The sequence below is a fragment of the Oncorhynchus tshawytscha genome, linkage group LG27 (assembly GCF_018296145.1).
Source record: "Oncorhynchus tshawytscha isolate Ot180627B linkage group LG27, Otsh_v2.0, whole genome shotgun sequence".
Classification (NCBI taxonomy): domain Eukaryota; kingdom Metazoa; phylum Chordata; class Actinopteri; order Salmoniformes; family Salmonidae; genus Oncorhynchus; species Oncorhynchus tshawytscha.
Window position 1 is genome coordinate 7,103,859 of NC_056455.1, and position 131,520 is coordinate 7,235,378.

General features: G+C 44.4%; 5 protein-coding genes and 3 non-coding genes across 18 annotated transcripts; 4 read left to right on the forward strand and 4 right to left on the reverse strand.

Annotated features, from left to right (window-relative positions):
* Positions 1-7,764: 7,764 nt before the first annotated feature.
* Positions 7,765-47,392, reverse strand: LOC112225957 (LIM and SH3 domain protein 1). Its single transcript, XM_024390110.2, has 7 exons — positions 47,090-47,392; positions 38,455-38,549; positions 27,881-27,965; positions 17,484-17,591; positions 12,726-12,804; positions 11,789-11,907; positions 7,765-11,439 (listed from the first exon to the last, which is right to left on the reverse strand). Exons 1-7 carry the CDS (start codon positions 47,156-47,158, stop codon positions 11,266-11,268), a joined length of 729 nt encoding a protein of 242 aa, XP_024245878.1. The 5' UTR covers positions 47,159-47,392; the 3' UTR covers positions 7,765-11,265.
* Positions 47,393-49,377: 1,985 nt separating this feature from the next.
* LOC112225958 (plexin domain-containing protein 1) lies at positions 49,378-64,541 on the reverse strand. 2 transcript variants are annotated; one of them, XM_024390112.2, is made up of 13 exons: positions 64,353-64,541; positions 53,227-53,378; positions 52,549-52,692; positions 52,377-52,446; positions 52,068-52,190; positions 51,858-51,976; positions 51,621-51,720; positions 51,420-51,512; positions 51,180-51,261; positions 51,038-51,098; positions 50,793-50,919; positions 50,232-50,389; positions 49,378-50,114 (listed from the first exon to the last, which is right to left on the reverse strand). In XM_024390112.2, the coding sequence occupies exons 1-13, from the start codon at positions 64,426-64,428 to the stop codon at positions 49,995-49,997; spliced, it is 1,425 nt and encodes a 474-aa protein (XP_024245880.1). In that variant the 5' UTR covers positions 64,429-64,541; the 3' UTR covers positions 49,378-49,994. The 2 variants fall into 2 exon arrangements, with proteins under 2 accessions (XP_024245880.1, XP_024245881.1); XM_024390113.2 differs by lacking the exon at positions 64,353-64,541 and adding an exon at positions 56,043-56,094.
* A 2,267-nt stretch (positions 64,542-66,808) lies between these two features.
* Positions 66,809-66,880, forward strand: trnac-gca. Its single transcript has one exon. It is a non-coding gene; the product is annotated as a tRNA-Cys (tRNA).
* Positions 66,881-74,946: 8,066 nt separating this feature from the next.
* trnac-gca lies at positions 74,947-75,018 on the forward strand. Its single transcript has one exon. It is a non-coding gene; the product is annotated as a tRNA-Cys (tRNA).
* A 2,105-nt stretch (positions 75,019-77,123) lies between these two features.
* Positions 77,124-82,145, reverse strand: LOC112225959 (ADP-ribosylation factor-like protein 5B). Its single transcript, XM_024390114.2, has 6 exons — positions 81,695-82,145; positions 80,845-80,905; positions 80,588-80,735; positions 79,967-80,050; positions 78,155-78,306; positions 77,124-78,012 (listed from the first exon to the last, which is right to left on the reverse strand). Exons 1-6 carry the CDS (start codon positions 81,738-81,740, stop codon positions 77,964-77,966), a joined length of 540 nt encoding a protein of 179 aa, XP_024245882.1. The 5' UTR covers positions 81,741-82,145; the 3' UTR covers positions 77,124-77,963.
* Positions 82,146-85,711: 3,566 nt separating this feature from the next.
* Positions 85,712-121,465, reverse strand: LOC112225960 (voltage-dependent L-type calcium channel subunit beta-1-like). 10 transcript variants are annotated; one of them, XM_042307134.1, is made up of 15 exons: positions 121,212-121,465; positions 117,718-117,804; positions 100,997-101,116; positions 100,508-100,630; positions 100,060-100,196; positions 99,483-99,550; positions 97,349-97,377; positions 93,609-93,689; positions 93,446-93,504; positions 93,188-93,297; positions 92,392-92,400; positions 90,795-90,946; positions 90,556-90,651; positions 90,162-90,347; positions 85,712-87,957 (listed from the first exon to the last, which is right to left on the reverse strand). In XM_042307134.1, exons 1-15 carry the CDS (start codon positions 121,389-121,391, stop codon positions 87,412-87,414), a joined length of 1,983 nt encoding a protein of 660 aa, XP_042163068.1. In that variant the 5' UTR covers positions 121,392-121,465; the 3' UTR covers positions 85,712-87,411. The 10 variants fall into 10 exon arrangements, with proteins under 10 accessions (XP_042163068.1, XP_042163065.1, XP_042163067.1 ...); XM_042307131.1 differs by lacking the exon at positions 97,349-97,377 and adding an exon at positions 97,968-98,128 and having other exon boundaries at positions 121,212-121,464; XM_042307133.1 differs by lacking the exon at positions 97,349-97,377 and adding an exon at positions 97,968-98,128 and having other exon boundaries at positions 121,036-121,320.
* Positions 121,466-127,471: 6,006 nt separating this feature from the next.
* LOC112225961 (60S ribosomal protein L19) lies at positions 127,472-130,023 on the forward strand. Its single transcript, XM_024390116.2, has 6 exons — positions 127,472-127,612; positions 128,515-128,621; positions 128,778-128,900; positions 129,000-129,120; positions 129,520-129,630; positions 129,819-130,023. The coding sequence occupies exons 1-6, from the start codon at positions 127,608-127,610 to the stop codon at positions 129,943-129,945; spliced, it is 594 nt and encodes a 197-aa protein (XP_024245884.1). The 5' UTR covers positions 127,472-127,607; the 3' UTR covers positions 129,946-130,023.
* Positions 128,337-128,416, forward strand: LOC112226350. Its single transcript, XR_002949719.1, has one exon. It is a non-coding gene; the product is annotated as a small nucleolar RNA SNORD53/SNORD92 (small nucleolar RNA).
* Positions 130,024-131,520: the final 1,497 nt, after the last annotated feature.

Here is a 131,520-nt window from a genome sequence, read left to right on the forward strand (position 1 = left end):
CAAGCCAAATAGCACAATCCCAACCGTGAAGCACGGGGGTGGCAGCATTATGTTGTGGGGGTGCTTTGCTGCAGGAGGGACTGGTGCACTTCACAAATTAGATGGCATCCTGAGGAGAGCAAATGATGTGGATATATTGAAGCAACATCTCAAGACATCAGTCAGGAAGTTAAAGCTTGGTCGCAAATGGGTCTTCCAAATGGACAATGACCCCAAGCATACTTCCAAAGTTGTGGCAAAATGGCTTAAGGACAACAAAGTCAAGGTATTGGAAATGGCCATCACAAAACCCTGACCTCAATCCTATAGAAAATGTATTGGCAGAACTGAAAAATCATGTGCGATTAAGGAGGCCTACAAACCTGATTCAGTTACACCAGCTCTGTCAGGGGGAATGGGCCAAAATTCACCCAACTTATTGTGAGAAGCTTATGGAAGGCTAAGCGAAACATTTGACCCAAGTTAAACAATTTAAAGGCAATGCTACCAAATACTAATTGAGTGTATAAACTTCTGGCCCACTGGGAATGTGATGAAAGAAATAAAAACTAAAATAAATCACTCTTATTTTGACATTTCACATTCTTAAAGTAAAGTGGTGATCTTAACTGACCTAAGACAGGGAATGATTACTAGGTTTAAATGTCAGGAATTGTGAAAAACTGTATTTGGCTAAATTGTATGTAAACTTCCAACTTCAACTCTACCTAGGTATTTCTCGGATGTCACTTTTTCAATAGATAAGCCACCAGATGTGGCAATGCTAACCTTCTCTGGCTGAGTGTGAGCTCTGGTAAAGGTCATTCATTTTGTTTTATGTACATTCAAGACCAGGTTGAGACCGTAAAGGGAGGCCCGCAGTGGCTGAAAAGCAGTCTGGAACTCTTCAACAGCCTGAAACAGAGAAGGCCACATGATTATGACTTTGCTGGTTGCATCCCATTTTCCAAATGATGAATATAAATTGAGAACAACATAGGAGCTAAAATGGAACCATGGGGCACACCTATATTAATCTCAAGAAAGCTAGACTTGTGATTGTCAGTATATACACATTGTGTTCTGTCAGAAAGATTGTTCCTAATCCAGTTTACTGCCCCTTCAACAATTTATGATCAACTGAATCAAATGCCTTTGATAAATCAACAAACAGAGCAGCACAATGTTGTTTTTTATTCATTTCCATTTTACCTCCAGAACTGGATACGGAGTACGGCTCACTCTTCGACCTACCATCTCCCTTTTTTCCGACATCTTCAACAGATTCACCCTCTACCCCCCTCGCTCTCTTCAACTTCCTCCTTTGTAATAATATTGTATTTCTCCAAACATACATTGCGTTCTTGCCCTCTGAAGGGACACAATTTCCCCCTCCTTCCCTTGATCAATCGGAACTCGGTCGCTAATGATAGCTAGCCAGGCCAGCTAGCTTTATTTTCAGTGTTGGATACAGTGATGGACTGGGAGAAAAATTCAACCCTGGCATTTTGGCCACACCAGCCCACACCACTGTGCACGCAGACGGCAACATTCAAACCTGTCCAGTATTGCCATAATTTCATTTGTTTTATGAACTGGTCTATCTGGAGTGCTCAAAGAGTAGATTAAAGAAGTGAAGTAGACAAACTGCCAGTGTTTTGAAGTTCTCTGAAATGAGTCGGTGTAGTTGCTAACCCTTGTGTTGTGTCCTTTTCTTTAACCGCCGCCCACAGTGTAGTTTTATTCCCCCGTTGTATTGCACAGTACGTGTATAAGTCATATGTACACAGTGTACACAAAATTAGGAACACCTTCCTAATATGGAGTTGCACACCTTTTTGCCCTCAGAAGAGCATCAATTCCTCGGGGCATGGACTTTACAAGGTGTTGAAAAAGTTCAACAGGGCTGCTGGCCCATGTTGACTTCAATACTTCTCAGTGTCAAGTTGGCTGGATGTCCTTCGGGTGGTGGACCATTCTTGATACACACAGGAAACTGTTGAGCGTGAAAAACACAGCAACGTTGGGTTTGACACACTCAAACCTACTACCATACCCCGTTCAAAGGCATTTCAATATTTTGTCTTGCCCATTCACCCTCTGAATGACACAATACAAAATTTGTCTCAAGGCTTAAAAAGAATGATTTAACCGGTCTCCTCCACTAAATCTACACTGATCGAGGTGGATTTAACAGGTGACATCAATAAGGGATCATAGCTTTCACCTGGATTCACCTGGTCAGTCTGTCATGGAAAGAGCAGGTGTTCCTAATGTTTTGTACACTGTGTATATCACACCAACTGACTCTGTTCTTTGGATGCTGTTCACACAGGAGGCCGTGTTGAGACACACTATTGTAATCCTATTGTTCATTTCTCACTGAGAGAGAACTGTGCAGAAGAAAGGGAGCATTATAGATTGTTAGCCTCTTTACTCTACTGATCAGTGTGTTTCGTTAGCTTATATTGCAAAGATGTTTACATTTCCTTGGATTGGCCCTTAGGGTTGAATACCCTCTGAGGCTTCACACATTAGAAATAAGTAGACCAGAGCTAGCTGTTATTGGGCAGTTTCCCATTGAAGAAAATTGTCATGGTTCCTGTCTGCGTAAGTGGGCATGCTTTCCCACGTCAGAGCACAGCTCACTCAAAAGAGGGAACGCATACTTACACAGACAGGAACCATGACCATTTCTTTCATTGGGGAAAAAAAAACATTTATGCGACATCTTCATTTATTCACCATCTTTGATATACAGGGCATTCGGAAAGTATTCAAACCCCTTGACTTTTTACACATTTTGTTACATTGCAGCCTAGTTCTAAAATGGATCAAATATTTTTTTCCCCTCATCAACCGACACACAATACCCCATAATGTTGAAGCAAAGACAGGTTTAGACATGTGCAAATTTATAAAAAAATAAAACATTGATAACACATTTACGCAAGTATTCAGACCTTTTACTCAGTACTTTGTTGAAGCATCTTTGGCAGCGATTACAGCGTCGAGTCTTGAGTATGACGCTACAAGCTTGGCACACCTGTATTTGGGGAGTTTCTCCCATTCTTCTCTGCAGATCCTCTCAAGCTCTGTCAGGTTGAATGGGGAGCTTCGCTGCACAGCTATTTTCAAATCAAATACAATTTTATTGGTCACATATATGTGATTTGCAGATGTTATTGCGGGTGTAGCGAAATGCTTGTGCTTCTAGCTCCGACAGTGCAGAAATATCGAACAAATAACACAAACACCCAACACACACAATTCTAAGTAGGAATTAATTAAGACTATATACATATGGACGAGCGATGTCAGAGCGGAACTGACTAAGATACAGTAGAATAGTATAGAAAACAGTAGATACATATGAGATGAGTAATGCAAGATCACTTAGTGAGCTGATAAAATATGGTACTAGTGAATTAGATCAAATTGAGAAAGAAAACACTTCAAACATGGGTTGATTAGGATTCCAACCTTCTCAGACATCTAGTTAGTTCCAAGCCACAGCAGGTACAAGCTGCAGCTAGCACTGACTTGTACGTCATTCTGCCCTTGAGCTCGTCTGTGGCTGCGTCCCAAGTGGCACCCTATTAAAAGGTAGTGCACGACAATGAAGGGAATACGGTGCCATTTGAGGTACACCCCTGTACCTCTGTTTTAGCTGCCATGTCGTCACAGAGAGACCATCAACACCAGACATCAGGGATATCTAGATGGGTATCAGACCAGGGTTCAAATACATGTGCATGTAAGGATGTTATTAAAATACATATGTGCTGTGTATTTGAGAATGTTCTGTTAATTTATTTAACCTTTATTTAACCAGGTAGGCAAGTTGAGAACAAGTTCTCATTTACAATTGCGACCTGGCCAAGATAAAGCAAAGCAGTTTGACACATACAACGACACAGAGTTACACATGGAGTAAAACAAACATACAGTCAATAATACAGTATAAACAAGTCTATATACGATGTGAGCAAATGAGGGGAGAAGGGAGGTAAAGGCAAAAAAAAGGCCATGGTGGCAAAGTAAATACAATATAGCAAGTAAAACACTGGAATGGTAGTTTTGCAATGGAAGAATGTGCAAAGTAGAAATAAAAATGGGGTGCAAAGGAGCAAAATAAATAAATTAAATAAATACAGTAGGGAAAGAGATAGTTGTTTGGGCTAAATTATAGGTGGACTATGTACAGGTGCAGTAATCTGAGCTGCTCTGACAGCTGGTGCTTAAAGCTAGTGAGGGAGATAAGTGTTTCCAGTTTCAGAGATTTTTGTAGTTCGTTCCAGTCATTGGCAGCAGAGAACTGGAAGGAGACTGTGATAGACGGCCAAAGAAAGAATTGGTTTTGGGGGTGACCAGAGAGATATACCTGCTGGAGCGCGTGCTACAGCTGGGTGATGCTATGGTGACCAGCAGCTGAGATAAGGAGGGACAGAAGTATACAGGATGGTGTCGTCTGCATAGAGGTGGAACAGAGACTCACCAGCAGCAAGAGCGACCTCATTGATGTATACAGAGAAGAGAGTCGGTCCAAGATTTGAACCCTGTGGCACCCCCATAAAGACTGCCAGAGGTCTGGACAGCAGACCCTCCGATTTGACACACTGAACTCTATCAGAGAAGTAGTTGGTGAACCAGGCGAGGCAATCATTTGAGAAACCAAGGCTGTCGAGTCTGCTGGTGAGGATGTGGTGATTGACAGAGTCGAAAGCCTTGGCCAGATCAATGAATACGGCTGCACGGTAATGTTTCTTATCGATGGCGGTTAAGATATCGTTTAGGACCTTGAGCGTGGCTGAGGTGCACCCATGACCAGCTCTGAAACCAGATTGCACAGCAGAGAAGGTATGGTGAGATTCGAAATGGTCGGTAATCTGTTTGTTGACTTGGCTTTTGAAGACCTTAGAAAGGCAGGGTAGGATAGATATAGGTCTGTAGCAGTTTGGGTCAAGAGTGTCCCCCCCTTTGAAGAGGGGGATGACCGCAGCTGCTTTCCAATCTTTGGGAATCTCAGACGACACGAAAGAGAGGTTGAACAGGCTAGTAATAGGGGTGGCAACAATTTCGGCAGATAATTTAATGCAAGGCTGCGGAATCAACTACTTCTATGGAAGTGTTTGAAAATATTTTTTTACATTTCCTTTAAATAGCCTATGATTTGAAAATATTTTGAAATACTTTTTCTAAAAACATCACTTCAAATAACCTTAGAACTGAACAGACCCGGGTCAAATGCACAGGATTGAAGTGCCTTTGAATGGGGTACAGTAGGTGACAGGCGCAACGGTTTGTGTGTCAAGAACTGCAACGCTGCTGGGCTTTTCACTCTCAACAGCTTCCCATGTGTGTCACGAATGTTCCACAACCCAAAGGACATCCAGCCAACTCGACACAACTGAGGGAAGATTGAGTCAACATGGGCCAGCATCCCTGTGGAACGCATTCGACACCTTGTAGAGTCCATGTCCTGACGAATCGAAGCAGTTTTGAGGGCAAACATTGGGTTTTGTGCACTGTATGAGTGCATACATCCCCTCTCATGTCAACATGAAGCAATTGACGAGGTCCAGCTGGCTTGCGATCTTGTTTCTTCAGTACTCAAACCTTCAAAATGTAGGCAAAAAAATAATAAAAAAATGCTACAAATGATTCACTCCCTCTACCTACCTACTCCCTCTACCTACCTACTCCCTCTACCTACCTACTCCCTCTCGAACACCTATGCACATTCACACATTCTGAAGTGAAATAAAGCTAGCCAGGTTTTCGTGTACAAATCTTTAATGGCTTAACACAAAACCACCGCCATTTGCCTTGGCTCTGATAAATATAACACTTATGTTTGTGAGAGAAAAACAAACTGCAGTGATGAATCTGAGGGATAAAAACATGCTTTGTGTGTGGACGACTCGACTGTTCAGATAAATCAGTCATTCAATGATTACAGTGACAACAGTGATGATATGCAAGTTACTTCCGGATCCTATCAATTTAATGCAATAATTAGATGGAATACCTCTTCCAGGACAACAGAGCTCCTGACAAACAGTTTAGCTCAGACCCAAGACAATCTCTCTCCCCTAACACGATTCTTATTAATACTTTTAATGTATACATGTCTTGTTAGTACTGACATGTCAATATAAATCTGTCTGTGTGACTGTTGTGAACAGCTATTGTATTAACACAACCCCCTGGCCATTAGGTTCACTGATTGTAAAAAAAAAAAAAAAAAAAAAAAAAAAAGGCAGAGAGGATATATTCCTGTTTCAAGACATCAAGTAGAGGTCAATCAAGAGCATCTCAGCCTGTTCATAGAAAACCACTATGACTAAGAGCATAATAGCCATCCAAGTTCATTTGGACATATTTATACAGCCTAACACGCAAAACCATGCACTTAACATGGAGAAATTGTACATGGCACAGTTTGGGGGTTAGTGTTAACCCTCACAGTGTAGTCAAATAGGTACAAACAATACTACTACAATACAACCTTCCTCCTTATAGCGTTACATCCTTACTAATTTGACACCTTTACTAACTCATATGCATTTTACACACAGATAATCATTTTAGAAGAGTCAGAAGGGATGGAGCGTAGGGTACAGGGGTTGCCAGTTGGAGCCTACTAGGGTACAGGAGACCCGATCTCGAGCAGGTCATCATAGTAGGTTGGCTGAATCTACAGAGACCAACAGAGAGGGGGAAGTGTCCACCAGCTGCCAGTCTCTGTCCTACAAGGTCTTCCGCTCTGATGGGCGTCTTCATTTCCCCCAGAGTGGCAGTAAAGCCCCCCCTTCTCCTCCCTGGAACAGAAATGCAGCAGGATGCACAGATGTCACATTTATTATGCTCCCCGTCTGTGTTAAGCTTTCCTTTTATTTATATCCTAAGGGACACGTGGTAAAAGGAGTTCACAGCACCTTAATACCCATTAATATTGCTCCATAAGTGAAAGACATACCGGTGGAAAGAATTATAACAGTATGAACTAATATTTCCGTATAACGCTGACTAGAAACACTGGTTTTATTCTCAAATGTTATTATTTGCCCATCAATGTTATATATATATATATATATATATATATATATATTATATATACACACACACAAACGAAAGATTCAATTATCTTCTCAATGTTAAATCTATAATTCAATAACTACAGAGCATTAGAGGCTGACTTCTTGCAATACAGAATTCTTAGTATAAAAAGGTTTTAATCTGTGTGCGCTGTTTACCAGTGTCAGCGATGGGTACCGCGGATGCAGGAGAGGCTCGCCATATCCCCGGCCGTCCACCGGCTGGGACCAAAATCCGGACACACATCATAACATGTAAATGATGTAGGATAGGAAAACGAGTCCCATGATGGCGAAAAACATCAACACTAAAATGTCCAACATGATGAGAAGGCCAGAAAAACGGAGGATGCTGATGTATCGCTAGAATACACGACGAAAAAATAGGCAGCCTCAACACCGGCGCAGATCGGCGGGTTCCGAAAATAGCCGGACCAGAATAATCGCTTCCCTACATGAAACCCCTCCCGTCAGATACGTTGTATAATATTTCACGCGTGGAAGCATACCCGTAGACATTAAAACCAGGGTGGGAAGTAGCGTAAAACAAGGGACATATTTATTTTTGCCAAGGGCACAGTCCTATATGCGTTTAATACATACAATCTGCGTTCAGCAAACTCGTAGTCATATAGCCAAGTAATCACACCGAATGAGGAAGCAAATAATACTGGACGCTACTGAGTAAAAATGACATTTTATTGAATCTGTAGAATGTTTAAGTACAATTCGAAGTGCTGTAACAGGGCAACATTATGCTTTTCTCAGGTCTTTAAATTAAAACTGGAGTCTGTTTTTTTTAATTTAAAGTATGTCAATATATGCATGTTAAAAAATAGGAATAACAAAAATGCTATCAAAACAAAATCATTTTTTTTGATGGAATGCACAACATCGGTCTGAATGCTAGGTCAGTGTTTGGTTGATGCGATTTATATACCAGTATCATACAAAAACAGGGAAGGATTGATTCATTAGAAGCATAGGACATAGGAGTCTATAAATGGGGAAGAAGGTTTGAGGACTCTTGGCCATAGGACTGATAGGACCATATACATTGGGGGAGGAGAACAAGGTGATGATATGAGATGTGATACAGCAGAGTTTAGGAGTGATACCAAAGCAGAGGAGCATATTGGTCTCCTGGCAGATTCAAAGTCTTACCTTGCACCCCCTCTCTCAGGTTGGGGGGGGGGTTGTAGTAGTATGTGTTAACAGCATCTCTCCTAGCCCCATCCAACCCAATACAGACTATAACATGGTCCAGTACATGTCTATGCCTTGTGGTCTATCATCACTCCAGTCACACAAACACCATTGTCTTGTCTTTGGCCACTTTGGATTTGTTTCCCGCCAATCAACGATCACAGTCATTCACCTCCCTCCTAAATCTACCTAAAGCAACTAAAACAAATCCACATCACCTCGAAGGAAAGCTGCGGCAGCCAACGTGGGCTTGGTTCATCCCCCATCTGTAAAACACACCAAAGCCTCCAAGTAGCCAAGGCAATTTTCTTTAGAGAGGCATTGACTGCAGATACTGTACAAGGCAATCCAAATTCATACAAACTCCAAGAACACTCCATTCACTTCAAGCCAAACCGCCTCCTCACTCTTTATTCAGTTACTGAAGCAAAGCAACGAGACTTCCAACAGCTCGGCCCCAAAACTGCCCTTCATACAGTGTGCGAGTTTAAACATTTCCAGTTGTCAAGTAGAGAGGTCTTGGATGCTAAATGCAGGCCTAGACTTACCTTTTCATCTGCATGGCAATCTGATTATCTAGTCAGGTTGAGGTGTGTGTTGTGTTCATTCTAGTTCAATTTAAAACATAGCATTACAAAAGTTGAAGCCAGAATTATTGTCCAACACGTTCCACCACACTGGTATTAAAGTGGGTACCGTTTACCCTTCATACAGCCCCTCACCTCATTAAATCAAATCATTCCACACTACATCTTTAGTCTGCAGGCAAAGCCCCTTCCCCAGCCCCATGACCTATAACCTATAACCCAAAAGAACTGTACAATATCAAACTACGTGGTGAGCGTATTGTTTTGTTTTCATAAAGCTGAACATTATTTTTAATCCCATGTTGTTGTTGTCCCCCCCCCCCCTCATCTGTGACCCGTCACAGTGAAGAGAAATAAACAGTAGGGTGGCAAAGAGAGAAGTAACAGAGGTCCAGGAGGAGAAAGAGTTCACCCTCGACTGAAACCACGTCCCTCTCCAAGCCTCACGCGGTCCCGTAGGACATGGAATGTACAACGATCGTCGTCACTGGAATTATCTGCCCACGATGGGTTCAGCCAGACGGATCTCGTAGCTACCCCACTACGAAAGTTAAGTCATTGTTGCATAACATTTCTCAGATTTTTTCCGTGCCGACAAAGGAACACAGGTTTGCCACTATATTTGGTAGGGAATGTCCGACCAATAGACTGTCAGAAATATCTATAACGCAGGCGAGGCCTAATGTTACTATGCGCCATGACAACTGCTCATTAATGAGCATGTGAATATTCATGAGCCAGTGGCACTCCAGAACATTGCTGTCCACTTCACAGTTGGCACAATAGAACAGGAAAATTGGCTTGACGATTATCAGGCAATTACATAACCCAGGTGGTTGATGCTTGACTTACCCCCATGGATCTAAATCTGTGGGATTGCTAACTCAGCATATGCACACGTCTAGACAAACTAGCGTGCCTTATTGGTTCATAAATCGAGTTGCCGTTTTATTTCTGAAATGTATTTGATACATTGACATTTTTAGAATAAGCCTCTTACAATACCAAACAAAAGCAAAATAAAAACAGCATGATATGAAGTAGAAACAATAACAGTTACCACAGCCTGGATTTCTGACCTCAGTTCAACACTTCTCATAAGGATTGGAACGTTAAACAACCAAAACAAATGAGAGGAAAAAAATAATTGACAATACAGAATTGTTTTGAGAATTGTGTTTGACCTTCACGCTTACGATCGATCAACTCTGATGTTGGTCATCTTGGAATAGGGGGCAGGGCCTGATCCCCACCCCCTCTCTCCTCCCCAAACCCCCCCCACTCCAACCATAACCACCATCACCTCACTCATCTTTCTGTAAGACTGTCGGAAGGCATTTGAGGCTGCGGGCGGGAGACAGCAAGAATGAGGAATATCTTCACACCCACTGACTGAGGTGATGACATGATTGTAAGATGATTGTAACCACGTCCCCTAACTAACTCGTCCCTGATCCCTCCTGTACTTCAAATGCCTGAACTTGAGGTACAAGGCATGGGCAGGAGGTGCTCTTCAGTTAAGATAGGATTCCAGTTTAGTTTCAGAACAATACCCACAATGCAGTGCAGGACAGGGTAAGACAGGTGAGGGAACAGATAAGTAATATTGATAAATGCGCACGTGTGGTAATAGAAATATATAAGACCTCTCTGGTAAGACTGATACTGCTCACTGACTGGCTGATGCGACAACAATGGGGTATTGATAGGTTAATGGAATGTACACAAGTCAAATATTCAAGCTTAGTTCTAACTGCCCAGATACAGTAATATTCTTCACTGAGCTTCCAGTCAGGCCAATTTCAGACAGTTTCAAAAATGGAAGAAAAAAAAAAAGAGAAAAGAACAAAACCTTCTGAAGATGCCACACCCACATTCTCGTGACCACATTGGCCTCAGTTCTCTGCTGTCATGGCAACTTGATTGACGAGGTGGGGGGAAGGGTTCATATCGTTTTTGCATCATAGTTTGCTGGAATATGAAGTGCTGTAGCTAGGATAGTGGTCATACACTGTATGACCCCTGACGTGTGTGTGTGTGTGTATAGCCTGTAAGATGGAGGTATGATACTTCCGTAAGACTTAAATTCCACTTGGGACAGCGCTTTTAGTGGACCGAAGAATTGGGACAGAGACCAGCAGACAGACGACAGCACAGACAGACAAGGCAGACAGACAGACAGACATTCAGACGGAGGGAGTCTGTCGTTGGAGGAAAGCAGACCAGGGGTATACCAGGGGAGGTTGAAAGGGGAGATGGGGGAGGAAGAGGGGGTCTTACAGGACAGATCAGAGAATGAGTGAAAGAAATAGAAAGCGGCATTAAGATGAGATGGCACTGGGCTTTTCACTTGCTTCTCTCACCCCCTACCCCCCACCTCCCTCTTTCTCAGATCAGATGGCCTCTACATAGTTAGCAGGCAGCATGCCCTGCTGGCCAGTGCGCTCCACACGGCCGTACATCCAGCCCTCGTCGATCACCTGCGCATCTACGATCACGTCTCCCTCCAGGAAGCCCACCTCGTCCTCGTCGGCTGCAGCATAGTCATACACCGCCTGGTACCGCTTCTACACACAGAAAGAGGGAGGTGGGGGGGGGGTAAAGGGAATAGGAGGGAAGGGAGAAGGTACGGAGAAAGGGAGAGAAAGAGAACACCACATTCAGAGACAGTAAGAGTCTCTGCTAACGAGACAACGCTACAAGGGCGGGTCATGTGGATACTGCCAGGCACAGTGGAGAGAACAGACCATGCAGAGAGAACAGTGCATCCCAAATGGCACCCTATTCCCTATATAGTGCACTACATTTGACCGGACCCCAATGGGCCCTGGTCAAAAGTAGTGCTTTAAAGTAGGGAATCGGGTGCCGTTTGGGACGGACCCTAACACAGTAGTGAGGAGGGTCTCTCTGCCTCACCCCGGAGCTGGGAGGGGGGGCGGCGGCCGCCTGGCGGACTGGTCCAGGAGCCGCGGCCGGCTCATAGTTGTAGTTCTTAGACGCAGCAGGGGGCTGGTGGGGCAGCTGCTGCTGGAACACTGGTGAGAGAGGGAAGGAGGGGGGAGGAGAGAGAGAGGGAGCGAGAGAGAAGGAGAGAGTAATGTGAGAGAGGGAAGGAGGGGGAGGAGAGCGAGAGAGAGAGAGTAATGTGAGAGAGGGAAGGAGGGGGAGGAGGAGAGAGAGAGGAGAGAGAGTAATGTGAGAGAGGGAAGGAGGGGGAGGAGAGAGAGAAGGAGAGAGTAATGTGAGAGAGGGAAGGAGGGTGGAGGAGAGAGTAATGTGAGAGAGGGAAGGAGGGGGGAGGAGAGAGAGAGTGAGAGAGAAGGAGTGAGTAATGTGAGAGAGAGGGAGAGATTGAATCAGAGTGAAAGATAGACATTTCTGGCTATTCAGTCTGACAAACGGATCCCCCAGTCCCTGGCACTCTGAAAACAACCCCACCTGTCTCATCTCCTACTGCTATATTCCCCTCTATCTAACTGGCATCCTATTGGTCAGCCCCAGGGCTCTGACTTCCACAGCAGAGCAGAATTCATAACAACATGCGAGTTATAGATTTGTCATTCTCATTAAAAGCAAGTCTAAGTGGAAGATCTGTTCTATGTGCGCTATTTCTATGTTTTCCGTTATTCTGTCGAGTTTTTGCGTCTTTTACTCTAGGTTTTGTACACAAACAGCTAAAAACACAATATTCTTTGTTGTGAAAAATATATTTTAGATGGTACAATGATTCAACACTACTTGCTTGTGGAATGAGGCAAACTATTCGAATTTTAGCGACCAAGAAAATAGCATAGTGAATTTTTAATAAACGCATAGTCATAGTGTGTGTGTGTGTGTCTCTCAGCATGTGTACCTGGATTGGGGCTGTTGGGCTGGGGAGATGGGATTTCTCCTCCCATCCTGTTCTTCTCAAACTCCTCATGGTACTTAATCTGTACAGACAAAACACACATGCGAAAATCAGACACATTATACTCCCATTGTGACACTTCGCTCATAGAGTGACTAGATATATCATTTGATAAGAAAACCCCGATTGCATCCTGTCGACTCTCAGTCCAGCAGATAGCCAGTTAGAGAAGCAAAATAAAATAGTTCCTGTTGTGTCCAGCAGGTGTCTCCAGATCCCTCCCCAGGCAGGCAGGCTGTGTGTAATAGGTGGGGGCGCTACAGTGCTAGGCTACACGCTGCTGTGTTTCTCCAATAGGCCTGCTGACAGAGGAAATGACATCGCAGCCAGGAAGTCGGGTGACCTCAGCGCTGCCTAACAACCCTCGCTGACACATGAGGAACGAACACGAGAGAGACAGAGAGACCTAAAGCAAGTGGGTGAGAATGGCTCCTTGTTTATTCAGGTAAATCAAAGAGGCATCAACACCAACCCCAACATAATAACCCAGCCAACATCACAGAGAGAGACAAGGACAGCATTCATCTCCAAATGACCACCAGCCCATAAAACCGGAGACAGATCCGTTACTGCAGCATAAGAGCCCTACTCACGTTCCCAGCCTGACTGACTGATAAAACTGACTGACACACAGCCTAGATTCTGCCCTCTTTCTCCCTCCCTCCCTCCGGCTGGGTGAAAGAGGCCTGTGTGTTCAGGGTGTTGGAGAAGAGTGTATTCACAGACTGACTGGAGGAGATGCCAGTGTTAAGTGTGAGCGAGGACATTGCGTTCGGCGAGACAGAGCGAGCAATGTGTTTCAATATGTTATGTGAGAGAGGCGCGTCTGACATGACTTCTGTTTGTCTGGAAGGCGAAGGTCGCTCACAGATGGCGTGTGAGTGTGTGAGGCTGAACAGGAAGAGCCCAGCCCTTGCCAGACCCAGTCCAGGACACAAGAGGCCCCCACCCCCACCCCTCTTAACCTTCACTACATGAATCAGGAGAAAGTAAAAGGAGGTAGGAAGGAAGGGAGAGAGAGGGATGGAGGAAAACAAATAAAAGTTCAAAATAAAATGTCAATTAGAGTCATATGACAGAGAGATAAGAAGAAGAAAGAGAGAGAGAAAAAGACAGAGAGAAAGAGGGACCAGATAGACAAGTCCAGACAGACGGCTGTGAACGAGAGGGGGCTGGAGTTGGACATCTCACATTTCAAAGGTAGCTGGACAGGCTGAGGACATGTCTGTCTCTCACCGGACTACTGAGCGTGTGTGCAGCCGAGGTGGGACAGAAAGTGGGGGAAAGGAGGAGGGAGAGAAAGTTGGGGAAAGGAGGAGGGAGAGAAAGACGGAGATAATCAACCGCGCCCCTTGGCTTGGTCTGTCCACACATACTCTTAACAGCTGGGACGGTTGCTACGGACTTCTCAAAACACGTCATGGTGTTTCTCTTCTCGCTGCATTTGCCTGGGGTTGCAGAAGTGTTGATGTGTGTGTGACACACAGAATCTGTTCCATGTAGGAAAGCAGTAATTAACCATCACCCTCCACACACTCATTAAGTCATTAGAGAAGACCGAGCAGGGCAACTGCGTGCTGCGATGTCAGGGTGTGTGTCCTTGATCTGCGCGCGCAAGCAAGGCCCTGGGCAGCGGCCTTCTGCAACAGAGGCTCACAGAGGGAGGTAGTAACGTAACCCTGTGCCCGGGCTTCACTCAGCCTAGATAGATACACTGTACTTCTGGACTAAAAGAGACAATCTGCACATCAATAGAGTAGTAAGGCGTTGCATGGATATATATATATATATATATATATACACATACACACACACACACACACACACACACACACACACACTATTTCAGCCACACCCATTGCTGACACCATGCGCAATAGTGCCATTACTCTAGAGCAGTGGAAACACATTCTCTGGAGTGATGAATCTCGCCTACCTGTCCGAACGTATAGTGTCAAGTTTGGTGGAGAAGGACTAATGGTCTGGGGCTGGTTTTCATGGTTCTGGCCCCTTAGTTCCAGTGAAGGGAAATCGTAACGCTACTGCATACAATAACATTCTAGACGATTCTGTGCTTCCAACTTTGTGGCAACAGTTTGGGGAAGGCCCTTTCCTGTTTCAGCATGACAATGCCCCCTTAAAGGCCTCCCGGGTGGCGCAGTGGTCTAGGGCACTGCATCGCAGCGTTCGAGCCCTCAGGGTTCGAGTCCAGGCTCTGCCGTAACTGGCTGCGACCGGGAGGTCCATGGGGCGACGCACAATTGGCCTAGCGGCGTCCGGGTTAGGCCAGTAGGGATATCCTTGTCTCATCGCGCATTAGCGACTCCTGTGGCGGGCCGGGCGCAGTGCACGCTAACCAGGTCGCCAGGTGCACGGTGTTTCCTCCGACACATTGGTGTGGCTGGCTTCCGGGTTGGATGGGCGCTGTGTTAAGAAGCAGTGTGGCTTGGTTGGGTTGTGTTTCAGAGGACGCATGGCTTTCGACCTTTGTCTCTCCCAAGCCTGTACGGGAGTTGTAGCGATAAGACAAGATAGTAGCTACTAACAATTGGATACCATGAAATTGGTGAGAAAAGGGGTTCAAATTTAAAAAGAAAAAAACAAAGACAATGCCCCTGTGCGCAACGCGAGGTCCATAACCGAAATGGTTTGTTGAGATTGGTGTGGAATAACTTGACTGGCCTGCACAAGGCCCTGACCTAAACCCCATCGAACACCTTTGGCATGAATTAGAATGCCGACTGCGAGCCAGACCTAATCGCTCAACATCAGTGCCCGACCTCACTAATGCTCTTGGTGGTGAATGGAAGCAAGTCCCCACAGCAATGTTCCAACATCTAGTGGAAAGATTTCCCAGAAGAGTGGTGGCTGTTATAGCAGCAAAAGGAGGACCAACTCCATATTAATGCCCATGATTTTGGAATGAGATGTTCGATGAGCAGGTCCACTTATATTCTTATTAAATACTTTTTTCTTTACATAGTTGAATGTGCTGACAACAAAATCCCACAAAAATGATCAATGGAAATCAAATTTATCAACCCATGGAGGTCTGGATTTGGAGTCACACTCAAATTTAAAGTGTAAAACCGCACTACAGGCTGATCCAAGTTTGATGTAATGTCCTTAAAACAAGTCAAAATGAGGCTCAGTAGTGTGTGTGGCCTCCACGTGCCTGTATGACCTCCCTACAACGCCTGGGCATGCTCCTGATGAGTTGGCGGATGGTCTCCTGAGGGATCTCCTCCCAGACCTGGACTAAAGCATCTGCCAACTCCTGGACAGTCTGTGGTGCAACGTGGCGTTGGTGGATGGAGCGAGACATGATGTCCCAGATGTGCTCAATTGGATTCAGGTCTGGGGAACGGACGGGCCAGTCCATAGCATCAATGCCTTCCTCTTGCAGGAACTGCTGACACACTCCAGCCACATGAGGTCTAGCATTGTCTGACATTAGGAGGAACCCAGGGCCAACCACACCAGCATTTGGTCTCACAAGGGGTCTGAGGATCTCATCTCGGTACCTAATGGCAGTCAGGCTACCGCTGGCGAGCACATGGTGGGCTGTGCGGCCCCCCAAAGAAATGCCTCCCTACACCATGACTGACCCACCCCCAAACCGGTCATGCTGGAGGATGTTGCATGCAGCAGAACGTTCTACACGGCGTCTCCAGACTCTGTCACATGTGCTCAGTGTGAACCTGCTTTCATCTGTGAAGAGCACAGGGCGCCAGTGGCGAATTTGCCAATCTGGTGTTCTCTGGCAAATGAAAAACGTCCTGCACGGTGTTGGGCTGTAAGCACAACCCCATCTGTGGACGTCGGGCCCTCATACCACCCTCATGGAGTCTGTTTCTGACCGTTTGAGCAGACATGCACATTTGTGGCCTGCTGGAGGTCATTTTGCTCTGGCAGTGCTCCTCCTGCTCCTGGGTTGTTGCCCTCCTACGGCCTCCTCCACGTCTCCCGATGTACTGGCCTGTCTCCTGGTAGCGCCTCCACGCTCTGGACACTACGCTGACAGACACAGCAAACCTTCTTGCCACAGCTCGAATTGATGTGCCATCCTGGATGAGCTGCACTACCTGAGCCACTTGTGTGGGTTGTAGACTCCGTCTCATGCTACCACTAGAGTGAAAGCACCGCCAGCATTCAAAAGTGACCAAAACATCAGCCAGGAAGCATAGGAACTGAGAAGTCTGTGGTCTGTGGTCCTCACCTGCAGAACCACTCCTTTATTGGGGGTGTCTTGCTAATTTCCTATAATTTCCACCTGTTGTCTATTCCATTTGCACAACAGCATGTGAAATTTATTGTCAATCAGTGTTGCTTCCTAAGTGGACAGTGGGATAATATATATATATATATATTTATAGTGTGTGTGTGTGTGTGTGTGTGTGTGTGTGTGTGTGTGTGTGTGTGTGTGTGTGTGTGTGTGTGTGTGTGATCTGCAGTGCTGGCTCCTTTCAGGCATTCTCCAGTACACAAAGGCTGGGCACTTGTGATGATTGGCACCCACTCAGAATATGAAGTGGGTGGGCAGTGTCGGGCTGAGTCCCAAATGGTTAGGGTTCCCCGATAGTGGACTACTTTGACCAGGGTCCCATTTGAGACAACCCGAGGGGGAGGGGGAGAGAGATGGATGGGTTGTTGATCCCGTTCTGTGATAGGTACTGTGTGTGTGTTGACAGATAGACGTACGTTGCTGATATGGTCCTGTGTTTTCTTGATTCTCTGCATCTCTGGCGTGTCGGCCACAGCACTGAAACCTTTCCCTTTGTTCTTCTCAAACTCCTCCTTGTACTGCACCTGGAACACACACAATCACACCCGGTAAGACCACACTGTATAGTCATAGTAAATCGTAACACACACAGAGTAAAAAATAACAGTGAAATGCTTCCTTATGGTAACAACAGCGTGGCTATACGGGGTAATTGAGAGAGCCATGTACATATAACTAGACACGAATGAAATGTAAAAATATATATAGAGAGAGAGAGCGAGAGACTTCCTGTTGCCAGGGCAGTGAGACCATACACAGGATGTGCTGACATAGCCTTATAAGGTCACACCAAGAGGTGTGTGCACAACAGAGAGGGTGTGTATTAATGCACATGGATATATGGTATATGCATAGCAGGGATTCCATTAGGAAAACGTGGCACTGGACATTTGACCAGCAGCCTTTTAATTCTACTGGACAATGGACTGGACCCATATGCATTGGTAGCGTAACCTGATCAGAATGCCAGAAATCCCATTTTAGATGGTAATTCATACAAACAGAACATGCAAGTTGAGGATGCAACGACGTGCACAGTCCCCTTCTTGACGAATTGTGATCTGCAGTCGTGGCCAAAAGTTTTGAGAACGACACAAATATTAATTTCCACAAAGTTTGCTGCTTCAGTGTATTTAGATATTTTTGTCAGATGTTACTATGGAATACTGGAGTATAATTACAAGCATTTCATAAGTGTCAAAGGCTTTTATTGACAATTACATGAAGTTGATGCAAAGCCAGCTCACCAGCTCACTCTCTTTGCAGTGTTGACCCTTCTTTTTCAAGACCTCTGCAATCTGCCCTGGCATGCTGTCAATTAACTTCTGGGCCACATCCTGACTGATGGCAGCCCATTCTTGCATAATCAATGCTTGGAGTTTGTCAGAATTGTTTGTTTTTTGTTGTTGTTGTTTGTCCACCAGCCTCGAGGATTGACCACACATTCTCAATGGTATTAAGGTCAGGTTTGCTACCCTTCTTGACACCCTGCCATCCTCCAAAAGTCTTTGTCTCACTGTGCATGCAGATGCACTCACACCTGCCTGCTGCCATTCCTGAGGAAGCTCTGTACTGGTGGTGCCCCGATCCCGCAGCTGAATCAACTTTAGGAGACGGCCCTGGCGCTTGCTGGACTTTCTTGGGCACCCTGAAGCCTTCTTCACAACAATTGAACCGCTCTCCTTGAAGTTCTTGATGATCCGATAAATGGTTGATTTAGGTGCAATCTTACTGGCAGCAATATCCTTGCCTGTGATGCCCTTTTTGTGCAAAGCAATGATGATGGCACGTGTTTCCTTGCAGGTAACCATGATTGACAGAGGAAGAACAATGATTCCAAGCACCACCCTCCTTTTGAAGCTTCCAGTCTGTTATTCGAACTCAATCAGCATGACAGAGTGATATCTAGCCTTGTCCTCATCAACACTCACACCTGTGTTAACGAGAGAATCACTGACATGACGTCAGCTGGTCCTTTTGTGGCAGGGATGAAATGCAGTGGTAATTTTTTTAAAGTTCATTTGCATGGCAAAGAGGGTCTTTGCAATGAATTGCAATACCTCTGATCACTCTTCATAACATTCTGTAGTATATGCAAATTGCCATCATACAAACTGAGGCAGCAGACTTTGTGAAAATTAATATTTGTGTCATTCTCAAAACTTTGCCACTACTGTACTATCCCCCATAGTAAAAACAAAGTTGACCTATTCTATTGGTCAGTTTGTTGAGAAAGAAATAGACTATTCCAAACAGTTTCTGGGACAGTTGCGGGATGATTGATCCCAAATTCATACAACCAGTAGGTCAATTTGTTAAAAAGCAAATGAGTCTGATGAAACAGATCAGAACATTTAGCTTAACATGTTGATACGATTCCTTCTTCACATTATAAAATGGCAGCAATGCACACAAGGCAGAAGGATACGCACGAATGTTCGTTCCATAATGCAATTTGCGGGAAACCACGCACCGCACATGCGATCGGTTTCATGTGAAAGATGAAAACAGCCGTTAAGACAACTAGCATGGGTTGTTAATGACTAAAATTGTGCCTTTGGATACTGGATAATTTAAGTTAATTTAAAATAATTGCATGATTTTGGCTAGCCTACTTTGAAAACAAGGTAAGACATGCCTCATAATATGTCGTAAAACGTTCAGCTTTCAAACAATGAAGTATATTTTTTCCAGCTCATTGCAAAGTGGTGTGTGACACGCTGATGAAGCCTGCCTTCCACTGCTTATTGCCGCGTTCAGAACAACTGGGAAATATCGGACTTCAATGCGTTTCGAGTCAACTGGGAACACTGGGAGGGGGGAATAAAATTATAAACTAGCTCCGGCTGGGAAAACTAGTTTTGAACAGTCATCCAACTCGGGAATTCCAAGTCTGGAACTCGGCCTCTTTCTAGAGGTCTGACTTTCCGACCTGAAGTTCCATGTTTTGAAAGCATCATATCATATCAAAAAGCATTTGAAAGCATCATATCATATCAAAAAGCATTTGAAAGCATCATATCATATCAAAAAGCATTTGAAAGCATCATATCATATCAAAAAGCATTTGAAAGCATCATATCATATCAAAAAGCATTTGAAAGCATCATATCATATCAAAAAGCATCATATCATATCAAAAAGCATTTGAAAGCATCATATATCAAAAAAGCATTAGCCTTTCGAGACGCTTCAGCAGCGGCTCTCGTGCCGTCTGACACGTAAGATACAAATTAACCTACAGACCGATCAGCATGACCTGTCAAATGTATTTACATTGACTGGTATTTCCACCAATGAATAGGCAAAAAATGCATTATTTCACAATTAGATTTTTTTCTTCCCCCAGACAATTGACCGGGTGCCAATTCATTTTATTAAATCGACTTTCCTATTTATATTGAAAAACAAAAAGCTAAATTAAAGCCAAAAGCCGGCTATTACCGGAAACCCTGATGCATAGGTCTGTGTGTCTGTGTGTGCTTACCCATCCCTTCCCAGTGTGACCCTCAGTATGACAGGAAGTGACCAGCCCATGGAATCAGATGGGTATCACTCTAATGACAACACAGCAGTCACACACAGCTGGCCTACTTTACCGACGACGCAACACTTGTGGATTCATACACACATTCATACACACAAAGTACCAACCCATACACACACAGAAGTACATACATACTTAGGTTCCCTATGAAACACAATACAGGCCCAGTGACATGTCAAAAATGACAATCACTTCCCTCTCTCTCTGGTGCTTGACTGCACCAATAAACAAATATCCGTCTGCCTGCCCACCCCTGGAAGAGCCTGCTGCAATAATCCATTACCAAGCAGCACCCCATCCAGTCTCACACTCAGAAATACAATATCTAGATTAGGATAGATAATGTATTTCTATGACTACACTCCTCTCCTCTGACAGCCAGCCAGCCTGACTGTTGTTTTAAGGATTGGGCAGTCCCACACCCTACGTGTTTGATTGGTTTATTGGTAGACAGGAAAGTGGAGAGAAGACCGGAAAGTAGGGAGAGGTGCAATCTGGGCCAGATTGGAACCCATGCTGACTCATGTTGGTCAGGGTCTGTGGCTCTAAACGCTCCTTGACCACAGGTCACCTGACTGCTGTTTGACTGACACAGCTCTACAGAGTGCTGACCTGTCCTCTACCCCACACACCTTGTGAGGATAGGCAGGAAATGACTGGGCCATAATTCACAATGTGTGTGTGACATGTGTGTCCCATTTGTGTGTGTCTTAAATTTAGCACTAACTCTTTTCAACATTTGATCTTTCTGGTTCCTCCCATGTTTAAGTGAAAGACAGAAAAAGTACATCATTTTTTGCATGTAAACAGCCAATTTGAATTTCTGGCCAGGTATTTCTGGAAGGTATTCAAACAATCACTTTTTCAAAATTTTGTTAAATTACAGCCTTATTCTAAAATGGATGAAATCATTTCAGTCAATCTACACACAATACCCGATAATGACAAAGCGAAGGCAGGTTGGGGAAATCGTTGCACATTTATTAAGAATAAAAAAACAGAAAGAAATGACTTACCGAAGTATTCAGACTAGAGGTCGACCGGTTATGATTTTAACGCCGATACCGATTATTGGAGGACTAAAAAAGCCGATACCGATTTTAAAAAATGTTTTTGTAATACTGACAATTACAACAATACTGAATGAACACTTATTTTATCTTAATATAATACATCAGTAAAATCAATTTAGCCTCAAATAAAATGAAACATGTTCAATTTGATTTAAATAATGCAAAAACAAAGTGTTGGAGAAGAAAGTAAAAGTGCAATATGTGCCATGTAAATAAGCTAACTTTAAGTTCCTTGCTCAGAACATGAGAACATATGAAAGCTGGTGGTTCCTTTTAACAGGAGTCTTCAACATTCCCAGGTAAGAAGTTAAGTTGTAGTTATTATAGGACAATTTCTCTCTACGGTTTGTATTTCATATACCTTTGACTATTGGATGTTCTTATAGGCACTTTAGTATTGCCAGTGTAACAGTATAGCTTCCGTCCCCCTCCTCGCTCCTACCTGGGCTCAAACCAGGAACACATCGTCAACAGCCACCCTCGAAGCATCGTTACCCATCGCTCCACAAAAGCCGCGGCCCTTGCAGAGCAAGGGGAACAACTACTCCAAGTCTCAGAGCGAGTGACGTTTGAAACGCTATTAGCGTGTACCCCGCTAACTAGCTAGCCATTTCACATCGGTTACACCAGCCTAATCTCGGGAGTTGATAGGCTTGAAGTCATAAACATCTCACTACTTGAAGCACTGCTGGCAAAACGCACAAAAGTGCTGTTTGAATGAATGCTTACAAGCCTGCTGGTGCCTACCATCGCTCAGTCAGACTGCTCTATCAAATCAGACTTAAATTATAACATAATAATACACAGAAATACAAGCCGTTGGTCATTAATATGGTCGAATCTGGAAACTATCATCTCGAAAACAAGATGTTTATTCTATCAGTGAAATACGGAACCATTCTGTATTTTATCTAACGGGTGGCATCCATAAGTCTAAATATTCCTGTTACATTGCACAACCTTCAATGTTGTGTCATAATTACGTAAAATTCTGGCAAATTAGGCGGCCCAAACTCTTGCGTTCATTGACTCTGCGTGCAATGAACGCAAGAGAAGTGACAATTTCACCTGGTTAATATTGCCTGCTAACCTGGATTTCTTTTAGCAAAATATGCAGGTTTAAAAATATATACTTCTGTGTACTGATTTTAAGAAAGGCATTGATGTTTATGGTTAGGTACAGTCGTGCAACAATTGTGCTTTTTTCGCAAATGCTCTTTTGTTAAATCATCCGTTTGGCGAAGTTGGCTGTCTTTGTTAGGAAGAAATAGTCTTCACAGAGTTCGCAACGAGCCAGGTTAGCAGGCAATATTAACTAAATATGCAGGTTTAAAAATATATACTTGTGTATTGATTTTAAGAAAGGCATTGATGTTTATGGTTAGGTACACATTGGAGCAAGACAGTCCTTTTTTGCGAATACGCACCGATTATATGCAACGCAGGACACACTAGATAAACTAGTAATATCATCAACCATGTGTAGTTAACTAGTGATTATGATTGATTGTTTTTTTATAAGATACGTTTAATGCTAGCTAGCAACTTACCGTGGCTTCTTACTGCATTCGCGTAACAGGCAGTCTCCTCGTGGAGTGCAATGTAATCAGGTGGTTAGAGCGTTGGACTAGTTAACTGTAAGGTTGGAAGATCGAATCCCCGAACTGACAAGGTAAAAATCTGTCATTCTGCCCCTGAACAAGGCAGTTAACCCACCGTTCCTAGGCCGTCATTGAAAATAAGAACGTGTTCTTAACTGACTTGCCTAATTAAAAATCGGCCATTCCGATTAAATCGGTCGACCTCTTAATTCAGACCCTTTGCTACACAACAAGAAATTGAGCTCAGGTGCACATCCTGTTTCCATTGATCATCCTTGAGATGTTTCTACAACTTGGGAGTCCACCTGCGGTAAATTCAATTGATTGGACATGATTTGGAAAGGCACACACCTGTCTATATAAAAAGGTTGCACAGCTGACAGTGGATGTCAGAGACAAAAACCAAGCCATGAGGTTGAAGGAATTGTCCGTAGAGCTCCGAGACAGGATTGTGTCCACGCACAGATCTGAGGAAGGGTACAACAACGTCTGCCACAGTGAAGGTCCCAAAGAACACAGTGGCCTCAATCATTCTTAAATGGAAGACGTTTGGAACCACCAAGACTGACAGAACTCCAGAGTTCCTCTGTTGAGATGAGAGAACCTTCCAGAAGGACAACCATCTCTGCAGCACTCCACCAATCAGGCCTTTATGGTAGAGTGGCCAGACAGAAGCTAATCCTCAGTAAAAGGCATGACAAGCCCGCTTGTAGTTTGCCAAAGGTCACCTAAGGGAAAGGACTCAGACCATGAGAAAACAAGATTCTCTAGTCTCGTGAAATCAAGATTGAACTCTTTGGCCTGAATGCCAACAGGAGGAAACCTGGCACCATCCCTACGGTGAAGCAGGGTGATGGGCAGCATCCTGCTGTGGGGATGTTTTCCAGAGGCAGGGACTGGGAGACTAGTCAGGATCAAGGCAAAGATGAACAGAGCAAAGCAGAGATCATTGATGAAAACCTGCTCCAGAGAGTTCAGGACCTCAGACTGGGGCGAAGGTTCACCTTCCAACAGGACAATGACCCTAAGTACACAGCCAAGACAATGCAGGAGCGGCTTTGGGACAAGTCTCTGAATGTCCTTGAGTGGCCCAGCCAGAGCCCGAACATCTCTGGAGAGACGTGAAGATAGCTGTGCAGCGACGCTCCCCATCCAACCTGACAGAGCTTGAGAGGATCTGCAGAGAAGAATGGGAGAATCTCCCCAAATACAGGTGTGCCAAGCTTGTAGCGTCATACTCAAGAAGACTCAACGCTGTAATTGCTGCCAAAGGTGCTTCAACAAAGTACTGAGTAAAGAGTCTGAATACTTATGGAAATGTGATATTTAAATAAATACACTACCGTTCAAATGTTTGAGGGCCACTTAGAAATGTCCTTGTTTTTGAAAGAAAAGCAAAATTTTTGTCCATTAAAATATCAAATTGATCAGAAATACAGTGTAGACATTGTTAATGTTATAAATGTCTTGTAGCTGGAAACGGCTGATACTTTATGGAATATCTACATAGGTGTACAGAGGCCCATTATCAGCAACCATCACTCCTGTGTTCCAATGGCACGTTGTGTTAGCTAATCCAAGTTTAGCATTTTAAAAGGCTACTTGATCAGTAGAAGACCCATTGCAATTATGTTAGCACAGCTGAAAACTGTTGTTCTGATTAAAGCAGCAATAAAACTGTCCTTCTTTAGACTAGTTGAGTATCTGGAGCGTCAGCATTTGTAGGTTCGATTACAGGCTCAAAATGGCCAGAAACAAAGAACTTTCTTCAGAAACTTGTCAGTCTATTCTTGTTCTGAGAAAGGAAGTCTATTCTATGCGAGAAATTGCCAAGAAACTGAAGATCTCGTATAATGCTGTGTACTACTCCCTTCACAGAGCAGCACAAATTGGCTCTAATTAGAATAGAAGGAGTGGGAGGCCCAGGTGCAGGTATTCTCTAGTTTGAGAAACAGACGCCTCACAAGTCCACAACTGGCAGCTTCCTTAAATAGTACCCGCAAAACACCAGACTCAACGTCAATAGTGAAGAGGCAACTACGGGATGCTGTCCTTTTAGGTAGCTGGGAATAAAAATCTGCCGTTTCCAGCTACAATAGTCATTTACCACATTAACAATGTCTATACTGTATGTCTTATCAATTTGATGTGATTTTAAAAATGGACAAAAACAAGGACATTTCTAAGTGACCCCAAACTTTTGAACGGTAGTGGACATACATTTGCAAACATTTCTCAAAACATGTTTCTGCTTTGTCATATTAGGATATTGTGTGTAGATTGACGAGAGGGGAAAAAAACAATTTAATTCATTTCAGAATAAGGCTCTAATGTAACCAAATGTGGAATAAGTCAAGGGGTCTGAATACTTCCCGAATGCACCTTATGTGATCATTAGTCGGGAAACCAAATAGTTTTACTGACGGCTGCCTTTCAGATCTTCTACTGCGTACACCCCCACTCTCCTGTTCTAGCAGTATGACAAACCAATGTATTTTCCAGACAGTTTTATTAGGGCCAACTGTCTCTCATAACCTTTCACCCCCAGTCTTCTCAACACTCCCAGCCCCCTACATCCATGTCCAGATCTCCCAGCAGCCCCCAGGCCTCAGACCCTGGCCAATAGAAATCAGCCTTCTATCACAGGATGTACCAGAATAACAGTATTTGGAGAGGGGAGAAAGAAAAACAGACCAAAACTGGGTCACCTGTTATTGCTATAATAAAGATGAGATTGGAGATATGCTCTCTGCACACTAAAGAGTTGGTGGTGTGTGTGTGTCCGTTTTAGAACTACTGCACGTTGTCATATGATGTAGGCTGTGTGTGTTGTTTACACGTAGCAGAGATGTGGAGCTAGTTGATCTTCTCTGTAGGTTGCTGCTGGAGATACTAGGCTCCAGCATCTGTCAGTGGTCTCATTAGCCTCCTCTGAGAATGTGTGTGTGCGTGTGGCTGGACTCTTATCGCCGTGTGGCCATGTTGCCTCGGTCTGTTTGTTTACTGGTCTTCCAGGATCCTCCCAGTCCTCTTGGAGGCCCCTGGGAGCTGGTGGACAGACTACATACACTGAGACTGTCAGTCAGTATGGCTGCTAATCCACAGCTAACCCCAACACACACACCCCCCTCCCCTCCCCTCGTAATCCGGATTGGCGGTGGTGCTATTAACGAGCATGGGTCCGGACTGTGACTGTGATGGCCCTTTCTCCAACTCTAGTCTTCTAGTCATCCTCTCACTTTATACAGAGAAAGAGATGGAACGAGAGAGACCAGTGAGGGGGCATCGGGGCTCAGTCGGACTATAGTTTCCAGTCCACCTGACTCTTGTGGCAACAAAAAAAGAAAGAAGAGCTGTTGGGAAAGATCAGAGAGAAAGAGACGGGCACAGATGGTGTTTTTTCTGCATGGGGTGTGTTAAGTCTGCTCAACCCACAGCAACTAATAACCAGTCCTCCTAAATACGTATCATAGTCACACATATGAGAACATGCTTATTAATATATACTAAAGGATTTACGTATTTTTTTTAAATGTAGCCGTGTACGAGTTGTGTAAGTGTGTGTGTGTGGGGAATACTCCATGTAATTGTGGCTGACTAAGGGCCCTTTGTGAGCATCCCATAGATGTTTCCTGAATATACTGTGTGTGTGGCCGGAGCACAGAGGCCCTGTCATAGATTATTAGAGGAGAAGACAGGAAATAGGCTCGGACTCAAACTCTCCGTGTGTCTCGGAAACCGTCAACATCCAAGTGTGTGTGTGTGTAACTAGCTACTGTACATCCGTGTGTGTGTGCCCGTGTCCATGCTAGCTCATCATTCGAGTGTGTGTGAGCGGCGAATGGAAGTTGAGGGTGCGTGTGGGGAACTGGGGCCGCTTCTCCTGTCCCCCTCACCACCGCCTACAGTGTTGCCACGGGAACCCTATTGCTATGGTAGCAGGGTAGGGAGGTCCGTCACACCTCATTACAATAGTTTACGAGAGGGAGAGAAAGGAAGGCACTGACACAGGAAGAGGGAGGAGGGTGGTCGAAGGAGGAAGAGATAAGTGAAATCTGAAGAGGAAGGAAATGAGAGGAATGCAGAAAAAGAGAGAAGCGGAGACAGAGGATCTTCGTCATAAAGAGGGGGGCGCTCTATTGGCCTGAGGGGTACTTTCTGTCTGGAGGAGGTCAAATATGAATGAACAAAAGAGAACAGTGGGAGGGGAAAACACCAAGGAGGAAGAAAAGGAGAACTGAGTGGAGGAGAATCAGCGATGACACAGGCAGAGAACAGAGCAGGAAGATAAATGGAGGATGACTATACGCAAACATGTGGGAGAGAGAGAGAATGCACATAAATCCTAGCAGTTTAAAAGGAGTGTCTCCACAAATAGGCCTGAGCGTCATAGGTCATTAGAGCGTCATAGGTCATTAGAGCGTCATAGGTCATTAGAGCGTCATAGGTCATTAGAGCCAGAGCATCATAGATACATTTCAATATGAGGATCAGTGATGAGGCCTCGTAAGCATCTTTAATTACTTCCACACTAACGGCGTTATGAGACCTGTGGACCGGGATTATCTGTGTTCTGGTGAGTAGGTAGGTACCTGGCTCTGCATCTTGCTCTGCTGTTTGAGGCGGAGGTTCTCAGGAGTGTCGGCCACGCAGGTAAAGTTTGTCTTGGGGTAGTGTCTGTAAAAAAACACACAGGAGAGGAAAACATTAGCCCAGGGCATTCACACAGGCACACCATCTAGAACTGTGGTTCACACACACACACACACACACACACACCTTTTAACCCGCTGTAATTACAGCCATAAAATGGTGATGCATTTCCAGTGTAGACTTTTTGTTTGGTAGATTGTACTTTAGGCACAGAAACAGAGTTCTAAGCCTGCGTTTTGAACTGAAAGTCATTCACGTTAGCAGCCAATATGAACGAGAGGTATCAGGTGACTTCCCTGGAGTCCAGGCCAAGCAGGATCATACAGCCTACACAGGGGGGGTTACAGGATCAGATGGAAATCATGGTCAGTCTGTCGCCTCGCTCTTCCTCACAAATATCGTCATTCATTTGCCAGAATGTTACACCTTCATCGCATAAGGATGGAAGGTTGTGTGATGTTACAGCTAGATTTACACATACAGCCAATACCACCTAGTAAGGTACAGTGGGGCAAAAAAGTATTTAGTCAGTCACCAACTGTGCAAGTTCTCCCACTTAAAAAGATGAGAGGCCTGTCATTTTCATCATAGGTACACTTCAACTATGACAGACAAAATGAGAAAAAGAAATCCAGAAAAATCACATTGTAGGATTTTTAATGAATTTATTTGCAAATTATGGTGGAAAATAAGTATTTGGACACCTACAAACAAGCAAGATTTCTAGCTCTCACAGACCTGTAACTTCTTCTTTAAGAGGCTCCGCTGTCCTCCACTCGTTACCTGTATTAATGGCACCTGTTTGAACTTGTTATCAGTATAAAAGACACCTGTCCACAACCTCAAACAGTCACACTCCAAACTCCACTATGGCCAAGACCAAAGAGCTGTCAAAGGACACCAGAAACAAAATTGTAGACCTGCACCAGGCTGGGAAGACTGAATCTACAATAGGTAAGCAGCTTGGTTTGAAGAAATCAACTGTGGGAGCAATTATTAGGAAATGGAAGACATACTTGCTTAAGCCAGTACATGTCCAGGCCCGTCTGAAGTTTGCTAGAGAGCATTTGGATGATCCAGAAGATTGGGAGAATATCATATGGTCCGATGAAACCAAAATAGAACTTTTTGGTAAAAACTCAACTCGTCGTGTTTGGAGGACAAAGAATGCTGAGTTGCATCCAAAGAACACCATACCTACTGCGAAGCATGGGGGTGGAAACATCATGCTTTGGGGCTGTTTTTCTGCAAAGGGACCAGGACGACTGATCCGTGTAAAGGAAATAATGAATGGGGCAATGTATCGTGAGATTTTGAGTGAAAACCTCCTTCCATCAGCAAGGGCATTGAAGATGAAATGTGGCTGGGTCTTTCAGCATGACAATGATCCCAAACACACCGCCCGGGCAATGAAGGAGTGGCTTCGTAAGAAGCATTTCAAGGTCCTGGAGTGGCCTAGCCAGTCTCCAGATCTCAACCCCATAGAAAATCTTTGGAGGGAGTTGAAAGTCTGTTTTGCCCAGCAACAGCCCAAAACATCACTGCTCTAGAGGATATCTGCATGGAGGAATGGGCCAAAATACCAACTTGCACAATTGGTGGCTGACTAAATACTTTTTTTGCCCCACTGTATATAATGACAACCCACCCAAACTAGGCCTATCTGAAATAGGAAAATGATCAATGACATCGCCAAGGAGCCTTATTGCCGTAGCAGATTGCTAAACTGTATTTTAAAATGTGGATAATACACACTACCGATCAAAGGTTTTAGAACACCGACTCAATCCAGGGTTTTTCTTTATTTTTTACATTGTAGAATAATAGTGAAGACATCACAGCTATGAAATAACATATGGAATCATGTAGTTACCAATAAAAAGTGTTAAACCAATCAAAATATATTTGCCTTGATGACAGCTTTGCACACTTGGCATTCTTCAACCAGCTTCATGAGGTAGTCACCTGGAATGCATTTCAATTAACAGGTGCGCCTTGTTAAATTAATTTGTGTAATTTCTTTCCTTCTTAATGCATTTGAGCCAATCAGTTGTGGTAAGGGTGGTATATAGAAGATAGCCCTATTTGGTAAAACACCAAGTCCATATTATGGCAAGAACAGCTCAAATAAGCAAAGAAACAACAGTCCAACATTACTTTAAGACATGAAGGTCAGTCAATACAGAACATTTCAAGAACTTTGAAAGTTTCTTCAAGGGCAGTCACAAAACCCAACAAGCACTATGATTAAACTGGCTCATGAGGAACGCTATAGGAAAGGAAGACACAGAGTTACCTCTGCTGCAGAGGATAAGTTCATTAGAGTTACCAGTCTCAGAAACTGCAGCCCAAATAAATGTTTCACAGAGTTCAAGTAACAGACACATCTAAACATCAACTGTTCAGAGGAGACAGCATGAAATCAGGCATTCACGGCCCGAATTGCCGCAAAGAAACCACTACTAAAGGACACAAATAAGAAGAGACTTGATTGGGCCAAGTACCACAAGCAATGGACATTAGACCGGTGGAAATGTGTCCTTTGGTCTGGAGTCCAAATTAGAGATTTTTGGTTCCAACCACAGTGTCCTTGTGAGACACAGTGTGGGTGAACGGATGATCTCCGCATGTGTATTTCCCACCATGAAGCATGGAGGTGGTGGTGTTATGGTGTGGGCGCTGCTTTGCTGGTGACACTGTCAGTGATTTATTTAGAATTCAAGGCAAACTTAACCAGCATGGCTACCACAGCATTCTGCAGCAATACAACATCCCATCTGGTTTGGGCTTAGTGGGACTATCATTTGTTTTTCAACAGGACAAAGACCCAACACACCTCCAGGCTGTGTAAGGGCTATTTTACCAAGAAGGAAAGTGATGGCGTATCCCCCGACCTCAATCAAATTGAAATGGTTTGGGATGGGTCAGCACCGCAGAGTGAAAGAAAAGCAGCCAACAAGTGCTCAGTATATGTGGGAACTCCTTCCAAGACTGTTGGAAAAGCATTACAGGTGAATCTGGTTGAGGGAAGGCCAAGAGTGTGCAAAGCTGTCATCAAGGCAAATGGTGGCTATTTGAATAATCTCAAGTATAACATTTATTTTGATTTGTTTAACACTTTTTGTTTCCTACATGATTCCATCTGTGTTATTTCATAGGTTTGATGCCTTCACTATTATTCTACATGTAGAACATAGTAAGAACAGTCCCTGGTGAGAGGGGAATTCTTTTTAAAAACCAATGGAGCTGGCTTCGAGGTCCAGATTTGACTTTAAGGGGGCTAGGATTTTAAGGAAAGCAAGGCAGTTCAAATAACCCTCAGTCATTGTTAAGAGTTTGTCTCCAGTGTGAATTAGGAACCCCTGCAGACAGATGACATCTCTAACAGAACACAAAAAGTCTGTTTCTATGGGGCCCCTGTCAAGAGAGGTGATTGGCGGGGGGGGTATGGATTGTGGGGAGCTGTTTCTTTCAAGGTTACTAAATGCCTGGTTGAGAGTCAAAGCAGGTGTGGAAACACACCACCCACAGAGGACAACAGGAAGAGTAACAGAATGCAACACAGGGAGAGAGAGAGGGCCAGGGAGAAACATAGTCACTGGGAAAATTGTCATGGTTTTCTCCTCCACCAGAGCATGAACATAAAGCTCTTCTTGAATGGGTTTTTGGGGGATTTCTGGTCTGGTCAACCACACACACGGAACCGAGCCAGCCAGTCCCACCTCCCACTGCCCTTGAAAAACACTCTGCCTCAAAAGCATGCTTCACAGACCCAAACACATTCTACATACACACCGGGCACAATTCCAAAAGCCCCGGACTGCAGACTTGCTTGCTTGATTCCTGATCTGTGTAAGCGATGCGTACAAGTATGTTTTTATACACCAGAGCTTTTCCTGCTAAACTCAGCTGCACTCCTCCTTATGCTGCCTGCCAGTTCACTCCTCCTTATGCTGCCTGCCAGTTCACTCCTCCTTATGCTGCCTGCCAGTTCACTCCTCCTTATGCTGCCTGCCAGTTCACTCCTCCTTATGCTGCCTGCCAGTTCACTCCTCCTTATGCTGCCTGCCAGTTCACTCCTCCTTATGCTGCCTGCCAGTTCACTCAGTTGTCCTGAAGGCAACGAGAAGCACAACGAGGTTCAGGTCAACACAGAAAGGAAAAAAAAAAAAAACTCAACTGAATCTAGCTGCTCATATGGACTCCACTACCCAGCATGCCCCAGGGGGTGGGACGACCACAATCTCCCCCCCCTCTCCATGCCTCGGGGTATCCCAGTTAGGTAATATGTTTTGTGTTTCCTTGACGACCTGGTAAACACATTGAATTTCCATTTAAACTTATGTAGAGAGATGGACGAGCTTTAAGCCTCAAACGACGAGGCCTTCTGAAGAACGCGGTGCAATTATCTCCAACCGGGAATGAGAAAGTAATTAACAAGCACTTTTAAACCCAACACACAGCTCAAACAGCAGAGGGGGAGTGTGAGTCCATAGTACTGTGAAAGTGCTGAACAGAGCACTTTGCAGGCTCTGTGTGATATTAAGATTACTTTCCTGGTCAATTACACACGAGGACCAACCAAAATGTGACTTCTGCTTTTAACCCAACCCCTCCGAAAGACACACAAACAGGTTTTTGGAGAGGTGTGGGGGGCTGCCACACTGAGCAACCAGGGAGCTGTTGTTGTGTGAGGGTCGAGGGCCTTGCTCAAGGACACAACGGCAGGCAAAGGCATCTAGGATTTGACACCAGCAACCTTCTGGTTGCCAGCTCACGTCCTGGGCGATTTTTCCTGTCGGACCCGGGATTTCGAACTGGAAACCCTCTAACGGCTAGGCTACGTGCAACCCTCCTTGCACTCGAGCACGCAAGCGCACACACAGCACGGTATGCTCAAACACACACGTTCCTGAAGAGGCAGAGAGGGTGCTGCTCTCAGATCCCATTCAAATGTGGCGGTTGGCCGTGCTACTGGCAGCATCGATCAGGCTGAGAGAGCTGAAGCCTCCGTTTGCCATTATCATGTGTTACGTTTGGTAGCAGCATCTTGTGGTAGCCTGCGGCGCTGTTCCTTAGCGCACGAGGAGTGTGACTGGGCGGCTCGGGTAAACCGATTGTTTGTAGGTTTTGTTTGGGGACACGGGTGTGTCTGGTTGGTTTGTGGCTGTGGCCAGCGTGTGCTCTACAGAGCACCTTTGTGTTTTAGGCTGCTGCAGCGTGGAACAGAGAGACGAGTGTGCAGCTGGCACACAGATACCCGATACCCATTGTGTGTTTGAGCTTGTATTGGTGTGCAGTTTGTGTGTGGACGAGTTTAACTATACTCGTTTGTCCCAGAAGTCCCCACAAGAAAAGTAAACAAAACAAAAGAAATTGGGAACATTTTGTTTGTCCCCACAAGGTGAAATGCTATTTCTAGGGGGTTTAGGGTGAAAGGTTAGAACTAGTGTTAGAATTAGGGTTAAGAGCTAGGTTTGGGGTTAAGGTTAGGAAAGACAGGATTTTGAACGGGACTGAATTGTGTCCCCACAAAGTTAGACATACAAGAACGTGTGTGCCGCGCGCACGAAGGCTATGTAATGCTTGTACATGCATGAGTCTGGAGTCAGAAACCGACAACACTCCTCTGTCAGGCTGCAGTGTAACGAGGTTAGGAGTCACACACGGCCTCCCCCTGCTCATCAATGACAGCCACAAACACACACTACTGCTCTGTAACAGTCAACATGATGGAACAGGAACTAACCCACTGCCCAGGAGAGAGTGAAGGCTATTAGCATAGTGGAACTAGAAGCGGGCGGAAAAATTACTTTCTGGAAGGCCACACCCACTCCTGTCCATAGGGGGCACTCAAGGACAAAGCAGCTGATCTAGGATCAGTTTACCCCCAATGCTAAATTAATTAGCCTAACCCTTAAAATGGGATGAGAAAACCTGATGTGACCCTGGATCACGGTTAGGCAAAAGGTCAAATGGCAGCTACTCTGAGGTAGGTTGGGGCAGAGTACTATAGAGTAGATATATGGTAGTAAACCTCTGGTTTTATCGTGGGACTGAGCTGGTGTAGACAGCTCTGTGTTCTGCTAAGGCCCGAGCCGTTGTGAATTCTCGTCTGACTGACGTCCACACAGGGAGACCGACAGAAGCCGTTAGACCAAGTCTAAAAATGCTAAAACATGACTGGCTGAGATGTTTCACTGACTGGGTTCTTATCCAACTCAGTTTCTATCAAGACCTGCCACTGAGCACTTGGGCAAACTGTGGAAAGTACCCTGTGCTGCGACAACACTGGGATTATGTTATTCTCTCTGAACGAATGGCTGGTGTTGACTTCTGTTAAATCATTAACTATACAGTTGCACACAATTTGAAAGTAAAACTTGCCTACTGTGTGACTAGAGAACAGGGCTCTTCGAATCTGAGCCTGGAGGTCTGGGGTACTGCTGGGTTTCTGTTCTGCCCGTCCTGATAATTCATTGCACCCAAATGGTGTCGCAGTCAAAGAGGGGGAGATTGATAATCAGCAGTAGTACTTTGACTCAAAGTAGCGATTTGTAAATATAAAATCACAAAAAAGGTGGGGTTAGCTGGTGCTACTCGGCTGTACCTGCACCAAAACGCCGGTCACTCTCATCCAATACCTTGTTCTCCATCTTTTTAAACAGTGAGCAAAGATGTTTTCAGCACTTATTTCCATGACGGATCAAAACTCATTTCCCACCACACTCTCTCTCTCTGCAGCAGACATACACAGAGCAATATTTTTGGAACATCAAAAATCGGTATTGAATCGCAATGCATATAGAATGGTGCGTCGCAATGCATATCGTACGGGCACCTAAGTACAGTCATAACATCGTATGGTGAGATCCCTGGCAGTTCCCGGGCCTAAAACAACAGTGGAACGGACTTGGGAGGTCCAGATTTGAATTTGCCTGCTATAGAACATGGTGAGACTGGTCAAGGTGAAACTGCCTCTATAAACACTATTGATTCCATTAAAAGTTTGGTTTGCAGCGTTCATGAATCCAGGGGTCATGAGAACAACAGCGGTATGACAGTAGCTTGCCCAAGGCGCGCTCTCTCTCTCTCTCTCTCTCTCTCTCTCTCTCTCTCAAACCCCATGGAAACAAATCGTCAAGAAAAACGTCCAATCTGTCCGTCCTCCTAAATCTCCCGCAATCCCCTCGTGAGCTGGCCGACTAATCAGGGCACAGGGATTCTCAGCCCAGCTGTGGGTGGGCAGCGTTCAGTGAAAACAAACAGGCGTCTATCAGCTGCTGACAGACATGAAACTGTGATGATAGCATAGTTTACCACAGTAAAACCACAACACAGCGCGAGTGGAGTTAGAGCCAGCATTCCTTCCCTGGAGAGGGAGTCTCCTCCACGGGTAGGGGTTTACACGCTGACGGATAGGGGTTTACACGCTGACGGATAGGGGTTTACACGCTGACGGATAGGGGTTTACACGCTGACGGATAGGGGTTTACACGCTGACGGATAGGGGTTTACACGCTGACGGATAGGGGTTTACACGCTGACGGATAGGGGTTTACACGCTGACGGATAGGGGTTTACACGCTGACGGATAGGGGTTTACACGCTGACGGATAGGGGTTTACAGAAATGGAAAGAAGAGCATTACACAGTCTGGAGGGGCCTGCTTCCTGAAGGAGGGATAGCGAGAACGGAGGTCTGAGGAGAGAATAGGGATGATCCTGCCAAAGGCAAAGCCGCCTGATCTCTCTGAAAGATCGGGATCTAAGAGCGACTGGAGAAGTAGGAAATTCATGGGAAAATCCCTACTCTCCAGTATTCAAAATGAACATGTGTGTGTGTGTGTGTGTTCCTGGTTGGATTCTGGGCAGAGGGACAAGCGTATTGAGAAGCGGAGGAGAAGGTTGCAAGGGTGTAACATTAGTAAAATATAGTTTGTGTTTTCCTGGCATGTATATATTAAGTGCATGCATGTAACTAACTGGAGTCTGAGGGAAGGGGGGATCCTGTGAGTACGTGAGGCAAAGCCGCCTGACTAACTGAAAGATCGTGAGGGAAGGGACTGTGAGTACGTGAGGGAAGGGGGGGGAAAACTGTAGTACGTATTCAAAATGAACATGGGGTGTGTGTAACTGTGATTCTGGGCAGGGGGACAACTGTGACGTGGAGGGAAGGGCAGGGTGTAACTGTTAGTAAAGGGAGGGAATAACTTGTGTTTTCCGTGGGGAAGGGAGGGAACTAACTGTACGTGAGGCAAGGGGGGAACTAACTGTGAGTACGTGAGGGAAGGGGGGAACTAACTGTGTGCACGTGAGGGAAGGGGGGAACTAACTGTGTGCACGTGAGGGAAGGGGGGAACTAACTGTGTGCACGTGAGGGAAGGGGGGAACTAACTGTGTGCACGTGAGGGAAGGGGGGAACTAACTGTGTGTACGTGAGGGAAGGGGGAACTAACTGTGTGCACGAGAGGGAAGGGAGGGAACTAACTGTGTGCACGTGAGGGAAGGGGGGGACCTAACTGTGTGTACGTGGGGGAAGGGAGGGACACTAACTGTGTGTACGTGAGGGGAGGACAACCTAACTGTGTGTACGTGAGGGAGACCAACCTAACTGTGGTGAGGGAGACCAACCTAACTGTGTGTACGTGAGGGAGACCAACCTAACTGTGTGCACGTGAGGGAGACCAACTAACTGTGTGTACGTGAGGGAAGGGGGACCAACTGTGTGCACGTGAGGGAAGGGGGGAACCAACTGTGTGCACGTGAGGGAAGGGGGGACCAACTGTGTGTACGTGAGGGAAGGGGGACCAACTGTGTGTACGTGAGGGAAGGGGGGAACCAACTGTGTGTACGTGAGGGAAGGGGGGGACCAACTGTGTGTACGTGAGGGAAGGGGGGACCAACTGTGTGTACGTGGGGGGGGGACCAACTGTGTGTACGTGAGGGAGGGGGGACCAACTGTGTGTACGTGAGGGAGACCAACCAACTGTGTGTACGTGAGGGAGACCAACCTAACTGTGTGTACGTGAGGGAGACCAACCAACTGTGTGTACGTGAGGGAGACCAACCAACTGTGTGTACGTGAGGGAGACCAACTGTGTGTACGTGAGGGAAGGGGGGGACCAACTGTGTGTACGTGAGGGAAGGGGGGACCAACTGTGTGTACGTGAGGGAAGGGGGGACCAACTGTGTGTACGTGAGGGAAGGGGGGACCAACTGTGTGTACGTGAGGGAAGGGGGGACCAACTGTGTGTACGTGAGGGAAGGGGGGGGACCAACTGTGTGTACGTGAGGGAAGGGGGGACCAACTGTGTGTACGTGAGGGAAGGGGGGACCAACTGTGTGTACGTGAGGGAAGGGGGGACCAACTGTGTGTACGTGAGGGAAGGGGGGACCAACTGTGTGTACGTGAGGGAAGGGGGGACCAACTGTGTGTACGTGAGGGAAGGGGGGACCAACTGTGTGTACGTGAGGGAAGGGGGACCAACTGTGTGTACGTGAGGGAAGGGGGGACCAACTGTGTGTACGTGAGGGGGGGGACCAACTGGAGGGGGGGACCAACTGTGTGTACGTGAGGGAAGGGGGGGGACCAACTGTGTGTACGTGAGGGAAGGGGGGACCAACTGTGTGTACGTGAGGGAAGGGGGGGACCAACTGTGTGTACGTGAGGGAAGGGGAGGGACCAACTGTGTGTACGTGAGGGAAGGGGAGGGACCAACTGTGTGTACGTGAGGGAAGGGGAGGGACCAACTGTGTGTACGTGAGGGAAGGGGGGACCAACTGTGTGTACGTGAGGGAAGGGGGGACCAACTGTGTGTACGTGAGGGAAGGGGGGGTGTGTACGTGACCAACTGTGTGTACGTGAGGGAAGGGGGGACCAACTGTGTGTACGTGAGGGAAGGGGGGACCAACTGTGTGTACGTGAGGGAAGGGGGGACCAACTGTGTGTACGTGAGGGAAGGGGGGACCAACTGTGTGTAGGGGGGACTAACTGTGTGTAGGGGGGACTAACTGTGTGTATATGAACAGAATATGAAGCCACTTCTTCTTTCCCCAAACACACACAGTGAGAAGAGGCAAAAATGAGAGGGGGATTCCAAGGATTCCTAACCAGCTGTGGGAGCGTGGGCTTGAGTGGGAGTGTGTGTGTGAAGCGTGAGTTGGCTGGTGTGCGTCACTGCTGAGGAATTTCTGGAATTTCTCTTGTTGACCCCCAGAGAAGGAGGGGGGGTGTAAAGCGTGCTCTTTTCCACACCACACACAGCCCTTCTCTTTGGTGAAGCCAAAGACACAAATGGAGGCAAGGAGATAAGGAAGGGAGCCTCCACACTGCTCTAAAGTACACACAGTAGGGTCTGTAACATCACACACACAACCTTGGGTCAGTCTCTGGACCAGTCTTCTGCAATAGGCTAAACCGGCCACTTCTGTTTGGTATGAGGGATGAACACCGGAGCCTTTTGTGAACGTCTATTACCTTTCTCAAACATACACACTTGGGGACAACTTACGCATTGCAGTATGGTCTCTTTTCAAAGCCTTTGTAATTCTTCATGTTTAGAGTCATCTTGCAGATCTCACAGCTGAAGCATCCTTTGTGCCAGTACTGTCAGAGAGAGGGAGAGAGAGAGAAAAATTAGACATTCGTTTCACTGTTCTCAATGCTAGCATGGAGGACCTAAACCACACAGCATATTCACACCAGGAAGTGACATATTTGGATGAATAAGGCCATAACCATCTATTTTAGCTGGAGGAAAGAGGGAGAACGGAGAGAGAGAGAGAGCTCTGTTTGTCGAGGCACAAAGGGGTTAAGGGTCACCAGACCACTTCCTCTGGACCTCTCTACATGGTGGTTATTTATAAGCCATGTCAGGGGGACGTGTGGCAGTGTGCGGAAAGAGAGCGAGAGAGACTGAGGCGAGCATGTTAGCAAAACCCATGCGTGAAGCCCAGCGGCAGACTAGACACCGTGTAGAGCACAGAGCCACGTCCACTTTTAGAGAGAACTGCCAACTCCCACCGTGGCACCCCACCCGCCGGCTCAGCACCCATCTTCTGTAAAAGTTAAACTCCCTCATAGAACAAAGCAGCATTGAGGATCCCTGAACAGTTTCAATGGTGTTTTAGTGATGAAACCTCCTCGTTTGAGCAGCCTGTAAGAAAGCCCCGCTGGGGTGGATGGAGAGGTCGCTGTGTGCAGTTGGAAAGTCATTCCATTAACGCCACTCAGAAAAAACGGCCAGCCAGGTTTCACAATGATGCGAGCGGCTGAGGATAAACACGGTGTTAAATTAAGAGCCAAATGTCCCGGAAAAAGGTTGTTTAACCTAGTTGGCAGCATAATCAGGGCTTCAAAGTCACAACCCCTTGATATTCCTGGCCTTGTGTGGAGATCTAACGTTACTCAGAAATACACACGGGTCACACACACATCTAGTGACTGAACCAGTTTCCCTGCCCTCTATAGCCATACGCAACACTGCCAACAGAGCACATTGAGCTCTCCTGATTGGATGACTAATGGAGAAGACCCGTGTTCAGTTTGATTTGACCCTCTCTTTCTCTTCCTGTCTGTCCATCTGTTCATCTCTGCAAGCCTGGGTCTGCTTCTCTCCCTCTAACCATATTCACAACAGCCCCATCCTTCTTAGTCTCACACCCCCTCTCTCTCTCTCTCTCTCTCTCTCTCTCGACAGCAGGCTGATCTGTGGCCTGAGGGTTCAGAGGGGGACCGAGGGAGGGAGGCTGGAGGGAAAGAGGAAGGAGCATGAAAGGAGGGAGAGGGCGAAGGGAAGGAGAGGGGGTGGATGAGAGCAACGTGAGGGAATGATCTGGCCGTTCCTGCCGTCAAGGGAAGGAAAAAGACAGAGGGAGGAAGAAACCGTCCTTATTAACACGGCTCAGGGGTATTCTCTACTCAGCCACCCCCCGTTTCTCACTATTCCTGTCTTTCACTGAACATTCTGCACACACAAATAAGTCAGCGCACTGAAGCAGACACACAGCAAACATAACCATTCAAACACACACACACACAGTAAATCGTGCAGTGTCCCTGTGGTGGGAAAAGGGCATTACGGCCTGGGGTCTCCATCAGGTCCCTGTGTGCTCTACAGTGACACAGGCTGGGGGTCTCCATCAGGTCCCTGTGTGCTCTACAGTGACACAGGCTGGGGGTCTCCATCAGGTCCCTGTGTGCTCTACAGTGACACAGGCTGGGGGTCTCAGTGACATGGGGGTCAGGTCCCTGTGTGCTCTACAGTGACACAGGCTGGGGGTCTCCATCAGGTCCCTGTGTGCTCTACAGTGACACAGGCTGGGGGTCTCCATCAGGTCCCTGTGTGCTCTACAGTGACACAGGCTGGGGGTCTCCATCAGGTCCCTGTGTGCTCTACAGTGACACAGGCTGGGGGTAAGTAAAATCATGCAGCACACTACTAATTATTATTAGTAATATTATAATATTGATATAGCACACTATAAATAGTCTTCTCTCCTCACTGTCCTGAGAGGGTCAGGATATCCACCATGACAGCCGGGGATACACATTATAAACACTATGGAACAGAGAAGACGACCACAGTGACGAGGGGAGGATTGTAAAACCAGGAGTGTTTCCAGAACATATAGCAGGGTTTCCTGGAAGCAGTTAATCCACTACAGGACAAAGGCATTTGGCTTAAATCCATGACCCCTATTCACTCTGATACCTTTTCAGAATTCTAGTCTGGTCTGGTGTGTTCTCACACTGGCCTTTACGGACGGACCACCCAGGGCTGTGTGTGTGTGAAGCTGCTGACCAGCAGAGCCGGGCTGAGGCAGACAAAGGAGTGGGGGCTCATTCTGGACACCGGCACTGAGCCCTGGTCAATGGAGCTCTGATCCAGAGCCAGCCAGAAACACTGGGCCAACCCTACACCCCAACCATACTGGGCCTACACAGGCCCAGTCAGAGAGATGGGACCCACTGGCAGATGCATCGCCTTCGCCCCTCCCTCTCTGTGGCTATGCCATGTCAAATCCCTGACAGTGCAAACAGAACTACCCGCACAGGGGATTCCATTTCTACTAAATCTAGGCCTCAGCTGTTTCCGGATGTGGCGGCCATTTTTAGTCTGTCTACCTGTCTAAATATTCATCCCGATCTGATGTCTAAACTCCCGTCTCTCTCTGTTACCATACTCTCGACATTCCCTCTGGGCATCACCCCTAATCTGTAATCCCAATGTGTGTTATGGAGAAGCGCTGGATAAACAAATGGAACAGAGGGAGGGCCGACAGAGGGGCGTGTGACTGCGGGTGCTAATGCCTTCAAGCGGAGGGGTAAAGGTGAGCTGAATGGCAGCAGTGGACTTTGATCCTGTGTTTACCGGGGTAAACGCAATATTGACCTTGGGCGAATTCCAGTGCCATAGAGAACAGGCTTGGATTGCAGCCGTGTCAAAAAAATATATACCCGGCCTTCACCCAACCTGCTAACCCACATTCCACCAGGTCAGCCCCCCCCAAGAGCCCATGACCGTCTCTGGGGCTAACACCCTACTGAGCGAGGCGGGGAGAGATTCGTTTAGAACGAGATGACGAGAGTGTCAGTGTTCAGACTCCAGGAAAAACCGTCCGGGGCCTGTGTGGGTGCTGAGGCTGAGAGGCAGGATCTGGCAGTCGGTAAGAGAATCAGGACACTGCAGACACGGAGGCAGAGAAAAATGTAACGCTGTTAAAAGCAGGACTTTCACCCTGAATCAGCGCAGCTCTGGGGTCCAGGGCTACATGTCGTGAACGTGCTCAGGCAGCCGAACGATCCCTCTGTCTGTGACCGAGACCCCGGCCAGTACGGACAGACCCCAGGCTATAGGAGGCACTCCAGACACGTTGTCAGGCTGTGTGCACACCCGATAGGGACACTACTCGACTCACAAGGTTTTCAGTCACACACACACACACAGTGTGTGTTGCCTCAGAGAGCCCCCTCATCTGGATGCCACTAACTCAGGGTTTTCCAAACTGGGTCCCCGTTTTGTTTTTTTGCCCTAGCCCTACACAGCTGATTCAAATAAAATCAACCAATCATCAAGCGTTGATCATTTGAAATCAGCTGTGTTGTGCTAGGGCAAAAAAACAAAACGCGCACCGAGTTTGGGAAACGCTACAATAACTCATTGAAGCCCACGGTTAATTATTGACCAACTCGATGCAGTCGCTTTCACCACACTCAAACTCTTATGTTGGCCAGCGGGAGAACCACAGCACTCACTAAAGTATGCACGTAACACTCATCCACAGACCACTTGGTATGGTGTGTGTGTGTGTGTGTGTGTGTGTGTGTGGATCCCCACTTCGCCTGAACGGTCCCTTTCCCACAGTCTCATCCTAAATCCTCCATCTCACACACAGAGAACAGGAGAAACAAATCGCTCTGTACTCCTATTAATAGAGCCATAGTATTGAGAGCAACGAGTGTCCCAGTTCCATAGACACATACAGAGCACAGAACCTCAGGTGACTGACTTCACCATGGACCCTGCCTCTGATCCGAGTCACAATTAGAGGTGACTGGCTGGAGGGGAAGGGGGGGGGCGCTCACCCTTCGGACAACATGAATCAGCTTTAAATATAATCAACCCACATTTTGCCAGACCGTTTCAAAAGGCCTAATGTCATTTCAGTAGGAAACCATTTCTAGACACTACCAGTGAATTACACAACTCGTTTGTCTGATCAGACAGTATCAGAAAGGCATATTTGAATAAGATCAACTGACAGATCATCAGTGTTAGCCGTTGACACAGTGTATTTGAATGAGCCTGTTATAAACAGTGTCTGTAGAAAGGTCCGGTCAGGGCTGACAAGCAGTAGGCAGACTAGCGTGCAGAGAGTTGGCACTGTTGATCCTGATGAGATCACCAGGAGGGGGCTATTTGGGGGGGGTTGCATATCAGGGCTAGGGCAAAAAACTAAACGTGCAACCCTTGGGGTCCCGGGGACCCAGTTTGGGAAACCCTGAGTTAGTGGCATCCAGATGGGGGGCTCTCTGAGGCAACACACACTGTGTGTGTGACTGAAAACCTTGTGAGTCGAGTAGTGTCCCTATCGGGTGTGCACACAGCCTGACAACGTGTCTGGAGTGCATTCTGACCTTTGAACTAACTAAGACTGTGTACCATGCAGAGATGTTTCTGGATCAAAAGGGGTTTAAGGTGGTCGGTGTGTCAGGGGGTGCAGAAGATTGTTGAGGCCTCCCCCATTACATTTTAGAGGTCCCCCATCTTGGCGGCGTATAAAGTATTTTAGCATTCTAAGCCAATCTCCTGAAATTCTACACGTCCATAATCTTTTCTACATACTTTATACATTTGCTTTTACTCGTTTCAGTTGACACAGAAAGCGTTTTCCCCCATTTTTTTTTTTACAGTTTGGACTTAGGCAACCCGAAGAAAACAAAATGACCCAACACAAGGATTTCAATGAGTGAGAAAAAAAAAAACAGTCATGAATGAATACAATACACTGGGCATTACAGATGAGACACTCCTCTCTGTTCCTGAAAGGTCATATCATAGGTGTTTACTAGATAGAACACAGAGCATCAGACAGCTGTGCTGGAGCCACACAAATCTTAATCGTATCCTCCAGGGCTCTATTTTATAATAATATCTGTGATTAGACCTAACCATAACCAAATATATATATATTTTTCAAATGTATGAAAAGGCACACAATTTGATCATCTAAAAACACACCTTGAAGGAACCTCACTGATGAGGTGAGCCTTCCTTCGCCTGTTTATGCATGCTTTACATGGCTGCATTTTGTCCAGTCTTGTTCATTTCAATCCTCTGCCCTGAATTTACACAGGAGCAAAATAAGCTACGACTTGTATCTAGAAAAATCTGTCAAACTGAAAGTCCTAAACCAAAAATCCAATGCTGTGACTTTTTATGATCTTTAAATTTTAAAAAAACGTTAATCGAGTTAGCTTATCGACGCGTCACGACATGTTACCATGCTAAGAGAAGATATTTGAGCCGGGACAGGAGACAGACTGTTTTGTTCTTCTTTAGGACCTTATGTGCTCGCTTCCCCTCCCTGAACCTGCCCTTCTTCCAGAGTTGAGGAAGATCACATGTTTCTCACTCCCTACTCTACCTGTGTGTGTGTGTGTGTGTGGGGGGGGTCTGCTTTTCAAGGAGGAGAGGAACTTATCTGTGAGCTTCTTCCCTCCCTTCCCCTGGGCTGGTCTCTCACACATTTGAAGCCACAGAGCAGACGTACAGTGGTATGCATGTCACAATAAAATAATGAAATATTGATAAAGCCTAGCAGAACGGGTTGCGGATAGGGAGAGAGAACGTCCATCAAAATAAAATATTTTTTTAAAGTATAGGTACGAGTAACAGACACACACAAAGGCACAGTGTAGAATATTGAGTATGTGATTACCTGTATACAGAATCTCCCACACAGGAAAATCATTCCATCAAGATAAGAGACTCTCAGAACACAGAACCAATCATCATCTGTCTAGTACTTGCATACAGTCAAACAAATTCAGTCTTTCAAATAGGAATACACGCACACAGCCATGTTTCCAGGCTTGGTTAAACCAGTTTTGCATAGGGTGTACAGTCGGCACTCTGGTTATGAATAACCTACTATCTGGCAAAATACCACCTCCTGCAGTTAACATAACCCTTACAGCGAGGCTCCAGGTCCTCAAAAGCACTCATCTGTTTCGATAGCTAGGAGGACTTGTCAAAAACCTCTGAAGCACAGTACTGCATTACTAACAGGCAACATCCACATATTGAAGGCAAGACAGATGAGTATGCCTACTCTCTATCGTCTCACATAACATTCACTTCCTGACTTCACCCCTCATCCTCAGGTGCCCCCTTCCTCCTGCAGATCCCCGTCCCACTATAATGAAATGCAGAGCGGCAGACAAACTAGCGTCTGTGGCCCAGCTTCTCCACAGCACAGCCCCCATATACATTACACCAGAAGACAGTTTGTCAGGTAAGCAAGTATTCAGCGGTCGCCAAGGAAACCGCACGCTGCAGCTTTGACTACCTTCGCCTGAACCAGACTGGGGAAAACTGCCGCCCTTCGCCGGTCGGCCTCGTCTGGTTTAAACAAACGAGAAGGGCAGCCGGTGCCCAGGAGGGGAATAGGGAGGTTGTTTTCGTGTGTCTGAGGAGGAGAGCGCTGATGCGGAATAGCAGCTAAGACAGACAGACGATCCCTGGGCTCAGAGCCTGTGTGTAGCTCAGAGGGGGAGACAGGCAGCACAGCAGGCCTCTGACAGAGCACATTTTTATGGGAGTGTCTGTCTGCAGGAATGTGCGCTGCTTTCGGCATGATTTTCCAGAGAACACGGTTGCGGTGTTGGCTTGGGTTCAGTTCACCTGATTTCTAGCCACAACACCCAGAAATAGTTTACATGAATGTGTAAGGTATTGTTTTATTTTGGGCTCTACATTTTAATCCAAGGCAAGGGTTGTCAATTTCATCTCCATCCTGTTGGACAACAATAACAAGGGTACTTCTACTTGCACAACAGGGAGTATGAGGAGTTCCAACCCATGGGCGTGCAGTGTACACAAGTATTGGCATCTCTGATAATGTGCTCTATCGTCTATCGTACCAGACGCTCCCATCTATCGACCCAAACAGATAACACCCACTTACAGCGATCGGCTCCACAAGGCCTTCCCAATACCCATTAGACAAATTAGACTAGAGTGTGTAGGAAATGCCAATGCATCCTTCTCTCACCACAAGAGGTGACCCCGCCCACATCCTCCACTAGAGTCATGCAATGTGCTCAGTGCGCTCTGGCAGCAAAAGTAACGGACGTTCAAATTACAAAAACAGGGACCACATGAGAATATATGATTATTATTATAGCCTTGGTCTACCTAGTGGGCAAAAAGAAGTGGCGACAGGGATTGTGTGGTTCAGCCTGATTGACGTGCCATAAAGGTAGTGTTGTTTCAGTTGGCAGCAGAACAACATGCTGCAGAACGTGTTACTGCAGTACTGAGTGGCAAGAGACTAAACAGACAAGACCACGATAGCACAGTGACTGTTTTCTAATACACTCGCTAGCCTACGCATTCACACAAAGCCCACACAGATGGATGTTGTGATAGACATTGTGTGGACTTTCATTTTGTTTTTGTTTTAAGAAGTTAATTTCACTGAACGTGTGAAGCATGGCTCTGTTCCCTTGGAGTTTTTCTTCTTCCACACCCTGGTAGATTACACTTCCTTATCCGGGGTAGCTTGTGTGAGCTGCTAGCAAACACTGGATTTTGATAAGGCACTACTGCAATTGAACAACCCCAAATTATTGTTTCAACTTTTAAACAGCATCCTGAAAACCCAAGATGCTTAGCTTGAGTCAAATTGACACGGATTTAAATTGGCGATGGGAACTCATCACACATGTTAATTTCTGGATTTGGGGAGAACTGAAACTAACATTAGCTAAATAACTTTGAAAGCACGAGCATTCTAATTAATCTCTCCATCTTGCTTGGTAACGTTACGTTAACTGAAATCGTCAATTTGGACTAACCTCGTAAGGTAGATTTTACAATGCAATGTAGTAGACGTTCATCTTTAGTGACCAGCAAACTAGTTAATCATAATTGCTCGTTGTATGCCATCAATCACAATCTGATACTGACTACTCTGATGTTCGGCTGATGGAAATGCTAACCACATTCCGGTCTTTGATAACGTTAGCTAGCTAGCCCAGACGTTAACGCAGCGAGCTAAAACTGGCTTGTTTGTGGTGAAAACAGGAAACGCTTCGTTCAAGAATTCAAATCTGTGAAAAATCCAACGTGGCAAATGTAAAATAAAAAATCAGTTCATTTAAAAAGACTAGTTATCTAGCAAACCTAATTAGCTAGCTAAACGTTCAACAAATCAAAAGAGAAAACTAGCTAACGTTACTAGTCTTTCACAATCACATCCACACAGACAGGTAACGTGCTATCTAGCGAATGTTAGCCTACCTGCCCGGGCATCACAAATCATTAACAAACACACGAAAGAAAACTGTATTGATAACGGGATGTATAATACACAAACAGAAGCAGGTGACTGCCAATTCAAATGCCTTTTTTTCCTTACCTTGTCCAGACAATTCACTTTTTCCGTCGGGTACACGATTGTGCCACATCTGCCACACGACGGATTCATGTTTGAGGAATGCTGGATAAATTAGACGATAAAAAAAATAACTGTCAAGTAAACGTGTTCTTCCCAAACAATACGGGTCGAGTTTGACGGCTGGATTGATCAAAACCCGGAGATTGTTGTCGTTCTAATCGCACAGCTGGCTGTCAGTACACGAACCAGAGACGTAAAGCGCGGGCACGGCGCCTCTCTTTCCAATGCCGCGCTCCCGAGGAGAAAGGAAAGGGGGCGGTCTCACAAAGAGACGCTTGATTTCAAAGGCGGCGTTTATAATTGGATAAATCCTGTGATCAGATATCAATCTATGGAGATCGATCAGCGTATACTATATTTGATAGTGAAATCCATCACAAATAGCAATACTCAATGCTTTTAAGTTGGTTGATTCCATGGAATGCGGAACTAGATTTATCACACCACCATCACTGGTCGTCAATAGTTACCACAGCCACAAAGTCTTAAACCCCGCCCATTTCGGCATTTTATCTTCTTAAAATGTGATTTTTAAACCTAACCCCAACCTTAACCCTCAACTTGACCACACTGCAAAACGTATGTCTAACCCTAATATTAAATTAAGACCAAAAATAAAATGTATGTTTTCATTAGTTTTTTTCGATAGAGACTATTTATTGTGTGACTGTGCTATCTAGTGGAAACCACAATTACCGTGGAAGAAGCGCATATCAAAATCGTGTATATGACATATAGAAAATGTATCCAGAATACACGCCAACCCTTTTTATTCCACATGATGATCATGCCATCTGCTACAATCTGTATGTAGGCTACTGTGTAGGCCTACATGGAATAAAGTTGCAAATAAATTTGGTTTGGGTGACATCTGCTGTCGCAAATCAGAATTGGTTTCACTGGTCAGGGTGCAGAAATCATGGGCCCACTATAATTTAATTAAATGTTATGGTTGACATTGCAACTAAAGATTATTCATTCAAATGCCTTTATTCTTTGAAAGTACTGTATTTCGAAACATGATCCTCAATCTGGGTTTAATTTGTAAGGTCAAAGTCTTGTATGAAGAGCACTCTGCTGTTTTGAAGTCATTGAATTGCCTCTGATCAATTTATGAAATACATTCTTGGCATGTATAGTACCAGTCAAAAGTTTGGACACACCAACTCATTCAACAGTTTTTCTTTACTTTTACTATTTTCTACATTGTAGAATAATAGTGAAGACATCAAAACTATGAAATAACACATATGGAATCATGTAGTAACCAAAAAAGTGTTAAACAGATCAAAATATATTTTATATTTGAGATTCTTCAAAGTAGCCACCCTTTGCCTTGATGGCAGTTTTGCACACTCTTGGCATTCTCTCAACCAGCTTCATGGAATGCATTTCACTTAATAGGTGTGTCTTTTTAAAATGTGTAGGAATGTATTTCCTTCTTAATGCGTTTGAGCCAATCAGTTGTGTTGTGAAAAGGTAGGGGTGGTATACAGAAGATAGACCTATTTGGTAAAAGACCAAGTCCACACGAGCAATAGACATTAGACTGTTGGAAATCTGTCCTGGTCTGATGAGTCCAAATTTGAGCTATTTGGTTCTAACCACCGTGTCTTTGTGAGACGCAGAGTAGGTGAACGGAAAATCTCCGCATGTGCGGTTCCCACCGTGAAGCATAGAGGTGGACGTGTGAAAGTGTGGGGATGCTTTGCTGGTGGCACTGTCTGTGATTTATTTAGAATTGAAGGCAAACTTAACCAGCATGGCTATCACAGCATTCTGCAGCGATACGCCATCCCATCTGGTTTGCGCTTAGTGGGACTATCATTTGTTTTTCAACAGGACAATGACCCAACACACCTCCAGGCTGTGCAAGGGCTATTTGACCAATAAGGAGAATGATGGAGTGCAGCATTAGATGACCTGGCCTCCACAATTACCCGACCTCAACACAATTGAAATGGTATGGATGAGTTGAACCGCAGAGTGAAGGAAAAGCAGCCAACAAGTACTCAGCATATGTGGGAACTCCTTCAAGACTGTTGGAAAAGCATTCCAGGTGAAGCTGGTTGAGAGAATGCCAAGAGTGTGCAAAGCTGTCATCAAGGCAAAGGGTAGCTACTTTGAAGAATCCAAAATATATTTTGATTTGTTTAACACTTAATGGGTTACTATATGATTCCATATGTGTTATTTCATAGTTGTGATGTCTTCACTATTATTCTACAATGTAGAACATAGTAAAAATAAAGAAAAACTGTTGAATGAGTTGGTGTGTCCAAACTTTTGACTGGTACTGTACATTTTTTAAAAAGCAATACAGGAACAAAACATTCAAACATTAACTATACAATAAAAAAGAAGTTGCAGAGATGATCATTGAAGAACAGCCACAACTGGTCTTTGTTCTTGTCATGGAAGTGCAGGGATACAGAATCCTTTATAGTGTTTTTTCCATGGATGTTGATAGTCATAATGTATCTCAGTTTATTCCAGTTACACATCCCATGGAGGTGTGTGGTAAATGGTGAGAAACTTGGAACTCATCCACACCCACACTGAACAAAGAAATTCTAGCAAAGCCTAAAAGTGGCCTCTTCCCATTTGTCCCGTTCCCTAAAACCTGAGTAGCGGACGTTTAAAAGAAGAGTAGAAGACTTTGTCCGCCAAAAATGATATAAAATGCCACCCACTTTTTTGCCAATAAAGACAGGGACTATATTGAGGTGATTATTGAAAAATGAATGAACAGAAAAACATTATTTGTGTAATGGAGTAAGGGATGTGTGTGTAGCTCTAAGCTCACTCCATCCTCTCCTACAAACTCATTTTTATCTCCTCATCATCCAGTTGCTCCTCAGTCCGGTCAGCACTGGCCAGCTTCTATGATTCCCTCCTTCTCATGACCTTCGACCTCCACCTCTGCGTAGCTGGAGTGGAATCCCTGCTTCCTGAACTTCATGGATGGCCAGTAGCTGTTGCGTCGCTATTGAAATGAGATCACACAAATCATTGTTTTTAAAAGGTTAAAGAGAATGGGAGGAGAAGTCTACATTTAACAGGACAGGGCTGGTTGAATGTGAGCCCTGATAGTGTTACTAACCTGTAAGAAGTAGAGGGGTGAAGCAGCAGAAGGAGGAGAGTTGACGTAAAGAGCCAGCAGTGTCAGAGCCAGCAGTAGCACCAATGCAGCTACTACACCTGCTATAACTCCTGTGTGAGCTGACCCGTCGTGTTGTCTCGGGGGGCCTGTCTTCACGTCTAACCAGGAAAGAGAGACCATGTACAATCAAAATCCTGTAAACATGGCTCCATACACACAATTCAAAGTGAATCAAGATACCACCCACCGTTACCATTGTATCGAATCACACGTTTGGTGTCATCTGGAGGAAGCTCAAATGTAGGATCAGTTTGAATATTGAGCAGTTAGGACTCAAACTGCTTCCATTGTTATTTTCCTGAACTTCATTTCTGTGCAATTTCTTTGCATGTTCTAAGAACACTCAGATTACTGTAGGCACCGGCTAAAGACCGACACTGAGCACTAGGGCATTACTATGCAGGGCCTTCTAGCTCTGTTTAACACTGCTACATGCACAGTTGAACTCTGATACTCCGATATAAACCCTCCCCGGCACACTCATTTACACACTTGACTTACTCTCCGTGGCAGGGCCTTCTAGTAGGGACCCAAGGGGAGTGGTGACCTCAGAGTCTGAGGGAACTGAAGGGTCAATGGAGCTGTCTGGTCTCCCCATGGAATAATCCTCACATGTAACATCTTTGGCCTGTCCATATAATGGATGGGAATTGTGGTTTTAACAGAAGAAGCTGAGACTGTGATTTACATTTGATGTACAGTACATGTAAAGTATGTGAACGTTCATTGACATTGCCCAATTCTACCTCTTCTGAACAGGCGTAGTCCAGCCACTCCTGCCTGTGTCTGTCCATTCCGTCTGAGCACCTGAAACAGACACAGATGTCAAACACAAAGGAACAAGGACTCCTTTATTCAGATAGCGACCTACACTCCTCTCCTGCTCACCTCTGGAGGATGTTGCACCAGGTACAGCCAGAGGTTAGGTTGGACGAGAGGCAGAGTTCACAGCTGTCATGCTGCAGACAGGCTGGACAGAGGGAGGGAGAGACAGAGAGACCTGGGTTTTGATTCTGCAGTGACATGATTGGCATTGGCATTAACATCATACTAAGCTGTGCCTGTGACTGGTTATTGAGGATGAAATGTCTGAGAGGACTGTATGAGGGATAGAGATTAGCTGCTTACTTGGCAATGCAGTGAACTCAAAGGCAGAGTTGTTGGTGATCTTAGTTGTATCGATGTCCAACCGATGGTACTCGTAGAGCCGACGTTGGGCATCTATGTGGGAGATATAATTTCAGATAATTTTAGCAAAAGTTTTTGACATCAAAGATTTTCCAAACTGGATAACTGTGGGTTAGGGTTAGGGAACCCTTTGGTGCTAACCTGAGGATTGAGGGGATTGCAGGTTTACCATGAATGCATCTGACAACCCTGCCTTCACTTGGTGCTCAGCAGAACTTATCACCTCCACTGGCAAAGGTATCTGAAAGAGCAAGATTGACAGGTAGAGACAAATGGACAGAGAAACCGAAAAGTGTGACTGTGTTAAGATGGAGTACATTAAAATCAAAGACGTGTTGAACAAGGTTCATAAGTGTGCATGTTGTAAGTCCCACTCACATCTCTGTAGCTGAAGGTGATGGTCCCCGTGAGGTGCAGGGCAGCCTGGAAGGTGTATGCCCCCTCTGCTTCCCTCCCGTGGAGTCTCACCCGCTCCCACTGCACCACAAACACCTCACCTGTGGTCAGTACAGGACAGGTCACACAGAGGTCAACCAAGGGTCAAAAGTCAAATAACAAGCGCTGTCTGAATGTTACTCTATGGCTCACCGTTGTCCAGGTACTGCACAATAGACTCCTTGGAGAAGCTGGGGTCAAAGTTGGCCATGAGGGGGGCGATGTACTGTGTTGCTGTCAGCATGCGGTGTGTGACCTCTCCCATGAAAATAAATCCTGGGGAAGGTCAGAGGTCAGGGTTCTATGGAGATGCATGGCAAGTGGCAACTGGTAGTTACAATAGTTCATTCCTTCTAGGCTTAACGTAAGTAACAAGCAGGGAGTAGAAAGGAAGCATTATGATAAGTGGCTCCATCTGAGTTTGAACAACTTGCCATGTGTCGGAAGAATAATGAAATATACCTCCTGTTGCTATGGTAATCTGCCTCAAATAATGTCCGTAGAAGGGGAAGTCAAATGAGAGGGCGACCTTCTGGAATATGAGGAAGAGAGAGAGGGAGGGAAATGAGATGCGCGTGCACGTGCGCGCGCATGTGTGTGTGTGTGTGTGTGTGTAACTGTGTGTATGACTCACCGCAGCCTGTCTGTGTGTGTTGGACAAAATGCCATGCATTCTGACTTGGCCATGCCCTAGGTCATTTAGATCTACCCAGAGTTCATCTGTGCGCTGGTCATCAGGGCCAAAACTACGCCACGAATAATACTTACCAGCGTCCTCCTGTTATAGAAACAGTAGAGGTGAGGGCAAGAGGAGAAGTTGAGGGATGAGATGGGAGAGATGGAATAATGGTGTGAGAAGGGGCGGAGGGGAGATGTTATAATGAACAACAGCAACAAGCAGCATTTGAATGCAGGCCCACATAAACAAACAAACAAACACACACTCTACATTGAGTTCCAGTCTCCAGTTTATTACATAGTAGTATTACAAGAGAGGGATACTAAATATAAAGAATGCAGGTTGCATACTACATAAGCTAAAGGGATACGCTTTTAGAAACCTTAGGATATCCTTGAATGTCTTGGACTGTACATTTCAGCAGCGAGGTTAAAATGATTCACTGCAATTTGATTGGATCTGCGTTGTTCAACTCTTTTCAAAATACTCTGCAGTCTAATGCAGAGGGTATGTTTTGTCTAAGGCCAGCAGGGAGCAGTATTCTACCACCACAACTGGAACAACTAGAAGAAGCGAATCTCGCATCTTGCCCACACTAGTGTGTTGTTGGACCACTGACCCAGCGCCACTCACCACTAAGTGTGTCATGTTGTCTGGTAGGGTGTCAATGGTCAGTCCTCCTCCCAGTACTTCCCTGGCCACCCTGGCGTAACCCAGCCACGGCTCTCTGGGGGTCCTGTGTGATGGCTTCTCATGCTGCTGTCCATTCACATGATACCGCATCTCTGTCCAAAACACAGTGAGTCAGTGACACAGATCAAGTCAGTGTCAGTCAGAAGATTCATGTTTGAACCCACTCAAATTACAAACAAATCAGGCATTTGCTTTAGGCAGAGTTGGGGAAGTTTCTCTGAAAATATTTAACCAAGAAACCAATTACTGCTCACTGGTAGAAGTTAAGCTACACTCAAGCTAGCCTTAAGAAAAATATAGTTTACTTAACTAAAGTTCCTTTGAAAAAGTAGTTCACTACATCAAAACTACTCTGTGAAAAATCGCTCTGGAGTCAGATGTCAACAGAATGTGTAATTTAGCACATTAACACAAATCAGTTTAAAGTGAGAATTAGGCAAGTCTAATGCTGAAAAAAGAAAGGACATTCTTGCCTACATCACCCAGATGTTCTTTTTGCTAAAAAAAAGTTGTGTGTAGTTCAGTAGTTAGCTACACCCATGGCAGAAAAAAGTAATTAACTACTGAAAACACTACCAAGATTAGAATTGAGTTCAACGACCACAAAGCTACTGCACACGCACACACACACATTAAAATGTGTGATGGCTGGACCACAGTCTAATCACAATACAACAAACTAGAAAGGCCTTGGGGATTTCTTGTTTGTCTGCCACTTTACTTTTCTCTCCTCCTCCTCCTCCTCTCCTTGTCTTGCATATCCCATGGACTGCAATGTTCTGTCTCTTGGAGCCAAAGTTGTGAGCAGTTCCCAAAGCAACTTACAATGCAGCATATGTTCCACAACATTCTGCTAAAACATTATCCAAACAAATAACTCAATGTGGATTTGAGATCATCTGGGATTAGGAGGGACAAATCTCTGAGGACCTCCGTTGTTATCAGATAACACACGTCCCCACAGCACTCTGCTTAAGGCCACAATGCATCTGGTTATACTGCTTCTCAGGGCAAAGCCACATAGAGATTATCTGTCCGGAAATTACCGAAATCACCGACTCAACAAGAATGCATATAGGACCCCCCCCCCAGTACTTTGAGCAGGGGGCAGGAAGCAGGGGGTTTGTTCAGTTTGGGACACTTCTTAGTGCAGTGCAGTTGCTGTCATTTTTGTTTGTTTATTCTGGCCCTGCATGGCAATTGCTTGTGAGTTATTGAGATGGTTAGTTGCCAGTTCATCTAGCTAAGTCAGGAGGTGTTTGACATGAGTGGTGCTGGAGAGGTTGTCAATGTGTGGCGCTGGGGATGTTGTTGTCTATGCTAGCTACATTCCATTGCTAATTCTGCTGGCCTTTCACCATCCAGTGTCATAAAGATGCTGGCTAGCAATGTTTGCAACATCCAAGCCTTCTCGTTTATGTCAGCAGTGTTGTGTTTTATGTGCACAGAGCATTGTACGTGCATTCTATCTTTTATAGTGCATTTCTGTATAGAATACAGTTGCGAGATAACGTTGTATATCAAGCTTTATCTTGAAAACTTCACTGCTGACGTTTTTGGGGGATTGTATTCATTGCACTAATGACCAAAATACTAAAATATATACGTTTTGAGTGAACTATACCTTTACAGCTAGAATCCTTAGTTGCTACATAAATTAATGGACAAATGAATGATATATAGCCATTATATCCTGAAGAATATAACTTATAAATACCTCATGAGTATAGTTCAACTGTTGTACACCATCAGAACATACAAGCGTGTTTTACTCCAATCGTTGTACATAATGGAAATGGAAACCACCAACACTGTATAGCCTCAAAACATAGTTACAACTATACTTTTGATATCATGGATGGACAGTCCTTGCATCCATAGCTCTGACTATGAATTTGAGAGTGGTTGCATTTCTCTAGGCCCATTCCTCAGCCTTCAGAAAAAAAACATGTGGCAAAGGTCAACTTTAAATAGGCTCGGTAAAAAAAAGAAGCGTCCTCTCACTGTCAACTGCGTTTATTTTCAGCAAACTTAACATGTGTAAATATTCGTATGAACATAACAAGATTCAACAACTGACACATAAACTGAACAAGTTCCACAGACACGTGACTAACACAAATGGAATAATGTGTCCATGAACAAAGGGGGGTCAAAATCAAAATGGACAGTCAGTATCTGCTGTGGCCACCAGCTATATTAAGTAATGCAGTGCATCTCCTCCTCATGGACTGCACCAGATTTGCCAGTTCTTGCTGTGAGGTGTTACCCCACTCTTCCACCAAAGCACCTACAAGATCCCGAATATTTATGGAGGGAATGGCCCTAGCCCTCACCCTCCGATCCAACAGGTCCCAGACGTGCTCAATGGGATTGAGATCCAGGCTCTTCGCTGGCCATGGCAGAACACTGACATTCCTGTCTTGCAGGAAATCACGCACAGAATGAGCAGTAATGTCACGTTCTGACCTTAGTTCCTTTGTTTTTGTCTTTGTTTTAGTATGGTCAGGGCGTGAGTTGGGGTGGGCAGTCTATGTTTGTTTTTCTACGTTGGTTTTTGAGTTCGGCCTAGTATGGTTCTCAATCAGAGGCAGCTGTCAATTGTTGTCCCTGATTGAGAATCATACTTAGGTAGCCTGGGTTTCACTTTTGGTTTGTGGGTGTTTGGGCCACACGGTACTGTTTCGTTTTGTTCACATCGTTTATTGGTTTGTTCCAGTGTTCAGTTTGTTTATTAAAAAGACATGAACACTTACCATGCTGCACCTTGGTCCTCCTCTCTATCTCCAGACGACATCCGTTACAAGTATGGCTGGTGGCATTGTCATGCTGGGGGGTCATGTCAGGATGAGCCTGCAGGAAGGGTACCACATGAGGGAGGAGGATGTCTTCCCTGTAACGTACAGCATTGAGATTGCCTGCAATGACAACAAGCTCAATCCGATCAAATCGATCCCGCTCCAGAGTACAGGCCTCGTGTAACGCTCATTCCTTCGACGATAAACGCAAATCCGACCATCATCCCTGGTGAGACAAAGCCCCGACTCGTTAGTGAAGAGCACTTTTTGCCAGTCCTGTTTTGTCCAGCGACGGTGGGTTTGTGCCCATAGGCGACGTTGTTGCCTGGTGAGGACCTGCCTACAAGCCCTCAGTCCAGCCTATTGTGGACAGTCTGAGCACTGATGGAGGGATTGTGCGTTCCTGGTGTAACTCGGGCAGTTGTTGTTGCCAACCAGTACCTGTCCCGCAGGTGTGATGCTCGTGTAACAGTATAGCTTCCATCCCTCTCCTCGCCCCAACCTGGGCTCGAACCAGGGACCCTCTGCACACAGACAACAGTCACCCTCGAAGCATCGTTACCCATCGCTCCACAAAAGCCGAGGCTCTTGCAGAGCAAGGGGAACCACTACTTCAAGGTCTCAAAGCGTGTGACGTCACTGATTGAAACGCTATTAGCGCGCACCACCGCTAACTAGCTAGCCATTTCACATCGGTTACACTCACCCCCCTTTTGACCTCCTTTTCCGCAGCAACCAGTGATCCGGGTCAATAGCATCAATGTATGGAGTATAACTTTAGTCCGTCCCCTCGTCCCAACCCGGGCTCTAACCAGGGACCCTCTGCACACATCAACAACTGACACCCACGAAGCATTGTTACCCATCGCTCCACAAAAGCCGAGGCTCTTGCAGAGCAAAGGGAACCACTACTTCAAGGTCTCAAAGCGAGTGATGTCACAAATTGAAATGCTATTAGCGCACACCACCGCTAACTAGCTAGCCATTTCACATGGTTACACTCAGATGTACTAATCCTGTGCAGGTGTTGTTACGCGTGGTCTGCCTGTCTGTCCTTTCTCCCTGTAGCGCTATCTTAGGCGTCTCACAGTACGGACATTCAATTTATTGCCCTGGCCACATCTGCAGTCCCCATGCCTCCTTGCAGCATGCCTTAGGCACATTCACACAGATTAGCAGGGACCCTGAGCATCTTTCTTTTTGTGTTTTTCAGAGTCAGTAGAAAGGCCTCTTTAGTGTCCTAAGTTTTCATAACTGTGACCTTAATTGCCTACCATCTGGATTTTGATTTTTACGAATTATCTTTGAAAGACAGGGTCCTGAAAAATTGACGTTTTTTTTTTTGCTGAGTTTACTAACATTTTTTGTTGTTGTTATCTGCATTGGACTATTTTGCTTTATCATACAGTAAATCTCAGTTATTATCAGCGTCATCATTACATTATTCGTTTTTTTCTGGTGAACCTGCCTGCCTGCTCCAAACAGCTTCAATGTTGCGCAACTTTTAGGAATATTTTGTCCTACTCAAAGATGGGGTGTGTTCATGACGTCACACGTACTATATAAATCTCACCCGCACGTGTTTATTTTTCAAACGGAGACTTTCTTCTAACCCTACATTTATGCGCTTTCCTGTACTACATGTTTACTGTTTTGTCTCTTGCTTTCAGTAGACGACAGGAAGTCGAATATCGGTAGGCATATGGCAAACAAAAAAGCAAAGAAATTCACTCCGTGACGCTCATTCTTCCCAGTGGCATCACCATGAACATGCCGTGGTCAGTATGGCTGCCGCGAAGAGTTCGTCTCTGCTGCTCTGGTGATTTTCTCTGGAAAAAACTTGTTGAGCAGATCAAATTGAGCTGGGTAACAGGCGGATCTAAATGATGATTCTGGTCGAAAGCCCGTGCTCAAACATTTTCAATATTTTACCAGTTATAAAATGTGCAGTCTGTTCACGTTTGAATGTGCTTGCTAGATCAGAGGTATCGAGATGTTCGTTATTTTCGGATACCGGATGTGATAGAACTCCGACTCAGAACACGGCATTTTTTTGTTACCAGATTTTGTTGCACTAACTGGGTGGAATCAACCCTGACTGGCACAGGCATGAATTGTATATTACCAGTGCCCTTACTGAATCAAATCACTTCATTCATGTTAACTCTTCAGAATGTTTAGGTATATTTAATCCTAAATTGAAGATGGCTGTGTCACATCCGGCCGTGATTGGGAGTCCCATACGGCTGCGCACAATTGGCCCAGGGTAGGCGGTCATTGTAAATAAGAATTTGTTCCTTACTGATTTGACCTGATTAAGTAAAAAAATAATCTGGTGCTTGACTAACACTAGCCAACAGTTTGTACATGAGGCTTCTTTTCAGATGTCAGAAACAAGCCAATGTTTAGCATATTAACAGAAACCTAAACCAAACACTGAAATAACCTGCAAGTGGAATGCGTAGAGGGAGCTAAGGGGTGTAGGGAGCAGGGCTGTAGTTGGCCAGCTCTGATCAAGTTAAGTGGTCTAGAATAAAACCCTTAAGGCCATCGGTACTTAAATCACTGGCTAATCACCAAGACAAGAGGAGCCTGCCTGTCTACAGGACTGAGAGGAGGGCAGGAGGTGGAGGAAGAGATGTCACTTCCTAATAGTAAAGGACTGTTGTGGTAAAGAGTCACGCTTCCATCCAGACTGTGTTTTGCATGTCCTACGCTAGTAGGATGATTGTTGGGAGTGAAGAGGGTTTACATGCAGCTAAGGTTAACCCCCCCACCCCCATCTCAAATAGACTCAGGAAACCAGGGGTTTATCATTCCATCATATTTGTAAATCATAAATGTCTTGTTTTATCGCCATTATCACTTGACATTCCTACATGGTACACTCTGGTCTATTTCAAACAAAATGTGCAGTGTAGTACATGTTTGTTTCTGCACTGTCCAACTGGATGTATATAACTGATATAGATCCTATAAATCACTGTTAAATTCCTATGCATTCTATAGCCTGGTCCCAGATCTGGTTGTGCTTTTGCCCTGCTCCGTTGTCAAGACAAACTATATGTTTGGAAGTCAGCTCGGGTATTTGAACCAGCAACCTTTTAGTTACTATCCCAACACTCTTAACTGGTAGGCTACTTACTGCCTGCTTGGCCATTTCTTTCAGCTGGTCAGCTCAGGTATTTGAACCAGCAACCTTTTCAGTTACTGTCCCAACTCTCTTAACTGGTAGGCTACCTACTGCGAGCAGAAACAAACCGACGAGCACCACGGCTAGTAATTATATGGAATAACCCTACAGACTATTATACCCAGAGCAGGGGGGAGACTAATTAAATACACCAAGAGGCTTCAAGTCGAGATAAGAAGTATGTAGAGGGGCTGTGAAGGGGGAGATATGAAATGGAGGGGGACTAAAGGACAACTACAATGCTAAAAGAGTGAGAGGCCAATGATAGTGGGTAGTGTCACGAGAGAGATTTGGTCCTAGATTTGTTTCGTATCCTTGCTCTTTTTGAGGTAAAGTACAGGGATGGTCTGCAAAATAAAATGAAAGAAGTCTAATTGGCTCTTTGGTGTCACGCTTTCCTCATAGACGTATGCGTTTGCCAGCGTGTTTCTGGGGAAATTAGGTGTGGTATGGTCGGTGATGTGAAACATATAGGACCGTTCTATTTCTATGGCTACAACTTCCAATTCTCTTGTGAACTCAGTTTCAGCACAGTACTACAATCCAGGGTCATCTCCCCAGATGGGAGAGAGAACACAGAACGAGTTTGAAGAATCAGGCATGTGTGACTATGGTGTTCGAGAAGGTCTGTTTTTAAAATCAACAGGAGGGGGTGATATATCATTATACAGTATTGCAGTGGCTCCCAAACTTTTTCACTCTGCCCCCCTTCCATCATTGGTGAACGTCCTGTTTGTTCATGTGGTCTCTGAGTGACTCAAACATTACAACAAAATCAATGGGCAAAAAATCTACCTAAACAACGTTAGCTAACATGGGCTAGTTGATCTGGACATTTCTGACAAATTGTAATAAATATCTCTCTAAGGTCTGCGATGTCTGACACTGCAGGAGGAAAACTGCAAATACACTACCCAATTTGGTGTGTTCTGCTACTACAACTTTTAAAGGTAAGTTGAAAGCCCAACTGACCCCTTGGCCCCACAGTCTGGGAACCACTGATGTATTGGAATGCCTGATGACAGAGGACAAATAGGATATGACAAGTGAGAATACCATTATAACATAAACACCTCTTCTGTTAGAATAGAAGGCTCACAGACTCTGGCCTGCTTTATCACAGGCAACTGTCACTTAGTCACATACCTCAGGCTTTCATTTGATATTAATTGTCTAAAACAATTGGAGTCCAGGTATGCTAAAATACTATTTTAAATGACCAAAAGGATAGAACTAGAGGCCAAACTAATTTAACGGGAGGGTCATCTGCCCCCACCCTCTCTCAGGCATAAACAAGGTCAAGTTTAAGCTACCGCTCATAGGCAGATAGACAGTCAGTCTTCTGGCCTGAGCACTAAAGTCACCCTGATGCTATGAAACCACTCAGCCCATATTTCCAGGCCTGTTTCTGTGAGTGGTCAGTCAGACCGGGAGACAAGAGGGCACACCCTTTCCTGCATGGGAGAGGCTGCTAGGGCTGGCTCAGGATCAGCCGGATGGCACATTACTTCCACAGCTCAACTCAATGTGGCTGATCATATGAACATGAGTACCTTCTTTTTTCTTTTTGTTTTGCACTGTCTCCATGCACACTCACAGAACTCTACACACTCACAGAACTCTACACACTCACAGAACTCTACACACTCACAGAACTCTACACACTCACAGAACTCTACACACTCACAGAACTCTACACACTCACAGAACTCTACACACTCACAGAACTCTACACACTCACAGAATTCTGCACACTAACAGAACTCTACACACTCACTCACACTGACATTCCAGCACACGCACTTCATTTGCTCACACACACACATAACACGCACACATTCATATTGACTACACACTCACATACGATGATCATATGCACTGCTGTTACTCTGTTTATCATATATCTTGATGCCTGGTCATCTTACCTCTATCACTCCAGTATCCCTGCACATTGTAAATATGATATAGACACTGACCCTGTATATAGCATACTTACTTTCTCGTGCTCTTGTTTCTATTTCTTGTGTGTTTTTGTTCTACTTTATTTTATAGCACTGCAATGATATTGATTACTGCATTAGGAAAGGCATTTCACTGTACTTGTGCACGTGACAATAAGAACTTGAAACTACAGACCCACAGCAAATGATCATCGATACCTGAATTATAATGTGAACTTTTGATCTAATATGGGAAAAACATAGTTTTGTTTTTGAAATATTGCTAAATATATATTTTTTCAGACATTATTATGATGAATTTTTGTAATGTATGGTCATTATTAGGCTTTGTGTCCAGGTCATGGCATTGCCTTTCAAGATTTTCTATTCTGAAAAAACACCAAGATCTCTTCTATGAAAACAAGAGAGCAGTGATGACCTCACACTTCCTCTGTTATGGTGAAACCCAATCTCTCAGTAGATGAGGTAAAGGAATTAATTCTGGTTTTCATTGTATGATTAGACAAAGCCCATAACGAACTCAGTCAGGCATCTCAATGAAGATCAGGGCTGAACCATGTCTTATTCCCCAATGCCAACATCACGCCTCGTCATCCAATAAATCACTTTCTTTAATTTGAATAAAGAATCGAAGGGCAATTCCACCACTCTTCACCCTCATTTTCATTATTTCCAGAACAATAGCGTTGTCTACATATGTCAAAACGGCGCATTTATACACTTTGTAGAATAAAAATGTCATGAAAAGTTGAAAGATTTTAAAAACTGTGATTTTCAAACACTATGAGGTTTCACTGTGACACTGGGATCAAGGTTTTAAAAATCCCTGTTTTATTTTGTTTCTTTTTAATCCTAGATCAAAGAGAAGCACATTTTATGACCTTTCTTCTTATCTCTTTAACCCCAGATCATAGAAACGTGACGATAACACGTATGTGCCCACTGGTACGTTGCTGGAGATAATGAATATGCTGTTGAAAAGTGTCAGAATTGCACTTTAGGATTGTAGGTTCCTTTGTCTCCCTCCCTGCCTCTCTATCCCTACTTCACGGATCCTTCTGTTCTCTTGGAACTTGCCAGAAGTGTCTGTATAGATGTCACAATGACCCTTGCTGTTGCCGATCCAAATCTCCACGACAGCGAAATCACATCTATTGATGTCATCCACACAGATATTTAGTATATCCAGATTTATCCTTTCCATTTTTATTCTGTTCAGGCTTGGCCCCAGTATGGCTGGACCAGACATAAGTCGTTTGTTAAATGAAATTCTCAACAGGACAAAGAACAGAGCCAAGCTCTGAGGTCAGCAGCCTCACAATTCATTTTCATCCCTCAAGCTGTGTTTTCATAATCTGCGTTAGCTGCTGCAGATAGCTCTCGAGGGGTAGCTCCACTTGATCCTATTTCAAACAGCTTTTTTACACTGCATGTAAAAAATAAAATCATCAAATTTTATTCCGTGTAAGATCAACACGAAAAGCAATTAATTTAGCTCAGTGAAGAGCTGTTGCTGTTTTGAAGGTGGTAGATAGTATCAGGGAAGAGCTGTTGCTGTTTTGAAGGTGGTAGATAGTATCAGGGAAGAGCTGTTGCTGTTTTGAAGGTGGTAGATAGTATCAGGGAAGAGCTGTTGCTGTTTTGAAGGTGGTAGATAGTATCAGGGAAGGAGAATGGGATACATCTTCCTTTCTCATCTGAATATTGGAGCAAACCAAAGGTCACAAGGGGAATACACTCAGCAAAGAGTACTTGGTGAAGGGAAATAAAATATGAATTTGGGAGCAGAGATTTGGCTAATAAGGCTTACAGGATTTATTGAGAAGTGAGGAGGTCATAGAAAGAGGAGTGCCGAGGTGGGACAGGGCTAGTGACAAATCTAAGTACTCAATCTCTAATAAAAGGCTTTATATGGCTAGGAGAAACACATCACGATGCATCCCCCTCCATCGGTCTACCAGCATTCCTGTCACACTCCAAGCACTCAGAAATGCATACACTTTCAACACACGTACAGACAAACACACAAGTAATATGTCATTGTTGTACGGTATGTGTGTCTACAGTTTTGGTCAATGTTGTGTTTGTGTATGTAAGTTGTTTTGTCTGAAGCTTTGTTCCTCCTGATGCTGTTGGACCAGGTATCTCTTGAAAAAAAAACATGATTCATCAAGCTACCACCTTTTTGCATACATTCCTCGACCGTTTTGTTCTCTCTGTCTTGTCCCCTCTTCTTTCCCACTCTGGACTGCCCTACTTTTAGGCCTAGCAGAGTGGCAGGGAGAAATGTGCCCAAATCTAATTTTAGGCAGAAGTAATGCTGTTTTGTGGGTTGTTGTTCTGAGTCATTCTGGAACATGGTGTTTCTTTATGGTTACACTTTCATTGCAAACTAGGTCACTAACCTTTCTGCACAAACAAAAAGTATAAGGGTTTGCCCATTTCCAAACACAGTCATGAACCTGCACCGTTTTCCATATATAAGTAAATTAGTAAAAAAAAACAGTCTTCAAAGACATCTCTACGTAGTTCATTGAAGCCATGAGATATATAAAAAAAGAGAATGCCATGACACACACACATCTTTTTTATGTTAAATACAAAAGTTATTATTCCATGTGATCATAAATTGCTGTGACTGACGTGTTAGGATGGAAGCATGAGAGAGAGAGAGGTGGACAGATGTAAATGGAATATATTATGTAAATAAAGGATGATTCTGGGATTTCTTTTTTAAAAAGTAGAGAAGAGTCTGGATGAGGTTACTATTGTACGGCAGAAAGTACAACACCTGATTGACCTGAAGAGAAGCTGTGTGAAGCATTGGAAGCTGCTGAAAGGAAGACGGCTCATAATAACGGCGCGAATGGAATGGCATCAAACACATTGAAACCATGTGTTTGATACCAGTCCACTAGCTCCACTCCAGCCATTACGACAAGCCCGTCCTCCCCAATTTAGGTGAGACCAACCTCCAGTGTAATGGAGAGAGTGATCCATGGGGGGGACATGAGGAGGGAGGAGACAACAGGTGAAAAAAGGTGATGAAGTACAGTGAGAAAAGAGAATCAGGATGGAAAACACAGAAGAGGTAGGGGAGAAAGAAAAGCTTACCTGTTTGTTCTTGAGCCCAAACTCTCCCCAACTCTGCCTGGGAGAGACAGATGAGTAGCAAGGCACTGAGACACATGTTGTTTGGCAACAACAAAAACACACAGCTCTCTCTTCACTCTCTTTTCCTTCTTCTCCCTCTCTTCTCTTTCAACTACACGGTTTCTCCTGGTCCCAGTCACCCTGTAGCTCCCTCTCCCTCCCTCCCTCACATGCTCTCTCCCCTTACACACTCTCTCTCCCTCTACAACACCCTCTTAAAGCTGTCCTTCCGTTGCCATGGTGATTACAAAGCCAGAGGGATGATAAGGAGTAGCAGCTGAGGAGATGAAAGTGTTCTCTCTCTCCCTGCATGTCCTGCCTCTCATGTTTTCTATCCATCCTCTTTGCTTTGATGTGCCCCACGTTCTGTCTCTCTCCCTCCATATTTTGACTGGGATGCTAGTGAAATCATCTGGAATCACAGTGGAGCCCTCTCTCTTATCTCTTAGGGCGCTCAAGAGTAGAGGAGTACACGCATGCCATGGCATCTCCTAGCCCTGGACAATGATATAGTCTCTCTGTGTTCAGACATGGCTGCTGTAGAGAACTAAATGAATGCAGTAAAAACACTACAATCTCTTCACGGAATCTGTCTATTGACCTTCTGGTTATAAACTGATGAACAAACAGTTAACAGCACTTCTAACCATACAGCCACCATACCAGATAATTACCACAATGACATTTACAGGTACTGTCCATAAGAGCTTTAGTTTTGGCATTCCATGCTCCCTGCTATGAATGTTTATTTGGTCAATAAAAACAACCATATTGTCTGAGTATTGAGCATACGTTTTGTGGGTCATATGAAAAAGTTGCATGTTTTGTTTGGCTACAGTTTTATTTCCAGGCACATGCGATAGCAGCTCTGTCTGTTATCCTGCTCAAATAAGCTTTGCTCTACAAGCACTGTGTGGTCGTCTCCACCATCACCCCGCTTCTCTCTCAGCTGTTCCATTACAATCAGTTCCACATCGAAGAATCAGGCTAGAGAACGCTGGTGAGGAAATGACAGTTGAGCCTTTACGAGATTCACTGCTGGAAAATGTAGTCTACATACTAGGGCTAGGGACATATTTTAGTAGGGCATGATACTCAGAATGTCATTGAACATTGAAAGGGTACAAGAGAACTGACTATTCTCTTGCACAATGAAAAAATACATCTCGGTTTTACAGTAAACAAATTTCTATAAGCATGTTCTGAATAAGCTCCCACAATTTCATTTGCTTACACTGGTCTCTACTGGTCATCTGGGGAATTACAACATTAATAGAGGGAAAGACTTGAATTGTAAATGACTCACATTATACTGTGGTCAGTATGCATTCAGGCTTTTCCACGAGTCAGTCAGATTCAAAGAGGTCAATAACATGTTGGATCTGGATGTAAAAATACAAACTTCAGAAGAATGTCCTGCTGTCCCAGTGTCACTCATTTCAACCCAAACTATTTCTCATATTCAGCTCCTCTCCTGTACTACAAACACCTCTCAGTTCTGTACTCTTTCCCTCTCATTTAACACAGCTCTCTCTCTCTCCATCTTCCTCATTCCCCTTTTTTTAATAGCCTTTTTTTTAACCCGCCTCCTCTCTTTTTCTCTTCCCCGGCTCTCTCCCTGGGACCCAGTCTCTCTCTCTCCCTGGGACCCAGTCTCTCTCTCCCTGGGACCCAGTCTCTCTCTCTCTCCCTGGGACCCAGTCTCTCTCTCTCTCCCTGGGACCCAGTCTCTCTCTCTCTACATGTTTCTGTTTATATCTTTCATGCGTCTGTACATCTGATCCCCCTGTGCTCTGCAGCCAGCTGGGTAAATATTGGCTCTGTGTTCTGGATGCGGTGTGTGTGTTACTGAAAGTAATCCGATTATGTTACAAAATGTAGGTAATCCAAAAGTTACGTTACTGATTAACAATTTTGGACAGGTAACTAGTAAAAAAATTAATTTAGAAGGAATCCTACCCAACCCTGCACACACACACACACACACACACACACACACACACACACACACACACACACACACACACACACACACACACACACACACACACACACACACACACACAACACACACACACACACACATACACACACACACACAGCGGTCTAAGGCACTGCATCTCAGTGCTAGAGGCATCACTACAGACCCTGGTTCGATTCCAGGCTGTATCACAACCGGCCGTGTTTGGGAGTCCAATAGGGCGGCACACAATTGACCCAGCGTTGTCCGGGTTAGGCTGTCATTGTAAATAAGAATTTGTTCTTAACTGACTTGCCTAGTTCAATCGAGGTTAAATAAAAATAAAACATACACTTTATTATTACAAGAGGTGGAGCAATGTTCTAGTAGCACTAACCTATAAAACACCTAGACAGAACATTTACTAGAAGACCTCTGGTGCCTAGGCTCTATATCAGGGGGTATAGCTCAGTGGTAGAGCATTTGACTGCAGATCAAGAGGTCCCCGGTTCAAATCCGGGTGCCCCCTCATTTTCTTTGTAACGTTAAGAACAGATCTAATAATTGTTATCAATGGTGGGTTGGTGACTAACTGGGTAGGCAAGGCCGAGATAAACAAGGGCCTGATTCCGACACGAGTTAAACGCACATAAATGGAGCTTAATTCCCTTTCAGTAGTTCTCCCTCTACGTATATTCTGAGTTTGAGAATAGCATGCTATTCACCGGCTATTTGTTTTGGGTGGAGATCAAATAAATGGTGTGGTGAAAAACTGTCTACAAATGTCTGGATTCTGACCTTGACTTAATTCCCTAAAAATGTCACCATCTTTGCGCAGAAGGAAACCATGAATAAGGTCTAAAGAACCTAGCGGTTCCAAGTTGAAAAAGCATCTGCTTTATTTTTTTCTGATAGACATACATAACACCATTCATCATGCACTGCAATTTACAACTTGATAAGAGCCGTTGATAACAGCTAGGTAAATGAGTAATCCGTTTGAAGAAGGGAATTGTAAATATAAATAGATATAGATATATTTTTGCCTTATTATCGCGAGAGACAAATGTTGAGCCAGTCACATGGCAGCAAACCGAAGCATATCAACTTTCCCACAGTAAAGTTTATGAAATGCTGTGCCGTTATGCAGAATTTTAATTGTACAGCATTTTATTGTAACTTGCAGGGATGGGTACTCTCGAATGTCTTAATTATAGGCGAACCCTGTTTCCTATTTATATCATGTTAAATATTAGCCACCATCAGTATTGACCGTGAGTAGGCCTAATAACAACAATTTACTGTTAGTTCTCTTCAGTTGGTATAGCCTACATTATCATCCTATTTAATTACATTGTTTCGTTTACCCTCATCTTCTTCCTCTGTAAGCTCCGTCACGGCCATGTGGTCGTTCTGAGCTGAGCGCAATCGGCTGGAGCAAGCCACAACAGTTTGAACCGGACGCATGGCGCAATACTTGGCGGTGTCATCACACAATTCCACGGTTAGTGCAGGCAATAGACGAGGGTATATTGTACACTATTCTCACTATTATAATTCTACGTACAATCATTTTCCAACATTACCATCGGTTTAAGAACTGAATGTGCCAATTTTCTGAAGGAATCAAACGACCGTGTACTTTCCTTCGTGTGTAAAGGCTCTCCAAACCAGTTTTTTATGATTCATAAATACTTTTCTAACCCCTAAAAAGATCAAATCGAATCATGCTTCGTAAACAACAGGTGTAGACTAACAGTGAAATGCTTACTTAAGGGCACCTTCAAAACAATGCAGGATACGATCAACAAAAACAATGGATAATACATAAAAAATTGAACTTGGAATAAATACACAATGAGCAATGATAGCTTGGCTATGTACATGGGGTACCAGTACCGAGTTGATGTGCAAGGGTACGAGGAAATTGAGTTCGATATGTACATATACTGTAGAGGTAAAGTGACTCGGCAACAGAAAAGATAAGACAGTAGCAGCATATGTGACGAGTGTGGAAGTGTGTGTATGACGACAGTGTGTATGTGTGAGTGAGTGAGTGAGTGTATGTGTTGAAGTGTGTGGGTAGAGTTCCGTGTGTGTGCATAAAGTCAAAAAGAGTGCAAAAAAGAGTGCAAAAATGCTTGATGCAGATAGTCCGGTTAGCTATTTGGTTAACTATTTATCAGTCTTATGGCTTGGGGGTAGATGTTGTTCAGGAGCCTTTTGGTCCTAGACTTAGCGCTCCGGTACAGCTTGCCGTGCGACAGCAGAGAGAACTGTCTATGACTTGGGTGGCTGGTGTCTTTGACCATTTTTAGGGCCTTGCTATAAAGGTCCTGGATGGCAGGGAGTCCAGCCCCAGTGATGTACCCTCTGTAGCTCCTTGCAGTCCGATGCCGAGCAATTGCCATACCAAGAGGTGATGCAGCCAGTCAAGATGCTCTCAATGGCACAATTGTGGAACCTTTTGAGTATCTGCGGGCCCACGCCAAATCTTTTCAGCCTCCTGAGGGAGAAGAGAAATTGTCGTGCCCTCTTCACGACTGTGTTGGTGTGTTTGGACCATGATAGGTCATTAGCGATGTGGACACAGAGGAACTTGAAGCTCTCAAACTGCTCCACTACAGCCCTGTAGATGTGAATGGGGGTGTGTCCAGCCCTCCATTTCCTGTAGTCCATGATAAGCACATTTTTCTTGCCCACATTGAGGTAGTGGTTGTTGTCCTGGCACCACACTGCCAGGTCTCTGACCTCCTCCCTATAGGCTGTCTCATTGTCGTCTGTGATCAGGCCTACCACCGTTGTGTCATCGGCAAACTTGATGATGGTGTTGTAGTCATGCGCCACCACGCAGTCGTGGGTGAACAGGGAGTACAGGAGGGTACCAAGCACACCCCTGAGGGGCCCCCGTGTTGAGGGTCAGCGTGGCGAATATGTTGTTGCCTACCCTCACCACCTGGGGGGTGGCCCATCAGGAACTTCAGGATCCAGTTGCAGAGGGAGGTGTTCAGTCGCAGGGACCTAACATGCTGACCAGACCGCATGCGCCATCACTCGCATGTTGATTTTATCCCCTCCGCATCAGATGCGATCAGGACATGCAGGTTGAAATATAAAAACAAACTCTGAACCAACTATATTCATTTGGGGACAGGTTGAAAAACATTAAACATTTATGGCAATTTAGCTAGCTAGCTTTTGCTTGCTAATTTGTTCTGGGATATAAACATTACGTTGTTATTTTACCTGAAATGCATAAGGTCCTCTACTCTGACAATTAATCCACAGATAAAAGTGTAAATGTTTGTTTGCAAGTAATCTCTCCTCCTTTAGGCTTCTTCTTCTACTTTGGACTTTGTATGGCGGTTGGCAACCAACTTTAAGGTGCATTACCACAATCGACTGGACTGGAGTGTGGGCCTCAGTTCATCTTTCAATCACCCAGGTGCTCTATGCTCTTAAAAGCCAATGAGGTGATGGCACGTGGGTATATTCTCCTAAAAACCAATGAGGAGACAGGAGAGGCAGGACTTGCAGTGCGTCAAGCGTCACAAATAGAACCAAGTTCTATTTTAGCACCTGGCTACGCAGACACTCATTGATGTGTGCGAGCAGTGTGGGTGCAATGATTGAATAATAATATTTTGCAACGCTCGCGCATGCGTCACTTTAGCATAGTGATGATCAGCATGTTAGGATGGTCAGCATGTTAGCATAGTGATGAGCTTTGTGGGCACTACGGCGTTGAACGCTGAGCTGTAGGTGTTCCTTTTGTCCAGATGGGAAAGGGCAGTGTGGAGTGCAATAGAGATTGCGTCATCTGTGGATCTGTTTGGGCGGTATGTGAATTGGAGTGCGTTCAGGGTTTCTGGGATGATGAGGTTGATGTGAGCCATGGCCAGCCTTTCAAAGCATTTCATGGCTACAGATGTGAGTGCTACAGGCAGCAGTCATTTAGACAAGTTACCTTGATGTTCTTGGGCACAGGGACTACGGTGGTCTGCTTGAAACATGTAAGTATTACAGACTGGGTCAGGCAGAGGTTGAAAATGTCAGTGAAGACAGAGTAATTTTAAGTCTACCAATTGGTGCTGAAACGACAGATGAATATGCATATATTTAGATGTTTTTCTTTCATTGATCCCTAATATTCTGAACCCGTTCGCTGGATATATTGTATTGAGTCTGCCATCAAACTTCAAACTAAAAGGACCACTGTATTTTGGGTTTAAGATAAATGTAATGGAAACCCTGTTTAAATGAAAACTCAACGAGAAAATCTGTTGGCTAGGAAGTTAGAGGGTTTCAGCATTTCAACTACATTTATTCAGCGTGCGCAGGGGAACCACGCCTGCAAAATCCCGTACGCACCTTCATAAGGTAAGTCTGAATACCAACTACTGAGAAGTGCAGTAGGAAAGGCTTACATAAGAAGCATAATCTTAGGTCAGTTAGGATCACCACTTTATTTTAAGAATGTGAAATGTCAGAATAAGAGTAGAGAGAATGATTTCTTTCATCACATTCCCAGTGGGTCAGAAGTTTACATACACTCAATTAGTATTTGGTAGCATTGCCTTTAAATTGTTTAACTTGGGTCAAACGTTTCAGATAGCCTTCCACAAGCTTCCCACAATAAGTTGGGTGAATTTTGGCCCATTCCTCCTGACAGAGCTGGTGTAACTGAGTCAGGTTTGTAGACCTCCTTGCTCGCACATGCTTTTTCAGTTTTTCAAATGTTCTATAAGATTGAGGTCAGGGCTTTGTGATGACCACTCCAATACCTTGACTTTGTTGTCCTTAAGCCATTTTGCCACAACTTTGGAAGTATGCTTGGGGTCATTGTCCATTTGGAAGACCCATTTGCGACCAAGCTTTAACTTCCTGACTGATGTCTTGAGATGTTGCTTCAATATATCCACATCATTTTCCCATCCTCATGACGCCATCTATTTTGTGAAGTGCACCAGTCCCTCTTGCAGCAAAGTACCCCCACAACATGATGCTGCCACCCCAGTGCTTCACAGTTGGGATTGTGTTATTTGGCTTGCAGGCCTCCCCCTTTTTCCTCCAAACATAACGATGGTCATTATGGCCAAACAGTTCTATGTTTGTTTCATCAGACCACATGACATTTCTCCAAAAGTACGATCTTCGTACTTCCCCATGTGCAGTTGCAAACCGTAGTCTGGCTTTTTTATGGAGGTTTTGGAGCAGCGGCTTCTTCCTTGCTGAGCAGCTTTTCGGGTTATGTTGATATAGGACTCGTTTTACTGTGGATATAGATACCGGTTTCCTCCAGCATCTTCACATGGTCCTTTGCTGTTGTTCTGGGATTGATTTGCACTTTTCGCACCAAAATACGTTCATCTCTTGGAGACAGAACACGTCTCCTTCCTGAGTGGTATGACGGCTGCGTGGTCCCATGGTGTTTATACTTGCATACTATTGTTTGTACAGATGAACGTGGTACCTTCAGGCGTTTGGAAATTGCTCCCAAGGATGAACCAGACTGAACCAGACCAGACCAGGTCTTGGCTGATTCCTTTTGATTTTCAAGCAAAGAGGCACTGAGTTTGAAGGTAGGCCTTGAAATACATCCACAGGTACACCTCCAATTGACTCAAATGATGTCAATTAATTTCATTTTATGAAATTTTCCAAGCAGTTTAAAAGCACAGTCAACTTAGTGTATGTAAACTTCTGACCCACTGGAATTGTGATACACTGAATTATAAGTGAAATAATCTGTCTGTAAACAATTCTTAGAAAAATTGCACAAAGTAGATGTCATAACCGACTTGCCAAAACTATAGTTTGTAAACAAGAAATGTGTGGAGTGGTTGAAAAACGAGTTTTAATGACTCCAACCTAAGTGTATGTAAACTTCTGACTTCAACTGTATGTACAGGTGTAGTGTAGCGTACTGGTTGGCAGCCCGCTAGGGACAGTGTCTAAGGTGTCAGGGCAGGGTACTGGGCGGAGGCCGGCTCGTGATAACTGTTTAACAGTCTGATAGCCTGGAGATAGAAGCTGTTTATCAGTCTCTCAGTCCCAGCTTTGATGCACCTGTACTGTCTTTGCCTTTTAGATGGTACTGGGGTGAACAGGCCGTGGTTCGGGTGGCTGAGATCCTCGATAATCTTCTTGGCCTTCCTGTGACACTGGGTGCGTGGGTACGAAGACCCGCAAGCAACTGCGGCCCCTCGTGATGAATTCCGATTTTTTTGTTGCCCCCTCCCCCATCAAAGTTGCCCATCCCTGCCATAGACAAACAGAACCCTGGACAGGTTAATCACCCTCATCTCATTTACCCCTTATATATACAACAATAAGCGTTCGAGATTTGTTTTTAAAATGTTGTTAAGTTACAATAACACTTTATTTGAAGCAATCCCTAATATATACAAGACAATCACAATATGATACACGATAGGCACCAAAAGTCAGCCCATAAACTAACCCGGGGCATTTTCTTCTCACCCACATAGTACCCTGATTCAAGTATTTTACTCATCTTTGTTTCCTTATGACAATGTATAAGTAGTACCACTACCTGTCCAGTAGATGGGGCAATTTATTTCTTACCCACATACTGTAGACATGCTACTATTTAGCCATTTTTTTGTGAGAAAAAATATGGTTATTCATTTCAAGTTCTTTGGAAGACGAATCCAAATAATGACAGAAACCCAACTATTCCAAAAATGTTTCTTTCCCCATACTGCTCTTAAATCCGAAAGGAACAATTTTGGTTTCACTCCATCTCAGTGGTGGAAAAAGTACCCAATTGTCATTCTTGAGTAAAAGTAAAGATACCTTCATAGAAAATGACTCAAGTAAAAGTGAAAGTCACCCAATAAAACACTACTTGATTAAAAGTCTAAAACTATTTGGTTGTAAATATACTTAAGTATCAAAAGTAAATGTAATTGTTAAAATATACTTAAGTATCAAAAGTAAAAGTATAATCATTTCTAATTTCTTATATTAAGAAAACCAGATGGCGCCATAGTTTTTTTTGTGTATTTTTACAGATAGCCAGGGGTACACTTCAACACTTAGACATCATTACAAATTAGACATATGTGTGTGAATTGGACAATTTTCCTGTCCTGCTAAGCATTCAACATGCAATGAGTACTTTTGGGTGTCAGGGAAAATGTATGGAGTAAAAAGTACATAATTTTCTTTAGGAACGTAGTGAAGTAAAAGTGAAAGTTGTCAAAAATAGAAATAGTAAAGTAAAGTACAGATATCCCCAAAACTACTTAAGTAGTACTTTAAAGTATTTTTTACTTAAGCACTTTACACAACTGCTCCTTCTAGTGGAATAGTTGTGGTTATCCCTGACCAAGTTAAAGTAGTTACATAAGTATTCGGGGAACACACAGTGGACAATCTTAAGTACAAGACACAATTTAAAAGACAATAGCAATAGTAATATTAGCTGGCAGTCAAAAACATGTTACCTGATCATAACTGTTACAGTAAAATGGTTAGGTTTATTACTGTCAGATATTGTTGGCGTCATACTATTAGGCATATATTTATTATACATGGTATAACCCATAGGATTATCTTTCACTTAGAACTAACTAGCTGTTAAAATGATACCCGTTCTTTCACATCCCTTGTTGAGGAAGTGTTTGAGACATACCTGATGGAAGGTCATTCATTGTATTGCAGGCCTATTGTATTGAAGTCAGAGTCGTTCTCTAGGCATTCACACGTTTTTATCACCACCAGATTTACTTTTGAAATTCTGAGGCACGCAATGTCCATGTCGTGATGCAAATAAACCTCAATGTCATTTCAAGTAGTTGGGGTGTAAAATGGCCAGCAGAGCTGGGTTTTTTTTCATTGTCTTCCCAACAGGCCTTTTCGCATGTTGTTTGGTTTCCGCGGTCACGATTTTAACAACACTCGGCACCCTTAATTGTCTCATCAAGGCGTACCCTATACACACCATAAACTGCTCATCGAAATGAACTTAAACTGGTCGAAATATGTCATGTGAGTGGTTGTTGTTGTCGTTTCATGGCAAATGCACGAATGAAATGCACAACAGGACTAGAGTTTTACTATCTGAGGTTTACAACGGTGACCAAACCCATATTTTTTATCTAATGTGTTTAGGGTGCACGCATGTTCATAAAAAATATATATATATATATCACTGGGCATGCATGAGAACCGACTGATGTTGTTACTGACAAAAAGATACAAAGACACACTAACGTTCTTTCCCCCCTTGATAGCCTATATAAAATACTGTGTACTGTACAGTACTGAAAAGACACACTAACATTAATTTCCCCATTGATAGCCTATATAAAATACTGTGTGCTGAACAGTACTGACAGCACCCAGGAGACACGTGTATTTGGCTCCTCCTATTGGAGGAAACGAATGCACAGTATGCACTCTCCTAACAGACGAACACGTCGTGAAAAACGTCGATAAACCGTTAAATACATCAATATTTTTTTGCCGAAAACAAGATATCTATAAATTATAGTTATATAGTTATTATTAACATAATTGACAATATCCATCGGATAATTGGTTTTTATTTTCGTAATGAAGTGCAACGGGGGTATAGCTCAGTGGTAGAGCATTTGACTGCAGATCAAGAGGTCCCCGGTTCAAATCCGGATGCCCCCTATTTTGAAGCCGCGAACGCGCGAGCTAGTAAAGTGTAGCTGTTAGAAACAAGTCGGTATATAATATCACCCTTGGATTGCTAACCTTTGTTTTGGCAATTCTAAACAGGGTGGGTAGTTTGAGCCCTGATTGGATGACAGCCGTGGTATTTCCGTGTATGTGGTGTATGGCCAAAATACCACACCCTTATTGCTTAATGATAAACTGGGTGGTTTGAGCCCTGAATGCTGATTGGCTGACATATGTGGTATATTTAAGCAACAAGGCATGAGGGGGTCTGGTATATGGCCAATATACCACGGCTAAGGGCTGATCTTAGGCGCGACGTATACCACAAACCCCTGAGGTGCCTTATTGCTATTTTAAACTGGTTACCAGCGTAATTAGAGCAGTAAAAATAAATGTTTTGTCATACCCGTGGTATACGGTCTGATATACCATGGCTGTCAGCCAATCAGCATTCAGGGCTCAAACCACCCAGTTTATAATTAAGCAATAAGGCCCAAGGGGTGTGGTATATGGCTAAAGGCTGTTCTTACACAACAGTGTCTGGACACAGCCCTTAGCTGTGGTATATTGGCCATATACCACAAACCCCTAAGGTGCCTTATTGCTATTATAAACTGCTTACAAACGTAATCAGAGCAGCAAAAATACATGTTTTGTCATACCTGTAGTATACGGTCTGATATACCACGGCTGTCAGCCAATCAGCATTCAGGGCTCGAACAACCCAGTTTATAACAGACTATATACAACTGGTATGACAAAACATTTATTTTCACTGTTCTAATTACGAGGGTAAAGAGTTTATGATAGCAATAAGGCACCTCGGCATCCCTAGAAAATGTACATAGAAATGTGAGTTATAGACCTGTCATTTTTATTGAAAGTAAGTATAAGAAGCCATACATCTGCACTATTTCTATGCTTCCTGTTCTTAAATTTAGTTTTTTAGGCTTTTAAGTTTGGTTTTGTACAGAAGCTTCAAACAGCTGAAAATACAACATATTTGGTTATAAAAAATATATTTCACAATGGGTTAGATGGTACAGTGATTCTCTATACTATTCATTGCTTGTTTTAGCAAAGGAAAATGTTTAGCTCCATAATTATAAAGTATGCATTAAGGTGTATGTAATAGCATAAACAAATGTAGACATTAATAAATGCATTTCTATAGCTTCCAAAATATTTTTTACAAAGGTGGGGGAGTGCAAAGATGGAGAGGTTGCTTCAAAACAGAGCCCCCTGTCAGTCATCTAGTGCAGTGGTTCCTAACCAGGGGTACTAAGCCTATCCAAAGGGGTACTTGAGAATATTATTTTCATTAACTGTAATAAAATATCCCAGAAATTTGCCATATACACAAAAAGCTTATTCCCTCACAAATTTGTTTTCATCCCTGTTAGTGAACATTCCTCCTTTGCCAAGATAATCCATCCACCTAGACAGGTGTGGCATATCAAGAAGCTGATTAAACAGCATGATCATTACACAGGTGCACCTTGTGCTGAGGACAGTAAAAATCCACTCTAAAATGTGCAGTTTTGTCACCGGACACAATGCCACAGATGTCTCAAGTTGAGGGAGTGTGCAATTGACATGCAGGAATGTCCAACAGACCTGTTGCCAGAGAATTTAATGTTCATTTCTCTACCATAAGCCGCCTCCAACATCATTTTAGAGAATTCGGCAGTACACCCAACCAGCCTAACAACTGCAGACCACGCCAATCCAGGACCTCAACATCCGTCTTCTTCACCTGTGGGATCGCCTGAGAAGGGGGGGGTACTGAGGAGTATTTATTTAAAAAGCCCTTTTGTGGGGAAAAACAAATTCTTATTGACTGGGCCTGGCTCCCAAGTGGGTGGACCTATGCCCTCCCATGGCTGCATCCCTGCGCAGTCATGTGAAATCCATAGATTAGGCCCTAATTAATTTATTTCAATGACCAATTTCCTTCTATGAAGTGTAACTCAGTAAAAACTTTGAAATTGCTGCATGTTGCATTTATATTTCTGTTCAGTATATAAATCATTGGTTCAGACATTCCCAAATTATTCCATCTGTAATTCCCCTACTACAAAGAAGGCAGCCAGGTCACCAGTTTATCAATAATAACATTTATTTGTACAAAAAATATTTTATACACTGTAAAATACTGTATATGTATAAAAAAATACACATAATTAACCTGTTTTAAATCAGACAATACTTGTTTGTCATCTTGCTTTTTTAACAGAAATCATGATGCTATTTTTCACTGTCAAGCAACCACCTTTTTCCTTCTTTGATATAAATACTTCCAAGTAATTTGTGCATTGATAGCTTAGAAGGCTGAGCACCAGTCTGATCCCCATTCGGTCTGGCCTCTTAACATGTGTACTGTGGCTTTCTTCAAGTCAGAGGTACAAAACTGTATGTTAAAGAAATCCAATGCAACCTCTCATTCCATCTCTGTGGAGTTCATGAGGACAGGAGGCTTAAATACTGTGATAGGTCCCTATTCAGCTTATGTGGGACATACTGTGTCACCCTCATGGAATCAGGTATGACAGGTAGGATTCTTATGTAAACATGGTGGGCATCTAGAACAGAGTCTCACACACTATAACACACGCACCCATGCTAACGCTAATGCACAATGGCATACCCTGGCATGCCTAGTTGAGGTTCTGCCAGGTTCCTCCAGGCCTCCTCTATCGCGATGCCGATCTGGACCCTGGTCAGCCCTTGCAGACACAGTAAGGCCTGGGTAAGGCATGCGGGTGACAGGGCAGGTCTGGGGCCAGCCCTGGGGCTCAGAGGGGCAGCGTCACAACAGATAGTGGAGGTCCTGATCTGGGCACTGTGGCTTCAGCTGCAATGTCTATGAGGTTGTGTTTGTTGGGTCAAAGGATAGCTGTCCTGGTTCCAATTGGGATGAGCCCACGGAAGGAGTTCTAACTGGCCAGGACACGAGACCTCATCCAGTCCAGACTGGCAGGTAGTCTGGAGGAGAGGAGAAAGAGATGGAAATGGTTTTGAAAATGAAACTGTGTTTGAGTAACTTAAGGTTATTTATGATGGGAATGTTATAACACACACACACGGAGGAGGCCTAGGTGTGTCTGTAGTTATGCAGTGTACTCACCCCTCCCCTGTGAGGGCACAGCAGGCCTGTACATGCCAGGAGTGGGCTGTAATGGAGCTGAGGGTGAGGCACTGGGAGATCTCTGCCACTGTCATAGAGTCCTTCATGTCCTGCTTGTTGGCCAGAACTAGAATCGCAGCATTCTGTAGGTCCTAAACACCAGTCAGAAGACAGGACAGGAGAGATGGGCAGGGTTAGATTCTGTAGGTACAACACACACCAGTCAGAATGGACAGGAAAGAGAGAGAGGGGCACAGTTCTCTCGTTTTTATATTCAACATATTTACACATCTGAGCATTTCCTGTGGTAATCTACAGAATGCCACCGCGGTGACGTCTCAGATAATAGAAAAGAGCAGCGACTGCGGAACAGAAACTGAGCAGCTCAGCAGTCAATGCACTGATTCACACAGGGGAAATGTTGAAACAACCCATCATGGTTTTGCGATCAGTTTGTTTGCTCTGTAGCAGCTCACGAGTCAACATGTTAAAGCTACAATGTGTCACTTTTTGGGCAACCTGATCAAATTCACATAGAAACGTGAGTTACAGATGTGCCATTCTCATTGAAAGCAAGTCTAATAGGCGATTTTATACACCAGCGTCAAAAGGCTGAAAATACAATATATTTTGTTATCAAAAATAGATTTCACAGCAGTTTGGATGGTACAACAATTTTCTACACTATACACTGCTTGTTTAATCACATCACTGAAATTAGGTGAACTATTGGAATTTTAGCAAACAGGAAATGGCAGAGTGATTTATGCATATTGCACCTTTTAAAAACACTCTACAACAAAGCTTTCTTAGTGCCCAACAAGTTTTTCTGCCATTAACCTTGTTCTGAACACCTCCAAAACAAAGGTCATGTGGTCAGGTAAGAAGAATGCCCCTCTCCCCAAATGTGTGTTTACAATCTCTGAGGGTTTAGAGCTTGAGGTAGTCACCTCATACAAGTACTTGGGAGTATGGCTAGACGGTACACAGTCATTCTCTCAGCACATATCAAAGCTGCAGGCTGAGGTTAAATCTAGACTTGGTTTCCTTTATCGTAATCGCTCCTCTTTCACCACAGCTGCCAAACTAACACTGATTCAGAGGAGACATAATTTATAGAGCGGCTAGATGTTCTTTACCATTCGGCCATCAGATTTGCCACCAATGCTCTTTATAGGACACATCACTGCGCTCTCTACTCCTCTGTAAACTGGTCATCTCTGAATGCTTATTTATAAAACCCTCTTAGGCCTCACTCCCTACTATCTGAGATATCTACTGTATCCATCGTCCTCCACATAAAACACCCATTCTGCCAGTCACATTCTGTTAAAGGTCACCCAAAACACAAACATCCCTGGGTCGCTCTTCTTTTCAGTTGGCTGCAGCTAGTGACTGGAACGAGCTGCAATAAACACCCAAACCGGACCGTGTTATCTCAATCTCTTCATTCAAAGACTCAATCATGGACACTCTTACTGACAGTTGTGGCTGCTTTGTGTGATTTCTTGTTGTCTACCTTCTTGTCCTTTGTGCTGTTGGCTGTGCCCAATAATGTTTGTACCACGTTTTGTGCTGCTACCATGCTGTGTCTTCATGGGTTGCTGCCATGCTGTTGTTGTCTTAGGTCTCTCTTTATGTAGTGATATATCTCTCTTGTTATGATGTGTGTTTTGTCCTATACTATTATTATTTGTAAATATATATATTTTTTTTAAATCTTGCATTTGAAACTGGTCTTCAGGAAAAAAAAAAAAAAAAACAGTAAGGTTGAGCTGTGACCCCCCCCAAAAAAAAACAGGTGGTTGTTACCTCATGTTCAAGCATGCGGTGAAGTTCATCTTTGTTCAGAGTTAGGCGCTCACGGTCTGTGCTGTCCACAACCAGAATAACAATCTAAAGAGAGACAAAACAACTGAATACGCAGGCCAAAGGGGACCAACTTACTCACTTATCTGTACCCCAGGCTCCGAGTGCTCTCATCTCATCAACGTTTAACATGGCTTCAGTAACAGTCTAGTGTGTTAGAGGAATACTCAGGACAGCAGACTGATATGGTTAGTTCTGTAACAGATGACGTAATAGTGTTCCCATGCATTATCAATGACAACAACAATCAGCTGCCGGTTAAAGTGCAATAACTCAATCAGCTGCCGGTTAAAGTGCAATAACTCAATCAGCTGCCGGTTAAAGTGCAATAACTCAATGTTGGCCTGATCGTTGGACTGCTGAAAAACATCTTGTCTCCAGATGTAGCTATTCAGACAGTCTCGGAGGGAAAAGGGGAAGTTAAAGCTAAATGTGTTTAGGCATTAGCACCTTCATCAGGGTTCTATTTCTACTCCAGCTGTAACTGGCCAGAAACCCAACTCACACGTGTACACACTTTCCTTCCATAGACTTTCTGCGGCACACACACCAACAGATCCGTACCTCTGTGTTGCAGTAGTAGGAGTTCCAGCTGGCTCTCAGGCTTTCCTGGCCTCCGACGTCCCACACCAGGAAGCGGGTCTTGCGTACAGAGATCTCCTCTACGTTACTGCCAATGGTGGGGGAGGTGTGGACCGCCTCTTTGGTAAGGCTGAGGGGAACAGAGTGATTGTTATGACTAAGTGGTTATACATATCATTTGCATACACGTTTGACTTTTGTGATCATGAATTATACACATCTATTTTGAGATCACTCACAATTGGTAGAGGATAGTGGTCTTCCCAGCATTGTCCAGGCCCACTATGATCACTTTGTGTTCTGTGAGAGAAGGAATGAGGAAAGTCATTTACACACTTCTACACAACGGACACACAGATTGCCACTCACAGATCTGTGACCCTAAAGCTAACCAATCGTCACCATGACAACACATCAGACTGATGGACTCTCTTTGAAGGGTCTAGCTATGGATTCAAATACCAGATATGAAAAATATGGGCAGACATTCTTTATTATCCAAAGGGGTCAAAACCTCGCTGTGTTTGTTTGCAGTTTTATACTATTAGGTAAAACAAGGACCATTTGACCCTGATAGTCAACCCCAGCGACCTCTACCCTGCCGTCATCTCATCAACGAGGTAAACAGTACTGATTGACAAAATGTTATTGGTTGCATAATATTACTGCAATTCACTACCGCTACATAGAAAACAAGAGAATTACACGGGACACGTGTGCAGAACGTTGACACAGTTAACAGAACATGCAGTACGGACTAGCTCATGTCCCACAGAAATTAACAGGTTATTGGAAGGTGCCCGGTGTAGTTATGAACTTAGCTGGCTCGGCTAATTGAAGCACACCGACTTAGGCTGTGTCGAAATTGTCCATTTTTTTTAAACCGTCACGTTATTGAAAATCACGTCTAACAGCTTTTCTTGCGTTTTCTCATCATTTACACCCAGTCCATAACAACACCGTGCTACAAAGCAGCTAACGTTAGTAAACCAAGCAAGCAGAAATGATCAGGCACTGAGTGGAGATTACTTTAGAGCAACAATAACAGCAGTAAATTAGCTAAATGTATCCAGGCAGACAAATGATTACCTCTGTCTCCGAAGACAGTCATCAGCTTGGTAAAAAGTAGTCCCATATCCACCGGTGATGAGAATGAAGGCAACTCAAAGAAGTATGAAAATATTTCCAACAAGAGCAAATCAGAAAAGCCGTTAAAGTTAGCTGGCTAGCTAACACAATAGGCACCCCACAATTCGAGCTAACGTTAGCTAGCTAAATTACTGTACTGATAACTAACCCTGTGCTGTGCTTCGTTACTTTTAAGCCCAGCTACCTGGAAAACATTAGGTAGCACAGTCTAGAAAATTATTTTTTTAACGTTCATCGACACAAACAAAACTAGATATGTGCCCATGTGTTGTCTATCGATACCAAATTGATTCTGAGATCAAAATAGGCAATGCATTCTTTTACTTCGCTAGCTAGATTTTCGGGGGGTGACTGGAGCGAGTCACGGAAAAAGGCTGGGCAAAGGAATGCCTCAGCTAAAAGAGGGCGTGGCCACGCTGCTGTAGCAAAACATGACGCAAATATGACGAATGAGGACAACGCAAAACGTATGGACACGGAAGTGCACTATAGTTCCTCAAGCGTCATTCCAACAGGGGAATTCTACATGTTTATTAATAGTGACCAAAAGTGAAACAATGACGGTGACATCTACCTGGAATGTCCTTTCTATTCCTGTGATCGAGATTGTGTTTATCATAATCTTCAGGGCATGACTTTCCCAATTAACCTCACCCATGAGCACACACTGGGTTAATCAACGTTGTTTCCACGTCATTTCAATGAAATTACATTAAACCAACTTGGAATAGACGTTGAATTGATGTCTGTGCCCAGTGGGCAGGGTCACTAGCTGAGCACCTTCAAACACATGAATATCCATCAAATGTTTTAAAAACGGCACTCTGCACTAATATCTTAGTCGCCGTAAAATACTGTGTACTTTGATCAAGCCTCATTTCAGGGGGATTTACAGGTGATATTTATTGATAGCATCAACAAGTAAAGCCATGACTGTGACATTCCCCTGGAATTCCCTTTCTATTCCTGTGAATTAGAATGTGTTTGAATAAACTTCAGGGCTTGACTTTCCCAAGTTAAAATGTTCTCTCAACACTGGTCAATAGCACAATAGAAAAATCTTTATACAGTGTGTGCAAATGGAGTAAGGAGTAAGGCAAAAAAAAATAGGTCACAGTAGCGAAATAATTCAAATTTAGCAAATGAACACTGGAGTGATAAATGTGCAGATGATGATGTGCAAGTAGAAATACTGGTCTGCAAAAGAGCAAAAAAGTAAATTAAAACAATATGGGGATGAGGTAGGTAGTTGGAAGGGCTATGTACAGCTGCAGCGATCGGTAAGCTGCTTAGATAGCTGATGCTTAAAGTTAGTGACGAGGATATGTCTCCAACTTCAGCGATTTTTGCAATTTGTTCCAGTCATTGGCAGCAGAGAACTGGAAGGAAAGGTGGCCAAAGGAGGAGTTGGCTTTGGGGATGACCAGTGAGATATACCTGCTGGAGCACACGCTACGGGTGGGTGTTGTTATGGTGACCAGTGAGCTGAGATAAGGCGGAACTTTACCTAGCAAAGACTTATAGATGACCTGGAGCCAGAGACAAATATGTAGTAAGGGCCAGAAAAACGAGAGCATACAGGTCGCAGTGGTGGGTGGTATATGGGGCTTTGGTGACAAAACGGATGGCACTGTGATAGACTGCATCCAGTTTGCTGAGTAGAGTGTTGGAGGCTATTTTGTAAATGACATCGCCAAAGTCGATGATCAGTAGGATAGTCAGTTTTACGAGGGTATGTTTGGCAGCATGAGTGAAGGAGGCTTTGTTGCGAAGCCGATTCTAGATTAAATTTTGGATTGGAGATGCTTAATATGAGTCTGGAGGGAGAGTTTACAGCCAGACACCTAGGTATGTGTAGTTGTCTAAGTCAGAACCGTCCAGAGTAGTGATGCTAGTCGGGCGGGCGGGTGCGGGCAGCGATCGTTTGAAGAGCATGCATTTAGTTTTACTTGCATTTAAGAGTAATTGGAGGCAACGAAAGGAGTGTTGTATGGCATTGAAGCTCGTTTGGAGGTTTATTAACACAGTGACTTTGGGTCATGATGTGGGCATGAGGGAAAGCCTGAAAAATTATGCAACATATGATCTCAGATTCAGGAAGAGGGACCACCACACCCAAACTTCTAGATATTTAGTTAACTACTTCCTCCTATAGAACATTATATGGTTCTAACTTCCTTTTAAAATGTCTAGAATTCCAAAATATATATATAGTTTCCTTCACAGTGTATGCATGACAGTCCAGGGCATGCCACGCGCTGCGCTGAGTCCTGCGGCTGTTGTGTTTTCAACCAGAGATGAGTCAAAAACCACAAGTTCTTAGAAGCTTTCTTCTTTTTTCCCTTAGTAAGCGAAACAGAAACCATATTTTAAGCCACAGTTTATGTAACAAAAGGTGAACTACAGCAAGCTTCAGCTATCATACGTATTGTTATGCCATGCACCGGAGGAGGTTTTCTGTTATTTGACAACGGCTTCAATCACCAATATACTTAAATTACTGTATGGTTTTGGGTTGCATTGCAAGAACTGAGTGATTGTTTAGATTAAAGTATAGCTAATTTAAATGGCAAACTAATGTATTCAGTCATACAGCCCTCTAGGTGTGGAGGATGTGCAAGTGTGTGTCCCTGATAATCATCAGTGATTATCAGCCCCCTCTGCTGTTTCGTGGACTTCAGGAAACAGCAAACGGAGCACCGCCCTAAGTTTTAAATTCCTCTGTGTACACATCACAGGCAAGTTGAAATGGTCCACCCACACAGACAATGTAGTGAAGAAGGTGCAAGAGTACCTCTTCAACGTCAGGAGGCTGAAGAAATGCGACTTGCCACCTAAAACCCTGACAAACTTTTACAGATGCACAATTGAGAGCATTCTGTCGGGCTGTATGTTACGAGCCTCCTAACAGAGGGAGGTGCAGGAATCAGGAGCAGGAGAGCAAGAAATCCCAGTGGCGAAATAGTTTAATGAGCAGTCCCAACTCAACTACAACATGGAACAGAAAACACGCCCAAACACATGGAGGAGAAACCTCTACTCCTAAACACAAGAGCAAACGGCACAACTGCCTTGCGAAAAGAAACCCTGTGGTGCAGACACGCACCCCTCAATAACATAACACCAGAAAATAATCCCGCACAAAGACTAGCAGGCAGCGGAGGTAAATATACCCACAAAATCAACTAATAAGACACAGGTGTAAACAATACAGACAGACACAAACAAAAAGGGAAAATGGATTGATGGCAGCCTAGTAGGCCGGTGACGACGACCGTTGAGCACCGCCCAAACAGGGAGAGGAGTCGTGACACTGTATCACCGGATGGTAAGCAAGTGCACCGCCCTCAACCACAAGGCTCTCCAGAGGGTTGTGCGGTCTGCACAACACATCACCGGGGGCAAACTACCTGCCCTCCAGGACACCTATAGCACCCGATGTCACAGGAAGGCCAAAAAGATCATCAAAGACAACAACCACCCGACCCACTGCCTGTTCACCCCACTACCTGGGACCGAGAGACTGAAAAGGCCATCAGACTGTTAAACAGCCATCACTAGCACAGAGAGGCTACTGCCTACATAGACTCAAATCATTGGCCACTCTAATAAATTGATCACTAGTCACTTTAATAATGTCACTTTAATAATGTTTACATATCTTACATTACTCATCTCATATGTATATATTGTATCTTATACCATCTATTGCATCTTGCCTATGTCGCTCTGTCATCCATATATTTATATGTACATATTCTTATTCCATCCCTTTAGATTTGTGTGTATTAGGTAGTTGTTGGGAATTGTTAGATTACTTGTTAGATATTGCTGCACTGTCGGAACTACAAGAACAAGCATTTCGCTACACTCGCATTAACCTCTGCTAAACATCTGTATGTGACCAATAAAATTTTATTTGATCAAAGGAGTGACACAATGAAATTCCCAAGCATCTTTTTTTTTTCCTGATGAAAATTTTAATTAAAATACGAATTTATCCACAGATTAAAAATGAAAGGCAGAAAAAGCTCAATGTAGCTACAATCAGGCACCCATTATAAATGTTCTTCCATCTTTTTAACAATTGCAATAACGCAACAATAAACATTATTTACGAATCATTATTGAATATTTATTTATTTGACTGAAGAAAGGTGTGGGCAGAAGGAGCCCACCAAAAACATTTGTGGATCCTCCATTTAGTTAACTGAGTTGAAGACCATGTTGTGTACCTATCCCCGCCCCCCTTTACACTCTTCTCACTAGGGCTAAATAACTGAAGACCTTATAAAATACAAATGTCCACAGGAAAAACGACACTAAAGTCAGTCAGAAATCAAGAAGGGAAGTGCATGGCATCTGACATTCAGACATGCTAGCTGTTTGGTTGAACATTTGGGGTGATTTACCACGCAAAACAACTCGTATATAACTGTTAGTGTGCCCTACAACAAGTAAACGACACAAAGCTGGTGCAGAGAAAACAAGATGGTGGTGGACATCGTGCTGGAGCAACAAGGGTTGGCTACAGTGCAGGGTAGTAAAGCCAAGAAGACACATACAGTAGAGACACACAGATATGAAAACAGCGAGTGTGACAAGAGTTAAGACATCCCGCCATGACAATGGTGGACGTGGCTTGGCGAAACATTCCGGCACTTGTGATTGGAGTTTTCTTGGAAGTAAAGTCTGACGGTGTGAGAGACTATTAGGTAAGATATTTCATTCACGCGAGGCTTATGAACTGTACCACATTCGAAAAGACAAATGTATACTACACGAGCGAAGCTATCACCCACAGACAGACAGTATCCCTAAAATAGCAGGAAACAGATGTGGAAAACCAGACCAGACAAATACAGTTCTATTTAAATGCTATGGCTGAAGCCGGTTAGGGAAGAAGAAGTAGTATCTTTGGGGTGCTTCCTTTTATTCGTAACATTTAAGGTAAGCGTCAAAACGAATAAAACCAATTATCTCAATAAACTATTCTAAAGACATTTATGGCAACTTTTCCATCCAGAAAGCTTTTAAGGTCTGGGTGATGAGGAATCGGAGGAGAGGGACTCAAAAAGCTTAGGATCCATCCTGAAGGTGTCTGAATCCGGAAGCTGAGCCTCTGAAGCTGTGGGGATAGAGACCCTGATGCTCTGTACTGTACATGGGACATACAACCCTGTTTAAGACGACAGAGGACAGACACGACAGACTACAGCTCTATCAGCCTTCACATTCTACACTACAAAGATTGAGCCATACAGATCACAATCATAAATGATAACTGTCCTCGTGCTGTCAGTTCAGTAGGATTCCGTGGTACTCATGCAGTAGTACTAACAAAAGAAACTAAAAAGAGACCAACCAAACTGCTTTTTTTCCTCAAAACATAAATAAATTGAATATAGCTAAAATAATTGGATGAGGTGTATGGCATCTGGCAGTTGTTTTTTTCTTTACAGCGTACTCAACAATGAGAAAAGTACCTCTTTAATAAGGGTTGTAAACAGATTAATTCATGGGCTTCTGATTGGCATGGCCCCCAAGTCCACCCCCCTCTCCCCGCTAACATCCTAGCCCTAACCTTGAAACCCCTTTCCTCCCTCCCTTCCCCAGTCTGTCCATCAGCCTCCTAGCCCATGCGTCGTGGTGTGTGTTCAGCGGATGTACACGTCCCTCCCCCAGTCCTCCTGGTTCTTGTTGTGGCCCATGTTCGCCCCGGTGTCCCCGGGTTCCTGGCAGTACCTCTCCCTTAGCTTGGCCCGGCTGTGTTGCTCAGGCTGGGTGTGGGAGGGCATGGGAGGGTGGTTGAGGTTCTCCTGATCCGGCTCGGCCCCCTCGTCTTCCCAGGAGGCCTGGCGGCCGTGGTGCTGGGCTAGGTGGAGGCGGCTGCCCCCGCCCCCTACCCCGCGGTACATCTCAGACTCCTCGTAAGGGTCGGTCTCAATGTCCATGCAAGAGTCCCCTGCTTCAGTGTAGGCCGAGTCCCGACTGCCCTGCGTCTCCGAGTCAAAGGTGTCCTGCCGGGACAGGCCCCTCCCACCCCCTCCCCGTAGCTGGCCCCGCGAGGAGTGCAGGTAGGTCTGCTGCTTCTGCTGCTGCTGCTTCCCTCCCTCACTCTGGTAGTCATGGAGACTGCCGCTGCCACCGCACTCCGAACGAGGCCCTTCCCGCTTCTGTTCTCCGTGCACCAGGTACGGCCCCTGCAGCGAGCCACGCCCATACCACACGACACGCCATGCAGAGACACAGTGAGACAGACAGAACAAGGCCCAGGCAGTGGGTTAGTCAACAGGGTTAGGACAGGTTAGGGTGCAGTTAGATAAAAAACAGGATATGAGTAATGTCAGACAGTCGGTTCACAATGCAACACAAATAGAGGTTCACAGTATAACAATAAATGTATTTATGCGGTACTTAAAGCACACGGCTATTGCATTGTTATTGCATTGAAATCATTACTTGGTCAAAGTGACATTATTTGTTGTATTTAATGCACGCAGACTCTTTTCCATAGACTACAGAAATGTGTTCATTCATCACCTGTAAGAGAAACAGCCATGCAGTCATTAGGCAAGCAAAACACCATGATCAGCTCCTGGCTGCAAAACCAACAGTGCCCTCATCTGGCTGATATTTCACAGCAGCTAAAATGATGTTTCAACTCATTGTGATATCTCTTTTTCATTCACAAGCATGTTCCTCATCCTAAGTAGTAAGTCTTACATTCTGTTTAAACTCAATTAACAAGACACTTTTTAGAGTTTGGTCAAGCCAACATTTGGCTGATCCTTGCAAATGACTTTGGAATAGGCCGAGCTTAAAGTCACACCCATTGACAGTAAAACAATAACTGAACAAAATCTCCTCCGTCTGAACGAATTCTAATGAATCTATACAGCCGCCATTGTCTTATGTCAGATCGCGTTACTCGTAGGTGACGCTCGGGCCCCCCACCGAGACAGATCAGTGCAGGCGGAATCGACGCGCTGTGTCTGACGTAAGGCAATGTACAGCCAGCCGCACCATATCAAATACGACCTATTGTATCAGAGCAAGCACTGTTCATAATACTGCATTTATGTCTAACTGAACACGATTCAAACAATTCTGTGGGTATAACTCATTGATATATGGAACCAGCTTGGACACTTTTACAAGGTCTTGGACTATGACAGTCATGAGTCATGCTGTATGTATTTGGCTGAAGCCAGTGGCTGATTGTAGATGAGACCCAGATGATCATTTTTTCTGCTGGTTAGAGTTTCCTGTGTGAATTAATGAAATAGGACATTCCTATTAGTCATGGCCCACATCACTTCACACACGCGCGCGCTCACACATATGCACGCTCACACGCACACAGCCCATCCCTGCCACGCCACACAAATCAGAAAACTAGAAATGATGCCACAACAACAAGGCACACATTAGCCAAGCGGCCGAGATGACTCGCTCCTTTTCAGGGATGGTGCCATGGAAACACGGAGAAGGGAAGTAAACTGGACACCGTTTCCCCGACGATAAAGGAGTGCTGAAGAAAGGAGGTCAGGCAGGGAGCCCAGAGGTTGGGTAAGGGGCACACAATTTTCTCTACCAATTACAGTAAACAGGGAATAGGCAGCAGACCAGAGACAGAGGTACTTCACTGACCGATGGATGGATGGTGGAGGATTTTCACTTCTTCCAATAACTGCCCCCGTCAATTCATTTTACAACTTCAATGTGATTGTGTGTGTGTTATTCTCACTGAAAACCCAGTGCTGGTGTGGTCTGGATCTAGTGTCCTGCCCATATAAACTCTCCTTTGCTAATTTTGCTGTGTGTGTTGCTCTAAGATACTGTGTCATTTGCAGAGAGGTTTTCTTGAAGAGGACGAAGCTCTCTGTTTGTCCTCTCGGTGTTTGTGTGTGGGTGTTTTCTAAAGCAGAAGGATTTTTACAGTAATGTGTGGGGCCTATATTGTTCCGAGTACTCTGATGTGTGTGTGTGTTTGTAAGTGTGTGTGTGAGAATATGAATGTCTGTGTAAGTGTGTGTATGTGCTATTGAGTTGGATCCAGTGTGATGGACCCAGAATACTCTCCAGTAAACAGCCTCCTCCCTCTCTCCATGTATGTGGTGTTTCTCTACACAGTATTATGAATGAGAACGGGGTCTAAACATAATGTGATTAGGTTCTTTCCTTCTTTCAGGTCAAGGGGAGGGATGGAGAGAGGGAGGATGGGGGGGAGGTATATCTGGAGTGCAGGCAGCCGGGTTTGGAAGGGGTGTTGCTCCCCCTGAGCCCCCCCCCCCACAGCTGGCCTTTAGAGGGCATGCTCGGCCACCTTCCCGTGCTCGGCCCCGGGGCCATCCAGGCCGGGCCAGAACTCCAGGTTGCGGCGCAGGGAGGTGAGCACCTGTACCTGCAGGTTGGAGACGGGCTCTGGGGAGGCGGCCAGGGCGGCCGTGGCCATTGTGCGGTTGAGGAGGGGGTTGGGGGGGTTACTGCTGGGGGGGTGCGTGGCCTTCCAGTAGGCCTCCAGGTAGTCAGCCAGATGCTCACAGGCGTCCTCCAGCTGGTTCTCATCCAGGATAATGTCAAACAGCTCCTACATACAACACAGAGGGACATGATGTTAGTGTCTCACCTTTCAACTTCAGAGATTCAGCCAACTACCTAAAAGGGCATTAATTTCAATGCTAAGCCAATGCCATTGTTCAGACTGGTCATTGTGAATGAATTTGTTCAGGGCAAACAGCATGTAAGAAGATGTGCCTTTCGGGCCACAGAATCCAAGGTCACAGACAGACACTCACAGGGGGGCACTGGGCCAGCTTGTCTGCTGCCACCATCTGCACGTTCAGGTGTTTGGCCTGGGACTTCCCCCGGGATTTAATGAGCCTCTGGAGGACCTGAAGGGAAACAGGCAACAACATACCGCTGGTCACTGACAGAGATGTCACATCTACAGACATTTCAGTCACATACATGCCATCTCAGTAGGACGTGATAGAGGAAGTCAATCGACCACAAAGTCATTCCGCTCAGAGGGTACCTTCGGTGAGGCTATTTTGATGTAGACGATGATAGGAGCCAGGGAGGTCTTAGCCAGCTGAGAGGGGTGGTTAATGGTGTCTGCGTCTAGGGCAACCAGCTGCAGGGTGCGGGCCAGCTCAAAGATACGCTCAATTTCACTCTGCACCTCCGCTATGTGGTAGAGAACAACATGGAAATGCAGTAAGTAACAGGGTGTAGTAGGTGTCTGAACACACAGAGGATACAACTTGAATTGGTGGTCAAATCCCAATTCTGTCCACATTTAAATCCCTTCTGGAGTATACAGGAGATCAGTGTGACATTTCACACACTTACCATTTAAAAAAACAACAACAGGATAGACACAAGCACATGCAAATGTGGCATGTTAACACTGCATCATGCTTGTCAACATTTTGGCAAAAGGTTTGGTGCATGTGAAACAGAACCCATCGTACTAAATGGTCCATTTACACACCGCTAAATGGAACATTGGGGGCATTCTCATTCTGTTGCCACATTCCAACGAGCAGTGACTGATGTTTTGCACTGGTAAATGTGATCTCTGACACAGGTTTTTATATATCGACTCACACTCGGGACGGAAGGAGGCATGTGAGAATGAGATGCCTCTGGCAGCACTTGATGTACTGTTCTGAACACATCGATGAATACAATAATCGCAAAGTGATTAAGTGTAACTACATTCGCTGTTAGAGCCATCAGGCATTGCAAACGTATTAGTCTGTTTGGATGTTCCGGCTTTGTACACTCTCGTTCTCCTTTTGGGTACGTATGGGAGGGAGGAGGGGGGAGTTGTTCCAGCCACAATGACATAACAGGGGACAGGTAATCCGCAGGGGGCCTGCGGGCTGCAGACGCTCTCCCTCCGAAGGGCTGAGGTAGAAAGGAATTAAACCTGCAGGCGGAAGGCAGTGACCAGAGGCTCCACAGAGAGATAAAGGATATGAACTTTACCTAAAATGATGAAAACCTAACAACCTGTCCCAGTTTCTATTAACCTGCAAATGTCCTCTATTTACACTGCATCTCTGAGAAGAATGTGTTTCCCTGTATCAGAGATTGGTAGTAAACAATGATGTACTGTATATAAACTCATGAATATATGAACGTCTAATTGTGTATGCGTACAGGCTCCTTGTAAGTAAAGTATTATTACATGTTGCTTTACAGTAGGGTCCCTGATTCTGGGTCACAGGGTGGGAGGCAATGGAGGATGGAGGGGGGAGTATCAGTTTCCCCTGTACACTCATCCCTGACTACAGTTGGCCCCCCCTATCACATTTCCCCTGAACCTCAGACAGACAGACAGGTAGACAGCAGGCAGATGCTCAGCTGAGCAGCCTAGAGCCACCAGAGCCAACCAGCCAACTCATTCGGCTGTGTAAGTAGTCTACTCTTTCCAAGCCTTAGTTCAAGTTGTTTTATTACTGCAAGCAACAGGCTATCACAAACATGTGTGAGGAACAGACAGGCAGACAGATGGATGAGTGTATGAGGGGATGAGGAGAGTAGTGAGAGACAAACGGGGGAGGAGGTCAGAGGTTAAAAAAAGCTCTCGGTTGTTTTCCTCATGGGGTCGAGAGCATACGTACCCAGCACGTCTGAGAGACGTAGAGCGAGTGGAGGGAAGGAGAGTGGTGGGAGAGAGGGACAGGTGGGTGGAGGGTAGGAAAAGACAGGATGGAGAAAGAGAAGAGGCCAGGTCAGAGAGGGACCATGAGTAATAAAGCTAGAAGGCTGACAGCCCTTTCAGGGTTGTCAGGCTACACTGCCCCTCTCTGCTCAGCTAGCCTCTCCTCTAGAGGAGCCTTCCTGTTCTGTGCTTAGCCCTACTCACTGATATTGAAGACGATCCACGCCAAATGGAGTGGATTGATGACCTTCTAAGTAAAAACATTTGTGTAATTCAATTCCATTTAAATTCAATGGTTGAATGGGCGACTAGGAGGCTCCCTACTGCATGTTGTCAATAGATGCTAACATCCAATCAACCAATAATCCCTGACCTTTCGCTGACCAGGTAGCTATTACCAACAGAAACAATACTTTTAAATATCTCTCTCCCAATACTCGGAGACAGGTAAACACCAGTCTTTGTCCAAGTACAAACTGGTTTGTTTCATTTTTATTTATTTCATTTAGAATCGGGCAAGTCATCAGCAGGATCAAATACTTACACAAGCTAAGATGGATATATGAAAACACTGATAGTGAAAGGTAACAACACAATAGCCCAACGGATGATAAGAAACATCAACTAACAAAGCTTTTTGACATGTATCAAGTGGGTGTGTGTAGGAAAGGCACAGAGCCAGTCCTGGCGCTTATTACGATCAATGGTTTTGATTTAGGTACAAAGATGACTTGCCCTACAAGGTCCTGTCTTACCCAGGCTGGAGCGGGTGCTGGAGCGCTCAATGATGGTGTGTTTACTGGGGTTGTTGAGGACCGAGCGCTTGGCAAGGGAGATGTCTGCTGTCACCCGGGTGATGGATATCCTGGAAGAAACATTATCAACCAATCAGGGCTGAGAACTGGAAACGTCTTAAAGCAGGTTAAACTAAATAACTAAGTTGAAGACATTTTCAACCTTTACTAAATATGGTACATATTTCAGTTAGGTTCTCTGGCTGGCCTGAAACTCACCTGCCCTCAAACTTGTGCTTGAGAAAGTCAAAGAGAGCCTTTTGCATCATGTCAGTCACCTGGTGGGAGACGAGGAGAAGAAGAACAACCGAGGCGTGGGGATATGACCGGTATTATAAACCATGAAGAACGTTGGGGAGATTGAGCTACACAGTAGCCTTACCTCGTAGCCCTTCAGTGACGGCCCCACTAGAATGATGGGTCTCATGGAGGGGACCACGTCGTACGGGGGGACATGCTCCATCTGAGCCAGACAGGAGAGCACCAAGAGTGGGGTGAGACACTATAACCTCTGTGTCTGAACACAGACATGCATGCGAACAGAGCTCACGCGTACTCCGAGACGCACAATCTACAGCCACTTTGTACGCACGCGTCTGGAGCTACACAATCTACTGCCACAGAAACACACACACACACACACACACATAAATCAACATTATGGCAACACCAATTCTTCCTCTCTCTGTACAGTAGACTACAGTCAGAATGATATGTAATGCATTTCAGACAGAGGCCATTTATTATCTTGGAGAGGGTAAAAGACCAAGCTCAACATTTTTCACAGAAAGCACTCATTTTCCATTTCTCAGTCTGCTCTCCCAGTCATAGCAAATTAAATAAACCATAATCAAATTGGATTGGAATGAGCTATGGAGAGTGGTAAGGGCCATTATTGATATCTATATATATAGAGAGAAAAAATCTCAGTAGCTTTCGTGCACCCAAAGGCTCATGTGACAGCAGTTCCAGTCGAAGATAACACTCTCTCTCCTACTCTCTCGTAGTATGTATCTGTGTGTGGTGGACCCCTCTTGCTTTATAGAAAGAAGCCAGATAGACACCGAGCCAAGTGGGTTTTTAGGCCCAGAGAAAAATGGACAACAAGCACACACACTAAACCTACAAAAAGGATACCCCTCATTTTGAACCAACATACAGAGAACGTATTTCAGACACTTACTCAAACACTCAAATCACATTGAAAATGGAAACATACACAGACGACACGCACTCTTGCACAAAACACCCACACCCAGTCAATCAATATTCCGACAAGTACAACAAATGCATACATTAACATTCCATCAATATGAATCATGAGAAGCATCTGGCCGACAATCTATAAGCATCTGTTCTGTTATAGAAAGCGCCCCGTTTTGGAGTGACAGGTGAGGGGAGAACACTAAGTAAACCACTCCCATGGTCTATCCACTAACAGACAGGCAGGCATTAGGAGAATACAGATGAAGGATCTTCATTTGACCTATATTGTCACGGCAAAAATAATCCCGCAGCAACAGGTTTTGAACGTTTAGTCCATAGTGTTGGTTGATCCGTGGTTAGGCCATTAACTGGCCAAAAGTAGTGCACGTGAAAAGTGCACTACTGTTAATATAACAGTGTGTTTGTGTGGGTTTTCAGTGAATGTATGTAAATCACAAAGCTCATTTGCATTTCCTCCAGGACAATTCTCAGCAACAAAAAGTGATCACAGTAAGATCCTACACCCGCTCTCTGTATTCCCAGCACGCCTTCTCCTCTGTATTCCATGCAGCACTTTAGTGCACTGAGAGCAGTAGCATAGAGGCTTGAAGAGCTCTCCTCCACTAAGGTACGTTACGTTACATAAAGCCACACCTCCACGACCAGGCAGTGGACTCAGTTCACCCCATTACGATTCACTACATCTAAAAATACACTTAAGAACTTTTCCAAATGGTGCTCATCACTAGAGGTGCAGTGCTGGGGGAAGTGTACTGCGTATCGCCATTCATCTCTCTCTTTCTGAATGACATGAACTTTCACGTAATCTATAGAGTGTTTTTGCTATTGGAGGACAAAGCGTGCCTCTGCCTCCACAGTCTCCTGTATCTACAGGATCAAAGCAGTGTTGACAGCTCTGAGATAGCGAGGGATAGCGAGGCGGGCTGATGACAGGCTGTCAGGCTGTCAGTCAAAGCAGCCGTCCAGAATGGGCATGAAAACACATCAGGGAGCATTAACGTTCACAAGAAGTGTGAGTGACAGGGGCCGTGACACGCCTGCACCTGCTTACTGGCAGCCCGTGTTTACCCAATCAGCTCTGACTGCATACTGACAGCCCGTGTTTACCCAATCAGCTCTGACTGCTTACTGGCAGCCCGTGTTTACCCAATCAGCTCTGACTGCTTACTGGCAGCCCGTGTTTACCCAATCAGCTCTGACTGCTTACTGGCAGCCTGACTGTACTGACAGTTTACCCAATCAGCTCTGACTGCATACTGACAGCCCGTGTTTACCCAATCAGCTCTGACTACATACTGACAGCCCGTGTTTACCCAATCAGCTCTGACTGCTTACTGGCAGCCCGTGTTTACCCAATCAGCTCTGACTGCTTACTGGCAGCCCGTGTTTACCCAATCAGCTCTGACTGCTTACTGGCAGCCCGTGTTTACCCAATCAGCTCTGACTGCTTACTGGCAGCCCGTGTTTACCCAATCAGCTCTGACTGCTTACTGGCAGCCCGTGTTTACCCAATCAGCTCTGACTGCTTACTGGCAGCCCGTGTTTACCCAATCAGCTCTGACTACATACTGACAGCCCGTGTTTACCCAATCAGCTCTGACTGCTTACTGGCAGCCCGTGTTTACCCAATCAGCTCTGACTGCTTACTGGCAGCCCGTGTTTACAGCTCTGAATCAGCTCTGACTGCTTACTGGCAGCCCGTGTTTACCCAATCAGCTCTGACTGCTTACTGGCAGCCCGTGTTTACCCAATCAGCTCTGACTGCTTACTGGCAGCCCGTGTTTACCCAATCAGCTCTGACTGCTTACTGGCAGCCCGTGTTTACCCAATCAGCTCTGACTGCTTACTGACAGCCCGTGTTTACCCAATCAGCTCTGACTGCTTACTGGCAGCCCGTGTTTACCCAATCAGCTCTGACTGCTTACTGGCAGCCCGTGATTACCCAATCAGCTCTGACTACATACTGACAGCCCGTGTTTACCCAATCAGCTCTGACTGCTTACTGGCAGCCCGTGTTTACCCAATCAGCTCTGACTGCATACTGACAGCCCGTGTTTACCCAATCAGCTCTGACTGCATCTGACTGACAGCCCGTGTTTACCCAATCAGCTCTGACTGCATACTGACAGCCCGTGTTTACCCAATCAGCTCTGACTGCTTACTGGCAGCCCGTGTTTACCCAATCAGCTCTGACTGCATGCTGACAGCCCGTGTTTACCCAATCAGCTCTGACTGCTTACTGACAGCCCGTGTTTACCCAATCAGCTCTGACTGCATGCTGACAGCCCGTGTTTACCCAATCAGCTCTGACTGCATGCTGACAGCCCGTGTTTACCCAATCAGCTCTGACTGCATGCTGACAGCCCGTGTTTACCCAATCAGCTCTGACTGCTTACTGGCAGCCCGTGTTTACCCAATCAGCTCTGACTGCATACCATACTGACAGACTGTGTTTACCCAATCAGCTCTGACTGCATGCTGACAGCCCGTGTTTACCCAATCAGCTCTGACTGCATACTGACAGCCCGAGTTTACCCAATCAGTTCTGAAGACCGAGACAAATGGAAGCCCTGCTTGCATTTGGGGGTGGAACTAACATTTCCCTTCCTACAATTCCTCCCTATAATTTCTAATTTTCCATAATTTATTAATTGATCATTTTGGAACACAATATCCCTGGGGACAACTGCAACACGGAAATCTTCTTCTTGGGGCATAAGTGAAAACCTTGACAAAAATGAGGAAATGTTCAAATCCAGTCACCTCCCACTCACTCTAGCATAAGCTGACATGAGAGCAGACTGAGGAACATGGAGAGCAAAGAGAGAGGAAGAAGAGGAGGAGGACGAGGCAGAACAGAAGGTAAAGGTCAATTAAAGGTCAGCACCGACTCACCGACTTCTGTTTCTGTTTAGCCGGACCACCTACAGTATCATTCCGCACACAACCCCAAACGAGAAGACAGAGCAAAAGGGACAAAAAGAGACAAAAAGCACAAAAGACAGAGGACGTGTTGTTATTGACAGGTGACGGTTAGTTGGGAATTGGGAGTGGAGCTGTTCAATAGGACAGCGGAGACCACACCCACTGTAGTCTGATCGATAATGACATTTATTGTTTCGGGTTGCACCGTTGACGAATATTCATACATTGCTTTTGCATCGGCGAATGTATGAACGTGGTCAGGTTTCGTCTTTAGCTTCAGCTCAACCCCTCCCACAGTTGACCAGCGCAGAAACACACAGGCAAACAGAACTCAACGTCACCGTGGTGACCAGAGACTGAGGGGCCAATCGGGATTAGGGAGTCAGACAGGCGCTGGCTAGCGGCGGGAACGGTGGGTCAGTTTAGTGCAGTAAGTCGGAGACGGTAAGGGTAAGAGGGGCTAGTGGGGACAGACAGAGGTTATTAAAGCCTAGGACTGGGCCATAGCTTCGTGCAGAAGGGGGGTTTGGTTGAAGGGAGTTGGGGAGGGGAAGCAGCCGTGGTGCCTGGGTCCCCTGGAGGGCTTTACCTTCTTAAAGAAGGGCAGGCGGTGGATTTGGCCCTGGGGGGAGGTGACGCTGCCTGCGCTGCCCTTGGGGGAGCGAGGGTCACCCTGGGGCTCAGGGGGCTCCTCGGCATCCAGGTCCAGGGGGTCAAGGTCAAAAGCCATCGTGGACATGTCCACATGAGCTGAGGGGTGGGGCAGGGTAGAGAGAGAGAGAGAGAGAGAGAGAGAGAGAGAGAGAATATCGAGCAATAGTGAAAAGAGGAAGAAAAAGTGGAGATGTATACAGAGAAATGAGGAAAGAGGAAAAAAGGGAGGACAAGAAAGGCAATCAAAAGCAGAGAGAAGGCCAGACACAGATCTGAGATCGAGAAATGGGAGAAATGACAGAGTTCTGAACCAGAAATAACAGTGCTGAAATAAAAGTCAATAGGTGACTAAGTAAAGAATAAATGCTTTTGGTCACGACGAAGTCAGTGCATGAGCAGGTCAGAAAAACAGTGATCGCAAACACAACAGTGAGTAAGAGAGAGATGCGGAGAGAAAGGAGGTGGAAGAGCGAGCTATTCACTGCTGAAGAAGAAGGTGGCGGAGACGAGAAAAAGAGAGAGAGAGAAGAGAAGAAGAGGTGCTAGGAGGTGGAGGCAGAAAAGGGGGTGTAGCTGCCCTGAGGAGGGTTTGCTGTGTGCTGGGACTGGTTAAGGTGGTAAGGGCTCTGTGTTTTGGATGTGGTTACGGGTGCTTTAAGCTGGCACAGCTAGGCAGGAAGAGGGGTTTGGTATATCAGTTCAGGTATAACAAATAGGGTTGATAAAGAGAACCATACTATAACTGTCGTGCATTAACGTAACACATCCATCAACGGAGAAACAATGTGTCTGATCTCGTCCGTCTGTCTTCAATTCAATTATTCAGTTCAATGAATTCACTCCCAGTCGGCTCTTATCTAATAAAAATATGTATATATTTCTGTCAATCTTTCCTTCGGTCTCTATGCCAGTCTATTTATTTCCCTCAGTGAACCGTACTGTCTATCCAGCAGTGTGACTGAACTGAACTATCCCGTTGCTGCCCAGTGCCAACACTTTAAGGCTGAAATTGGGCATCAAAGTGCATTACCTTTGACCAGGGCCCATAAGGCTTTGGTCAAAACTAGCGCACTATGCAGGGAATAGGGTGCCATTTGGGACACGGCCCTGGTCTGGCCAAGCGTAGTGATCAGATTTGACGAGAGGAGCGCTTATATCCTCAGCTGTGTTTCAGGCTGGTCCTGTTAGCCATGCTAATGACAAACCTGCTATAGGACCCCTCTCTTTCTCTCCGTCTGACTCTCACTCCAGCAGCAGCAGCAGCAGCACCCACCCAGACGCTCCCCTCCACACTGCAGATATCTCATTCGTCATGGATCACTAACTATCCAACTCAAATCTGCATGGAATATTAGCGACAGGCCGCGGCAAAGGGCTATATCTATAGCTATCGTGTGTTTCTCTTCTAGCCAGCCGAGCTGTGAAGATGACCCCTTACCCCTGACCTTACCTGTGCCAGGAGGGGTGGGCCTGCGTGTTCCCGTGGCAACGTCCAGGCTGGAGCTGCCACCAGATTTGCTGTAAGAGGGAGGAGGAGAGAACAATGAGTGGATGGTTACTGGTAGGTGAAAATTGAAGTGGATTGAAAAAAAAATGTAATTGAAAATAAATGGAACTTTTCCCATTTTTAATTGTGAAGTAGTGACTGTTGTGAAGTGGTGATTGGGTGATCATTGTACTGTATTATGTTGCATGCATCGTGGAAGCTAATTGGATAACAGGGTTGGCTCAATTCAAATTGAAGGCAGTCAATTTAGAAAGTAAACAAAAATTACAATTCAAGGGCATTTATTTTCAATGACTTCTCAATAAACTGAAAAGTAGACGCTACTTTTTTCAAAAGTTTTAAAAAATTATAACAATTCAATTCAAATAACTATCTGAATGAACTGCCTTCAATTCGAATTGAGCCCTGATAACAGCTCTGACCTGACGGTAGCTGATAGGTAACTGATCTACGTTGCTGTAAAGTGCCTGGGTGATGGGTGCCAGGGGACGTGGGTGTGGGTGTGGGCAGCAGCCAGTACCTGGAGCTGAGGCGGTTCTGTCTCATCTTCTGCTCCTGCAGTAGCCTGGTGTTCTCCAGTTTGACTGGGCTGGGGATGAACCCCACCTCACAGCCCTCCTTCACCAGACGCCCAATCCACCAGTCATTATTGTACTTCTGCACAGAGCACACGGACAGACAGACAGGTAAATGCTACCCAATAATACACACACCAGTCTTCTCCTCCCTCTCTCACAGAGTCCCTGCTGAGTGTTTCCAAGGCAACCGCCACCGCCATCGTAGCTTGCTTATCGACACATCAATCAGATATAAATATAGATCCGGATGTTTATATTATAACAAAATTGCCACTTCACCATATCCCACTGTCTTCGTAAAGCTCCAGGGGACGGGGACTAAAACATCTTCAGAAATGATCTAACAATAAGAAATAAGAAGGCCCAGTGTTGTTTACGCAGCTCCGGTACCTCTTTGATGTGTAGGAAGTCTTTGGCTTCAAAGGAGATGGCCATGCCCTGCACTGGGACGTCGTCGTTGGGCCCAGAGTTGTAGCCCACATTCGTCCGCACAGCAAAGGCCACTGGTTTGGTCTGGAGGGGTTGAAGCAAGAAAGAGAAAGCCGAAACAAAGAATGAGAACGGAGGATAAGAATGATGAATGACATGGGGGCGATAGAGCGGACAAGACGGGGGTGAGATATTACTCAACTTGTCATGTCGCTCGAAGTCTATAATGTCACAAAGACTGTTATTGAATGTTAATTGACTAGAAAGACAGGCTATAATATGTGTTAACCGTGTACCTAAAACACAGAGGGGACACTGTCAGCGAGATTAGTCAGGTGTATAGTTAGGGTCAGGGCGAATGGTTAAAGAACGTGCTGTTTTGTACGGCTGTATGGGGTACTGTATAACAGAAGGACATGGCCACAGGGAAGGGTCATGGTGACCTCTGACCTTAGCTTTCTCGAGGGTGGCCAAGGCCTGTAGGTCTGCCTCCTTCCTCAGTGCCTCTGGGTCCTCCTCCAGGGACACATCTGAGTCCGACGGCCGGCTGGTGTAGGAGTCGGCAGAGCCCTGCAACACACACACACACACACAGGGACAGAGTAAGGAAGTGAGAGTGAGTGAGTGTGTGTTTATGTGTGGGAGAGAGAAAGAAAGAGGACAGAGAGAGAGGAGGTATAGAGAGAAGGAAAGAAGGAGAATGTGGGAGATGGTGGCATGGTCATTTTTTCTAGCGTGCTGTATGTTTGTTCAAGCGTGTGTGTGTATGTTTGTTCGAGCAGGGGTGTGTGTGAGTGTGTGTGTGTGTGTGTGTGTACACAAGCGTATTCTATGGCATGACCACACATCCTTGAATAAAAACCCCTGTGCCTGTAAAGGCAATAAAGACAGCAATAGTACTACTGGAACCACACACACACACACCTCCCCATAACAACACCAACGACAGACAGGGGGGAGAGAAATTAGTGGAATGTAGAGGTGTGTGTGGAATAACACAATCAAGGCCTTGTGCCCAACGTGATCATCTGGGATCTCTCTCCCTTTCTGCTTTATGTCTCCTTCACTCTGTGCCTCTAAGTCTCTTCTCTCAATATATTATTTTCCACTGCCTGTCTTTTCACATCTCCCTATGCGTTGCTCCATCTCTGTTTAGACCATAATATGTACTGTAGTGTGTTCTGTCCATCTCTGTTTACACCATAATATGTACTGTAGTGTGTTCTGTCCATCTCTGTTTAGACCATAATATGTACTGTAGTGTGTTCTGTCCATCTCTGTTTAGACCATAGTATGTACTGTAGTGTGTTCTGTCCATCTCTGTTTAGACCATAATATGTACTGTAGTGTGTTCTGTCCATCTCTGTTTAGACCATAATATGTACAGTAGTGTGTTCTGTCCATCTCTGTTTAGATCATAATATGTACTGTAGTGTGTTCTGTCCATCTCTGTTTAGACCATAATATGTACTGTAGTGTGTTCCTTCCATCTCTGTTTAGACCATAGTATGTACTGTAGTGTGTTCTATACTACTGACTGGTGCCTACCTCATTCTGAATGGCTCGAGGGCAAATATCCCAATCACCTATAATTGTCATCAGGTCCACCTCTCTGTGGTATTTCTTTTGTTTCACCCTTTATTTATATCCTGGAGGCACAAAGGGAACCTGCCTGACTGGCTGCCTGCACTCAAGCCTACTCCTCAAATACACACACATTACTGTCTGGCACAGAACACTTGGCTGGTGTAATATGGGTGTGAAGTGGATGCATCAAAACACATATGTAAACCTGAATCACATCTGATCAGGCGCTTTGATGTGTTTAACACCCAGTGCCAACAGAGTGTGGGCGTGTCAGAGAGAGAGAGGGGGAGATAGAGAGAGATAGAAAAGAGAGATAAAACGGCCTAAGGCCCGGATTTAATATTAGCACTGATATATCACTCATGAAGTGGCTATGGTTTTGTCCACTTCCACCACCATTGATCAATGGTAACCTGAGCCTCTCTGGCTGACCCTAATCCACCCATACACACAATAAAAACCCTGGCCTGGCCTCCTCTCCTGGGGGGCTCTGCTCAGAGCGGAGCGTTCCCTGCCTGGCATCCTGTACACCACAGCCCAGCACTGGTAGTACAGCCTGGCTCACTTGTAAAGGGTTTGAGTGTTCTCTTTATGTAACTATCCCACTTGTTCGGTTTTTCCAGGTGTCAGACTCTCTCTCGCTTGCTTGCCGCATACACCCGTGGGAGGTGCAGACAAGAATGTGGACAGCTGAATGTGCGAGGCAGAATGAGTGAGTCATTAGGTGTGGGGTTTTAAAATAGAGGTGAGAATGTGGTGAGAATTGACATCCACCATATGTAATGACTTGAAATAATTCCCCGGTGAGAAAATGGGGAGTTCAAACACGTAGGTATTTGGTAATTAGCACATAAGTATGTGCTTAGGCAAAAGTGCTTTAAAAAAAATGGTGCGATCTCGAAATCAGAAAACTTCCCAACTCCCTATTGGTCTCTCGGTCTCTGCCTGTTATAACAGCAACTGCAGGCACTGTCGTTACGTATAGAGCCGTGTGAAAGAGAAGAAGAAATGAAAAGAAGGGTTGAGTCCCAGAATGCCCCAGAAGGTAGCACGGGTCAGGGGTCGGAGGTGAAGGTTCAGCGGCTTCAGCCCCCATCTCTACTCCAGAGCAAATAGGGGCCAGACAGAACTTGAAGGACTAAATATACACAAGGGCAACCTGTCACAGACAGACAGAAATACTGTATGTGAGTGAGAGCTAGGCACTTTGATATTTATTGTACCACTTTATATGGTTTGAATTAATAACAAACAGAAAGTTGATACTTGTGCAGCCACCTTTCCCATCAAATTCAATCGGTGGCTTAGCAATGCCACGCCCGGTAACAAAGGCAACAGGTAGCCACTTCCAGAGGAGCCACCCCTGACCATCCCTAGTTCCTGTTTCATTAACACAACACACCCACCCTTGCCCGGCTCCCCGACACAGACAGACATGCAGTGTTTAATAATGATGATAATAGCCGTTGCCACTTACCGGCTCTGAGTCATCCTCTAACCCATACAGGTGCATCCCAACATGGAGAGCTGATTATTACAGAAAGGTTAATTAAGATAGATGGGAAACCAAGAGGACTGTGTCTGTCTAAGAGAGAGAATAAAGAGGAGAGAATAGCTTACTGCCTCGTCAGAATAACTCTCACAGAACAGCAACTCCCTGACTGCTGCAACAGGTCCGTGATGCAGTGAAGCGAGAGGGAGCAAGAGGGATGTGTGTGTGTGTGTGTGTGTGTGTTAGTGTGTGTGTGTGTGTGTGTGTCACGTTCTGACCATCGTTCATATGTGTTTTCCTTGTTTTAGTGTTGGTCAGGACGTGAGCTGGGTGGGCATTCTATGTTGTGTGTCTGGTTTGTCTATTTCTATGTTTGGCCTGATATGGTTCTCAATCAGAGGCAGGTGTTAGTCAATGTCTCTGATTGGGAACCATATTTAGGTAGCCTGTTTTGTGTTGGGTTTTGTGGGTGATTGTCCTTAGTGTCCTTGTTCCTGTCTATGTGTTAGGTTACACAAGTATAGGCTGTTTCGGTTTTCGTTACGTTTATTGTTTTTGTAGTGTTTGTATTTAGATTCGTGTTTACGTTTGTTTATTAAATTATGGATCGCAATCTACACGCTGCATTTTGGTCCGACTCTCCTTCACACCTAGAAAACCGTTACAGTGTGTCTGTCTGTATGTGTGTGTTAGTGTGTGTGCACTCAACCTGGTCACACCACATGACAAACCCGCAGAATAGAAAAAAGACAAAGACGGGAGTGAAATCCATGGAGAGAAAAAGAGACACAATTAGGGACTTAATCAATCCTTTACTAAACAAATACAGTCTGGTGGGGAGGGGAGTGTGAGGCAGGAACCAGGGTGATGTACCGATCAACAGGCAGTAGGGATGCCTCTAATTACTCTTACCCTCCCCCTTATTCTTTCTCTCCTACAGCCCTCTCTCTCCTAAAGCCTCTCTTTTCCTCTCTCTCTCCCATCGCCTCTCTACATACTCCTTTAATGCATACTGTCCTTCCCTCTCTTCCACTCCCTCCCTCTGTCAATGGATTCTGTCACTCATTTAGTTGTTTGCTTCACTTCACAGCTCCTGTTCAAAATAGCTAAAGACCACCTGATCCCATAGCTGATCTCCCATTGGCCAGGCCAGAGATCCCAGTAGTGTCACAGTAACCAGCCCAGCTGCTTAGTTCAGAAAGAGAGAGAGAGAGAGATATAAACATGGTGAGGATGAGAGACACCATCAGAATAGCACCGCTCACTTTAGAAGTGGTGAAGGCAGGAGAAATGGCTAGATTAACATGCTCTCAGAAACATACTCAACAGGTGACTAATGGCTACAGCTGAGCTTATTTGATAAACATCCTGCTTCAAGACTTTGCCTGGAGAGCTGGGCTTATAGACAGACAGTTGAAGTCAGAAGTTTACATTCATTTTAGCAAAATACATTTAAACTCAGTTTTTCACCATTTCTGAAATTTAATCCCAGCACAAATTCCCTGTCTTAGGTCAGTTAGGATCACCACTTTACTTGAAGAAAGTGAAATGTCAGAATAATAGTAGAGAATGATTTATTGCAGCTTTTATTTCTTTCATCACATTCCCATTGGGTCAGAAGACCCATTTGCGACCAAGCTTTAACTTCCTGACTGATGTCTTGAGATGTTGCTTCAATATATCCACATCATTTTCTGTCCTCATGATGCCATTTATTTTGTGAAGTGCACCAGTCCCTCCTACAGCAAGGCACCCCCACAACATAATGCTGCCACCTCCGTTCTTCATGGTTGGGATGGTGTTCTTCGGCCTGTAAGCCTCCCCCTTTTTCCTCCAAACATAACGATGGTCATTATGGCCAAACAGTTCTATTTTTGTTTCATCAGACCAGAGGATATTTCTCCAAAAAGTACGATCTTTGTCCCCATGTGCAGTTGCAAACCGTAGTCTGGCTTTTTATGGCGGTAGCAGTGGCTTCTTCCTTGCTGAGCGGCCTTTCAGGTTATGTCGATATAGGACTCGTTTTACTGTGGATATAGATACTTTTGTACCTGTTTCCTCCAGCATCTTCACAAGGACCTCTGCTGTTGTTCTGGGATTGATTTGCACTTTTCGCACCAAAGTATGTTCATCTCTAGGAGACAGAACACGTCTCCTTCCTGAGCGGTATGACGGCTGTGTGGTCCCATGGTGTTTATACTTGTGTACTATTGTTTATACAGATGAACGTGGTACCTTCAGGCGTTTGGAAATTGCTCCCAAGGATGAACCAGACTTGTGGAGGTCTGCAAAAAAAAAAATTTGAGATCTGGGCTGATTTCTTTTGATTTTCCCATGATGTCAAGCAAAGAGGCACTGAGTTTTAAGGTAGGCCTTGGAATACATCCACAGGTACACCTCCAATTGACTCAAATTATGTAAATTAGCCGCAGAAGCTTCTAAAGCCATGGCATAATTTTCTGGAATTTTCCAAGCTGTTTAAAGGCCCAGTCAACTTAGTGTATGTAAACTTCTGACCCACTGGAATTGTGATACAGTGAATTATACGTGAAATAATCTGTCTGTAAACAATTGTTGGAAAAATTACTTGTGTCATGCACGAAGTAGATGTCCTAACCGACTTGCCAAAAGTATAGTTTGTTAACAAGATATTTGTAGAGTGGTTGAAAAACGAGTTTTAATGACTCCAACCGAACTTCCGACTTCAACTGTATATAACAATGACATGGGTCCCACCCAAATCAATGAGACAGAATGTTTCATAATACGCACATCTCTGTTAATATCACTCCATACTTGTGTAGAAAAGATTTAGAAGAATTTAACAAGTTTCTTATATGTTCTCCCTGGAACTTGTCAGTAATACACGTGGTAGCAAATACACTGACAGAATTCATAGAAGATTTTAGTAGTATCTGACTTGTATGGGTGAGTAACATTTAGACACAACAGAAATGTTGCAAGTATTATCTAGAAAAGAGACATGTAAGCTAAGCCTTCTAAGGTTAGCAAAGCATGTGATGTCAAAGCATGTGATGTCAAAGCATGTGATTGTCTGATGTCATTCAGCGAGTTGTCATGGCAGACTTGGCTTCTTATTGAAGAAAGGAGGAAAGAGATACCTAGTCAGTTGCATAACTGAATGTATTCAACCAATATGCGTCTTCCGAATTTAACCCAACCGCTCTGAATCAAAGGGGAGGGAGGGGGGGAGGATGAGGAGGAGAAAAGGAGGATGAGAATATGGGTAATCACTTCAAAGCTGAGACATGCCAGATTTCACAAACCAGATTTCCTTGGCAAATATTCCCCTATATCTCTCCTTATCCATGAAAAACATTTTACAGTAATAAATGCTTTCAGTTGAACCCCAGTAAGGTTACTCTACCCCAAAATCCAAAAGGTGCAGCAAATACATTAATTGATCAGATAACAATGGAACAACGATAAATAATCAAGTTGCACTGCTGTCAGGTTGGAATTATGTAACTGTAAGTCCTCTGGAGTTTGGTCCAGTAGAGTTAGTAGGCAGAGCTCGTAGGCAGAGTTAGTAGGTAGAGTTAGTAGGTAGAGTTAGTAGGCAGAGCTCGTAGGTAGAGTAAGTTAGTAGGTAGAGTTAGTAGGTAGAGTTAGTAGGTAGAGTTAGTAGGCAGAGCTCGTAGGTAGAGTTAGTAGGTAGAGTTAGTAGGTAGAGTTAGTAGGCAGAGTTAGTAGACAGAGTTAGTAGACAGAGTTAGTAAGCAGAGCTCGTAGATAGAGTAAGTAGGTAGAGTTAGTAGGCAGAGCTCGTAGGTAGAGTAAGTAGGTAGTTAGTAGGTAGAGTTAGTAGGCAGAGCTCGTAGGTAGAGTTAGTAGGTAGAGTTAGTAGGCAGAGCTCGTAGGTAGAGTTAGTAGGTAGAGTTAGTAGGCAGAGTTAGTAGACAGAGTTAGTAGGCAGAGCTCGTAGATAGAGTAAGTAGGTAGAGTTAGTAGGCAGAGCTCGTATGTAGAGTTAGTAGGCAGAGCTCGTAGGTAGAGTTAGTAGGCAGAGCTCGTAGGTAGAGTTAGTAAGCAGAGTTAGTAGGCAGAGCTAGTAGGCAGAGTTAGTAGGTAGAGTTAGTAGACAGAGCTAGTAGACAGAGTTAGTAGGCAGAGCTAGTAGGCAGAGTTAGTAGACAGAGCTAGTAGACAGAGTTAGTAGGCAGAGGTCGTAGGTAGAGTAAGTAGGTAGAGTTAGTAGGTAGAGTTAGTAGACAGAGCAAGTAGACAGAGTTAGTAGGCAGAGCTCGTAGGTAGAGTTAGTGAGCAGAGCTAGTAGGCAGAGCTTAGTAGGCAGAGCTAGGGCAGAGTTAGTAGGCAGAGTTAGTAGGCAGAGTTAGTAGACAGAGCTAGTAGACAGAGTTAGTAGGCAGAGGTCGTAGGTAGAGTAAGTAGGTAGAGTTAGTAGGTAGAGTTAGTAGACAGAGCAAGTAGACAGAGTTAGTAGGCAGAGCTAGTAGGCAGAGTTAGTAGGCAGAGCTAGTAGGCAGAGTTAGTAGGCAGAGCTAGTAGGCAGAGTTAGTAGGCAGAGTTAGTAGGCAGAGCTAGTAGGCAGAGCTAGTAGGCAGAGCTAGTAGACAGAGTTAGTAGGCAGAGTTAGTAGGTAGAGTTAGTAGGTAGAGTTAGTAGGCAGAGCTAGTAGGCAGAGTTAGTAGACAGAGTTAGTAGGCAGAGCTAGTAGGCAGAGTTAGTAGGTAGAGTTAGTAGACAGAGCTAGTAGACAGAGTTAGTAGGCAGAGCTAGTAGGCAGAGCTAGTAGGCAGAGTTAGTAGACAGAGTTAGTAGACAGAGCTTGTAGGTAGAGCTAGTGGGCAGAGTTAGTGGGCAGAGTTAGTAGGCAGAGCTAGTAGAGCTAGTAGGCAGAGTTAGTAGGCAGAGCTAGTTGGTAGAGCTAATAGGCAAAGCTAGTAGACAGAGCTAGTAGACAGAGTTAGTAGGCAGAGTTAGTAGGCAGAGTTAGTAGGCAGAGCTAGTAGGCAGAGCTAGTAGACAGAGTTAGTGGTTAGAGCTAGTAGGCAGAGCTAGTCGGCAGAGTAAGTAGGCAGAGTTAGTAGGCAGAGCTAGTAGGCAGAGCTAGTAGGCAGAGCTAGTAGGCAGAGCTAGTAGACAGAGCTAGTAGGCAGAGTTTGTAGGCAGAGCTGGTGGGCAGAGCTAGTAGGCAGAGTTTGTAGGCAGAGCTAGTGGGCAGAGCTAGTAGGCAGAGCTAGTAGGTAGAGTTAGTAGGCAGAGCTAGTCGGCAGAGTTAGTGGGCAGAGCTGGGCAGAGCTAGTAGACAGAGCTAGTAGGCAGAGCTGGGCAGAGCTAGTAGGCAGAGAGGTGAGAGGCTGTAATGTTCACCAAGCAGCCCTGACTGCCTTTCTTCTCCTGCTCTCTTCCATCTGCAAAGTGGCTTCCTTCCACTGGGGTGAATTCACACCTGCTTAGCTCTGATATCGAACAAATTGGGGGAGAGAAGGGGGGAGTGAGGAAAGGGAGAGAGAGAGAAAGAGGGAGAAGAAAAAGGAAAGAGTGGGAGTGTGAAAGACAAGAGCGCTGAATAATGAGGGGAGAAAAGCGTTGCCTTGAGGGGATAAATGATGTTAATGATGTTGCCTCTTCTGATGAAATGAAGGCCTAACCAACTGTTCCAGTACATGATGGCACAACGGAGGAGGGAGAATGGTACAATACTGTTATGGAGATGTGTACATTGCGTCTACAGGCTACAGCTTAAGTTATAGATGCATGATATTTGCACGTCTGTAACTTTCTTTCTCCGTAATCAAGGTAGCATCCACATTAATGTAGAAGATTTTTCGAAACATATTCTATTCTTATTTACAATAAAAGTGACAATACTTCATTTACCATTCGTTTCTATCGGGCACAAAGTAATCTGAAACACAACCAAAACAATCAGGAAATGCATCTAACAAATTTGTAGAGTCACAAGCTTGATGTAATCATTTCATGCTTGGAACATGGGACCAAATACTTAAACTTGACTACTTTAATAGACATAAATTCATTTGTTCCAATACTTTTGGTCCCCTGAAAAGGGGGGACTATGTACAAAAAGTGCTGTAATATCTCAACGGTTCACCCGACGATATTGATGAAAATACAAGTCAAATTAAAGCCATCAGCACTTTAACCTCATTGTATCGTATCAAATCCCAAGTGCTGGAGTACAGAGACAAAACAACTGTCCCAATACTTTCGGAGCTCACTGTATCCTGTACGGGTGGATGAACAGTATAAGCATCTATCTAGTGTCCTCCTTTGTGACTGTCCGAGGAAGTATAACACATGCTGTGAAGTCATATGCCTTTTGCCTTGATGATGGTATAAAGATCTACGGATAAAAACAGACTACGATTCAAAGTGAGAAGGCGGTGTGTGTGGGACAGAGTGAAATAAGATCGAAAAGATAGCAAGAAAAGATACCGAAGTGAAATACAATAACGGTCCAAACCACTCGTATGATTGATTATGGCATTCTAATCCTGACAAGATCACACTCTCTCGCTACTCCCCTAGGCTGTATTTCTGCCTATCTCCTCCTGCCCTCCCTCCTGCCCTCCCTCTTGCCCTCTGTGTGATCAGAGCAAACAGTCTGCCCAGCTGTAATCACAGTCAGAGACAGGGCAAACACACTCAGACAGACAGCAGAGAGGGCGACGGACAGAATCCATGATCATGCCCAGGCTCAATCACTATTCTACAGGGCTTTCACATCCCACAACTGCAGCACTGGCATAAACAGTAGTCAGCGGTGAAACTGGAGACCAACAAGCAACACTCTTCCAGAGGATTAAAAAGCAACAGGTATTGAGAAGCAGGGAGCCAGGTTTGAAGCTAACAGTGGACTAAAGAGAGGAGCGCTAGACATGTCTCGCGGTGGCCAGTGGCGTGTCCCAATGTCTAAATGGCCATGTGCCTTGGCACACGATGCGTGCCCGTTGGCATGACAACGGGCCGGACGACGGACATCCGTGTCTTCGTGGCCTGCTATCTAAAAAAAGGCCCTGCAGTGCTGAGAGAGACAACAACAGAAAACGTGAGTCATGTACAGACTTCACCGGAAATACACAGAGGTGTGATTCAGCTCAAAGTGGGCACTAATTAAGTAATATCAACAATAACTTTTGAAAACGGATAAGCTAATGGCAGATAGACTTGCCTTGTACAACTAATTATACCGTTGAGACATACAGCATTTAAAAAGGTACTTTGAAACCAAAACAACAACTAAAACAATGACAATACGCATAGGGTGTGTAACATTAACATTAAAAAAGCAGTAAAACGTCAGAAAATATCCTCCTAGACGTCCACCTATCAAGAAATCAGCTACATAAATATAGCACTCTGTCTGAAATTTGTGGAGGTCAAAAACCATTACATTTACGTGTTAGGAAACACTGACGTTACGGACTATGTGATCGGCATCTCTGGGGATCCAGGTTGGGACCAGCCTGGATCCCCAGAGATGCCGATCACATGTTTCACAATAGAGGGGGCCTCATAAAATGGCTGTAGGGGCTAGGGTCTGGGACAGTGAGGCTGGCGGGTCCCTCAGCAGGCAGGCAGTCTACCAGGGGGACTGGAAGTCTAATTAAAACCCCAGCTCCTTTCCTGCAGCTGTGGCCCAGCCCAAAATGGAATCACACAACGCAGGCGAAAGAAGAGGATCAAAGAGAGCGAGAATGAGAGAGAATGAGAGACACCAGGAAATGGCGCATCCAAAACTTTTTTCTAAGTTAATGTGTCCTGTCCACCAACCTAAATTTCAATCCTCTCTGACACACTCGCCCACATAGTCTCACCGACACACTCCAACACACACACTCCTACAGTACGACAAGGCGCCCTTTCCGGACCGGGTGCCAAAACAGACTCACCAAAAGTGTAAAGCGTTTAGCTAGATCTGTCTTACCATGCCGGGCCTGCGATACCTGTCAGTCTGCTCCATACCGCGTTCGCCACACCACGGCAAACCAGAGGGGCAAAGCCACAGTCCACACCAACGACCAGCAGTGTGTGTGTGTGTGTGTGCGAGAGAGAGAGAGACCGTGCCGGCAAGTGTGTAAGTCCAAAAGTATGTGTGTGTGTGTGTGTGTCTCTGAAAGAGAGAGAGCCAGAGAGAGAGAGTACTGTATGTGTGAAAATAGGAGAGTGCTCTCCTAACACACACCCCCACCTCCAAGAACCTGAACCTTGTGTATGAGAAAGGGAGAGGGGAGTGAGAGAGCTGGGACTGGTGGGTGGGGGGTGGGGGTCAGGTTGCAGGACTTGTGCTACATTTGCAAACTTGGGGAATTATATTTAGCCCTGGCAGGACAGAAACAGGACCGTGAACGCAACGCAACGAGCCCCAGAAGGAGGCTTGGTATGCAGCCGTCAGTCATTCAATGCCCCAACTGACGTGGGAGAGAGGCTGGGGCAGGGGCAGGGGAAAAAACCCCAGAAAAAAAACGTTCCTCTATCCTGCTCTCTGTCTCTCTCTATACCCGGAATGGGGACATCAAACAAGGGGATGATATGGGGTTAGAGGGGAGGAAGTGACCAGATGGGGCGGGCGTGAGGAGGGAGGGGTGAACAGTGTATCAGCGGCAGCAACAAAGACTTCCAGTGCACAATAATATGACAGCACACTTGGAACCAGTCAGCACCCAGGAGGTGAGTGTCCCTTAAAGACAAGGGAAATAAAACGGACACTTTTCAAGGCCACACAGGCTTGTTCTAAAAATCTCTTTGATTAAGTTCAGGCAACAGTTGGCATTCCTGTTCCAGCATCACAAAGTGGATACAATACCTACTAGCTTTCAGTTCTAAAGTGTTGCACTTCAATGGATTATTCCAGCTTCGACTATCATGTCCCTTCATCTTTAGATCATACTTCCTTATGTAATGATCATACTTCCTTATGTGATGATCATACTTCCTTATGTAATGATCATACTTCCTTATGTGATGATCATACTTCCTTATGTGATGATCATACTTCCTTATGTAATGATCATACTTCCTTATGGAATGATCATACTTCCTTATGTGATGATCATACTTCCTTATGTGATGATCATACTTCCTTATGTGATGATCATACTTCCTTATGTAATGATCATACTTCCTTATGTAATGATCATACTTCCTTATGTGATGATCATACTTCCTTATGTGATGATCATACTTCCTTATGTAATGATCATACTTCCTTATGTGATGATCATACTTCCTTATGTGATGATCATACTTCCTTATGTGATGATCATACTTCCTTATGTGATGATCATACTTCCTTATGTAATGATCATACTTCCTTATGTAATGATCATACTTCCTTATGTGATGATCATACTTCCTTATGTAATGATCATACTTCCTTATGTGATGATCATACTTCCTTATGTGATGATCATACTTCCTTATGTGATGATCATACTTCCTTATGTGATGATCATACTTCCTTATGTGATGATCATACTTCCTTATGTGATGATCATGCTTCCTTATGTAATGATCATACTTCCTTATGTGATGATCATACTTCCTTATGTGATGATCATACTTCCTTATGTGATGATCATGCTTCCTTATGTAATGATCATACTTCCTTATGTGATGATCATGCTTCCTTATGTGATGATCATACTTCCTTATGTGATGATCATACTTCCTTATGTAATGATCATACTTCCTTATGTGATGATCATACTTCCTTATGTGATGATCATACTTCCTTATGTGATGATCATACTTCCTTATGTAATGATCATACTTCCTTATGTAATGATCATACTTCCTTATGTCATGATCATACTTCCTTATGTCATGATCATACTTCCTTATGTCGTAATCTTACTTCCTTATGTGGTGATCATACTCCCTTATGTAATGATCATACTTCTTCATCAATCCGAAAGCGGATACTTAGATCAATTCAAGTAGTCAGCAAATAAGTGTTAAAGCCAGCGTTCAAATGGCTCCAGCCTGCTAAACTAAGGGCCCGATTCAATCATATCTGCTTTAGTTGACATCCACATAGCTGATATTTTTACATGTCGGAGGTGGGGGTGTGTTAGAGCTGTCCAACCCACAAATGGCTCCTCGCATTATACTGTACCTAAAGCAGACATTGCCATTGGCTGCACGGAGTCGCAATAAGAGAAATCCCATGCAGGCTTGTTTACAAGTCCGAACACTGGAATGTGCGATGTAATCTACACCTCGATTAGGCTGATAGATATCCTCAATATTTTGTTTCATGATTTTACATTTGAGTGTCATTATTTCTATATGTCCTACATTATTCTTGTTTTCCTATATATCCTTGTTTTTCATTTCTAATGCGAGTGGAATGGATGTGGCTTCGTGACAACGATCACAAGAGCAGCTGCTCATCGATTTGACAGTTCCAACGCAGTTCCACCTCTGACACCGCCAAAACATCAGCAGTGGCGTAGGTCCAAGCAATTCAAATGCTAACGTTCAATTATACAAATATGTCCTGCAAATCTCCAAACTTTCTTTTGTTTTATAGCACTATTAAATGCTGCAGGGCTCACTTCTTTAGCATTTTGGCATGTTTTTCTAGATCTAGAACATAAAATAACGTTTATAAAGCTAACATTATCCCTTAGGTCCATCACAGAAAATACTTTAATTGATTAAGCATTATGATGCAGAACAGTGATTACGTTTTTTTTTCTCCGAATCTTAAGGGATTAGCCATCTGTGACATAGTTGACAAGTTGACTCAAGACAGACATATTTTTGCCTCTAAAAAGGAAAGTTCAATTCAAACATCTGTGAAATTATTCATTTGAAAATCGGCAAAAAAAAAAAAACATTCTATCAGATCTTTCAGCAATCTGACGGAGTTGACGTTAGACAAACATCTGACGGAGTTGATATTTTACGGAGTTGACCACAAATTGCATTTTTTTTCTTCATTCAAGTGGTATATACAGTCGCAATTCGTTTTCTTTTTCCTCAGTTGCTTTATGACTCTAAAAGCTAATAAAATGTAACATATTTGAACCAAAATTCATATTCCATTTGAATCTATAAGGATGATGGAGTTGACCGTTTATGGTTGTGACCACGGTGATTGTTTAAATCTATCAAAAGTAGAGACCATGCATTGCACTATATATGTAATGAGGACATGAATAAGTGGTCCTTATGGTATAGCTGATGCTGCTCATTCCTGATTAATTTAGGATTTTAAACAAATCTAACGCTGTTGACCAAATCTCCGGACTCATCTTTTTGGAATCACAGTCCCAACTTTCAAGAATCCCTGGGTGGGTGGGGTGGGGGGTTGGGCTCGGCCTGTATGCTACATCAGTGTACATCAGCTATGTGGGTGTTTTGCTATCGCTGGTTAACGCTTGATCTGATTGAATCTAGGTCTAAGCTAGGAGAGCAGGGGGTTGAAGGCGGGGTGGAGGGGAGGGGAACGCACAGCTCTGGTGTCTCTCTATTCCACCAGCAGAGGGCAACCTCTGACACTGTGACAGGTGCCTCGCCATGGCAGACCGCAAGGAGTGGTTGACTGACTGGTGATGAACAGGCAGCCAGCCAGGCCACAGCATGAGGAGCAGATTGCCAGAGACAGGCAACCAGGCAGCCAGGCAGGCTAGTATTCTCAGAGCCACTCCCAAGTGTCAGCCACTCAGACTACTGTTTGGTTCCCGCTCCTCAAAGAGAAGCAGCCGACTGCCAGGCTGCACTGACAGAAGGACTGATGACATTTTCTCTTCCAATGGAAAGGGAACATACACCCGAGCAGGATTTCTCTCCCACACAGCTGGGTGAAAAACAATGAGGAAAAATGACTAACTGCCACTCAGATGGAGGAAACTGTAACTATCGGTTTTATCAAATTCTCCTCACTCAAATGAGAAGAGGTGATTTCAGAGTGTATTATTAAAGATTGGATTCATCCTGTGAACATTGCGGTCGCAGAATTTCATTTATTTGTCCTGAGCTTGGAGCAGCCTTCTTTTACGTAACACAACCCCCCTCTGTTGTGAAACAGCCAATTGACCTGACCCTGGTGCCGTCAAAAATAATATTCTGTGATTCATCGTGACCTAATAGCGTTGGACTGACACAGTAGCTCTAAATGGAATGGCAAAAGAAGGAAACTGAACGCCGACGAAGGAGCCCCCAGGGATGCCAGAGTGATTATGGTCCTTCACTGACTGTGTTGTGTAGGGGGTTAGCTCATCTCATGTCTCTATGGTAGTACAGCTGGAGGCCATTGCCAGACAGTCCACTGTATTGATCACAAAAACCCATCTGAGTGTGTGTGTGTGTGTGTGTGTGTGTGTGTGTGTGTGTGTGTGTGTGTGTGTGTGTGTGTGTGTGTGTGTGTGTGTGTGTGTGTGTGTGTGTGTGTGTGTGTGTGTGTGTGAGAAAGGAGAGAGAAGAGAAATAGATGGATAGATAGAGAGAGAGAGAGAGAGAGATGTAGAATTGAATCCTCAAATCATCTTCAGTCAGCCCAGACATTGTACCAGCGATGAACAATTCCAAGGAGGGGGACAAGAGGTGCATCTGATATTCATCTTGTGTCTTTCACATCCATATTGCCTCTTCTTTCCCAGGTTACAATCACAGCTAGTAATGGTGCTCATTACTACATGCCTGCCACTCCCTGTGTATCTAAAGTACTCTATTCTTGTGTACACACACACACTAATCCATCTAACCATCCTCTCCTCCTCTCCATCCCACTGCGCCTGCACACAGAGGGGAGATTCAGTGTGCCGGTTGCTATGGAAACCAGGCAGTGTACGAGCTCCACCGCTGGCTGATTGTGTGACAGTGTGCGTGAGACTAAAGCTTAGAAAGAGGGGGGAAACATAGCTAGCTGCATTCATAGACGTAACATAGCCTGCCGTTATAGTAAATTATGACATCTAAATGCAGCATTTACCGCAAATTCAGGATGTATACAGGTTGGTATCCATTTGGGAAACACCCACTTTAACGGCCCCTCCTACCGTGCATGTCCGGCTCAGAGCAGACTTACAGAGAGTTAATGAGGAGATGTGCCAGTGAGTAGGGGAGGGAGGGGGAGGGTTGCCACCGAGGATGAAGTTAGCTAACCTTTAGAATCCACAGGAGGGCTACACTCCCTGTGTTCACTGCCAAGAGAGGGGAGTTTTTTTTTGTTTTTTAGAGTGACACCCATAGCGAGCAGGTTAATGTCATCAGACAGGGGCGAAACGTTTCCGGCTCAACTGAGAGAGGTCGAGGAGGAAAAGGGGACGCACGGTGGCATGACACAGGGCCCCTTTAATAAAATGTCATGTCTGCATGATGAGCTGTGATGGAGGTGACACACGTGTGTCACCTTAAACCCCTTCCCCTCTCTCCAGACCCCCGGAAAGGAAGTGCCTCTGTGTGGTACGTTGTGTTCATTTCCTCCATGGGAAAGCTGGAGAATAGCAGGCTTCCATGGGCTCACCCTGACACAGTGTTGATCAATGCACCACGGGGAACCGGGGAGGGCGTGCTGGGGAGGGTCTGAGCCCGACATGAGGACCCGGAACCAGGACATGACAATCAGGATTGTGGAGATCTATCTCCTGGAGTCCCTACGATACACTCTCTCACCCTCTGTCTGGTTCTTATCCAAGCTGCATCAGTCTGACCAGTCTATTGTTGATTCAGAGTGAAAAACGTTGAGTCCTGGGTAGGTGAGGGCATCCACTGGGGAGGACTGCAGAGGCATCAATTGTGATCATGGGAGCAACATAAATGTGGGGCGACAGAGATAGGTCAAGGGGGGAAAAAATAAACAAGACAGCTATTGCACAGAGAAGGAAAGGAAAGGGGGAGGAGTAAGAGAATAGCAACGTGTAATGTAAGTACAACTGCAGAGGGCTTTGACGGGCCGCGTGCGAGTGGCCATGCAAACGCGTTTGGGTTACTTACATGAGAAGGCGCTAACAGTGCTGCCGCATAGCGGGCTATTCTCACCTATGAATCTCTTCAACTTATCACTAGAGGAATCAGGCTGTACAATACAAGGTACAGTACAGGCACAGAATAAGGCAAAAAAAAAGGGTCTTACCTGCCGGACAAAGCTGTTGGAGGTGGTGTCAGAGGAGGTGCTTCCATCGGAGCGCTTGAAGCGGCTCTTCCGCTTGGAATACTTTCCCTAGAAGGAAGGAAGATGAGGAGACAAGAAACCAAGTATAGACATTAGGGCAAGCTTCGCAAAGCAAGTCTTAACAAAAAAAGTACACTTCAACAGAAGTTATGTTCACAAAACATATTTTCTGTTGAGAGAACATTACGAAGCCGCCCAGCGTTGTTCTCGCGCTAAATTCATCTCAAGACCACAGAATTAAATTGTTTATCATACGGGGACTCCGTGATCAGGAGAGCTTCAGGGACATAGAAGACGATGACCAGAACAGATGGAGCGCTGCCAGAGATGGGAGTTAAGAGGAGACAATGTGTCCTGATCCTCTCCCAGCACCAGTGTACTCCACCCTCTTAGCTCGGCTTCATGTTCAACCTCCGTTACTTGTCATTATTCATGTAGGTTGGGACCTTGTAATGTGATTGGCTGATCCCTGGAAAATTGCCTATCCGGCTTGGGCAGGGCCCTCCATTGCATTAGAGCCCACCCTGGTCACGTCACCATGGATACGCAGTGCCGGCTAATTGCATTTGTTGGCAATCAGGAAGACTGGTGGGCTCTTGTGTGTACAGATGCCTGAGCGGAGGCCACAAGAATAGTAAACAGGAACATACATACACACACACACATACTGTATGGTTGAATATGTGCAGTGTTCAAAAGTAGACACCCACATGGGGAATATTCCTGCATTCAAAAACATTATCAACCTCTCAGAGCCATGTTCTCGTTCATGTACAAAATCATGCTCACATTGAGCACAAACTGTACAGTTTGTCGCCACACACCTGCTCCCAGCAACCCAAGCCAACCACCTCCACCTTCACCCACACACTCACACGCAGGCAAGCATGCATACACGCACTCACAAACCTGTGCACACAGCTATGACCAACTTTAACAGACACCCACTTTACTAGAGTTCTAATCAGAATATTCCTCAGTGTGAGCTACGGACCAGCTGTTAGAGAGTTCGAGTCAAGCTCTAGGTCCGGTCCAGCTGTCGTCCAGCTCCCCCTCTCATCATCACTGAGCCGGGGCACCATAGTCCCCAGAGGTATGGCTCTGCCTGTGCTTTAAACAACCTTTGGGGAGAGTCTGGCTACAGTAAAGGCCAGGGAAATGCCATACTGGGAAAGTAGGGAGGGGAGGTTTCCTGTTGGTAAACAACCTTCAGGGCTAAGTGACTAATTAGAGGGGGGTGTGACGCGAGCGCTGCTCTGTTAGACAGGAACTGTAAACTGGGGAGGGATGGGAGGACCAGCCTGTGGTGTGTCGCCGTCTTCCAGCTTTAACAGAGCACAGTCGAATATTCTCCAAGCAATCGTACAGCAACAGCCGGTGCTGCACGCAGAAGAACAAACACAATCTATAATCTGAGTTATCGTTTACCAGGCTTGATTTGGATCAGTTCAGGATTCTCCGGCGCCTGCTCATATATTTCCATCTCTGTTTGGGTCGGTTGTTGCCATTCAGTGTTGCTGGGGGGGCCTTTCCTCCAGGATGTTACAAATGGCACCATTTTCTCTATATAGTGCACTGCTTTTGACCAGGACCCACAGGGCTTTTAGTCAACATAGGTACACTATGTAGGGAATACGGCACCATTTGGGACACATCCTCTAAGCGCGGTCCCCCGGTCGTCACTCCACCGTCGAGTTATAAATATGCCGGCGTAACCCGCCCGCAGGTATGTGTGAACTTTATATCTAATTGATCCAAGTGCCACGCACAAACCCTTCCCCGCCACAGGACACAAGGAGGGGGGGGGGGTCCATCTGTCTCTCAGCACAGCGCCAACACGCAAGGGATAGAAATCTGACTGCTAAAAGAAACAGTCAGAGAGAGTGATGGAGAGATAGGAAGAATGATGGGGAAGGGAGAGAGAGATGGAGAGAGAGAAAGAGTGGGAGAGTGAGGCGTGCAGGAAGCACACTTGGCATGGCGTGAGGTGTTTGGGTTGTAATACAGCCTGTGTTGTTTCTCTGTGTTGTTTTTCTGTGACGTCCTGGTTTCCGTGGAGAGACAATGATGGAGCTTAGCGTGGGCGGGTTTGTTCTGGTCATTCTCCTATTTACTTCTCTTCACTCAATTGTACGTCCAATCGTGCCCATGTAACCAGTGATATCATACACTGTAACCTCCTGGGTGCCATTTATAGCTACAGAAAAAGTTACATTCTGAACATTTAGAGTTCTAGAAGAACAACAGCCAATATGCTGTTTTTTTGGAGGGCAGAATAGGCGTGGCTATAAGGGAGGGCATTTTAACACATGATATGAATGTGTCTGCCAAGGGGAGTATGCCATTCATCCCCTATCATTTCAGAAAAAGTTTGTTAGCGATCCTCATCATTAATCCGCATCACTTTGATGCCATGACAGTTCCTGTCAGCAAAGAAAGAACAATGCAATAGGCTACCTATGAGTATAAACCCATTTAAACAGAATTTGGTGTCCTTACTCCTGCATGAAGGCAAAACGGATGAGAGAGAAAATTGTGTCCACTGTCCACACAGGCCATTAATACGTGGGCGTGGCTTGCATCCCTTGGGGACTTCATCCATCTAGTAACATGTGGCACATTGCGCTAATTGCAGAAAAGACATCAGAATTTGTTACTCAAACATCATTTAGCATTAGCCTGCAATAATAGGCAGGCAGCTTTGTGGAATGATTGCATTTTATTTACTACACAATGAAAGCGAACCATCAAATGGTCAAACCAAAAATTGTCATGTCATACAATACATAAATTGTAATAAGAAAAAATATATGAAAAAAAAATGTCATAGCCAATCATTCCTGTGGTTTTATTTGGAAGTGAAACAGAAGCAGCTGGTAACGAGAAACAGAAGAAGGACATCCATCCAAAGGGACACACAGCAGCCACAGTTAATTACCATATTAGTGGCCCTCTGTGACCAAACCAATGCTTTTACTATAATAGATGAAGAATACATGCATTACTTGGTTATTACCCTGGTTATTAGGCCTACTGATACAGTTCACATAACGTTTTGTTTTTTTTGCTCTGGGAATTATAGCCTACTCCACGAAATCTTTTCCGCAGCTGGTTTAAAATCGTTCACCTGCTTTCCTGCTTGTATCGTTCCTGCTATGACAAGTGAAACTGTGGACTGTCAAAATGTCTAAACAAAAGCTTCAGCAACAGGCGGACTGGCTCATCAAACCTACGATGAGATTTCACGGGTAGAATTAAGTTGTAGCCTATACTGCTTACCTGTGTGTGAGGATGTTGATCAAACATGTCCATTTGGATCTCCTGGGTTGAGGTCGAAGGCGTCCTGGACATACTACCTTTCTGTACCATTGATTTACTTTTTCAATTCTATTTTCTAATTCATATATTTATGATGATATCGCTATAGTCATTGTCAACGAAGAGAATTTACTTGCCGTTGTTTCCCAGAGGGTGCTTCCCAAGTGTAGTACAAAAGCAACAGCTGCGTCGTCCTCAGCCGCCGAGCTCACCACCCTCCGTTTATTCGCGCAGACAATTCGGACGGTGCGCTCCACTCGAGAATCCAGATGCGAACGGAAGAGGCCCACGCCCCATTGACCAGGCACCACCCTCATCACTGATCAATCAATGAGAGACCATCACGGAAGGGATGTCTTGTGGTTGGGTAATGGGTAAGGTAATTTAGGCTAGGTTGCAACCTGATCTAAACACAGATGATATCCACATTTTTAGATGCTCGCCTCTTTCCATGTGTCGCTGTAGGCACTTGTTGGCAAGTGGTACATCAACGAAATTGTATCTGTCTCATCGCTCATTTCATCTCCATACAGAGAAACATGAAAAGCATCAATATAGTCCTGATGATGATAATTATACTGTACATTTATTCCAATGGTATACAGATAAGGTAACTTTACATTCAAATCATGAGACATTAGAATCAATAGTAGATTCCATTTTAGTTTCCCCATATGTGCCCTTTCAGCACGTTAGTCTCCTGAGCACTACATTGTTATAATGGTCATAAATACAGTACCAGTCAAAAGTTTGGACACACCTACTCATTCCAGGGTTTTTCTTTATTTGTACTATTTTCTACAATGTAGAATAATAGTGAAGACATCAAAACTATGAAATAACACATATGGAATCATGTAGTAACCAAAAAAGTGTTAAATAAAAAAAATATATATTTTATATTTGAGATTCTTCAAAGTTTCCACCCTTTGCCTTGATGACAGCTTTGCACACTCTTGGCTTTCTCTCTACCAGCTTCACCTGGAATGCTTTTCCAACAGTCTTGAAGGTACTGTGGCCAGCTAGGTTAATCTAGAACTTCTTACTATGGTCTTACTGAATCTGACCACCATCCTTTTTGTGTATTTATCAACACTTCAGTATATATTAAATTTTTACAAATACATTTTCCCATTAATACATCTTTAAAAGCTTAATGAAAATGTCCCTTTTTTAAATAAAAAATAGCAGTAGCAAGAACGAATATAAAAATAAAATAGAGAGGGGGAAATCCTGTCTGAATAAGTAGTCTTCTTCAATATGTCCTCATTGGGGGAGCTTCATGAATCTAAAACACACACAGGTATGTATTGACTGTAGATTGGTTTTCGTCCACTTCTTCTGTCCAGTGTAAAGTATTTATGTGAGGTTCTCATGCAAGGAATGTCCCTTTATCAGTGCAGTTCTGTGGTGTGTGTGTCCTGAGTGGCAGTGTGTACATGTAGGTTATGTGCTTTTATAAACTGGATGGTTCGAGCCTTGAATGCTGATTGGCTGAAAGCCGTGGTATATGAGACCGTATAGCACGGGAATTACAAAACATGTATTCTTACTGTTCTAATTACGTTTGTAACCAGTTTATAATAACAATAAGGCACCTCGGGGGTTTGTGGTATATGGCCAATATACCACGGCTATGGGGTGTATCGAGGTACTCCACGTTGCATTGTGTGTAAGAACAGTCCTTAACCAGATGACACTGCAGGTGTTAAAGTCATACAGTTATTTTGTGGTCAAGCAAATTACTCCAGTAACCCATTTGGCATGCCTTCTCATCAACAAGAGAGATGTCAGTTGCATTCTATGCTGTTGGGTAGCCTAAATGGCTTGGAGGGCCATTATGTTTAGGGCCCAAAAAATGGTCAAAGACTCCAACCACCCTAGTCATAGACGGTTCTCTCTGCTACCGCACGGCAAGCAGTACCAGAGCGCAAAGTCTAGGTCCAAGAGGCTTCTAAACAGCTTCTACCCCTAAACCATAAGACTTCTGAACATTGCCCCCCCCCCGTATCAGTGCTCATCGGCCATTGGACATAAACATTACACAACAAGTTGGAAATTGCAAATTCAACAATGAGTGGTTTGGAAGGAATCAGTGACAGTGGCTAACTGCAAGCATTAAAAAGCCATCACTAGCCTGCTATTCAGTGGAGTGGCTGTGTGGTCCCAAATCTGGGATTAAGTTTAATTTCCAAGTTTCCAAGTTTAAAATGATAAACATTCAACATTGACCATACTGTCAATGAAGCATGATTTGTGCTGCACTCAAAACAACTGTTAACTTGGAACTGCGAAAAAAGTGACTTCAGTGAGTTCAAGACAACTGGGAAGTCAGGAATAAACGAGTTCCGACTGGGAAAATACGTTTTGAACGGTCATCCAACTCAGAATTGTAAATCCGGCCTCTTTCTAGAGCTACGACCTGAACATCAATGACGTCATCATGATTCAACCTTGTTTTTTCCATGTTCCCAGTTGTTTTGAAAGCACCATAAATCTAGAGAACGCCAGACTTTGATGACTAAATTTGTCCACAGAGGACCGCCGCGCCACCTTCCTGTTCAAGTGAGCACAGCACGACAAGGTGAGTCCAAACATGTATTGTATGCTGCTGCATCAATGATGTAATATGCCAGGGAGATATGTATACTGTAGCTAAGAAAGTAATACTAAGTGTATGTTGTGTAGTAAGATGTTAGTAGCCCATGTGCCTCACCCTATTAATTTGGTCTATTTAGCCCTCTTACTTTCACCTGGTTAGCAGATGTTAACGCGAGTGTAGCGAAATGCTTGAAATGCAGTAATATCTAACAAGTAATCAATTCCACAACAACTACCTTATACACACAAATGTGTAACAATCTAAGAAATAATACATTGTTTCCTAAGTACTCGAAGCGAGGCGACCATCTCTGTCAGCGCCATCAGCAGGTCTGGTGTTGTGTTTTGTAGTGGCTTTGCTGGTATGCATCCACTTAAAAAAATAATAATTGCCCCACCAAAATGTACATGCTAAAATTGTCACTGCATGTGACAAATAAAATTCGATTTGATTTAATGAATTAAGAATTGTTATTGAAATGTTTTCTGTAGCTGGTATATTGCCTGTTATTGGTGATCGATATCCCCATCTAGTGGTCTCTTAAGCTCCATACTCTATTAAAATCCTGTGTTGTTTATTCAGAGGAAATGTTCACATGGTATATGTAAAAGCAATAATTGATGATATTTCTCAGTCCGCATTTGTACATTTTGTATATAATCTAGATCATGCATTCTGTTGTACTAGGTACTGATTTATTGATTTTCTGATGTACTGCCTTGCTTGATCATATGCAATTATCCTTGAAATAGAAGCCAGGTGTGCGTGCTGCTGATGATTTACACTGAGGATGGCCTGAGGACGAAACGTTTGTGTTTTGTTTTCACATTCCATTCTTGATTTTTGTTGGGCACCGTGATGTTCTCATAAAAATCTTTATTTTGCATTCAAGCCTCAATTTTGGATGTATTACTTTTCTCGACAGTGTGCGGGTCTACACCTCTTTCAGTTCAGAGATTGCTACATTACGGATAAATAATTTATGGGTGCTCTCGAGTGGCTAGATGTTCCTTACCATCCGGCCATCAAATGTGCCACCAATGCTCCTAATAGGACACATCACTGAACTCTACACTCCACTGTAAACTGGTCATCTCTGTATACCCGTCGCAAGACCCACTGGTTGATGCTTATTTATAAAACCCTCTTAGGCCTCACTCCCTACTATCTGAGATATCTACTGCAGCCCTCATCCTCCACATAAAACACCCGTTCTGCCAGTCACATTCTGTTAAAGGTCCCCAAAGCACACACATCCCTGTCGCTCCTCTTTTCAGTTCGCTGCAGCTAGCGACTGGAACGAGCTGCAACAAACACTCAAACTGGACTCAATCTCAATCTCTTCATTCAAAGACTCAATAATGGACACTCTTACTGACAGTTGTGGGTGCTTTGCGTGATGTATTGTTGTCTCTACCTTCTTGTCCTTTGTGCTGTTTTCTGTGCCCAATCATGTTTGTACTATGTTTTGTGCTGCTACCATGCTGTGTTATGTGTTTCTGGCTTGCTATGTTGTCTTAGGTCTCTCTTTATTTTTTATTATTTTTTATTTCACCTTTATTTAACCAGGTAGGTTAGTTGAGAACAAGTTCTCATTTGCAACTGCGACCTGGCCAAGATAAAGCATAGCAATTCGACACATACAACAACACAGAGTTACACATGGAGTAAACAAAACATAGTCAATAATAGAGTAGAAAAAATAAAATAAAACGTTTATATACAGTGAGTGCAAATGAGGTAAGATAAGGGAGTTAAGGCAATAAATAGGCCATTGTGGCGAAGTAATTCCAACATAGCAATTAAACACTGGAATGGTAGATGTGCAGAAGATGAATGTGCAAGTAGAGATATTGGGGTGCAGATATTGGGGTGCAAAGGAGCAAGATAAATAAATAAATACAGTATGGGGATGAGGTAGATAGATGGGCTGATTACATATGGGCTATGTACAGGTGCAGTGATCTGTGAGCTGCTCTGAGAGCTGGTGCTTAAAGCTAGTGAGGGAGATATGAGTCTCCAGCTTCAGTGATTTTTGCAGTTCATTCCAGTCACTGGCAGCAGAGAACTGGAAGGAAAGGCGAAAAAGTAGGAATTGGCTTTGGGGGTGACCAGTGAGATATACCTGCTGGAGCTCGTGCTACGAGTGGGTGCTGCTATGGTGACCAGTGAGCTGAGATAAGGCGGGGCTTTACCTAGCAGAGACTTGTCGCCAAACCCTCTGGCTACAGGTTATCTACGAGTATGAAGCGAGGTCCAACCAATGAGAGAGTACAGGTCACAGTGGTGGGTAGTGTATGGGGCTTTGGTGACAGAACGGATGGCACTGTGATAGACTGCATCCAATTTGTTGAGTAGAGTGTTGGAGATTTTATAGATGACATCGCCGAAGTCGAGGATTTATGTAGTGTTGTCTCTCTTGTCGTGACGTGTGTTTTGTTGGCCTTCATTGTAAATATACATTTGTTCTTAACTAACTTGCCTAGTTAGTTAAATAGAGGAAACCACACAATGCATGCATGTCACACAAACTTGGCTTCAACTTTAGGGTCTCCTTCAAAGTTGTGGAAAAAGTACTCCATTGTCATACTTGTGTAAAAGTAAACATACCTTAATAGAAAATGACTCAAGTAAAAGTCAGCTAGTAAAATACTACTTGAGTAAAAGTCTAAAAGTATCGTGTAGCAGGTGTATCTCACTGATCATCCCTAAAGCCAACACCTCATTTGGCCGCCTTTCATTCCAGTTCTCTGCTGCCTGTGACTGGAACGAATTGCAAAAATCGCTGAAGTTGGAGACTTTTATCTCCCTCACCAACTTCAAACATCTGCTATCTGAGCAGCTAACCCAGCTGCAGCTGTACATAGTCTATCGGTAAATAGCCCATCCAATTTTACCTACCTCTTCCCCATACTGTTTATATTTATTTACTTTTCTGCTCTTTTGCACACCAATATCTCTACCTGTACATGACCATCTGATAATTTATCACTCCAGTGTTAATCTGCAAAATTGTAATTATTCGCCTACCTCCTCATGACTTTTGCACACAATGTATATAGACTCTCTTTTTTTTTCTACTGTGTTATTGACTTGTTAATTGTTTACTCCATGTGTAACTCTTTGTTGTTGTCTGTTCACACTGCTATGCTTTATCTTGGCCAGGTCACAGTTGCAAATGAGAACTTGTTCTCAACTAGCCTACCTGGTTAAATAAAGGTGAAATAAAAAATAAAAAAAATAAAATCTTGTTTAAATGTATAGTGATGGGACAATTACTCAATTGCCATACTTTAGTAAAAGTACATGCTAAACATATGACATATCTTTTTCAGAGGTGATCTGATCGGTCAAAAGACCAAAAATATTATAATGAATTACACAGGCAGGAAGCAGGTCTCGAACCCTCGAACTTCGAGCCCGAGGTCCGGTGCGCTATCGACTGTGCCGTAAAAGCATGCTCGTGCGGCAGAGTCGATTTCCGCGCTTATAAACCTAGGGTCCTTACAATATAATTATTGGGCTACTTGTCTAAACTTTCCGTCTGTCAGTGTCAGTCAGCTGTCTTTGGCTTCAATATTGCTCTCTTGTGGTGGAGTAGTAAAATTGCATTTTGTATGATTTCCCCCACAATGCCGTGCGAAATCGCTCCCCACCTTTGGAATATACTATTATTCCCAGATAAGGGGAGAACATACTTTCTATACACTTTATCTTATGATTTCAGACAATATCACTCTCTCTAACTTTCTTTTTTTTTTTTACACCAATTAGTATTTTAATATGAACTCTTCACATGAAAAAATATGATTTGTATTTCGTTTATTTCACAAAATAACTGGTGTATATCTAATTTTGGATTCTCCTGTAGTTTTAATGGTAGTGCCCTGTCCGTCTTGCAACCCTTCCTTTTTCTATCGCAATAGCAGCCATGAGGTAAGCATACATACTTTGTGCGAGTCTAAATTCTCATATATTCAATAAAATACGAATGTGTTGCCCATTAAACGTTTACTACGGTTCCCCTAAAGTTTACGCGACACTACCGTTTAAGTCCCTTGACATATTTTATTTTGGAAAAACGACATTTCATGTGTAAATGTGCCGCACGATGTACCAAGCCAGGGATGCCATGTTGTCAACCAATAATTTTGAGGCGAGAAATTCAGGCCTAACGTTAAACAAATGCGAGTTAAACCTCTGTAACATAGCTGAATAGATTATGATCGATTCCCTTGTTGTTAGTATCAACGATATCTATGTTCCATATCTGAAAGTTGCCATTAGTAGCGTAGCTAGCAAACGTTAGCCTGTCTATCAAATTTGGTGTACCACATTTTGTTAGTATTGGCCATCTATAGTAGTAATGTTAGCTACCTACACCTACCTGGACACTGGTCTCACGATTGTGGATAATATTCCCCATTTATATTAGCAAACGGGTTACTTGTGTCTTGTAAAATTAATTGTCAAACATGTCACTTTTTAAGAACAGAAACATAGTGGACGATATTTAGCTACGCGACTAGTTAGATAACGTTACTATCCTAACGTCGAGTAACGTTAGCCCAGTTGCAACCAATGTAACGTTAATCATTAGCATCGAACTAACTTAGCAATAATAGCTAACAATCAACCCGGAGTTGTATTGGATAAATGGTTAATATGATGATTCTGAGAATGGTTTCGCAAACGATGCTGAACTGTGTGATGTCACGTTTCTCTTGGCTATCTGATTAACCCATGGTCACACTACACACATTTAAGTTATATTGTTGGCAACATACAGTTATGCGTTAAAGTGTAATGCGTTAGCTAACTCTTCATCTCTAACCCAGCATGCTCAGGCTTCAAAAGAGGCTTGCCTCCAGCGTCCTGCGCTGTGGCAAGAAGAAGGTATGGCTGGACCCCAACGAGACCAATGAGATTGCTAACGCCAACTCCCGTAAGGATTCAGCCAATCTGTTTTTTACCATGTTATTTTGGTATTGTGTAATGTAGCCTGTGTGTAATCTACACAGTAGGTGACTGATTATTGATTTGTTGCTGTAAATTAATCTGCCTTGTCTAACCAATATTTTCTGCCCCCCCCCCCTCTCAGGCCAGCAGATCCGTAAACTGGTAAAGGATGGTCTTATCATCCGCAAGCCAGTCACGGTGCACTCTCGCGCCCGGTGCCGCAAGAACACGCTGGCACGTCGCAAGGGAAGGCACACAGGAATTGGTGAGTGAATGCTGTGAATACTGAATTTTGGGGTATAGTATTAATATCTCGGGGTATAGTATTAATATCTCGGGCCTAACACCCTGCCCACCCTACCAGGTAAGAGAAAGGGTACAGCCAATGCCCGTATGCCAGAGAAGCTGTCCTGGATGCGTCGCATGAGAATCCTGCGTCGTCTTCTCCGTCGCTACAGGGAGTCCCATAAGATTGACAGGCACATGTAAGTTCTCCACATCCACCCTCGAGTATAAAGATTCACAAGGCAACTCCTATTGGGTCCATTTCAAGGATGTCTGTTACACATTGATTATATTGAACTAACTAACTACTAGCCTAGGCTGAACTAGCTAGTTATAATGGCTAACAAACAACCCATGGTTATATTGGTAAAAAATGATGATTCCCTGAGAATGGTTTTGCAAACTTTGTTGAAATTTGTGATGTCATGTTTCTCTTGGATATCTGATTAACCCCTGTTCAAATTCCTATTTGATTTAGGAAGGAAATTCAAATGTATCTCATGGGTTGCTAAATTCTTCATTTTGTATTTATTGAAAATTTTAAAGCATGTACAGTAGATTGATTTGCTCGTTTTGTTTTGCCCCTTTCCTTCCCGCAGGTACCACAGCCTCTACCTTAAGGTGAAGGGTAACGTGTTCAAGAACAAGCGTATCCTCATGGAGCACATCCACAAGCTGAAGGCAGACAAGGCCCGCAAGAAGCTTCTGTGGTACGTCTAAAACCAACACCCATCTGCCTTAGACTTTTCTATGCCGCAATGTTTTGTAGAATGGAGAAGGAACTGAGCTGATGAGCACTTAAAAGCAGATATTTATATGGGAGTATTTATAGCTGGTAAGATGTACATTTGGGTTCAACCAAAAGGACAGCATTATTTGACCACTTTTCTCTCTGCAGTGACCAGGCTGAGGCCCGTCGTTCCAAGACAAAGGAGGCCCGTAAGCGCAGAGAGGAGCGTCTGGCAGCAAAGAAAGAGGAGATCATCAAGACCCTGTCAAAGGAGGAGGAGACCACCAAGAAGTAAACAGCTTCTTGTCCCTGGCATGCACCTGCTGTACCTCCCTCTGTCGAGTGTTGACAATAAAGTGTATGAAAGACACAACCCGGTCTCCTGAGTCCACTCTTACTTGATCACACCTGTAATGTACACTAACTGACATGGTTTCATGGGTTTAACTGCCCACACAGTTGATAAGTGGCATTGGGTTACTTCTATTTACAAGGATACACTATGACTTTGTGTGATTGATCTTACTGTATTTTTCAAAAAGCTTGTAGGAAATTGACAGAACAAAGCCATTCGATGCAAAGTATTGTGCCCTTTTTTTACCTTATATTTGCCACATGATGAGCTAAGAATCTTATTTTATTGATAAGTAACTTTTCAAACTACATTGTTGGGCAATGAAGACATTTTGTGAAATTGTCAGATGAGAATGTGATTCGGGTTGATGGTTTGGATACGTGAGCTATTGCCATCTAGTGGTTGTATGTGATACCTTATTGTCCTGTGACTGTTTCCCTACCCTTTTTTCAGCCGACTTCCAAACCATTAGTGAAATTGTTTATTTGATTAAATTATCAAACATTTGCAAGTACAAAATGAAAAGCTTCACAATTTGTGCACTTTAAATCCTTTTAGTGGATTAAGTGCGCTAATTCTGGAGGCAGTAAGCCATCATTACAAGGTACAAATCTGTCGTTCTGCCCCTGAACAAGGCAGTTAACCCACTGTTGGCCGTCATTGAAAATAAGAATTTGTTCTTAACTGACTTGCCTAGTTAAATAAAGGTAAAATAAATTACATCAGCCCTGGTATGCCTACCTGTTGGACAAAATGGCTCCTGTAGAATCATTGCTATGCTCTGGCAAATCTGCTGATCATTTTTATTTTATTTTTTATTTAACCAGGTAGGCTAGTTGAGAACAAGTTCTCATTTGCAACTGCGTCCTGGCCAAGATAAAGCGTAGCAATTTGACACATACAACAACACAGAGTTACACATGGAATAAACAAAACATACAGCAGAACAAAAGAAAAAAGTATATACAGTGAGTGCAAATGAGGTAACTTAAGGAAATAAATAGGCCATGGTGGCGAAGTAATTACAATATAGCAATTAAACACTGGAATGGTAGATCGGCAGAAGGTGAATGTGCAGGTAGAGATACTGGGGTGCAAAGGAGTAAAATACCAGTATGGGGATGAGGTAGGTAGATGGGCTATGTACAGGTACAGTAAGCTGCTCTGACAGCTGTTGCTTAAAGCTAGTGAGGGAGATGTGAGTCTCCAGTTTCAGAGATTTTTGCAATTTGTTCCAGTCATGGGCAGCAGAGAACTGGAAGGAAAGGCAACCAAAGGAGGAATTTAAGAGCAGTTGGAGGCCATGGAAGGAGAGTTGTATGGCATTGAAGCTCGTTTGGAGGTTAGTTAACACAGTGTCCAAAGGGCCAGAAGTATACAGAATGGTGTCGATGGGATAGAGGTGGATCAGAGAATCACCAGCTGCAAGAGCTACATCATTTATTTATGTATACAGAGAGGAGAGTCGGCCCTAGAATTGAACACTGTGACATCCCCATAGAGACTTGCAGAGGA

What these genes read in the sequence shown, in the direction of transcription:
- LOC112225960 (XM_042307131.1), bottom strand. Translation starts at nt 121,391, where the DNA reads ATGAGGGTGGTGCCTGGTCAATGGGGCGTGGGCCTCTTCCGTTCGCAT. An exon ending in ACTTCCTACACATCAAAGAG is followed by an intron (nt 100,197 to 100,507) that starts GTACCGGAGCTG and finishes TGCTCTGTGCAG; the next exon opens with AAGTACAATAATGACTGGTG. An exon ending in AAGCACAAGTTTGAGGGCAG is followed by an intron (nt 93,298 to 93,445) that starts GTGAGTTTCAGG and finishes TGTTTCTTCCAG; the next exon opens with GATATCCATCACCCGGGTGA.
- LOC112225959 (XM_024390114.2), bottom strand. Translation starts at nt 81,740, where the DNA reads ATGGGACTACTTTTTACCAAGCTGATGACTGTCTTCGGAGACAGAG. An exon ending in CCTACTACTGCAACACAGAG is followed by an intron (nt 80,051 to 80,587) that starts GTACGGATCTGT and finishes GTCTCTCTTTAG; the next exon opens with ATTGTTATTCTGGTTGTGGA. An exon ending in ACCGCATGCTTGAACATGAG is followed by an intron (nt 78,307 to 79,966) that starts GTAACAACCACC and finishes ACTGGTGTTTAG; the next exon opens with GACCTACAGAATGCTGCGAT.
- LOC112225961 (XM_024390116.2), top strand. An exon ending in CATAAGATTGACAGGCACAT is followed by an intron (nt 129,121 to 129,519) that starts GTAAGTTCTCCA and finishes TCCTTCCCGCAG; the next exon opens with GTACCACAGCCTCTACCTTA. An exon ending in GCCCGCAAGAAGCTTCTGTG is followed by an intron (nt 129,631 to 129,818) that starts GTACGTCTAAAA and finishes TTCTCTCTGCAG; the next exon opens with TGACCAGGCTGAGGCCCGTC.
- LOC112225957 (XM_024390110.2), bottom strand. Translation starts at nt 47,158, where the DNA reads ATGAATCCGTCGTGTGGCAGATGTGGCACAATCGTGTACCCGACGGAA. An exon ending in CACAGGACCATATCAGCAAC is followed by an intron (nt 12,805 to 17,483) that starts GTACGTCTATCT and finishes TTGTCTGTACAG; the next exon opens with ATTAAGTACCATGAGGAGTT. An exon ending in CCCCCCCTCCCAGCTCCGGG is followed by an intron (nt 11,440 to 11,788) that starts GTGAGGCAGAGA and finishes TTCTGTGTGTAG; the next exon opens with AAGCGGTACCAGGCGGTGTA.
- LOC112225958 (XM_024390112.2), bottom strand. Translation starts at nt 64,428, where the DNA reads ATGTGTCTCAGTGCCTTGCTACTCATCTGTCTCTCCCAGGCAGAGTTG. An exon ending in TGGTGCAACATCCTCCAGAG is followed by an intron (nt 51,099 to 51,179) that starts GTGAGCAGGAGA and finishes TGTCTGTTTCAG; the next exon opens with GTGCTCAGACGGAATGGACA. An exon ending in AGAAGGCCCTGCCACGGAGA is followed by an intron (nt 50,390 to 50,792) that starts GTAAGTCAAGTG and finishes TTTCCTGGTTAG; the next exon opens with ACGTGAAGACAGGCCCCCCG.